Below are 144,179 nucleotides of genomic sequence, written 5' to 3'. Positions count from 1 at the left end.
GGATCAGCATATCCAAATCTGAGGCCATGGTCCTCAATAGGAAAAAGGTGGACTGTACCTACTGTTTTAGGTGAGTTACCATCTCCTCAAGTGGAGGAGTTTAAGTTTACCAGTAAAGGGAGAAGGGATTGTGAGATTGACAGATGAATAAGGGTGGAAAACTCAATTATTCCATCGCTATGCCAGTCCATTATGGTGAAGAAGGAGCTGAGTCAGTAGGCAAAGCTCTTAATTTATCAGACGATCTACGTCTGTACCTTTACCTATAGTTATGAGTTTTTGGTAATGACAAAAAGAATAAGATTGTGGGTACGAACAACTGAAATGAGCTTTCTCTGCAGGGTGTCTGGGCTCTCTGTTAGAGACAGGGTGAGAAGCGCAGACATCAGGGAGAGGCTCAGATTAGAGCAGCTGACCCACTGCATTGAGAGGTGCCAATTGAGATGGTTTGGGCATCTCGTACGAATGCCTCCCAGATGCTTCCCTGTGGAGGTTGTATGGGCACAACCTCCTGGGAGGAGATCCCGGGGAAAATCCAGGGCTTGCTGGGTGTATTGTATTTCCCAGATGGCTTGGAAACGCCTTTGGATCACACATTATGAGTTGGCAAGTGTGCCCAGAGAAAGGGACGTATGGGTCTCACTGCTTAAAACTGTTTCCCCTACGACCAGATTTAAGATAAGTGGTGGGAAATGGATGAATGAAGGGTGAATGAAATGTTGTATAATATTTTTCTTTTGATTTTTTTTGTGTACCCCAGTCACAGTTTCTGGTACTCTTCTATATTTTTCTTGAATGCACAAAATTAGTTTTAATTGTCACATAACCTCTAAAGAGTGAGAAGAGATGGTCCCTGAGAGAGGAAGAAAGAAACTGGAACCTCCAGTGACTGCTATCATTGCAAATGTAAAATAACTTAAATGAACAAGTACAAACTATTCTCAAAATATAAACAACCACTTTTCAAAAATTTAGGTACACAAAGAAGATCTTTAGTATCCTTTTTTGTTTTATGAACCACAGTGAAGAAGACTTTTTCACATCTGCGAAGATGAAGACTGGGACCATTTTCAAACATGGCAACGCTGACACCCAATCATCATTGCAGTCACGCTAAGTACACCTCACTGCAGTGTGTGGAATGAAGTGGATTGGGATGTTTGAGAGGGCTAGATGTTGGAGTCAAATATGAATATTTGATGTGCACTCTTAGTCTCTCAGCCATTCTAACAGGTGTTGTTGTGTTCACATGCCGAGGGTCCCTCAACTTGCTGTATGTGAATCTCACTTTCTCTTCTCATGATGTCATAAAAGATTTGGCAGGTCATTCCTTTAAAGATTTCTTTCCTAAAACACTTAAAACGATAAAGCCTATGTAAACAGTCTTAATAGAATTTGCATTGAACACTAATTTTATAATTAAACAAAAACTATCAAATCTATCTAAGCCAAACTGTAATTATGTATTAACAAGGGGGCTCCGCCCCCTGCTCGCTTCTCTCGCCTACCCCCGGCGTTTTGAACCCGTGCCCGCTGGTCAGCCGTAGTTTCAGACACGCGTTGTAGGAGTTTGCGTTGTTTTGAACCCGTGCTTGCCCTGCTTCTGCGGTTTGAGACACGCGTTGTAGGCGTATATCTGTCAGTTGAGCTTGTTTGGTTTGAACCCGTGCCTGTTTTGCCTCCGCAGTTTCAGACGGTGGATAGGAAGTAAAGAATGCATTGTATGGCAAATCACAAAGATTTATTGGAATATCTCTTTATATACAATATTTGTAGTAAAGATGGTTTGTTGTCCTTGAATGATTTTTTCTTGGTATTGGAGTATTTATAACTTTAAGTTTAATGTCAGATGAACGCCGAACTCATGAGAAGGCTACATAAAGTTGTCCATGTCCAAATACGCGCTTAGAGAGGTATATACCAACTTTGTCCATGGTCTGAGCTTGGGATTTGTTGATTGTCATGGCAAATGCAGATTTACTGGGAAATTGGCGTCGCCCAAGTGTAAATGGCAATTCAAGGGCAGAACTTGTAAGGTGAATTCTAGGAATTAAAACAGTATTGTCAGTATTTTTGCTTCAATAACATTGTTTGACATGGTGTTGATGACTAAAGTGTACCGTTGCATAAACCCTGTTTAGTATTAACGTTTTTTAATAGCATGACAATTGTTCCGATTTTAAGGTTAAGATTGTGTTGTGGCAATCTGGCTGGGTTAATAGTAAAGGGAAATTAAGATGTTCAATGTCGTCTGCAGAATCAATTTTGTCAGTACTTAGAAAGAGGCGGCTTTCTCCAGGTAGTAATGCAATGACTTGGTTAATTATGTGATCCACATCAATATTCTTTGGACATAATATAGCCCGTCACGTTAACAGTGGTATGTGGTCTATTGTTTTGGAGGCGTGAGCACAACTACATTAGTTCTTCCTTGTTTAGCATTAGTAACATGGATAATGGATTGCACTTATTGTTAATACGTAGCGTTTTCTGTGGTTGAATTGTTAAAAATGTATGACTGTAATGTGATGATTAAGTTATGTTATATAGTCTTCACGTGTGAGGATGACGAACCTTTAATACGGAGTGTTCGTTTATTCTTATTGCCCATCAGGTGTTGTGCCTGTGTCTTGTGTGGTTGCACTGTAAATATTGTATCACTGTAATGTGATTCAAATATGTTGTGGAGTCCGTATTTGTGTGGTTTCTGTAGTATATCGTGTTTTTGCTTGTGGGTTATTAGAGGTGCGTGGATTATGCATGTGTAGTGTGTTTGCGTACTGTCTGGCGCTTTCCGTACTCCAATTGATTTGTGACCCTTTCTGGATTCCGTAGTCTGTCCCATTTTGCTTTGGGGTGGCGTATCATGTCGGGTTTGATTTGTGAACCTTTCTCGACTCCGTATTCTGTCCCGTTTTACACTGGGTTTGGGCGCTGTAATCTCGGGCTTGATGGGTGACACCGTGTGGACTCCGTAGTCTGTCCCGTTTCACTCTGGGTCGTGTGTGTGACTCCTCCTTTTTGTGTGCTATGGGCGCGTTGTCTCATTTCTTATTTCTGTTAGTGGAGGGGGGCTTTGTGTCTCATTTCTTATTTATGTTAGTGTGTGGACTCCGTAGTCTGTCCCGTTTCACTCTGGGGCGTGGGTGTGATTCCTCTTTTTTGTGTGCTATGGGCTTTGTGTGGCGCCTGCATCTGACTCCTTTTTTTTTTGTGTGCTATGGGCATATCCGGTTTACCATTCTCGTTTAGTAATATGGATATTGCACAAATTCAACTTAAAAACAGGCTTTGCAGAACAGATTAGGATCAGGAGGAACCTGTATATGTGTACTTTTTGAACAATTGTAAAGTGTGGTGAAGCACATGAGGGGTTCATGGAGGTGTTTGATTTTGTTGAACAAAAGCAGCATGGCACCAATTCCATGGGTGTAGGCATGTGTGGCAGTAAATATGTGCAGCCGCGGAGTGGTTGATGAGGTGATTGGCTAATTGCGTTTGCATGTAAGAGTGCAATAGGTATAGTCAATTTCTCATTAACCCTCTGCGGGTTGTAATCAAGGCACTTTCATTCACATTAGTATAAAAGAAGCCTCAATTGGTTAGAGGCAGAGATGAGGAGATTGTGAAAAAAATGCGGCATGAGAAAGAAAGAATTGGGAGGGTAAGTCAGCGTAGTGTAAAGTTGTCAATGGCCCTGTGAGGGAGGAAGAGGTACAGCACTCCAGAGGTGGATCAATCTCGTTAAAAATTCTGAAAGAGCAGGTGCAATTGAGTGTTCCAGGGGTCCTGCTGGACCAACATCAGGCAGCAGGAGGAGTGGCTCTGAGTGCCCTAGCGGGTACTGACTGGGGTGACTTGACTGAGAGCTAGAGGGAAGGACCACAGTTGCTAGCCCAAAAAGGGTGAAGTGGGAGACAAGGAAGAAAGACAAGCTGGGCTGGCGAGAGAGAAAGAAAAGGAAAACCATTGTCTGCATAGTTTTATTCTTTAATTCTAATGAACTGGATTAACTTCTTTATTGCTAGTTTTTATCATCACCAATGCACTGGTTATTAATCCCTTAACCGCTCTCTGCCGGATATATCCGGCATCGTAGCTTTAATGCTGACGCCTTACTGCCGGAATTATCTGGCACATTTGCCTGTGGTTATGTGAATGCCTGGCGCGTAGTATAACTGACAGTTTGGCGTGGGTATTATTACTACGTTGTATTTCGACAACTCTGCGCTTGTATTGGCCGATCACGTGATGTGATTCGAAAGTGAAAGCTGTGAATATGGCGAAACGTAAACTGACTTCAAGTGAGGTTTTGCAGGCGATTTTGGACAATAATTCTGATCATGATTGTAGCAGTTCTGAAGAAGATTTTAGCGACAATGATGATCAGCAATGTGCGCTGCATGATACTGTGAATGACGGCGCATCGGATGACGGCGATGAGTGGGTGTATCCCCAGCATCTCAACTGGACTGCTGCCCGAGGTGAACTACCTTTTCTGCATCCGTTTGAGGCAACGTGTGGCTTTACTGTTGATGTAAACAATTACACTGCTGAGCAGTTTTATGAGCTGTTTGTGTCACCTGATTTGATCAGACATTTTGCTCATCAGACAAATCTGTATGCAGCACAGTTTATTGAGAAAAATCCCAATTTACCTCCACATTCCCGTGTTCGTGCTTGGGTAGACACTGATGAAAACGAAATGAAAAAATTCATTGGGATTTTGATGTTGATGGGAATAATCAGAAAAACAGATATTGAGATGTACTGGTCTACAGATCCTATGTATGCAACACCTATTTTTGCAGCTATCATGACACGTAACCGATTCTCTTTGCTGCTGAAATTCTTTCATTTGAATGACAACAGAAATGAGCCAGATAAGAAAGATCCAAACCGCGACCGCTTGTTCAAGCTACGTCCTTTGATTGACCATTTATTTGAAGCATTTCAGTTGCCCTACATGCCAGGACCGTCAGTTACAGTTGATGAAAGTTTATTGTTGTGGAAGCCTGAGAAAAGGAACATTTTGTGTTTTATTATGTGTTTGCCCATTTCTAGAACTTGCACAACATTTAGTGGTCAATACTGCTTGAATAAATGTAAAAAATGTAAAAAAAATGAAAAAAAGTAAAAAAACGAAAATTGTTCAGATTTCGCCTGGCGTGGGGAATATTTAGGGAGTTGGCGGTTAAAGGGTTAATGGATTATTTATTGACTTATTTTTGGAAGAATTCCAATTTATTTATTGGACACTTGTGATTTGATTGTAATAAAACTGCACTAAGCACCAACCTTTCTTGTGTTCTCATTGCACTAATCCATCTCGGTACATGACTTTCAATGTCTGGGTGCAAGAAGAAGAAATACTATCTACTGGCAACCTTGGCACCACATAGTCACCTTTGATACACTGTTTACACCAAATGGGTTTATTGGTCAGGATTCTAGCTGTTGATGACTGTTAATAGCTATAATGCACCTGTTACAGAGGGACTCTGACATCATCTATGGTTAACACTTTGGGGTTGTCTACCTTTACATAAACCAATAAATGGTGAAGGCTGTTAAAATGTTAAAATCATTTTACTTTGTTTTAATTCTTTGTTTGCTTCATATACTTCAAAGGAGTTTGAACCCAGTCAACCTGAACTGGATTAACCAAGAGTGGAAACTGATAAACTGATGGTTGTGTTTAAAATCAATGGATGAATAGATGGGTTCAAAATTGAAAAAGTGGATTTCAAATTTAATTGAGAGAAAAGCCAAGCAAAATGACACCTTTTATTGGCTAACTAAAAATATTACAATATGCAAGCTTTTGAGGCAACTCAGGCCCCTTCTTCAGGCAAGATGTAAAAGTTGCCTCAAAAGCTTGCATATTTGTAATCTTAGTTAGCCAATAAAAGGTGTCATTTTGCTTGGCTTTTCTCTACATTCATAATGGCTAACATGGTACAACACCCTAGTACTATACATTTAATTGATAAATTAACTTTTTAAATGTCAAAGGATAGATAAGAACAGCAAGTGTCAGTTAATCAGTTCTGATCCTCACCTTTCTGTGGTCCTAAACAAATTCTGTTTGGCATCCCGCCCCCATTTATTGTCCCTGAAATGTCACTTGTACTGGGTGGTGTTGGCTCTCTCCTAGTCCTGGCTGATGGATGCCCTTTCTATAGTACCAAGGTCTGTAGTGGTACTGGCTCTACTAATAAATCTGAACATTTCTCTTGTGATTATGCAAGGTTCAAGGTTAACATTATTTGTCATTCGAAACCACACAGCAATGTAGAGCAGAATGAATTATGTGCAAGATTAGACAACAAAAATTAATGAAAATAACAAGATTAAACATCAGAGAACCATTAATATATTAGCCAGGTAAGTTATATATTGTACTGTATTGTCAGACTGATCATTGTTTATAAAACTTTATGAAATCTGTCAGTTCTGCACCATATACTTTGGTATGCTTCTACAGGGTACAGAAGGGCAAACTGTCCATTGTAGGAGCGAGTGTGGTCTCTGATAATACTGGTGGCCCCCATTTTGGCAGCTTTTGTGGTAGAGTTCCTGTTTGGTTGAAGGAGAGGGTCCAATGATTTTCTCAACCACTCTGTCACTGTGTAGGTAAATGTCATCCATGGCTGTTCAGTCAACATAACAGACAGAGATGCAGGTGGTCAATACACTCTCTGCGCTGCCTCTATAGAAAGAGATGATGTTGGGAGGAGGAGGAAAGCTCTACTCATGCACCACAGGATGTGTAGTCGCTTCTGACCTCTCTTGACTAGGTAGGAGGTGTGTTGGGTCCAGAAGAGATCATTTGTTATCTCCATCCCCAGGAACTTTGTGCTTCTGATTAACTCCTCAGTGGAGTTGTTGATAGAGAGAGGGAAGTGGTTGGCAAAAGTGATCTCTTTTGTTTTATCAACTGAAAGCAAGACGGCTTTCTTCCATCTAAGGAGCATTGCAAGGGTGCAACTTCATATAACATTTAAAGATGGTGAAAAATTTTTAAAAAATTTGTATTTAGCTGACTAGATTACAGCAATGCTTTCCCATCAGGAAAGAAGGACGTAAATCGGCTACAGCTTGTCCAGAATGCAACAGCGAGAATTTTAACCAAAAAGAAAAAATATGAGCATCTATCCTCAATGTAAATATCTTTATTTCGGCTGCCAGTGTCGTTTAGAATCGACTTTAAAATACTCCTACTTGTATATAAGGCCTTAAACAATCTTGCCCTTCCCTACATTTCAGAATGCCTGTTTCCTTACATCCCAAATTGCAATCTTAGATATGCAAATACTGGTTTGCTCTTTATTCCAAGAATTAATCACAACAAAAACTGGTGAGGCATCTTTCTGTTATTGTGCACATAAAATTTGGAATAATTTAACAACAGATATACGCAAGGCTAAATCTGTGGAGCATTTCAAAAAACTTCTAAAAACCCATTTTTTTTAATCTGGCTTTCCAGTAATTAAAACATAAAATAGCGATGTGATGGCCAGTTTAGCTTTTTGTTGTATATTAAGTACCCAGCATTAATCCAATGCTTTCTTTGTCTATTCTGTAGTCACCTGGGGTAATGGAGGAAATAAGGAGGCTTTGGAAACCTTTATAGATGACTGTATCAACTGTGCCCAGTGGAGGGTGGGCGACCAGCTGGCCTAGCTCATTCTGACTTCTATGACACAGAGACTGATTACCATCAGACTTAACTATTTGATTGCTCGCTTCTGTCTTGTGACTGTGGCCCTTCAGAGGTTTATTTTTCTCCAATTGGCCCAATCTAAGGAGTTTTTTGTTTTGCTCTTCTCTGTGTCAGCTGGTCAACTAATCACATTCAGGAATCAAGAACTCCATCTGCATCCATAATCAGCCGAAACTACTATGGATTGTTTGTACCTGTTCATTGAATTTAATAACATCAAACTGTCTCAACTTAATGTGTTTCCTAAGTAAAATGTAGAAGTACACTCTATATATTTTTATATACATGTAAATTAGCTCTGGATGTTCTCTTGCTGTTATAATGTATAAGACTTTTAATTAGAAAACAACAAGAACCTGATTGTGATGAGTAAAGGTTTGTTTTGTTCTTTGTGTTTAGTTTTGGTTTAACAATGCCCAGATTGATTTTCTGTTTAGTATGCTTACATTTATTAGAAATTATTGTAATATTAATTAGTGATAATGTCCAAATAACTATGATATATCTTTACTGTTTTTGTTGATTACCCTATGCAAAGCACCTTGGACTGCATGTAAATGTATGATAAGGGGCTATATAAATAAAGTTATTACTATTGTTATTATCAACATTCAGGGTCAGGTTATCGTTCTTACACTTGTCCACGTGTTGTCTGACCTTCTCTTTGTAACCCATCCCATCCTCATCATCACCTCTGATGAGACCTATGACTGCTGTGTTGTCCACAAACTTAATGATGTTGTTCATGCTCTATCTGCTGAAACAGTTATGGGTCATCTGGGTAAAGAGTGAGACTGTGGATGCAGCCTTGGGGGACACCAGTGCTCAGAAGGATAGTATTTGGCGTATTGTTTTTAACTCTGACATTTTTGGGGTTTGTCCATCATAAATGTTAATATCCAACTGAGGATGGGGGTTTCCAGGTCCAGTAGAGCAACCTTGTCCACAAGGTGCCGAGGGATAATAATATTGAATGCAGAGCTGAAGTCTAAGAATAACATCCACATGTTCGTATTTTGACACTCAAGGTGTGCCAGGCTCAGGTGGATTGCAATGCTTATGGTGTCATTGATGGAGTCATTAGAATCCTAAGCAAACTGGAGGGGACCCAGTATGGGGGAGAGTCTGGATATTATGTAACATTACTTTAGTACAATATTGATCTCATAGTAACATACTGTACATATACAGTACAATGCAATACTAACTCTGAAAGTAAGGAGCAGAAAAAGGGGCACGCAGGACATAGAATGGTTGTGCATTCAGCCAGAATGAAGGAAAGGAAGTGCTGGTGAGCTATTATACTGAACAACCAGCATTTAATGCTGAGAACTAATATACAGTATTTTTCTACTGGTTTTGTCCACAGCATTACATTGTAAATTTATTCAAATACTCAAAAGTATTGAAATTATGAAGTAAAGCTGTTTTGCAAATGGAAAAAAATGGTGAATATTTGCAGTTAAGCTGCAAAGCAGGGTGCTTGTTTGGGGTTGCAGAACATTTTGCAATTAAAACATTAACCACGTGAATCCTTGCTGTTGCTAGTTTGCCATAGACAATCTACGTAATCACAGTGAGACTTCATAGCAAACTAAGTGTGCATATGAAGCATTGATGGCATATGAAGTAGAACATTTACTTGCATCTTGCTTTCTCGTCTCACTGTCATGTCGTTTTTTTTTTTTTTTTTTTGCCTCAGCTCCTGACAGATATTGATATTTGGATACCATGCTCTCCCATTTTGTGTATTGAGGTTCATATAGATGATTCGAAAAAAATATAGTTGTCATCTTTTGACAATTTTGATTTGGGAGAGACACCCTCTCTGTTATGCTCATTGGTAATTTACTACGCTTATAACAAGTTTAGCTGAATAATAAATAAGGAGAAGCAACGTCATTGCACATTAATGCATCTTAGTTTGTGTAGAGGGAGGATCAGCACTGTCCCTAAGTAAGCAGAGACAGTTTGCAACAGAGAGTGAGAGTTGTAAGCAGCAATCTGCGGTTTCAACCAGGATGAAGACGTGTTTCTCCCTCTTCTCTATCTTTGTATTTTCCATTGTATTGTACTTGACCTTAGAAAGGGCTGCACTGCAACAGGAAGGAATTACGTTCTCTTGGCATGCCTCTTCACACCTCCTGTCCAAGACATTCAAAGTGTATGTGCTTTCTTTTATTTTTTTTATTTTCACTGTCGTGTATTTTGCTTTTAACAACAATCAATAGTTTTATCACATAACATTCCTCCAGAAGCAACCATTTGAGGGCACACATTTGTTGAAAATGACATTTTGGAGCACCTTAGCAGGCAGGGACTTCCTGAGCAGCCTCCATATCTAAGTACTGAATGTATTTCCAAAGCCAAATGTATTTCCATGGATTATATTACTTCTTTTTTCCTCTGGACACCATTTGAACAGGCTGCTTCCTATGAAATTTGGCATGGTTCTCACATGGACCTGTGAAGATGCCAGGGCAACCATAGCCTAAAACCTTCCTCATTTGCTGTGGGACTTAGTGGCTTTCAAAAACTTTGATTATTTAAATCAGGTTTTATTTTATTGGCTTCATTTGAGCTGCTGAAAGGTAATAGAAAATTTATCTTGTGAATAAAATGCTTTCATCCTGAAAATCGAGTCATGCCTCTGGGTAGCAAGCATAAAATAAATAAAAAGATAATAGGGACAGAAGTGACGGCTCCGATATAAACACAGCACACGCTGGTAATTTGTTAAAGTTCAGGCAGTGAATCTGGGAATTAGTGGCTACAGTAAGAAATGTTATCTGTCTGCCACTTACTATTAACAACACTGGTGCCCCTGTGAGCACAATGGCAGTGTAAACCTGCCAGCTGTCATTTGGAGTTATGTTCTCCGAGGCTCTGCTGCTGTAGCCTTCATAGCAAAGTGAAATCTCTCCGCTTGAAAAGGTCAAAACCAGAACATGGCAAGTGCAAAAATCAGGGATCCAGACGTTGTTTTGATTGCTGCTGCTTTGGTCTAGTTTGATGGCACCAGATTCTTCTTCTTCTTTGTATTATTACCCACAGTAAATTCATTGATATGGCCGTGCTTGAAACACAATCCATCCAAAACCCTTATTTTCAGTAAGCAGCTTAGGAAACCTGAAGTATACAGCAGCATCAATCAGCACAAGGCTGAAATAAAACACAGGGCCAGTCACCCCGACAGCATGGATAGAAAACCAGAGTATGTTCAGTGGGAAAGCAATGTTAAGAGGATCGATTTGAAATTTTCAAATTCAGATGTTCATCAATACAATTGTAAAATAAGTGTGCCAGTCCTGATCTGTTATGTTATTAACGGTTTTATAATACATAAAAAACTATGTTTGGTGGGTCTCTCATGCTGCTAACTTTCATGTCACTGTTATTTTCCTTTTGGTTTTTTGGATTGATTTTGAAGCATATTGTTTTGTCTGTTGTGCTTTTCTTATTTGTTGCATTGAGCTGCATGCTGTAATATTTTGTTTTTCAAATTAAAAAAATAAATAAAACCGTCATTCAATGTCTTTATCCTGAGAGAGCTGGTGTAGTATATGATTTTCCACTGGTGCTCCCTCGATGCTATCAGACATGTGATTATTTAGGTACATCCTGGAGTTTTATGGTATGTCCTGTCTTGATATTCATAGTGTAATTGTTGCCACAGTTTCTCTTTATCAGGACAGTTCTTTCTGTAATGCTTCATTAGGACATTTAATGTATTAGTGTCAGAGATCAATATATGGAGACATGGTGGTGGAATGGAGAGGCACAAGAATCACTGCAGGAGTAAAAGGACGCAAAGAACAGGTGGAGAAAATCAGGAATGGAAAAAGACAAGGAAGAATATAAGAGAATAAATAGGAATGCAAAGAGAGCAGTGGCATGATCAGAAGTGTACGCACTGTATGAGGTATACAGGGAGCTGGAAACCCCAGAAGAGGAGAAAAAGATAAAGCAGCAAAATATCTTACTCAAATTAAACAGATAATAAGTGAATGGGGAGTGTGGCAAAGTAATAAATATAAAATTAAGGGAAAGTGGACGGCACACTTTAATAAATTATTAAATTAGGAAAATCCAAGGCAAATTTTTAATGATGGAGTACCAAATGAGGGTGTAACAAAAACAATAAATCAGGGTTGAAGTCAAACAGGCATGGGAAAGAATGAAGAATGAGAAGGAAACTGACTGAAGCATAGAAGAGTCTGGGAGAAGAAGGAATAGATTTGTTATGGGAGCTCATGCCAAAGATCTGTTGTGAAGAGAAAATGGCAGAGCATTGGAGAAATATTGTGGTTGTGCCTATACATAAGTGGAAGGGAGACATCCAGGATTGTGGAAATTATAGGGGTATAAAACTGAAGTGACATACAATTAAATTGTGGGAAAGAATAAGAGATAAAATGCTGAGAAGAGAGATGACAATAGGGGAAGAACAGTTTGGATTTTCGCCTTCAGGCAGATTATGGAAAAATAAACAGAAAGTATTGCACATGGTATTTATAGATTTAGACAAGGGATATGATAGAGTTAGCCAGCAAGAAATCTGGAAATGTTTGTGAGAGAAGGGAGTACTCAAGAAGCATCTAACGATAGTTAAACATATGTTTGAGTGGAACTACAAACAAGTGAGAAGTACTATAGGAATAAGAGATGGATTTACAGGTTGGGTTACAGTACATTAAGGATCCTCATTAAAGCCATATCTTTTTTACTCTAGTTATGGATATTATTGCTAGGAGAATAGTAGATCAGGCTTCATATTGCTTGTTATTTACAGATGACATTGTGTAATGTGGCACCACTAAGAATACTGTGGAAAGGAAACTGGAGCAATGGAGAAGAGCTATGGAGGACAGATACTTTAAGATTATAAACGACAGGAATAAGATGGAGAAGCTAATCTCCCGTGACAAAGGCTGAAAAGGGTGGAAAAGTTCAAATTTCGGGGATCGACCATAACTGAGAATGAACAACCATAGAATGCATTCAGGTTAGAAAAACTGGAGAAATATATCTGGAGTATTATGTGACCAAAGAATCAGTGCAAGAGTGAAGGGTAAAGTGTATGAAACATTGGTCAGACCAGCACTGTTGTATGGATCTGAAACCCGGGCAGTTAAAAAGATGATGAAAGGAAACTGCATGCTACAGAAATGAGGGTGTTGAGATTGATGTGTGGAGTGACAAAACTTAATAAGTAAAAGTTGGGGAAATCTCCTAGAAAACATAGGAAAGAAGGTCAATGTGGTATGGCCATGTCATCAGAAGAGGGGTAAACAATTTGGGGGAGAGGAATCATTGATATGAAGGTGTCAGGATGACACAGTGGAAAGACTGTGTGAAGGGAGGTGTGAGGGAGTAAAGGGTGTGCAACAGATGAGAGTGGGGGAGGCTGGTCCAATATAGAAACCCCACAAGAAAGGGGGAGATGATTTAGAAGAAAAATGGTAGAGGTTTATGCACAGAAGTCTTTTAATCCTTTGCCAAAATATTTAAGGACAAAATCAAAATAGAAAGTTAAACCCAGAGTCTTTCCTAAAAGTTTTTGCTAGTTTGCTGGAGCAGTCTTTCATGAGATCTTTTCTTTAAATGATAAGTTTGGTATTCTCCAGGTTGAAATTATTTCTTCACAATCACAGTGCAGTATATATGAATTTGCCATATGAAATTGTATCCTGAAGTGAAACATTTTTTATAAATCTTGCAGTTTTAAATGGGCTTTAAGGGGCACCAGTCCAAACATGAAAACAAAAGCCTTAACACTTGTGGTATGTTTTGTGTTCACTTTCCTGCTCATAATGGCTATCATCAGGGGTATTTTACATTTTTCACAGATGTACCACCAATCTGCAGCTGTCCTCATTTTTTCTGTAGCTTTGGACTGCATATTTTCCTCCTTTTGTCTCTACAATTCTACAATTCTGATTCAACAATAAGTTGTGTTCTACCATGACTAGTTGCAACAAATGTGTGCAGAGTGTCTGATATAGCAGTAAAACTGTCAGAATGGAATGAAATCATTTGATTTAAATACGCATCTACCATTAAACCATTGTGACTGTACATGACTTAAAGTGTATGCACGCACTGGCAACACACGTGTACTTAGATCATTATTTTTTCCTATGCTATGTGAATTAAAATTGTGCTTTTTATATACAGTGCTGGCACACATATTGGATCACATACACACAAAGTGGTTAGATGGCAAATGCATACTTATATCATATGATTTTTTTATTTCTTAAACAACACCAAATGTTCAGTCAAGCTCCATGTTTTTTATCAAGTGAGCTAACCTGAAAAAAGTGCAAGTACAAGAGTACAACAGAAGGAGTTTTAGATGTAGTCAGTGACTGTTTTTACCACATTAAATTAATGCACCATTGTGGGGGGAGGTCTGTCTGGGAGTAGAGATGATTGAACCACTGGGGTCAAATGACCAAAATATTATAAAGTTTTCAGTTTTTTGACAAGCACAGATGCATAGACTAAAATTGCCAAGTTTAACTTTGGCAGGGCAAATTGTTTGAGTCAAAAAGGGATAAACTGGGATAATCTTTTAAATTTAGAAACAGTTAAGGGGCACTGCAACAGGTTTAAAAGCATTTTATATAAATGTAAGACAGGTACATCCCAACATTTGGAATTAATAGGACATACAAAAAACTTAGCAGTTGGTTAATAAGGAATTTAATAAGGAAACAGCTGTATAAGGAATATAAGACTGATAACTCCAACATAAATTGTTGGGCATATGAGTGCACGAGGATGACCATTAATGATACTAGGGAAGCTAAAAGGCACTTGGAGAGGAATACAGCAAATAAGTCGAAAGATGACCCAAAGATATTCTTTCAGTATTTTAGTATTTTAAAGAAACATCAAGGTGGAGGTGAAGTTTATCAAGTAAAGGGGAACTAAAATACAGAGACAATAAACTGCTGTAGCTAATGTTGAGGTCTTAACATGTGAGGAGGTAGATAACCTCCCGGTGGTAAAAAGGGACTACATGTACTTGAAAGTACTGAATGATTTGGAAATTGTAGAAGGAGAAGTACTGCTCAGATTAAATAGGCTGAAATCAAACAAATCAACAGCACCAGATAATATTTATCCTTGTGTACTTAAGGATGTTAAGTGAGTGCATACTGTTGGTGGTTGAGTATGGCAATACAAGATTCAAACAATGTGAAGTTCTGGGACACCAGCTGGATCATTCCCCTTTATTGTATTTATCTGAGAACAAGAGAAAGATGATTAAAGAGAGAATGAAAAAAGCACATCTGTATGTTCCTCCCCTGGTCTAGGGAATTAAATAATCAATAATCAGCGGCTTGCTTGGGCCAAAAGTAATGCCTCCTTTTGGGATGCCCAAGATTGATGGTAGTCGACTGGAAGGGGTAGGGCTAGGTGCCTTCATTGGGTGGTTTACAAGCATTGCAAGGGAAAAAAGAGAAGACAGTGTTAGAGGCAGTGCCCCCTCTCAACCTGGTGGATTATTACATACTTCAACAGTGAGGAAGTCCTCTGATGCATATGTGTGAAATGACCCTGCCCTCAGCTTGAGCCCAGAGGAACGAGAGAACCTAGCCGTGAAGTTGTGGACCTGGGAGAGGGAATCGACATTGGCATGGAGGGTTCCACACCTGTGCAGCACCTTGAACTTATAGAGCTATTCCTGGTGGGAACAGAGCCACTGTTAAGGGGCGCATGGTCCGTCACAAGGGTAAATTCCCCAGCAAGTAATATTGGAATTGAGTGACGGCCTATTTTATGGCTTTCCATTCATTCGCCACATGTGAATTCTGTTGACAACTTGGCTCAGCGAGACTCCGAGGCTGGTGTCTGAGGTGGAGAAAGGACATAGAAAAGTGAGGAGAAATTAACACTGGAGCAAACATTAGGGCAATTTTTAGGTCACAGAATGCAGTCACGGCTGCTGGGGTCCATATCACCGTATTGGGTGCCTTCTTCTTTGTCAGTTCCTTAAGAGGTGCAGCTCGCTCAGAGAAGTCGGGTTCAAACTGTGGTAATAGCATGCTAGTCCCAGGAAACACAAGTACCATAAGTCAGTCATAAATCAGAGTGGCCCTGTTCTGGTTGAATTGTTCTGACGGGATGTAACGGCCTGCATTCACTCAAGCTGTTTCTGAAAAAGGAATCATGAGAGGGTCTGTATAACAGTACCTGTCTGCACTGGCCCAGCCACACTTCATCGATCGTCTCCACAGAAGTAGGTTACCACTGTATACCTTGGATCGCTGCACCAGTAGCACAGGAGATGTAGGGGTAATTGCTCCCTCCTCCTTGGAGGTGACTTGGCGTTCTTTTGAGCTGGTCTCCATCTTTGTATTCTGACTGGGGTTGGGGGGGCGGCATTGGTATTTGGTGTGCTCTGACTGGGTTGCAGAGCGGTGACGCTCAATAATCACCACCAAACGTTTCCATGTCTGCCCAGGATTGCCTTTGAACTGTGTGGACTAGATGCTCTGGGAGGGTGTACACCAAGTAGTTGCAGGCACCATTTCCATTATTTGCTCCAGTGCATTTTCCCCCAGCCAGAGCCATCAAGCCATCCTGCTTCATAGGTCAATAGACAATGTTAGTGGCAGCACCCCATCTTGTCCTGGTGGATTATTGCATACTTCAACAGAGCCCATGAGGGAGCTCTCTGACACACACGTGTGACACTGTATATAAACTCTTGAAAGATATTTTTATGAAGGCAGAATGTGCTATTGTAATTCTGAAAGACTGGAAAATGGGAAATATTATCCAGTTATATAGTAAGGGTGACTGGGCAGATCCAGGTGACAGTAAGTCAGTAAACTTAATGTGCATCAAATGCAAATTAATGGAAGAAATTATTAAGGAAAAGGTTGAACACATTGTAAGAACAGGCACTTTACTGAACAGTCACAATGGGTTCAGAAGATCGAAATGTTGTTTTACTAATATACTGGAATTCTATGAAGAAGCAACAAAAGGATATGATCAGAATGGAGCATATGATAATATTTACCTTGACTTTCAGAAATCATTTGGTAAGGTGCCACGTGAGAGGCTAGGCATCAAACTGAAAGAAGTGGAAGTACAGGGTGTACTGTGTAGATGGGTCCAGAATTGGCATAAACACAGGAAGCAGAATGTTAAGAAGCGAGGAACCTTGTCAGAATTGGTTGATGTTAATAGTGGTGTTCCACAGGGGTCAGTGTTAAGGCCACTGCTCTTTTTAATATATATAAATGATTTGGATAGGAATATATGTAACAAGTAGGTTAAGGTTGCAGATGATCTCAAATCCACTGAATCATTACAGAGTGACTTGGACAGCATACAGGTTTGGGTAGATTTCTGTCAGATGAAATTTAATGTAAGTAAAGGTAAAGTAGTACACGCAGGAAGTAAAAACTGAAATTATTGCTTATGAGATTTAGGAATCACAGTGGACTCATCATTCAACTTTCTGACAATGTTCAGAAGCCATTTAGAAGGATAACAGAATATTAGGTTATACAGTATTTCATGATATGTGGAGCAGAATTCAAATGAGGTTATGCTCAAGCTTTCTAATGCACTGGTGAGGCCTCATCTAGAGTAATGTGCGTGGTTTTGCTCTCCGGACTATAAAAGAAAAAAAAAGAAAAATAAACAGAAAACAGAGCAGCACTAGAAAAAGAGACAAATGATTAGGCTGATTCCAAGACTGCAGGAGATGAGGTATGAAGAGAAGATTTAAAGAACTGAACTTTTTCAGTTTAAGCAAAAGAAAATTAAGAGGTGACATGACTGAAGTGTTTATAATTCTGAAGGGAATTATTACAGTTGATCGAAACTGTTACTTAAATATGAATTCAACAAGAACACAGGGACACAGTTGGAAACTTGTTAAGGGTAAATTTCACACAAACATTATGAAGTTTATCTTTACACAGAGAACCATAGGCACAAGAAATAATTTACCATACTGCTTTAGAAACCTTCAGAACTGAATGTGATGTTATTTTAAAGGAAGTAACTGGATAGGACTGGCGAGCTTTGTTAGGCTGATTGGCTCGTTTTAGTCCAAATTTTTCTTATGTTTTAATTTTTCTAATGTTGCATTGGTCTCTCTGGCTTTAGCCATAATACAATCTTAAATACGTGTCAGCATCATGCACAAAAATTGACTATTTGTTGTCACATTTTCATATATTTTTGGGTACAGGTCTGCATTTTCACATTTTTCTTTCAAAAATGACATGGATACACTATTTTGCAATATGTGTGTAATCTCAAGATGTAGATCAATACACAATAAAGTCTTCAAAAATTGATGTATTCAGTACGTTTTTAAGGGTTTTGTTTTCATGTTTAGACTGGTGCCCCTTGAACCCCATTTTAAACTACAACAACATGCATGATATTATTTAAAATTTATAAAAGAAGCTTTAAATTAGAACTTAACTTCATGCAGGAAATTAATGTATACCATGATTATGAACAAATAACAAGTTGAAAAACGGTTAACTCATCCTTTAAATAATATTATAATAGAATATTGATTTGCAAAATTTATTATTTTATTTAAAGGAAAAAATTGGTATTTTTCAAGTCAAAGATATTTCTTTACAAAATTATGAAATTGTGTTCTAAAGTTTGTAAATTTTAAAAAATACGAGGTAGTCGTGCCTGTCAAGGATGGGCTGCAGGCGACTTTTATCAGTGTTGCAGGGTAAAAGTCATTAAGTGCAAAATTATTTGTACCATGATTAAATTTAGTAATAAAATGTTTTTTGTGCCACACGACGAATCGGGATTCGAACCCAGGCGGACAGTAGGTGGTGTTAGGTCCTAACTTTGTTCTGGCATCCAACCACCGACCAAGGGTAGTGTGCACTCTACCACTTGAGCTGTATGGATCTTAGTTCCAAGGCAATAATAAACATAATGAAAGTTGTTTCTAGTTTAAGTCATGTATGAAAGTGTTACATGCCATAAAATGAACGACTTATCTTTATCAAAATAAAATTATGAATCATTAACACAATCAATGCATACTTAACGAATACGTAAACTATGTTTATTGAAGTATTTAGAGCACGAGAAAGTTGATTGCTGGAAGCAGCTCTTGCAGAGGCTCTTCGACGTGCGTCAGTGTTTCTTCGAAGTTGAGCTTGAATTTCAGACGCATTTGCTCGACTTTCTCGAGTTCGAATGCGATCTTGTTGACGCCTTGAATTTGCATCTTCCTCGTTTTCATGAAGTCTATTTTCTCGTAGTCTTTGTCGCTCTTGCTCTCTTCTTTCGACAATTTCACCTTCAGTTGCATTTAAATGATTCTCTCGTTGTCGTAAACGTTCTTGTTCTCTTCTCTCAACAATTTCAACTTGAGTTGCGTTTGACCGACTTTCTTGTTGTCGTTGCCATTCATGTTCACGTCTTTCAGCAACTTCAATTTTAGTGGCAGTAGAATGTTTTTGTTGCAATCGCAGACGCTCAATTTCGTGAACCAATTGTGTTTGTTCTTCCGTGCGGTTGCTTCTGTAAGCTGCAACTCGTTGGCGTTCATTTTGTCTCTGCTGCGAGATTTGAACACTCTTTGCTGCTTGTCGTACTGCACATCGCTGTTTATTCCAGTTTTTGTTCTTCAGTAAAAATTCTTTTTGGTTTCTTCGTTTTTGGCAATTCTTGAGGTGTAGTTTGAGCACTTGAAATATCCAAAATCTTATTTCTTTTTGCATTTTCGTCTTCTTCAGTCGAGTGACTTCCTTCAGCTTTTCTTTTAATCCGATTGGTCACTCGCTTCCCAGTGCTTCGTTTTTTATTTTGTTGTTGAGGCAAATGTGCAATATTTAAATTGTTTATGGTCTTTTCTTGGGTTTCTTCGTCATTAAAATGCAAGCTTGTTTCTTTTTTAGTTGGTTGGTCCAAATTTTCAAAATTCATAGAATATCAGCCAATCAAAACACTGATGTAAACGTACCAACCAACCAACCAACAGACAGACATGCTGAAATATATATATAGATCTTGCCCTTAACAATGGAGACAAATGGGGCATGAGGCACCACCAGAAAATACAGTACGGTTAAAGTGTTTGAGGACTTTATTAGGTTTTGGACTGTACACAGTTTACAGTTAACTTCCATCATGAGGTCCAAAGAACTATCAACGTTATGAAACTACAGTATTCAATGTGAAGCGGGAACCCACCCCGGACAAAGCACCAGTCCATTACAAGGCTTATTCATGTACACACTCATGTTCATGCTCACTCAATGCCAATTTAGAATGAATCTAAATGTCTTTAAGGATGTGCGAGAAAGACACACACAGGCATACCAGGTTGCTTGATCTGTCAGGCTGCAATGTTAACCTCCACAGCACCGTTCTGTCCAACTGTCATATATAACACATACATAAAAGTTGTAATACAGGTCAAATTCCTTTAGAACAAAGAGCTTAGGACTGAAAAACAATTTATTATAAGAGAAATTTTGTTATAATGGAATTTGTACATGATGCAGTCTTTCAGCACGAATAGTTGGCAAAGCTGGACTGATTCCTGCCTTGTGCCTGATGCTCACTACTGCCCTGAACTGGATTAAGCAGATTCAGTAATGGATGATTAGATTGATGGATGATTGATGATAATAAAGAACAAGACACATATTCACAACCTTTGATTTTTCTCATTTACTTGTTTAACTTCACCTATACAGTCAAATCTTTAAGTTCATGTAAGCAACACTATGTTACAAATTAGAATTTATGCTTATGGCAATCTTTAAGTTTAAAAAGGATGCTTTTAGGTTATTGACATTACATTCTTTAATCCTTTTGTATACTCATTCTTGCACACTTTATTAATAAAAAATGAACCTTGCTTTGAACTGGCAGTCTGATAGTCAACAGATTAGCCTTTGAAAAGAGGCACTCTTAAATGAGATTTTTTTCGAAGAAATCTTGTCAAAGCCATTAATCTGCTTGAAGATCTCTTTATGGGAAACCATTAGCCTGATATGTGCCTCATGCCCCGCTGTTAAACTATAATGTGCTTTACATGGCACATAAAATACAGCAAGATAAAGAAATGTGCAAAAGTTGTACAGAGAGAGACAGAGAGAGCTCTGGTGGGATGGGCCCAAGGATTTCAAGATAGCGTTCCTGATTTTGTAAATACTTGCAGGAATTGGCCCAGAACTGACCCAGGGTCCCTAGGTGTCACAATACTTGGTGGGGGCAAAGACTTGTCAGGCTCGTTGTAAGTTAAATCCAAAAGATAGAAAGAACTGAGAGAGATAGACTGAGTGTCTTTGAGTTACAGATTGGGTGTGATTGCTCCAAATAGGTGGCTATTTTGATCATTTATTGTTCGATGCAAATTCTATCTCCAGGTTTGGGAGCACAAATAGGTGCTGACCTTCACAGTATATCTACATTTAGCTTTAGGTGTGATTTTCTGCAAACTGTTCTGGAATAATCTAATAAAAATAGTTCTGGTTTACATGGTGTTGGTGACAACCATGGCTTGATGTTATAAAGGCAGGCAGTGTGCTTGTCCATCAATGATCTGGATGCAAAAGTGATCTTCACCTGATTGTGCTCAGTGAAGAGAAGCAGATTTAGCACCAACAATCTCAGCAGAAAAACTTTATGAAACTGCTTTCCTCTTCTGATGACTTCAACATGATGGAGAACCTGAGACATCTTGCCCCAGAGGTTTCTGTATCAATAGCACTGATTGGGACTGGAGCTTATCCCAGAAGAATTGGGCCAAAGGCAGGGACTCTGTACAGAATGCCATTCTGATGCTGGATACACTCATGCGCAAAGCCACACACACTGACTGAAGGACAGTTTAGAGTTGTCAATTAATCTAAAAATGTTTTACAGATTTGAGAATAATACTCTTCATCCCTTGAGGGGAATACTGTAACTCAACTTGTCTTTCATAGGCATGACATTGGAGCTCTCATGGAGGGGTCTCATCTTCTCCATGGCCTTTCTGACTATTCTGACCCCTTTCTGTTTTATTTCAGGGAGTGGCACTGATGTGTTGTCCCCTCTAACCTCTTAAAGAGTACCTCAGTGTTAATGAGCACAAGAGCAGAGAAATATATCACCTGGGGCATTAGAAGTTCTACCCTTTAACTCCTGAGCTTCTAGCGGTAAAGAGGCAGGATAAACATGACATTCTCCTGGGAAAACAGAGCATCTGAGGCTTGGGGGGGCAGGAAACAGCAAGGTGTAGTCATTTCCCGCTCTTCTGGCTTTTTAGACTGTTGTTGTTAAATAAATATTTTTCACTGTTTCAGTATCAGTGAGGTGGTAAAAAATCATTCCAATGTGCTAGATGTTGGACTAACTTAAATGTTTTGGAATTTTGGAGTTTTTTGGAATATTTTGGAACAGAAACTATGCTTGCTAGCTTGAGAGCTGAAGTAAAGTCAAAATAAAAAAAAGAAAATAATGAAAGAAGTAAGCACAGCGTATTTGCATTTATTTATCCACTCAGCAGTTTGCTTGCTGAACCCACTTAATCTGTTAGGGTCACAGAGTGCACAGCTTATGCCAGCATCATCAGATGTAAACAGGAACCAAGTTTTGTACAAAACATCCTCAACTCATTCATCCATCCACTTTCAAATCTGCTCAGTTGAGTCCAGCGTGGAGGGAGATGGCAGGGAAAGGCAGGATGCCATGTTAGTTCCTACAAGTACTTACTAAAAAACCCACACCCATACTGGGCCTATTTTGAGTTGCCTGTCATCCCAGTTCATACATATAAAATCCACAAAGACCATTTGGGCTGGCACTCTTGTATTAATATATTTGTACTTTATGTTTACATGGATGACACCAAAATCAAGGCAACTTACACCATCTGAAAAGATACCATTGGTTACAGTTCTGCTTTGTTTTCCCAAATCGGAGCACAAGCAAGTGAGGTGACTTGCTCGTGGTCAAACAGTATCAGAAACAGAATTTGAACCTACAGGCTCAGGGTCTGCAGTCTAACGTCCAATGTCTGCCACACTATTGTTACTGTGATCCTCATCAGGAGTGAAAAAGATGGTTGATGATGATGATATGCCCTCTCAAAGCAAATCCAAAGGCGGCCAAATAAAAATACCATGTTAGTAATGCTAGAGAGCAGACTATTATGACTAAAACTTATAAAATTACAAGAAAAAACAAGATGGCAAGACAAAAAAAGAGCAGTAAAAAGTCTCATTTAATGTAAACAATCCTAATTTGAGGTGTTCATAGGAAAAATAATCATTTACTTGATCACGTATAAGTACATAATAAACAAGAATAGTTGCATCAAATATTTGAAATATTAATATATGTGCTACAATTTAAATGTTTAAATATATAAATATTAAATATAACTATAATAGAATTTGTCATTTTTCACCCTCTGAAATTGTCTAAAGCAATACCCCAAATACTTAGATTTGATATTTATCATTTTTAACCTTCTAGGAATGGTTCTTAGAGAGCTAGGAACTACCGGTAAATAAATCAAGTATGAAAAATAAGGTCATATTTGTTATAAGCAAACTTGAAATACCATAAAACGTCACTCCACATGCCTACATTTTTTTAAAGTTCTGTGAAAACACGCAACTTGGACCCCTCATATTCCATTAGGGGGTGAGCCCCTGGGGTTGGTTGATGTGGCATACACAAGTTGAAGGCCCTGATCATTTTTGCTAAAGACACCTACTGTTTTACTTTTTATCATAATGTTGTTACTTTCTGTACAAATTATAAACTAAAACTGGCCCATACGTAAGGGTTTTTCTAAAGGGACAAAAATAGGGGGAACCTCGAAAAGCTTGCTGTCATGCATAACTAGGCATCAAGGCACATTGAAAGGTTTATCTTAAGTGGGGATTTTTTTGTACCAGTCAGTCAGCAGGTGCTGGACAAAAAAAAAACTGAAGTGATTTCAGAGTGTTCATGAGTGATTTGTATAAATACAATAAATTACTCCAAAAAGAACAGCTTCTTAAAGGAATGAAACTGGTAACTGTTAACGATCGATAACAGAGATGTCACACATCAGTAGTTACTGTAATTATCCAAAAAAATGTGCATTTTCAAATATCAGAGCACTAGTTCCAGTTCAGTTGCTGCTGTGATGATAAGTCTGTTGTTGCACTGTTGAGAAGCAGAATGTGTAGTCATCACTTCATCTCAGCACTGCTATTGTTACAAGTCTTGTGGAGATGTCTGCACAAATGCTGTGGAGGCACACAGAGTTCTGGTCTTTTAGTTTCTGATTAATACAGCAGGAACCTGGATGTACTGAATGCATGCAGCAGATAGCCCTTAAGAAGAAGTCATTAGAAGTGAACTGCGACCCTGAAGGTAGGTTCTAAACCTAGTGGGCTACCATGTTCAGGACACACTAAAAATATATTTTTAAATACCTCTGTTTCTAATTACCTCTTTGTTTTCATCCTATTTTATGTTTTTCTGTAATCTCTCTAAGTTTAATAATTACAAATATATTCCGTAATTGAAGTCATATTTTATATATAGTGCACACAAACTATTGCATTTTTCATTCCCACAAGGAGTTCTTTTTGACGTTTGAGTTATCAACTTGTTTCTATTTCGTGATTACAGAGTATTGAAAAATGCCACTTATCTAAATCTAATAATAAGAAACACAAAACTATTTGTTGTTGCGTTGCTAAACCAAGTTTTAATTTGAATCATCCTGCAAAATGTTCAGGGATGGAGCGTACAAATGAACAGCAACAAAATATTCATCATCTCTGAGAGGCTGTGTTCGAGTGAAAAGGTCAAGGACAAAGATTGCTAATGGCAAATACAAAGTTAAACTAATAATACAAATTTTCCATTTTTCTCATATGCTTATCTTGTTATGTACTATTTTGTCATGTTTGAAAGAATTTGATATGTCTCTGCTACAAATTGTTTTTTTAAAGGGTAATGTTCTCTTAATTTCGTTTTAATAAAGGTTTAAACATGCCGTATGTCTTGGTTTGGTTTACAATAAGATATTTTAAACAGAATTACCTTTTTTCCAAGATTTATAACATAATTCCTTTTTAGCATTCTTGTACAATGTACTAGTTCCTCCTAAATCTATTGAATTAAAATTTCTGGACACATTTCATAGTCCATACTTTAAACAAACAGTAATTCAATACTGTGCCATTATTGTCTGTAGATAATAAACTCATTTTGTCAACGTTATTAGGATCAAATGTGCTGCTTGTCAGTTATTCTAGACTGTGACGATGCGGGTTCTACTCCATGCTCCCATCTTTCTTCTGGGAGCCCTTGAACCCTACACCGTCAGTAATGTCACCGATGAGCTAGGCAGTGAGGCATAACCATGAAGCAGTGTCCAAATAAATAGTGCAGTGTCTCAAAATCTTTAAACAAATAATCCAATAAAAAAAGGTGAACTGTGGAGGTTAACACAATAAATAAATCCTTTAAAAATGAGGTTAAAATAATGGCTGGAAGCCATCCTTTTAAAAACAAAGCCCGGTGCCTTCTTTCTACTGGTGACTCCCCTGCTTCTCCCGTCCAGGCTATGCACCAGGGGAGTTCCCCTACCTGCAGCTGACCTTCTCTCTGCTGTCTTCTTCTGGTCTGTTCACCTCGCATATTCCTGGCTCCGGGGGGCTTCACGAGACCGTGACACAGGCTCTCCACCGACCAGGGCGCTCACACTGTTCATTTCCCAAGTTCTGACTCCCGCTGTTCCTCGGTCTTATGCGGCAAGTCATCCTCCTTCCGGTCGCTCTTCACTAAATGCTCAGCGGGAGCGACCACTACCGACTGCTCCCGGGGTGCCAGCCAAACACCCAGGCTCACTGCTCAGCTGCATTTCTTTGCACCTTCGCTTGTTCACACACCGGCTTTCTCCTCCCTGCTTCCTGCCTTCTCTCTTTCTCTCCTTCTCTCCTTCTTAACCTCTGTCCATCTTTTCTTTCTCTCCCCTAGCTGCCTCGCGCTTCTATTATTTATCACGGGGATGTGGATCAGGTGTGGCAATTAGCAGCTCCCGGCATCAATTACGGATGCGGACAACTCCTCACCTGTGCACTTAAGCGAGGACCGCCAGCATCAGGAATTCACCCGGGAACCTGCTCCAGCCGCACTACCATGCCCCCTCTCTAAGTCGCGAGTACGGTGACTATTTATTTACAAAGTGACCATTTTGACTTGAGCTGTGGACCCGCTACACCACATACAGTATCTCACAAAAGTGAGTACACCCCTAAGTGAAAAATATCCAAATTGTGCCCAAAGTGTCAATATTTTGTGTGGCCACCATTATTTTTCCAGCACTGCCTTAACTCTCTTGGGCATGGAGTTCACTAGAGATTCACAGGTTGCCACTGGAATCCTCTTCCACTCCTCTATGATGACATCACGGAGCCGGTGGATGTTAGAGACCTTGTGCTCCTCCGCCTTCTGTTTGAGGATGCCCCACAGATTCTCAATAGGGTTTAGGTCTGGAGACCTGCTTGGCCAGTCCAGCACCTTTACCCTCAGTTTCTTTAGCAAGGCAGTTGTCTTGGAGGTGTGTTTGGGGTCGTTATCATGTTGGAATACTGCCCCGCGGCCCAGTTCCGAAGGGAGGGGATCATGCTCTGCTTCTGTATGTCACAGTACATGTTGGCATTCATGGTTCCCTCAATGAACTGTAGTTCCCCACTGCCAGCAGCACTCATGCAGCCCCAAACCATGACACCCCCACCACCATGCTTGACTGTAGGCAAGACACACTTTGTCTTTGTATTCCTCACCTGGTTGCCACCACATACGCTTGACACCATCTGAAACAAATAAGTTTATCTTGGTCTCATCAGACCACAGGACATGGTTCCAGTAATCCATGTCCTTAGTCTGCTTGTCTTCAGCAAACTGTTTGCGGGCTTTCTTGTGCATCATCTTTAGAAGAGGCTTCCTTCTGGGACGACAGCCATGTAGACCAATTTGATGCAGTGTGCGGCATATGGTCTGAGCACTGACAGGCTGACCCCCCACCCTTTCAACCGCTGCAGCAATGCTGGCAGCACTTATACGTTTATTTTCAAAAGACAACCTCTGGATATGACGCTGAGCATGTGCATTCAACTTCTTTGGTCAACCATGGTGAGGCCTGTTCTGAGTGGAACCTGTCCTGTTAAATGGCTATATGGTCTTGGCCACCATGCTGCAGCTCAGTTTCAGGATGTTGGCAATCTTCTTATAGCCTAGGCCATCTTTATGTAGAGCAACAATTCTTTTATTCAGATTCTCGGAGAGTTCTTTGCCATGAGGTGCCATGTTGAAATTCCAGTGACCAGTATGAGAGAGTGTTAGAGCGATAACACCAAATTTAACACACCTCCTCCCCATTCACACCTGAGACCTTGTAACACTAACGAGTCACATGACACCGGGGAGGGAAAATGGCTAATTGGGCACAATTTGGACATTTTTCACTTAGGGGTGTACTCACTTTTGTTGCCAGCGGTTTAGACATTAATGGCTGTGTGTTGAGTTATTTTGAGGGGACAGCAAATTTACACTGTTATACAAGCTGTACACGGACTACTTTATATTGTATCAAAGTGTCATATCTTCAGTGTTGTCCCAAGAAAAGATATAATAAAATATTTACGAAAATGTGAGGGGTGTACTTACTTTTGTGAGATACTGTAGACATGCATGAACTTAAAATACACTGCCATATTTATTATCTAAAAAATATTATTTTGAGACAGACTCCAGTTTATATCTTCAGCTTTTAAACAACTGAAGAATTAAACATAAAAATAATACATTTAGCATAAAGCTATGTTTATCTGCACAGCCATACTATTGCACCTAGTCAGAACCATCTTGAGATGTACACCATTTCTTTGTTAGTATGCTGGGCACTCTCAGTGTTAATAAGAATGCCGTATGTTAGGAAAATGTGATTGATTGTGGATGTGTGTAGTGCAGTTAATGATCTAAGGTCTGGTCTGAGATTTGCAGTTCTGAAAGTCTATAGAACAGCATAAGGTGTCTGTTAAAGAAGTGCAGACAAATATTTCTTTCCAGAAGATCATCAGATGATTCAGTGGTTTTGATAAAAAAAAACATAACTGATATTTCATGTATTGAATATGTACCGATTTCTTGTGATGCCCAGGTAGCTCACAGCTGGCATCACCACCTTCTTTCAACCCGGACAGTGATAATCATGTCAAAGACAACTAGAGCAATGAAGACACAGAATGAGAAATGTTAGGGCAAATCAAAGTGCATTGTGTTTATTTTATTTCAAGCAGTGTCCAAATAAATAAAGTTCAGTTAATAATAATAGTAATAATAATAATAATAATAATAAATAAATATTCCACGATAAAAACAGGTGCATCTGCTTCTTCTTCTTTTGGCTTCTTCTGTTACGGGTTGCCACAGTGGATCATCTATTTCCATATCTTCTTGTCTTCTGCATCTTGCTCTGCTTATTGGGAGTTAAACTAATATATAAATAATCCATAAGTAATCCAAAGGAAAGTTATAAGCAGGAGTAAAACCAGCAGAATTAAATTGGCTATCTCTCTCACTCATCTAAGCCTCTCTTAATATCGCTCACACATCAGGTCTGCTCTTGGAGCTGAGATACTGTGTGGACAACCCTTTAAACTGTTTTGCATCCCATACAACTCAGCTGGCCTTCACCGGGACTCCCAAGCCCAGCTCCATTGTCCCATCATCTTCACACTGGTGTCCATAAGACGATCTCCTGAAGCCCTTCAGTTGCTCTTGCTCCCTGGATGCTCAGTAACAACGACCCTGCGCCATGAACGACATACCTCTCACTCATCATGGGGCCAACTCTTGACTGGCAAGCTGGCCCAATGCTTGCCTCATTCTACTCTCTCTTTGCAATCAAACCTCTTATTTCTGATTTTTCTCCTTTCTTTCTTCTCTGATTATGTTTTCCTTTTTTATCCTTTCATCTCTCTACCTTTGTCTGTTCTGCTTGGGTTCCTTTTGTACTCTTGCGGGTGCAGGCACTCTGCCTAAGGATCCATGGAGCATCAATTAGGAAACTGACTGAACTGATTGTGCATTCACATGCAAACGTGATTAGCCAGTTTCCTCATTAAACACTCTGGGGCTGCAAGGCTATACTATTACACACAGCCACACCCACAATGCCTGAGCCATCTCTAATTTAAAAAAGAAAATCCTGCAGTACCACAGACCTCCAATGGGCTTCACCACACTTCTGTCTCCACTGGAGAGTGATACACTAGTACATTACTACAACACTATGAATTGTGTGCTTTTTAGTGTGGCAATCAACGTAAATAAAAGTAGCAGGAAACTTAAGTATTCTGCCTGAGGTAGATTTAAATAATAAGGGACCAGAAAGTGAGACGTAGTCAAAATAAATGAGGATCAGAATTCAGGAACACTGAACTAGAGAGCACATTACTGTTATGAAATGATTATTCATTTTTTTGCAAGGCTTTTTGTCGTGTTTTTACATTCATTTTGTACTCATAAAAAAGGAATTCAAATATGACATCAGCTTTGGAATCCAATAAGTATTTAAAGTTATGAAAATTATTTTGTACTGTTTTCTGATGCCATTTTGTTTGAGTTAATACATGCTGTAATTTTATGATTTCCACTGTTAGTGAACTTCTTTCAAGTATTCTTTTTGATTTATGATCTTTTTGCTCTGAAATTCTGACCTTGATTCTTGTTTATTGTTTTGGCCTTGACAACAGTATTTTTTGAGTCACTCTGTTTTAATGTCAGCTTTGTTTTCCTATATCTCTTCTTCTGGTCTTGCTCTTTTTAAAATTACTAGCTTTCCTTTACTAGCATAACAACTACAAAGCTTTTTTTTTCATGTTGTTTCTGCAATCCCAGATAACCAGGAAGTGCTTGGAACTCATATTGATACCGTTGTGGTAATGATGTCACATGTTGTGCATTCCCAGTAGTCATAGTACAGCAACTGTGTAGTGACTTGAGCACAAAATTGTGGCATCCATATTCAAAGAATATGGCACATTGAAAAAATGCAGAACTAATTCTGCAATTTTAAATATAAACCTTGATCAATACTGACTCATGAAATTGAATTCAACAACATTTAAAACCACAAATGGGAGGTAAAAAATGTGATAACACACATGAAGAAGATAGGACACGTTACAAATTAATATATATCATAAAAAAAGTGTATTGGTGATATCGTCAAAAAAGTTGATTTCATATATCATATAGAGCTGTATGAATTTGAGAGTATTCAGTTTATGATATGTGATATGTCAGCTACCTTTTATAATTTAACATGGACTCTTTTTGTACCCATTAAAAGGAATCATTGTTTATTAATGTAGATAGCATAATAGTACATTCAGTATAGAATAAATGTAGACCAATTTTACCAGGCTATCTATCTATCTATCTATCTATCTATCTATCTATCTATCTATCTATCTATCTATCTATCTATCTATCTATCTATCTATCTATCTATCTATCTATCTATCTATCTATCTATCTGTTAAAGAAGAAGCAGATAAAAGGCATTTTTTTGTTAACCATACAGATGGAAATAATACATCAAGCTACTGTATGTTCTGAAGATTGCTGTGAGTGCCTATCAGTCCAAATGGTGAAAATGCCTTAAAATGCATGTATGGAATATAAATAGTCAAAAAGGATGATGATCAAAGCTGAAAAAAATACCCATGCTGGTTCTCAGTAAATCAAGTAAGCCTTTTCTGGATCAGACTCACCAAGACCATTTCTTAGAAAGATGTTTGGGAATATTGTTCACCGGTCAAGTTTTGGTAGTTAAGTGATGCTTATACCCTACATAGACTTTGCTGAGCCAAAACATGTGGAGCTGGTCTATCCCACACCACCTGCATGACACATCCCATCCATCCATCCATCCATCCATTTTCCAACCCGCTGAATCCGAAAACAGGGTCACGGGGGTCTGCTGGAGCCAATCCCAGCCAACACAGGGCACAAGGTAGGAACCAATCCCGTGCAGGGTGCCAACCCACCGCAGATGACACATCCCAACATACTCATATTGGAAATTGAAACAAACTTTGGGATGAAGAATGCAACATCTCTGCCAGGAAAGGAACATCTGAGGTTATGGTTCTCTTTCAGAAAATAACGAGTTGTTCGTTGAAGAAGCTGCTCATAGAGAAGATCAGGTATCTCAGGATAAGGGGCTCAGCAATACAGGAGTCATCAGAGTTGAAATGCGGCCTTTCTAGACCAAATTTGGCTATTTGAGGTGATTTGGAAATGTGACAAGCATACTACATGGGTGCTTTTGTGTGATTTGTACCAGGTATGGCTCTCCAGGGTACAACACCAGTAGTAGCTTAGGACATGCAAGTGGAATTATATGTTTTGGTGTGCCTGCGCCAGGCCAAATAGGTTTTGACTTCAAAAGTTAAAAAAACATATAAGCAAAGTCTCAAAGTATAATCAAAATGTCCCAAATAGGAGGAGATTACTGTAAACCCCTAGCTTGAAAAGTGATGGGCAATAAAGAATATTTATAAAAGGAAGATTTATTTAGCAACACAGAATAATATAACAAAATACTCAAAAGAATGCAAACAGAAAACAAACGAGTCCAAATACAATATACTAACCATAATCTTAGGACAGAAGCAAAGCAGAAAAAAAACAAACAAAAAAAAAAATAACAAAGAAAATGAGATGAAAAAACAATGAAAAAAACAATCCTAACTCCACAAAAGAACATTCAGTGAACCACAAGGAACTCCACTTCCCAAACTACCTTTCATGGGTTATCCCTAGCAGTGATGCATGGGGTGGTTCCGCAAGACCTTTAAAGAAATGGTACATACAGTATGTAAACAGTACTAAACATAATAAAAACAGGTATACATGAAAACAAGTAAATGGTAAATGAATAGAAGAACATTAATAGCAATAATCATAAAAAATTGATTCAAACTGAAAACTTAACTAAAAACCTTGGCTAAAAATAACTAAAAAGGATTTGCCTAAAAAGGCAATCCACAGCAAACAAGTCCTGATATGTAATCCAACAACTAAAACCAAGAACAAAAGCAAATAAATCCAAGAAACCAGAAAATTCAAATACTTACAATGCACTCTATGAACTTCAACAAACCACTGAAGGATCTGATCCTCATCTTCAAAAATATATAGGTTGACGATGGTCCTTCAGCTGTGCCGTGTTGGAAATGTAAGGGTTATTCTGTGTTGCCCACCCTGGACACCAATTAAATGTAGGTAATGGTGTATTGATTAGAGCAAAATATTTGATTTTTTGTAATCAGTTAATTATTTATCCACTTTGCCATTGTCAATGACAGTAACTAATTTAATAATTTAGTGCGGCTCCCATTTTATTTTCCATACCTTTCTCTGTAAGAGAGGTTTCTGGCCATTAGACATATATCAAGGTAACTGAAGAACACTTGTTTTAAGAAACAGAATAATGCAGTTATTCATAAACACAAGGATTACAGAAATTTGATAACTGCATACTTATGTATTAAAATAGATGACAGAAAACAAGACAAATAAGACAGACAAGTGTATAACACAGAAGAGTCTGGCTCTTTACTTACTATTTAGAGTTCTAATTTATCTTGGCAAAGATCGACAGTTTTCCGAAGTGGAGGACTCTTCTTGCTTCGGAGTGCACTATTTGTCATGGCTACGTGTTCCTTTGTACACAGTTTGGTGTGGATTCACTATAGAATTTTAATTAAATATTTTTAATCAATACATGATGATTTTTACAATTTAACACAAGCATATAGTTTAATGAAGTTTAACAATAGAATATTAAAAGCATAAGGAAAAGGACTAAAGGATTATTAAAAACATCAGTAAAGGGCGTGAATGTAACTAAAGGGTTAACTAAACACAGCTTAAATCTTTAGCATATGAGAGTTGCCTCATCTTGAGAGGAACCATCAAGGTAATTAATTATGTTAAGATGAAGTTAATGAGTAATAAACACCCCCTTAAAAAGTGAAAACACACTATTGAGAAAGTCCAAAACAACCCTATTATGACGCTGTGACAAGATCAATGGGAAAATCTGTAGGACACCCCTATTAATGAAGCGATGTTTAGAATAATGGAAGAATCAACATGTATACGATGTTACTGGTGGCTGTAGTCGATTGGCTAAGATGATAGAGTTCTGTATATTAAGAGTCAGATGAAGTGGTGTTTTAGATAAGGAAATGGTAATAGAAAAGTATAAAAGGGAATGAATTGGTTTATTGATTGCTGACTCCATGGACTGAAACATTTGTGTATATAAATGTGCAAATAAAGAATTGCTCTGAATTTTCACCTGGTCTCCATGAATGACTTTGAAAACAGAGGAAAGTTTTTTTTCCATAACACCACCGCTTCCTCAGCTCACTGTTAGGCTCCTTTCTGTGTCCCCTGCAACTTCATAGGGGAAAGCATTACTCTTTCAAGCACAAGAGTGTAAGTACTGATGTTCCCTTCTTGAAGAGACACTGCTTCTTAGTCTTCTCAGACAGGGCTCAATCACTGGCACAGAGGTTGGCCTGACAGAGTGGATCTTAGAGCTAGTTTACTGCGTCCAAGGCTCTATGAAGGGGAGCTCTGAGGCCAAATAAAGTTTGTGAGCTTTTTGTTCAGGCAGTGAGTGGGTGGCTTTTCACTTCAAAGAGGGCAGCTCATCACCTCCTAAGCTCAAACAGAGAACAGATTGTTAGCTATCATCGCTCCCAGATCTCATCGACATTCACATCCCCAAAGAAAGCAGATTGTTAGCCTTTAGTTTCCCAAAATGAAAGAAGAGATGGATGCAGCTAGGTTTGAAGGAAGGTGTAACCTCTGGTAATTGGATCAATGTCTCTTTCGCAGTTAAAAATTCAGTGTCCGCTTGTAGCTGAGCTTTATTTTGTTCATCACATACAGGCAGGTCCAGTTCACAGTCACAAGCCTAAAACGAATGTCCATTTGGGTGCCCTTTTGTCTGAAGGAGCCTCTGCAGAAGTATCAGCTCATCTCTGATTAACAATTTTGTTATCAGTTGAATTACAGGGCTGATCAAAGTGTTGGTAATGAGTTGGAGTTCAATCATTCACTCATGAATACAGGTGGGGGTGCAGATCAATTTCTTTATCCCTGTTAAATATGCTGTCTGCTATGCCCTGGAGCTAAAGGGAGTTGCCTCTACTCAAGAGAGCAAGCAGGTCCCTGACTTCTAATTACAAATGTCATTCTCTGCAACGTCAGGCTCTCTCTTTCTGTCTCTTCTCAGCCTCTCCACCCCTTGCTACAGTCAATCCTAGGCAAGCAACCAAGTGTCACCAGTGAGAAATTGGTGGGGACCCTGCCCATATCCATTTTATATTCTCAAATGGAACGTCATTTGGAGCACTGCAGGTGCCAACCTAAATGGGACAAGAGCTGATCCTAGGACTTGCTCATTCACACTCCCTTTATCTACATAGGTTTTCACTGGGTGCTCCAGTTTTCTCCCACAACCCAATCTGGTCACTCTAAATCGCCCCAGTGTGACTGAATGCACTCTTTGATGGAGGGGTATCCTGTACAAGATTGTTTACTACCTTGACCTTACATGTAAAAATGGATGGATGATCCTACATTGAAATTGATGGATGGTGGATTGTTCTTATGTTCCACTTCTGAGGAAATTCTAGTGGATAAAAATATAGCTTAATAACTGAGAGATCAATGGTTATTCGGGCATTCATTAGCTGAGGAGAGAAGGGAAAAATAGTAGAAGAACAAAGAAGCCAATTGATATTGAGATTTTACTGGAGAACTGGCAATTTTTAAAATCATTTTATTGTTTATTTAACATGATAAGAAAGCTGGTGTTGATTTTTCTGTGGCTCATTTTATTTTTTAGAAAGTATTAAAAATGTATTTGTTAGTGTCACAGAAGGACACACAGGCATGCAGATTCATTTTAAGTTTCAAGTACTAGGTAAAAGTGCATAGTCTCCTTGGTTACCATGACAGCGATTTAAAGATTTCTCAACAAATACTCATGCCAGATGTTATTTCTCCTACTTCTAGCATCTGGCATTACTGGCATTTGCAGTAGAGTCAAAAGCAGGTCTAGAAAATGAATAGATGGTAAGATATAATATTAAGTGTAAATAAAATAAAATAAAAGAGAAGAGCGAGAGGAGCTACCTAAAATACCTTGTGTCTGGTTGGGCTTATCACCAGGCTGCAGTTCTCCTATATGGGTCACACTCAGCAATGTTTTCTTCCTGCTACATTAACTCATTGATTGACTTCAGGGTGCAATCACCAGGCTGCAATTTTCTCATCCTGTTTAACATCCTGGGTAGGATGTTAAACTGCTTCCAGCTCTGTAAGCAGTCCTCCAATTTGCAATGAAAATGTTTGGGTTCGTAACAAGATTGGCACTCCAGCCACCATAAAAACTTCATACAGCTCGGAAATGGCAAACTTGACTTTTCTGCTCTCCGCAGGAGTAGCTCTGGTGCAACTGCCCACAGGAAGGCTGTTCGCATTTCGAAGGGATGGGGAAAGCCCTAAGGAGCCTCATCCCCAAAAGAGTCAAAACTGTTGGAAAGCCAATGGGGTCAGGCCTGTTAGGGATCACAACTATGCTGCTGAGGCATTGCCCGCTGCACAGAAGCACTTGGACTTGGTACTCCAATACTGGTGGTACAGTGAAGGAGATCGATCGCATCCTTGTGGCCAGATGCTGGAGGCTCCTATAGAACTGCAGGGTCTACAGAAGTGCCCACCTTTTGAATTCTGACCACAGACTTGTTGTTGCTACTCTTAAGATCCAGCTTAGGTCCAGTAGGCTACCACCTACTAGAAGAATGATGCTGGACATAGCCAAACTCCAAGATCAGGCTGTTTCTAATTAGTCTGCATGCAGTTTGTGTTAGGAACTTGCAGACTTGGGTGCGACTGTTGATCCTAATGTGTTGTGGGAGACCTTCCATGGCAAGACTCTGAATGTTGCTGAGGATTGTGTTGGTGTTGCTGGTGTTCCCAGAGGGAGGTATTTCATATCACAAGGCAACCTGGATATCATCAAGAGACATTGCAGCACATGGCTTAATGGCAACTCTGGTCTGTACTGGGAACCAAGAATGATGGCTGCAAGGACTCTGAGGGCAGATAAGGAGGTGCTTGTTAGAGTAATCTGTGACCAAGTGACACACCATCTATGATCTAGTGACCCATGTCCTTCTTACAGAGGAATCAAAGCATTAAGCATATCTGAATCTGTTCCTTAGAGAGACACAGTCAGGGTAGGTGGTGGAATGGTCCTTACGGATGACATTGCAGTTGTGACCCACTGGGCTGGCTACTTTGAGCAGCTGTTTAAAGCTAATCCTCCAGCTAGGATGTTGGACATCTCTGAGTCAACAGTTCTTGAGGATGATCCTCCAATTAGCTGTGAACCAACCAATTTTATTGAGATTGCACAGGTGGTGAACCAGCTGAGGGTAAAGAAGGCTGCAGGGATCAGTGTTGACTGAAGTGAACTTCTCCAGGCTGGTGGTAAGGCTGTCCTCCTGGCATTGCAAGCAATCTTTGCGTTCATTTGGGAGATGTGTGTAATCCCAAATGACTTGAAAACTGGACTTGTCGTCCCTGTCTGGAAAGGGAAGAGTGAGTGTCTGGATTGCACCAACTACAAGGGGATAACACTGCTCTTGGAACCTTGTAAGGTCATTGCTAGGATCTCAATAGGATCCATGATCAACCACTCACCTACCATTCTCGTTTTACACCTATGAAGTCTACCATCGATCGCATCCTGGCACTGAGGATTTCTCATGGAGTGCAAATGCGAATATCGGCTGAGTTTCTTGGCAGTCTTTGTCGATTGTCATAAAGCATTTGATTCAGTTGATTGAGTTGCCCTGTGGGACATCCTGAGATTCTGCAGAATCCCCCCGAAGTTGCTGGATGTCATGGCTGTCTTGTACACTTGTACTGTGCAGAGTGGAGGCAGAACCTCTGTGCTTTCCCAGTTGATTCTGGTGTTTGTCAGGAGTGTGCTCTTTCTCCTACTCTATTCAGTGCTTGCATGTACTGGGTTTTGGGCAGGTTCGTGGGGTTCAGGGGCTGTGGGGAATCTGTTACTGAAAAGAGATTCATTGATCTTGACTTTGCCATTGATGCTGTGGTCTTCATGGAGTCAATGGAGGCTCTGATCGTGGTTCTTGAGAGACTGAGTGAAGAATCTGTGTGTCTGGGCTTACAAGTGTCCTGGATAAAAACCAAAATCCAGGCCTTTAATAACCTCTTGAGCACAGCCATCAGCAGTGTGTCTGTCTGCAGAGGGATTGTCAACCTGTTTGAGAGGTTTACCTACCTTGGCAGCGACATTCATGTCTATGTTGACTCTTTCTATGAAGTCTGTAGACGGATTAAGAGACCATAGGGTTCATGAATTTGCTGGAAAGTGGTATGTGACGCTCCTGATATCTCTGCAAAAGGACGAAGGTCCAAGTCTTTAGAGTCCTGGTGCACCCCATTTTGCTATATGGTTGTGAGACAGGGACACTATCCAGTGACCTGAGACGAAGACTGGACTCCTTGGGTACTGTGTCTCTTCAGAGAATCCTTGGGTTTCACTTTGTGTTGAATGAGTGGTTGTTCACAGAGTCCCAAATGAGGCACATTACCTAAATTGTGAGGGAGCATCAGTTATGACACTGTTGTGCAATTTACTGAGGGTGATCCGGCTCGCAGGATCCTCATTGTTGAGGCCCTAAGCAGAGGGATCAGGCCAAGGGGACTCCCACTTAATACCTGGCTGTGCCAGATAGATTGTAATTTCTATCTAGTGGTCACTGATCCTAATGGTTCAATCACCTTTACCCCTTTAATTCTATTGTGATTATTACAGAATAGTAAGTCTAGACAGGCCTCCTCCCTTCTTGGGTGAACTCAATAAAGTGCATGTTCAAAGCATTTGCTTTTTCACTGTTTGTATATTCTAGCTCACCTTTACCATTCCTAATACTCTTCACCCCCTCCTTGACTGCTCCTTTACTTCTATAATATTAAAAGAATCTCTTGGGTCATATTTTGCCTTTTCTGCAATATTTCTCTCCAACTGTCTTTTATCCTTTCTAATATCCTTTTCTCATATGCCCTACAGTTTGTGCTGACATTACTAGTCTTAAATGCCTTACACAGCTGTTTTTTTATTCCTTTGTAACTTCCTTTTTAGCTCTGTGTCTATCCACCTTGGAGTTTTCTTTAATTTCTTACTGTTTGTAAAGTTTCAGATGAACTTGTCGTACATTATGTGCAAAACACAATTTTAAGACTGACCCACATCTCCTTGAATGTCTCCACACTTAAAATGGAATATTCAGTCTGTCAAAACACTGTGATATCTATCTAGTGGTCACTGATCCTAATGGTTCAATCATCTTTACCCCTTTAATTCTATTGTGATTATTACAGAATAGTAAGTCTAGACAGGCCTTCTCCCTTCTTGGTGCTTTTACATACTATACTTAAAAAACAGTCACTGATTACATCTAAGAACTCCCTATTATTAAAGACATGTAAATTTAAACTATTGTCTATATTAGGAGTCTTGCACAAACTCTAAATATGAGGCCTTGGTCTTTGATGCTGTCTAATCGAATCCAAATGTTTGGTAATAATGACCATATCCATCCATCCATCCATTATCCAATCCGCTATATCCTAACACAGGGTCATGGCTGGATAAACCTATAAAACATATCAACTAATATAACTTCAGGAAATAACTATGGATGAGATGCTACTTCATTGCAGAGCATATTCACACATTTACCCACAGAGTCACAAATCAATATGACAGCTTATCTTCAGAAGATGGAGTGAACAACTTCAAATAGCTTGCACTAAAGCAGTCTCTCTCTGGGTGAGCTAGGGTATATTTTACATGGAATGGTGGTTCCTTTGTTCATGTTATTTTCTGAAAGATTCACCTTTAGTAGCATTTGAAAGGGTTTGCAACATTTATTGAAGTAACATTTGAACATTTAGTAACATTTGAAAGCAGTTTGCTCAAGACTTTGCCCTGATATTTTGGACATTGTGTTATGAGGCAATCAAGGCAGCTAATATGGTGCCAGAAGGTCTCGACTTTATGTTTTAATGTCCAAGTATACACTGTTTGCCTCACAGGTCCAGAAGACTGATGAAGAATTTTGGCACGGTCACTGACGTACTGAAAAAGATTTTCTTTAATCAAAGTATTTTGGTTTTCTTCCAATATTTACCAAGATACATAGACTAGGGCAAAAGGTACCCTTAAACCGTACCTGAATGAATTATGAATTTACATGCGAGAGGACTGTGATGAACTAGTGCTCTGTCCACAGTTACTTCCTATCTAGTGCTCGATGATCCTGAAAAGATGTAATGGATGGACTGGGGGAGACTGCCTTCCAAAAACAGCTCATCCCCAAAGTATGATAGGTGGCAGTGCTTCTCTGCATAGGACGTGTACCTCTGAAATCGATTACCACTGAGGTAAGTACAAAACTTTTCTTGCTTTTCTTAATATGGAAGGGTCAACTAATACACCCAGAGATGCTATTTCATCTAGACACACGACGCGGCCTTGCCACATTGTTACAGCCTGCTACATATTTCTTTCTGCAACAGATTAAATCTATAAATTGTGTTAACATCTCCATTGTCCCCAGAGTGCACACTCATATGTGTTCTATTTGGTCATTTTAGGATCACTCAGTCGGCTGTCAAATAACCCTATTTTCTGCACTTCTTGTGGAGAGTGTTCTGTTATCCACATAAGTGAAAAACCATGACACCGTGCCAATCATTCTACAGAAAATGACAGAATCATCACGATCAAAGACCACTGAAAGGATTTTTTATTAATCTGGCCACACCGATCTGCTTGTTTGTATATAAATAGATATCACATGTTTCAAGGAAAATTAACAGCATTAAGTGCGTTTAGTTTTAATTTTCATTGTGAAATTAACTTTCGGCTGTTGTAATTGTTTCAAAAAGGGCTGATGGATTGCATTGCAAATGGCTTTCACACTGATCGTGTGTCTTTTTCTCGTCCTTTTTCCTGCAAAAGAAAATATCCTGTGGCTTATCAACTAAAAATACCCCGTACACATAGGGGCTGCATGTCGAAGAAATTTTACAGGTGCTGCTTTATTTAGGATTTATTTTTAGGCCTTGTGTGTTGTTATGACCTGATTATATTACACATGCAAAAATGTTCAAATTATTTATGGGTAATACATATTCATGTCTTTGTCAATAGATTGGCAAACTGGTCCTGTGCTGGTTCTTTGATGCTGTTTTTTTCTTGATGCTAATTTATTTTACTTTATTCAATGAAAGGTACGCTAAGCAGAATCTGGCACCTTTTTAACCTAATACCTCTAGTGGGGCAAGGAGGCAGCAAAGTTAGACTGAAAGGGATAAGCAAGTGTATATGAGGAGATGTTTACAGTCTTTTTCTCATTGTGCTTTAGTGATCCTATGCTAATTGCAATCAAAGATATTCCAGAAGTGAGATGCACTTCTACACCTGCAGGAAACACTTTTGGGCTGCTACTGCTAGGCATGTTTACTGTGTTCCTTATGGTCTGCTACCAATTTCTCATCTGGGGTTCCTGGACATTATTTCTTGTTAGAGCTTGTTATCGCTTGTGTGTGTGGCTGGTTTTTAAGAAAAAAGGACCTGATGTCATGTGGAAAGAGACCCTCTGCTCTCAACTTCAAGGAAGGCCGGCTATCTGTGTATGTTTGGAAGCTTTGGACTGGTCAAGGCAAACCACATCTCATGACCAAACTATTATGACATAAAGAACCTTTCTACAAAGAATAACACTGCGGAAGGCTTTTACTGTAAAATGTTTTTTGGGTGATCCTATCCTAAAACATAGATGTGTTTATTCCACCCCTCACCTCACTGCACTCACCTGTGTAGGAAGGAGACACAACCTGCAGCCACAATGCACCTTAACTCGAGACTACAATCTGAATTCACCCAGGGCTGACTGCTACTGCGACTCTGTTTACTCATCTAAAAGGTGAAAAACCCCAGGTCGCAAGATAGGGGAACAAGGCAAGCATGGGAACAGACTCAAAGTTTATATTTAGTCATTATAGTTTTAATATTCATAAGTATTCCTGAAGAAGAAACAAAGCAAATAAGTGTGACAATCACACCATACAACCTGTGTGAGCAGCAGCTGTCATTGACAGAATTGGCTGACACACCCGATGTGTGACAGTGTTTAGGAGGCTTTCAGTTCTTGCATTCCTGCTGTATTTGGTTCATGACATGCATCTTCTAGTCTTTGTTGTTCCCTCAAGTTTCTTTCACCTGCATCTGCTGACTTTTTAAAGTTTGTTGGTGTCATGCTCAGGCTTTTGTTTTCATTTTTTTATAAATGCTCTTTGATCTCAAAAATGATTTAGACCTTTTTTAAAGGCTTTAGAGGTCATGGAAACTTGTTATCCTGCCTGTTTTTGGGCTTGATATGTTTTTTAATGGTGTTGATAATAAATAACTTTTTCCCATGATGCCATTTTGAGGGGTTTGTGTTGACGTCTGCTATGCTGATGTTACCAAAAGTGTGCAGTCTATATCATATCCAAGACAAGTCTATAACTTGCACTTCCTAGTTGTCCTCAAATTTTGAAACTTTTATTCCTTTGCTGTTCTGGTTCACATATTCGGACTCGGATTTAATATTAACATTTTTGCTCTGGTTACATATGGGTTTATTTGTTTGGACGTTTTGCCATTTCTACTTCACAACACTTTTTGTTACATGTAATAAATCTTGGTTATTTGTTTTTGGACCTCCTGGTTTTAACTCTCAGCTCATACTCATCTCCTGATTCCTCTTCTCATTAAATTCCGCTCCTGTCCTGTGCAGTCAGCACAGCTGGGCCACAAGGTGAAGACCCCTAGTGCTACAGTCTGTCAGATGTTATTTCGAGAGGGCATATCAACACATTGTGATCTAGCGGGTCCGCAACTTAGAAGAAAAGGCCAGCTTTTAAAATAAATAATTGCCGGGGGGTCTGGTTGTGTGGCCGAAGTGGTTTTTGGATGCGATGTGGTGCGGGCGTTTCTTCACTTAAGTGCACAGGTGGGTAATCGTCCATGTGTCCGTAATTGGTGCCAGGAGGTGCTAATCACCGCACCTGTGCTATGTCCCCATGATAAATATGAGGAGCACAAGTGCGGAGGGGAGAAAAAAAAAAGATCAGAAAAAAGAATGGAGGTTAGAGGAGGAAGAAGGGGAAGCTGGAAGCTGAGGAGCTGGTGCATGCGTGCATGCGTACGTGTGTGCATGAGTGAGCAAGCGATAGAAGGCTCACTGTATTAACGACAGGCAGCTGGGAGAAGTGAGACCTAGCGGAGTGTGTGGCCGGCACCCGGGGGCAGATGGATTGGGTCACTCCTGCTCCTCTGCAAAACTCAGCACAGCACATCCGAGGACAGCTTGCCATGGAAGGCAGTGGGAGTAGGATGCTTGGGAGATGGAAGCCCCAGCTTGAGCACCCTGGTCGGTGGGGAATCGAAATCTCTGTCTGGAGGAGCTAAACAAAGCCAGGGATTGGGAAGCTTCCATACCAGCAGGAGAAGGTCAGCTGCAGGTAGGGCGACTTCTCTGCTGCAGGGCCTGGATGAGAGAAACAGGGGAGCCACCAGCTAAAGAAGGCACCGGGTTTTGTTTTTAAAGGACTGCTTCCTGCCCTTGTTTTTAACCTCGTTTTTAATGGAATTATTTTTTGGATTATTTTAACCTCCACTTTGGATCACCCTGGTTTTATGGATTATTTATTTATTGACATTTTGATACACTGCACTTTTATTTGGACACTGTTTTGGATTTGTTTTGTTTGTTTTTAATAATAACACTTCTGTACTTTATACCTTTCCCCTTGCTTCCCTTGATGTCCTCATTGTCCAGCTTATATTATCAACAATGTTGGGTTCAAGAGCTCCCAAAACAGAAGAGGGAGCATGGAGCAAAAACCCGCATTGTCACATACATCTTGTTGCGCTTGGGTTACAGAGTTTCACAGAAGCACACAGGAGATTATAGAGACAGAAACTTCATTCTAACACTTAAAATAAACATAAGTCTCTTTCAGGAGTAAACCGAACTCCATGTGTAGTCTGAGGGGACAGTTCCATCTCTCAATTAAAAGAATAGAAAATCTTCCTCTTCATAGGGGCACACCTTGGGAGAGGGACCCCCAACAGGAGCAGAGGATGTCTGGGGGAGAAGAGAGACAAGGCAGTGAGACAAAAGGACAGCTGCAGTACAGGTTTTTAAATGTTCAAAGTGCAGCGTGAGATGCAGATCACGCGACACGGCAGCAGCAGCAAGCCAGCATCTAATCGAGCAAAGAGGAGGTTAAAAAAAAACTGTTTCTCATTGTATCACCGTTTAAGAGGGGGGTTCGGAGGAGCGACCATGTCTTCAAGGGGTGCATTCAGCCCCCCTCTTTGCAATATTTATGCAGTGTACATGTACAAAGGTATCCAATCAGTCAATTTTTTTGTTGCTTGCATGTGCACCAGTGGCCAGTGGTTCTAGAGCCTCACTATTAAGCACATCATAACCCAAGTCCTTAAAGTCCAGAAATGACCATAATCTGGTTCCTTGTTTGAATTGAGTATCAACAGCCATGCAAGCACTTCCTCTTTTGTGTGGTTTAAGCCTTATTCATAAGGGATTAGTTTTACACCATGAGATGGGATAAAGTATTAATTATTACCATTGGCATGAATCAGTTTGGAGCGGTTCATTGTAGGTCACACAGAGAATGTGAACAAGCTCTTCAACTGCCTCCATTTTTTACGTGAGAACCTCTAAAATTCTGATGGAAATACCGTTTTTACAGGAAGTGACAGAATTTTATTGACATGTCAAATCAAACAGGACTAGTTTAACCTGAGACTGTTTTAACAGAATTTTTATAGAAAGAGAAATGTTTCCATAATCTGAGAAATGACTGTGCCATTCTTTAAAAGTTACTGACATGCACAATTTGGGGGTTGAGGGGATGGGGTCAGGGGAGTTGAAATTACTGAGGTCCTCTGGCAAAAATGACTTTACCCCACTTCTGGTGTAAAACTAATCCCATCTGAATAGGGCTTTAGACTAGCAAAGATACCAAAGAAGAGGAGAAGTTTATAGATTTATAATTCTTACCAGGAACCATCATCTGTAAAACCTTTGATACATGCATTTTAATGCTGCATAATTTATTACTGAAGCTAAAGAGTTTTTATTCCCCATCACAAAAGACCTATACAAGTATATACAAGTACTGTATATCCTCAATACAGCATCCCTTTAGTGGAGCGCCCATTTGAACACCCACAGGGCAACATGGGAACTATAGGTCTGATAGGCAGTCCCATTGGGGGACTTAGTTGTCACCACAGGGAGTTGCTGGGGAAAGACTTCTCCTGTTTGAGAAGGTTTCTTTTGACCCGGAAGTGCTTCCTGGGTGTAATGGTGTGGCACCAGAAGTACACCCAGGTCTGAAATGAAAGGAGTCACTCTATCACACACAGGTGTCCTAGAGTCAGGACGGAAGGAGGACAATGCTCACCTGGGGAGGAGTAGTGTAAAAAGGAAAAGAAAATTATGAACCTGGATCGGGGTCTGTGATGAGCCTGTGAAAATATTTGAACCTGGGACAGTTGTCTGTATAACTGTATCTGAGGTTCGGAGAGCGCTGATATGACCCCTTACTTGTCACACTGTCTATTACTATTATTTATATTTCCACCTGCTGCACAGGTAGGTTTATGCACTAATTAAATTGGGTAGAATCCAGGGTTTTTATCCACTAACCTATGAGTTCTAAGAATGTGTGCAGCAGCAGAAAATAGAAAACCTCACACCATCTTCATCCTCCATTTTATTTACTATCCATCCATGGTTGCTGTTTGTCCAATAAAAGGTTATGGTAAGCAAATGCAGACAGAATGTCAGTCAATCACAGAGGACACTCACTCACTAATATTCAGCTATACCAGGCAAAATGAGGTCTCCAATCCTCCTGATATGCATGTGTAGCAAGAAGGTTATTTGTGCCAAATGTAATCTGTGACATAAAGCCATGCAATTCAGCTGAGAGAGAGAGACTGCCAGAGAGACTGACAAATGACAGCTGTAAGTTAGGTTAGGGGGATAGGCAGAAAACATGTGAAGGACACAAGAAGGTTGTTTTAAAAGGTGCTGTTGTCTGATTGACCCATATGGTTAAAAAACCCAAAATCTGTGAAGGTATTAATAACCAGCCATTTCGTTGGGTAGTTGCTCATATCTGACATGAATTCTATGAATATGTATTTTATGTGAGTGTTTATAAAGAGTAGGATTCAGCACGACGTTAGAAGCGTCTCACTATGTTACTGACAGTCCTTGCTCTTGGATGGGACATCTGTGTGTCAGCATTCTCCCACTTGGCTGTGATGTTCCTTTGCTTCTCTCCAGCCTGAATATGTATGTACAGTATACAGGATTCTGCAAGTTAAATACATCTATCTCCTTTCATACCATATTTATCTCTTGTGATTATTTTCCACCATGGGTACAAAAGGGAGGGTATTGGTTTTAGTCAATTCTGTATCAAGAAACACATCCCAGGGGAGAAAGAACTCCCTCTACTGGATACAGAATGTAATTGGGAACACCCGGCGGAAACACTGAAAACACACAAATATGCGCTCTGTAATTCGTTCTTCTCAATTAAAACCCCATTTCTGCATACTTTCTAATTTTGCATAATTCTACTTTGATAGACGCTAAAACATACTGTTGGTGATTAGCGAATTCTTCCAAGACTGTGACAATACATTTCTCTGTGAAACTGACGGCTGATGAAGTGATGTCTTTGCATGGCAGCAGTGGCTAATGTTTTTCTTTTTGAAATTTTTGCGTTCAGCCTTTTTATTATGATACAGTCTGCTTTAATACCCTGTCTTAAATGTATGCCTTTTTTATTTAATCCTTTTGTGGCTTAATATTTTTCATATTCCACCATTAATTCTGTTTTTGGTTTTGTGTGGTATGCTTTTTGTTTATTCAATATGGTGTTTATGAATTATTTTTCAGTTTTGTATTATTTTAAGTGCCTTTGTCTTAGTGTTCCTAGTGGTCTGTCCTGCTTAATGTATGCGGAGCCTATAGAGGCGGGGCCACCTAATTAGGCAGCTTTAAGATGAAGCTGAAGAAGGCTCAACAGCTTCAGCATTAGCTTTGTGATTTTGCTTCCTGTTTGTGATCTTTGCTCCTTTTTGATGTTGGATTTACAGGATTTGACTCCTGCTTCGAATGTAACACATTGCAAGTAAATTTATTCATGGCTCTAAAGTAAAATCGTTTTTTTTAAAATATCTTAATTAAATGGATCCTGTTGTTGAAGAAAATGTTAGTGACTGTTTCAAAACATGTCACACGAAGGACGTGTATTAAATCTGGATCAGAACAGCAGGGGACACTAGGCAATACCTTTCCTACTGTATTTTTGTTGATGTCTTGGTATTTACATGTTTCTGTCACACATAATATTTTTTTCTTGTTAAAAAAAAATTTAACGTGTTTGGATCGGTTTTCCAGGGTAGACGTAACACTAAAGAGGATGTGTCTTCGATTGCCAGAGTTGTAAAGACACATCACAGAGTGAGACACCCTGCTTATACTTCACTTCTGTCCAAATGGTGTTGCAACGGGTAAAATGTTCAGAACTGGTTGACAAATGAATTGAGCTACTTGCCTGTTCTCTTGGTAACTTCTTATGTTCTAAAATCATGTCTTCTGAGCTGAAAAGCAAAACACATTGAAATTTCAGTTTTATTTTCATATGTTTTAGGCTAAAGTAAACTCTCTGTGTAAGCATTTGTCAATTTATTTTTTTTTAAATTTCAATTTCATTCTCCCATGTGTGTGTAATAGCTTATATTACAGTGGAACAATTCAAATGGACTGACTCAGCTAGTTCTCATTTACATTACAGCTCTAAGCACAACTGTAACAGGTTTGACTAAGGCCACCAGCAACACATCTGTGAGTGGCAAATGTCACCTCTGTACTACATCTCAAGCAACGAGCTACTGGGGCAAATTCTTCCCATACATGTCAAGAGGATTCTGAAACCCAAAACTCAGAACTTCAGGTTTTCATTTTGCTCCTGGAACCCAACCCACGCTACTGCCTTATATCTGCTTTCTGCTTTTAGTGACTAAAGGGTGCCAAAGAAACAAAATCAGTTGTACGCAATATGGTGAGCAGGGGGGACATCATAGCAAAAAAAAAGAATGTCTGAACAAATTGTGCAAAACAGTTTGACGTCCTGTTCTGTATGTTGGATTGAGAAAATGGACACTCATTGAAAGGGGACATTGTCATTGTGTGTGACTATCAACAGCCATTTGAGATTTGAAAGGTAACAAAGACAGTCAGTTCAGCAGATCTCGTGCATCATCCACCAATATGTTGTGCTCTTTGTTTTCTCCATTAACTATTTAGAGGTTGGTAGTACAAAATTATTCAAAACAAAATTATGAGTGAATGAAATTTATGCAAAACAATTCAAACTATAATAGATAAACTACAAAGAGTCACGCAAAGGGATGGTCTAAACTGGATTACACACTTTTGCTTGTTTTTTTTTTTTTATTAATGTAGTGGAGCTGGATTTCTTCTCCATTCTTTTAAATTCTTGTTATTCTATGAATTTTACACTCACTACATTAAAGTGCAATTCTATTTACTTTGTTTGAGTTACATTCCTGTGGCAGAATGAACAAATCAATAAAAGAATGTCTCTGTTGCTCACAGGACCTTTATATACCATTTATAAATGACATACTTCAAATGTTCTGCATTCTTTCAGATATGAGAAGAAAAAAAGTTCAAAGCGGAGTTCACTTTTTTCTTGTTTCATATGTGGCCCATTAGTGAGACAGCAGGGAATGTGGGTATTGCGCTTTAATTTTTATGAAGAGTTTGAAAAATACAGGACACCACAAGGGAACTGGTCAGTGTTACATGAAATTATTTATTTATAATGTTTCAACATTAAAATATGGATTTTAATAAGCAGGGTGAAGACATTCATACATCTCTTATACAGTAAGTGTGTTATAAACAGGAGCGACAAGTTGTTTGGAGACAGCAAAAGACATTCATTTCAAACACAGTAAAGTAAAAACAATGAGAAAGAGCAAAGAAAAACAAATCTTCAAAAATACATTTTTTATGTCAATATTCCATCCTATTTTCTTGGAATATTCACTTAGAAATTAAGCACACTAATTGAGTATATCAAATTACAGTGTACAGCATGTCTGACTCATCTGCAATCCAGAAGGGTCTCCAGTGGAGTCTTAACTTACAAGATCTGCAGAGTTTATTTTCCTGGGGCAATTTGGGACTTATGGTAGATGGAATGTGTACATAAGCAAAACCTATGATTATTATTATCTTTTTTTATTAAAGAACACATCACAGCAGAGTTTCAGCCAAAAGAATGATCTAAGGACAGCTCCTTAAACAGCACCCCACCTTTATGATATTATTTACAGTGGTCACATAGGCATGCTGGTCATTTTCAGCTCTATGACACTGCGTCATAGTTTTATCCACCTTAATAAAAGGACAAGTGTCTTTGTATCTGTATGTCCATCAGGTTGCTATGTCTTGGTTATATGCCAGTTGTTATGAGATTTGTAAAAGCACTGTTAATGTTTGTGATGCGCCATCTGTTTGAATGAAAAATGCATTGCATGCATGTTATTACTACATGCACTACAAAATACATTCCAACAGATGGTGCAATGCAAACATTGACACAGAATATGCAGAAGTCTACGTCAATTATTTAGATTTGAACTTGTCTTAGACAGGTAGCCCAGCTAGTACTGTGCCTAAACTGACAGGAACACACGCATTTAAAATAGTTCATACTGTCCTCATTCTCTTCTTCAAGTCAGATCTTCTGGACTGCTGATCAGCACTGAGTGGGAAAAACATAACTTTGCCTGCTGAACTAAAGGAAAAATAGTCATTGGTAGGGCAGCAGGTTCATATTTCAACTTTGTTAATATCTATAAATGGTATCTATCTATCTCACAGTTTGAGAAAGGCAGTACATAATAAATAGAGACATAGCAATTTCTTCATTATTGTCTGCCTATCTATTTGAATGACAGACAGACAAATGGCACTCTATAACAGATAGATACTATAGATGGATATGGAGGAGCGCCTAAAACACAAGTACAGAACAAGGCAAATGCACTACAGTATATAATGGATAGATAAGATAGATTAGAAAAGTACACATATGAAGTAGACACTCCTAGACAATAGATAGATAGATAGATAGATAGATAGATAGATAGATAGATAGATAGATAGATAGATAGATAGATAGATAGATAGATAGATAGATAGATAGATAGATAGATAGATTCTTTATTAATCCCAAGGGGAAATTCACAATTTATTTATTTTTTTATTTCAATTTCATTCTCCCATGTGTGTGTAATGGCTTATTTTACAGTGGAACATTTCAAATGGACTGACTCAGCTAGTGGACAAAGAAAGGAACAATGTACTAAATGGGTAATATAGATAGGCATAAAGGAGTTGCTAATTGATTGATAGAGAAAGCTACTATATAATAATAGGCACAGGCACCATATAATATATAAGAAGGAATTACTGATAGAAAGACAAATAAAGAAAGGCACTATAACATAGATAAATATATAGATACTAGCATTTACGTACAGATAGATAAGGGAGATGGACAGGTGGATATGTAAAATTTATATTACACATGATGTGAATATTATATTTTTTTTTCTTGAATTCAGTTTTTAAACTCCATTACATAAGTGAAATTTATTTGTTAAAACTTTGTTGTTACATTAAAATAACAACAGTGTGACAGTAATATAATTAGATAAAAATAATCAAAATAGTGTTACTAAAGTAATTATATTAAGGACAGACAGAACGTACTGTATATTATTTGAATAAACTTCATTTTTCTTGGTGCCCGCAGCAATATTGATGTTTTTATGCCTTCAGAACTCTTACAGTGTATTTGAATTAACATAACACAGTGTTACTACATAGGAATATATAACAATTTTTGTTAGTTAAAAAAAAACACACACACACATACTTAGGAATCTGCTGCCTATCCCAGACCTACTTTGTGCCCGTCCAGGTGTCTGGGCAGCTATTGGGCAACAGCAGGCTGGCCATCTGAGGAGTGAAGCTCCTCTCGTGTTCTCAGTTTGACAGCTCACTCGATTGTGTTAGTCATGCAAGTCAATGACAAGCGATTTGTAAAAACATTACCAAGCACAGGCAGTGCAGAGGCTCTCAAATCTTTTTTTTTTCTGTTTCAAAGGTGAAGTGTTTTTATTTTGGCTCATTTCTTTCTTGATGTTTTGGATAATATCTGTTGTAGAATGGAATGTAAGTCCAGTGCTTACAAAATTTGCTAGTGATGGATTTAGAGTGACAGCACAAAAGTGATAAATGTGAGTAGTATGTACTGTGCAGAAGGATCTGCAAATGAACTGTTTAGTTTAACTCAAAACTCTCCTTGATACTTTTATCCATGCTAAAACAATATGATGGTGGTTTACTTAAACATCTGGCATTAAAAGGTATATTTTTAATAATATTTAAAACACCCACTCATTCATATAATGGACATAACAATAGGAGTTACTGCAACAATTAATCTGTTAAGCCGAGAATGGATGATAACAATTATACGGTCACTCAGTTTTGTTTTCGAGAATGGATGATAACAATTATACATTGAACTGTTCATTTTATTGCTCACCAGTGTCACAGAGATTCATAGCCTGTCTTGGCAGCACTGGGTGAAAGGGAGAAATGCATCCCATACTGGGCAGCAGTCAATGTTGGGGCATTCTCTTACATTCACAATGTTCAATTCAGAGTCACCAGTTACACTAACATGCACTTCAAGGTGAGGAACTTAGAGAAGCAGGGGAAAGCTCATTGGAACTTCAAGCAGACGGTTGACCAGGAGCCAAATCTGGGTTTGTGAGTGGAGAGACAGCAGCCACAAACCCCTAGGTTTTCACATAATTAGAATTTAATGGATATGGAAAGTGTACTTTTAGGAATGTTACCCAGATATTAAGCTAAAGCTGATACTGAGCTTCCTAGGAGATCATTTTTTCACAACTACCCTTCTTATGGTGGCACAATAGGTGAAGCTGCTGCATCCTGGCTTCAAATTGTGGGCCTGGTTACTGGGTATCTGGAATGTTTTCATTCTCCTGCTGTTTTTGTGGGATTCTCCAGGGTGCCTTTGTCTTCTGCTCACATTCTAAAGAGGTATGTGTTAGGTTAACTTGTGATTGCAAACTGATGCAGCGTGAATGTGTGTATGAATGCCCTGAGATGGACTAGCACCATGTGTGAGTCTGGGCCTAACCTTGTGGCCCTTGTTGTTGGGTTATGCTCCATTCCACCATGACCCTAAAGTGGACTGTGTAGTTTTGGGAATGTTGTTTTAAGACCATAGGAAAATTAGTTTGTCTAATTACGTACAGAAATGTTGTATGGTTTAGCATTTTGGACTTGTGGATTTGAGCAGTCCCTCTGAACCTGTGAAAATCACAATTCAAGAATGAAGTAAATTAAATTACATCATGTTCTTTTTGTGAGTGCTATTACGACCACGGGATTCTACAATTTGACCACCTTCCAGATGCACATCACAATTCTAAGTAAGCCTCATGCTGTTTACCTTGCACCAGTGTCCGTACGCAGTGTTCACTTTTAGCTCCCTGTAGTAGCGTAGTTGATAACCTAATGAAGAACGCGAGATTTTTAATGTAAAATGTGAGTTTATGGCCTGCGTTGAGCATATGTGATACAATCCTGTTCTAATTTTAATGACAGGAGTGGTGAACATTGTAACCACTTCACATTTTACAACTTGGCCTCTTGCTTTAATCATATTACTAGCACAGCGAAATGCATGTTTAGTAAAATGGGCACAAAGTTGCAATGGTAAGTCTGTCTGTTTCAATCAGGTCATGAATTTAGGAACCTCTGTTGACCTGATATGCCAGTCCTTACGCCTGTTTTTCTTTGAGTGGTTCTTGTTGTCTTTGTTTATCGGACATTAAATTTCTGTTGTGGACACTGGGCGACATTATGCTCAGTCATGGATAGACGCCAGATGTTTTCCATATATATATAGTGATATTTAAGTGATATTTTCACTTTATCTGAGAAAGCATGCCTCTAAATTTCCATGACTGTGTTAATTCCATTTTTAGCCACACACTACGTTCATGTACATCATGTATAGAAGAGAACATGAATCATTTATTCATCTACTTACTTAACATGCATTTCCATTATGGGGTCACAAGATGCCTGAGCCTTTCCCTACAGTATCAGGGATGATATGCCATTCCACCATTAGGGCCATCCAACACATACCAACTCATACTAAGCCAATTTAATGCCTGAATCAAGGTGAGCAAAACCACAGCATGTCAGCACTGCAGCACAGTGGGTGTTACAAAAGCAAAAGCAGGGCAGTATTAATCGTAATATCCAAACTCTGGCAAGCAAAATTAAATCAGAGGTTTTCTTTTAATCTTGCTGATTAATTTATCTTTCTTTTGTCTGATTTTAAATTGCAGAGCACATAACTAAATACATTTCTTATTTCTTCTTGATCTAAATGTCGACAGTCATGTCAAGCCGAAATCTTCAAACATTTACATGTGAAATGGACAAAATGACCCGCATATTAGAAGCACAGCTAGTGTGAGGTGATAGTTTAACTTTTTACTGAATTTTAAAAAGGAAGAATACTAATTAAGCTAATGGATGTTTACATGATGGAGCTTCCCGAATTTGAACAACAGATAGCTGACCAAGGAAACCTTCTGGGACACTGTTGGACAAAAATTTAGCCAGGGAATGAAAGATAAGACAGGAACTCCAAATGTTTCCTTTTTAGTATGTTCAAAAATGGATGATATCTTGAGCAAGTGGATCTCTGTTGGACTGGCATGCTGTCCTTGGATGTTTCTTGCCTTGCATTTAGCGCTGCCAGGATATCCCTCAGAACCCTGAAGAGATTTTGGGAATATTACATTATGTTACATCACTGTAATCTGAAACATACAACAGAAAGGGCTGATTTTTTCATGGCACAAATTAAATGTTTACTTGTACCAGTCTCCATCTGTTGGTTTGAATTCAGTATTGGCAATGAAGGAGTGAATATGATGGAAAAGCAGTAAAGCAATATTCTACTTTCCATCAGTTAACTTCTGGAGATTGCTTAGTGCATGGTCAAATACTTTGTTCAACCATCCATTCCTTTTCTGAACGTGCATCTCACTTTTTTCAATTTAAGCTTTTGTATGTAGCATCTGTAATCGAAAAACTGGACAAGGCAACAGTACACCACAGTCCAGATTCATACGGATGTAGTCACACTCACTCATACCAGATCAGTTTTAGATGTAGCAATCAAACTAAGACACACTACTTTTGAATGTGGGAAGAAACCAGAAGAAACTGTATGTGAGTAAAAAAAGCTGGAACTGAGTACAAATACAAAGTTAGTAATGACACAATTTTTAGACTGAACATAACATAAAATAATATTCTAACCCTGTGTAATCCAATACAGGGTTGGGTGAACCATAGCCTGTCCCTGCAGCATTGGGCAAAAGGCAGGAAACAGCCCCCAGGAGAGCAGAGACCCATTCCAGGGCTATATTATTTAAACAGGAAGAAAACTGAAATGTTTCTAATATTTTTCAGTAAAAATAAGCTGACACCTAAATTTGTGAATAGCCAAATACATGCTATCTATTGGTGGAATGTAAAAAGAACAATTTACACTGTTGGTACATTTATTTGATAAGTACAAACTGTAATGGTAAAAACATGAGGTGGCTCATTGTAATAATAAAACAGAATATTGGCTTGATGATACTCATGGAAGTCATGAACCCTACAACAAATATTGTCCTTGTGAAGATTACAATGCAGTGTGCCCTTAAGAATCATCCTGCACAGTAAGCTCAGTAAACTGAGCTTGCTCACTGGACTCTTCCACCTCCAACTGAGATTCTCCAATTCTAAGTGTAGATGATAGGGAGTACTTCACATCTTCATCATCATCCTCTCTAATGGAAAGCTCTGTCTCTAGGTCAGCAGCTTCCACACCATTTTCATCTGGCTGGATTTCCTTCTTAAGAGAATCACTCTCTGCCTTTACCTCTTGCATTGCAGCAGAGAGCTCGGCATGGACTTCTGTGAAGCTTGCATTCTCGCCAGGACTGCTAATAGGCTCCAGCTCAATGGAGGCCACAGCTGTAGGAGACTCCTTGCCAGTTGCAGGTGCCTCACCCTCTCTGACCTTCTTCACATTGAAAGTGAGAGGTGCCACCTTGAAGGAGGAACTCTTGGAACTGTTGGTCTTCTGGTGATTTGGGGTAAAACTCTTCTTTATCTTTTCTCTCTTTTCGGGAGACACAATCTTGGTGCTGATCTTGCTCATCTTCTTTTCAATGTTCTGCCTTGAGAATGCCTTCTTCAGGCTGTCTACTTTCTTCAGGCTAGATCTCTTGATTTTCTCTGCTCTAGATTTCTCAATCCTTTCGGCATGGATGTCGTCATCATCGTCATCTGGAGCGATCTCTTCATCTGAAGACAGATTAATAGTCTGCATGGTTTCCTCTTGAGACTTATTCTGGTCCAGAGGCTGTTCCTCTTCTCCTTCTACGTCTCGAGGGTATGGGACTGCATCTTTAATGAAGGCACTGGCTGGGATTTCATTTTCCTCCTAAAAGAATAAAGAAAAACACTAATTAAACATGAGGCATATACAGTACATGTAATTCAAAATATTTGGGCAAATACATTAAACATATGAATTTAATAACAAAATGAAAAAGATTACAGTATTACATTCTTCCAAAACATTTATTTGGAACGAACAGAAGGATTCTCCAGGGTGGGTACCTTTGACAATTTCGTTCAACTAGTTCTGTGATTGATTTGGTTTTCCACTGTTACTTTGATCTGTGAAGCACAGGTATGCATTACTTCCTCACAGCTCCTGAAACCTGGGTTCAAATCAATTTGTGGAACTTATACATGTCCTTTCTATTAATGTGCCTTTTCCGTGTTTGACCAAAGATGCTTGAGCCAGATTATGGGAATAAGATGGCAAAGAACAATCAGTAACAAGGATTTGAAAGAAAAGGCTGGTCAAATGAAGCTGAGTGAAATAGGTATATCGAGAATAACAAGATGGGCAGAACATGTATTCCACATGGACGACTCAAGGACAGTAAGTAGAGTGGAAAGGGCTTCCAGTAGGAAGGAGAAGAGCAGGAAGGCCAAGAAAGAGGGCGAAAGATATGGTGGTAGGGGAAGAAAGAGACAGAGAAACAAGGGGAAGAAACTTGGAGAAAGTGGCACAGAATAGAAATAAGTCTTGGAAACTTTATAACAGGTAGGAATTCAACATTGATGATGATGGAAGCATGGTTCACTAACTTCTCCTGATATTCTAATTTTTTTCTGTGTAAATGATAACTATAAATTGGCCCTGTTTGGGCAAGTGCAAGTGTGCTACATGAGAATGTCAACTCTAAATATGGCTTGAATGAAATCTAAATCGGCACTATATGAGTGTGTGTGTGACTAACTGTACCCTAAAATGGACTGATGTCCTGCAGCTTCCTCCCTTATGCCCAATATTGTCAAGATACATTTTTTCTACCTGCTTTCCATAATCGAAAAAGTGAGATCAGATAATGGATGGATTTTAATTCATTTTCACCAGCCTGAAGTCATACAAAATGTTTGAACATGAGTGATAAGATGAAAATCAATTCATCCATTTTTACAGTCACGGTACCTTAATGGTAAAATAAAGTTGGGACCAATTATGGCCAAAATCAGAACAAGGTGGAAATGCCACTTCATCACAGGGCAAAATGACTAACCTAAAACCAATCTGTGTAGAGTTCTCATGTGAGCATTGGGAGATATGAAAACCCACAAAAATAAAAAAATTAATCAAACAAGGGTCCAAGATGTGAGCTGGCACTAGTACCCATTATAGAATTTTTCCACATAGGAGCAAACTTGTGCCTCTTTATTGTATTAGGTCATCAACTACATGATTTTAACCAGAGGGTGTTATAGCCCTGAAGCCCCTGATGATGCAGATTTTAAAGAAACCTTAATTAGCTGATTCTTTGTCTGCTTTCAGTCTATAGCTAAAAAGATTATGTGGTTCAATGTCATTAAAATATTTGAAGGATGTGTTTACTAAACAGTGCCTTTTTGATTGCATCCTGAAAACACTTTTTGTGCAGTGTTTCTTCTCTTGATTATACTGAGATAGTGGCAAATCTGAATAGACAAGTAGACAAAGGTGCAAATGCCCCTGCATGCTAAATAGGAGGAGAGCTATCAGCGGACTTCCACAAATGTGTGTTTTATTAGCAGGCTACATTTTGAAACACTAAAGCAAATCTTAACACACAGGATAAGAAAAATGTATCAACCTCATACACACATGCTGAATAAATTCCAATAAAATGAGAGCAGACCATAAGTTAATGGCATCAAGACAGGAACTGGAAAGTAACAGCATGTCTAATTTTGCTGGGAGTCTGGTGGAAATAAAACCAACAGTCATAATGGACTCAGTCCAGAGCGAGATTGAAAACCCTGATTTAATCTTTGACATTAAGTGTCAGTAAGTACTCAGTAAGAAAAATAAATTAGATTTCACACTGAAATCCTCTGACTCATTGTCTTATTAGTATCATCGAATGGATGGATAATAAAACCTTTAAACTTAACAAGGAAAAAACAGAAATTTTAATTAATGGCAGCTAACACAAAAAAGTGAAGACTTTTGAAATAAACTTGGCCATCTGGCTTTACAAATAAGGCCAAAAGCAGAAAATGTAGGTGTCATTTTAGAATCAGAACAAAACTTTAGATCACACATTAAAATGAAGTTGAGTGAAAAAGGTATATCGAGAATGATAAGATGGGCAGGACATGTAATACATATGTTTTTGTCTTTAGAGTATTATAATGCACATCAGTCAAGTTCATCTATAAAGGATACAACCCCAAATCAGAAAAAAGTTTGGACAGTATGGAAAATGCAAAAAAAAAAAAAAAAATGCAGTAATTTCTTAAATTTACTTTGACTTCTATTTTTTTTTAGTTTTGTCTGGTCAACTTCATTTTATTTGTTAATGTACATCTATTCCTGCATTTCAGGCCTGCATCACTAGCATCACTACACTGGCTGCCTTTGTCATTTAACATTGATTTTAATCTCCTTTAAATTGTATACAAAGCTCTAAACAATCTAGCACCTTCCTATATTTTGGAGTACTTGTCCTCCTACATTCCTAATCATAATCTTAGATCTTCTAACACTGGCTTGCACAGTTGGGGATTAATAAAGTATATCACATAAAAATCAAAATATTCCAAGAGTGATACATAAAACAACTGATGAGGCAGTTCTCTGTATCTATGACTCCAAAATATGAAATGCTTTACCTGTTATACTGTAAATACACTGCATACATTACAGTTCAACACTTCAAAAAACTACTAAAAAGCCACTTCTCTGATCCAGCTTTGGCTTAGTCACTTAAGAAACTACTTGCTTCAGCAGCATTTCGTCATACTGAGGGAAGAAGGAAGCCGAATCTTTTCTATAAACTATAGTTCTATTTGCTGTTTTGTAAACTGGTCATTAATCGCTACTTTTGTGTGTTTTCTTTTTTTCTGGTATTTGCTATCCACCACTATCCCCTGGGCTAAATAAGCTGCAGCCACCTGCAATGCTGGGAAGATGAAGGGAGCTCAACAAGAGTAACCTGTTAATAGTGGCACATTCATGGACTGTAGAACGCCTAGGAGTGGCTGGACAGTCTTTTTGCCTTGGAACCCCAAAGATCTATTTTCTTTAACATCCCGCAAAATGGTCCTTTTATTTTTCTGTATTCACTGGACATCTGACCACAACATTTGCTATTAGCAGAACATTATCATTCTTTACTATTATAAATAATTGCTCTTTTGTTTTTACTTTTATTTGCAATTCTATTTAGCCATTAATATTGTACAGCACTTTGAGTTACTTTCATGTATGAAAATGTGCTATATAAATAAAGGTCGTTGTTGACAAAGAAAGCAACTTTTATTTGATACAGTGCCTTTAGTGCCACTAACTTAAGATACTTTAGAGACATCAAAATTAATTTTTTACATGTGTTTTTAACAAAAGAAGCTCAACACAAGGAATCAAAAGCACAGACTTTTAAGTTTAAAGGTTCATTGCAATCACTCAACATATAGTGAACCTGATGGCATGCCTTTCAGTGTTGGGGAATATTACTTTTAAAAGTAACTTAGTTACAATGTTTATTACTTATAAAAAAAGAGTCCATCCATCCATCTATTATCCAACCCACTATATCCTAACTACAGGGTCACGGGGGTCTGCTGGAGTCAATCCCAGCCAACACAGGGCACCAACCCCGGGCAGGGCGCCAGCCCTCTGCAGGGCACACACACCCACACACCAAGCACACAGTAGGGACAATTTAGAATCGCCAATGCACCTAATCTGCATGTCTTTGGACTGTGGGAGGAAACCGGAGCACCCGGAGGAAACCCACGCAGACATGGGGAGAACAAGCAAACTCCACACAGGGAGGACCCGGGAAGCGAACCCAAGTCTCCTTACTGCGAGGGAGCAGTGCTACCACTGCGCCACCATGCCACCCTAAAAAAGAGTCTTTACATATATTATATAGTCATTTATTATAACATATAAGGCATTACACACAGTGCATTACTGTTACGTTACTTGTTCTTCTTTTGTATGAAAAACTACACATTTTACTATATAGCATTTGTTATTAAACCCTAAGTCCATATATAAACCTTCATGAAACTGACCAGAACCATAGACAAACCTTCATGTGCTGTGGACATCCATCCACTTTTTTCATCCCCAAAGTGAGCTACCGAAGATTTGCAGTATGAACACTTTCCTCTACACCAGAAGATCACACTTTTTAAATACAATACAATGTCAATACAATACAATGTCCTGCTCCACTGACAGACTGAAAAGATCGTTCCTCCCCCACACTATGCAACTCTTTATTTCCACCCGGGGGGGTAAACGTTAACATTATACAAAGTTATTGTCTGTTTTACCTGCATTTTTCATCACTCTTTAATTTAATATTGTTTCTTTATCAGTATGCTGCTGCTGGAGTATGTGAATTTCCCCTTGGGATTAATAAAGTATCTATCTATCTATCTATCTATCTATCTATCTATCTATCTATCTATCTATCTATCTATCTATCTATCTATCTATCTATCTATCTATCTATCTATCTATCTATCTATCTATCTATCTATCTATCTATCTATCTATCTATCTATCTAACGAATAGCTGGATTAAAACTAAACTAATACTTTATTAATAATATTTATTTTATCCCAAGCTCTCCCATCCGTTACTAAAATCTACATAATAACAGCAAACAAAGCAATGGAAGACACTTTGATTGACATATAAACACTTAGTAGTGTATTCTGAAACATTCATAATACATCATATAAGGAATATGCTCTCATCCAATCATCCCCCACACCTCACAAATCTTACCAAATACAAAATCCTTATCAATATGACAAATTACACATACATACATATAAACAGCAAATTAAAACAAGTCCAGAAGACAGTCCTATTCTAAATTATCTAAAGTTTACAGAAAAATGGAAAATAGGCCAGGAAAGCAGGTGGATACAGTAGGGTGAAACTGGTACTGTTTCTGACAAATAAAACTGCATGAAACTCACATCACTTCAGGTGTTTGTGATCCTATCTCTAGTTGCTCCAGTACACTGGAGGACTCAGTTCAAAGTTCGTTGCATTGTTCTCTATTTTCCCATCCGGTTCTTAAGTCCTTTAAAGGGCTTCAAGGACTTCTGGTAGTGCCAAAACTTGTGCCCATAACATCCTGTTAACATTCATTTGAATAACGCCATGAAAATCTGCCCTGGCAGAATCAGGTGCAAGGCAAAAACCTAGCTCTTTTAACTTATTCATTAATTTCCATTTTGGTAGCTTCCCAAAACAAGACCAGTCAAACAAATTCTGGCTTATACAGCAAGCACCAAAGTGTCCTTAACTTCTTCTAATAATAATAATAATTCTTTACATTTATATAGCGCTTTTCTCACTACTCAAAGCACTCTCCACACAGGGAGGACCTGGGAAGCAAACCCACAATCTCCTTACTGCAAAGCAGCAGCACTACCACTGCGCCACCTGACAGTTCAGCCTCTCCCACTGGTAGGCTTGTGCTAAAGACCACAACCGATCACATCACAAAGAGCTACAGTACTGTCGTTCTACTGTGAGCAAGATTGTTGTTTAAATTCTGCACTTATGATGCTATTTGATTGCAGAAGAGCTCACCCATGAGCAAGATAGCTAGCTACAAGACATCCTTGTGAATTTACTATAGACATTGTGAGCTGTAAGACCTAGACAGAACAAACCTCACCAACAGACACACTGACAGGTTTACTTGAGAATGTGAGCTACAATAGATTGCAAATGTTCTATGCAATATGAAACCTACTGTAATATCAATAAATATGTTTTTGAATTTGCATTAGAAATTTCTGGCAGTGCGAAAAAAGGGACAAAATGTTTAACAAGAGCAGTGCATTACAATTTAGATTTTGGATGATCCCACCTGTTTGGTGGATTTATATGAAGTAAGCAGCACCAGAAGGTCATTTGAGTTTTGTAATTAATGTAAAGAAGGTTAAGGAATCCAATCAGCTAATGAAAGCTAAAAGGATACATTCAAAAAAATTACTGGTTGCAGCATGATAATAAAAAAGAGCGTGAACAGTATACGTAAATTAATCATCACTCACCAAGTGAAGATGAATAAGAAGTAGGACATTTAGAGATGTTAAAGTTTTTATATTTCTGTCTATGAAGATGAAACAAAAATATGTCATCTTTGAGAGGACTGACGGGCTCGGAGAGCATAAAGAAATCAGGAAATATTTAATTAAAATCCTAAACATTAAAGCAATAGTCTGCCCAGCAGCCATATATATATATATATATATATATATATATATATATATATATATATATATATATATATATATATATATATATATATATATGCCTCTGAAATAGTTACCATCAAGAAGGTAGAAATAAAGACAGAGAAATCAGTTGGTTTTCAGTCAGAACAAACATGATACACACATTTATCGCTGACATGGTGTCAAAGTAATATTCAGAGACATTTTGTAAAAAGAAGGTGCTTGAAGAAATGGGAAACAAATAATAAAAACGGTAAAAAATGTAATTGCAGAGGTAGGAACCAAGTCATTTACTGTGTGGAGCCCATCTATGCTGCATCTATCCATAGGAGCTTTCCTCTAATTGCTTTGATTTTATGCCCAAATCCAAGGGATGTGTGTGCGTTAGATTAGTTGGTGACAAATCAACACACCAAGTGTAAGTGTGCTTGTGCGTTTAAATGTGCACTGTGATGGATTACCACCCTGTCCAGCATTGTTTCAAGAATTGCGCCTTACGCTGTATGTCTTGTGACCCTTCACTGTACAAAGTAGGTATGGGTGATGAAGGAATGAAAATAAAGACCAAAATTATGATTGATGGACACCCTCATGGAATATTCTAAGATGCAACTCCAGGAACTGAAACGATCACTTGACTAAATATTCTACATTAGGTCTCTAACAAATCAAACTATGCAAAGAAAGCCTGTTTGTTCTGGATGGGTCTGAATATCCACAGGTGTGCTCACATTAGATATCCAATAATATTTGCAAATTCTGGTAAGTGTTGGGTGTCACAAAACAGTTTGTAAAAGTTGAGTTCCCACTACTACTAAGTCAGAAGAAAACACTATCCAGTTTCAAAAACAAACAGAACCAAGGATAATGGTCTTAATAAATAAACAGAGTTTGGAGTTCAAAACATTTAAAGCGAATAAAAGAGGATATTTTAGAATATTTTTAACTTCCCTTATTCATTCTACAGAGCCTTCTACTCTTTGAGTAAATTGTGCACAAGAAAATATGGACCATATGAGATGAAGCCAAAAATTTTGCCTCATACTTTCCAGTGGTTGTTGGAGTCATTCCAAAGTTGAAATAACAGCTTGGAACTGCTCTGCAGCCTGGGCAAAGAGTTCAGCCTGGAATGTGAAATATGCACATCGGGATTAAAAGGCTAGTCATATTGATTAGCAGCTTTCTAACAAGGGTGGGTTGACTCTGATAAGAGCCCTGGATAATACAGCTATGTGGTGAATTCTGAAGGTGATCTGCCTTTTACAATCATGCATTCTATCAAAGGTTGCCCTTCTGAGTCCTTATTGTTGATGTGGAGGAAATATTTAAAATGTGTGAATAACCCTAAGAAGAAAACAGCGGTAAAGAATATGACCTGAACAGGGTCATTTTCGGCTGTCAGATGTATGTTTCAAGAATTCTAACATATGACTCATGGACATTGTGTTTACTAGATAATAATCTTTACTCAATATTTAATTCTTGAATGAATGAATGTATTATCAGGATGAGTTAACAGAGGTCAGTTGTATAAATAAACTAGAATGTCTTTTTTAAATGATCCACTGGAAAAAGTGAGATGCCTTGTTTGCTCAAGGCGATATTTTTTTTGACAAAGCTGCCTGAGCAAGAACAAAAGCAGGGAGCCGCCCAGTCTGAAACAATCGAACATTCAGCAGTGCTGTAGGTTAATGCAGCAGCTGAAGCAGCATAATAGTTTCCACTATTTAATGAACCCATTCCTTATCTTCAACTAAAGGGATTTCCTTCAAATTCTATTCTGCTTGAAACAAACATCTAGTGGAAATGAGAAAAATCAGTGGCATCCGTTTCGTGGAGCAGCAAAGAAGATCACGAGGAAAACTACAGCTGGATAACAAATAAGCAAAATCTGCTCTAAAAACTGAGTACGGCCTGTTCTGTTCACAGACTCGTCTCTCATGCTGCATTTTGCCCATCTGCAATTTGCATGTCTAGCAAGACTGCATAACAGGTGGTGCATCTCATAATGTTGCAGTCCTGGTTCAATGCCTTCTAGTTATCTCACCAACACTTATTCTAGTTTGCATGTTCGCTTAGTGTTCATCTGGATCATTAAAGCAAAATGTCTACCCTTCTTCAAGGAAGAAAGGATATTTAGATCAATTAGCTTGTGACTAACCACTATAAAGATTTATTTAAAAAAATCTTTTATTTCTAAATGCGATGTTGTTGTTAGTTTTATATACTTTATTTGACAGAATTCATAGATAAAAGCGCAAACTCTGAAACTGGAATTTTAAGAAGAACAAAGGCCAATTGATTGGGCAAAATTTCTTATAGTGAGTAAAACCAGAAATTGTAATCAAGTAAACCAAGCATTAACACAAGAAGGCCTAACCTAGGTAATGCAATATTATTCTTTTTGGTCAGTCTTTTCTTTATTAATTGTTTAATATATATTAGTTTCTGAAATCCTTTGCTCTTAAGTAACTTAGTCTTTAACATGTTAACAGATTATACATGCATAGTGACCACTTTGCAATGGAAAAGTGTTCAGAGAAACAAAAAACAATACAAAAACAAAAGTGAAGTATTGACACATAATATTTTCAAGGAAATAAACTGTGGGAAAAATTCCCAAAAAAACATAAAGTATATTTAGCCTAATATAACTTTCCACTTTGTCGAGTAGGGACTTCAACTTCAACATAAATGAAGTCATACATTTTAGGAGTTAGGCAGTAAGATGCCCTGGTGGGCTAATAGGACCACCAACTAGAGTGTTATGCTCCAGTGTAGTTATTGTGCAGAGTTTAGTCAATTCCTCAGCAAAATATAATTCTCTGGAAAACTTCAAGAAATCCTCATGGAGGCAGGTAGCAGAAAACAGTCTGTTAAGTTATCATTTTCCTTAAAAATATAAATAGTAGACAGGTAACCTGGGGTTGGCCAGTGCCTTTAAGAACATTAGAATATCAGATCATTAGAAAAATTGTAATGGGAAAAGGTAATTCAGCCCAACAAGCTTGTCCATTCTATTCACCTAGATTGTCCAAAATAACATCAAGTGGAGACTTGAAGGTACTTAAACTCCCACTCTCCAAAACATTATTTGATAATTTATTCCATGTGTCTATGGTTCTTTGCATAAAGCAAAACTTTCTAACATTTGTGTGAAATCTGCCCTTAACTAATTTCTACCCATGTCCCTGTGGTCTTGTTGCAGAATTCATTTTAAAGTAATAACTGGATTCTACTCTGCTAATTGCTTAAACTGCAAAGGTTCAGCTCTTCTCTAGTCTTTCTCTAGCACTGCTACTGTATGCCACAGTACTCCGGGTGTGGTGTATAACTTAAGTGTGAGTGCTCGGAGCTGTTAAGTGGAGCTCTAGCTAGTTGGACTCAAGAATTCCTTGGGGCTCTTCTGACCTCAGAAGTGTTCCAGAAGCTTTTTTCCCATAAGGACTTTCATGAAAGGATCAAAAGGCTCTTCCAGACCCCAGCAAAGGCAGCTTGGAGTTAAGCTGATCAGTGGAGACAAAAGCTCTCATGGTGGGAGGAAGAGAGGCCAAGACCAAGAGTTTGGGGGAAAGAAGTGAGCATTAAAACAATAAAAAGGTAGGAAAGTGGGTCAGCCACCCTACTAGGGAGATAAAAGGACTTACTGTTTTGTGAGGTCCATAGGCATAGATGTAATATTTACTCTGCCTTTTTCTCTGTTTATTAGCTTGCTTCAGTTTGTGTTTTCTTTTTGTCTTTTCACAATTTTAAATCAGATTTCTGGTCACTTTGCATACTTTGGTTTGCTGCCCCCTTTCACCTGCTCTCTTTTACTAATGGCTGAATATGGGCTCATTCTTTGTACTTTGTACTGGAATGTTCAAATTTTCTTTGTATCATGTTTAAGAGAGCGTTCACGATATTAGACATTATATAAATATAAATGCATTTCTGAAAACTTGTAGGTTTTAATAAAATATACAGATTTTTCTTTAGGTTTATGATTTCTTACTTTACGAAAAAGTCATGCTAACAAGGTTCATTGTGAGTCTGTAATAAAGATACTACAGTACGTTACGCTGTCTAAATTCTTTTTTTGTGTTTGTTTAACATATTTACACAGCTGCATTTCAGTCTTACACTTTGCTGCATTATTTACAGTATTTAATGACCGGGTGATTTAAAATACAGTCATATGATCAGCAAATAAAAATACTGCTTACAAAGTACAAATACGGAAAGTATTTACATTCCCTAAATTATTTAAAAGTTTTTTAAATGCCTGGTGTATAGGTTTACACTTTCAGTGCTTTTTTGTTTAAATTTTTAATATATTTACATTTCAGGGAAGTTTTTTTTTTAATTCATCAGCAAGAAATTCCAAAAAATACAACCCAAGGCCAGTAACTGGCGATGTGTCAGCTGCCACTGATTCACAGAATGGCAGAACAATGAGAGGCCATACTGCTTCTGCTACTGCTCACTACAAATCTGTCTTCTCCTCTTCACTGCATGTTCTGCAAATGTTCACTTGTACAAGATAACTGCCCATCAAGAAATGATGGTGAAATGAGGAAACCGGAGAACCCGGAGGAAACCCACGCAGACAAGGTGAGAACATGCAAACTCGACGCAGGGAGGACCCGGGAAGCAAACCCAAGTCTCCTTTCTGCGAGGGAGCAGCGCTACCACTGAGCCACCATGCCACCCTAAAAAAGAGTCTTTACATATATTATATAATCATTTATTATAACATATAAGGCATTACAAACAGTGTATTACTGTTACATTACTTGTTCTTCTTTTGTATGAAAAACTACACATTTTACTATACAATGTTTGTTATTAAACCCTAAGCCCATATATATACCTTCACGAAACTGACCAGAACCATAGACAAACCTTCATGTGCTGTGGACATCCATCCACTTTTTTCATCCCCAAAGTGAGCTACCGAAGATTTGCAGTATGAACACTTTCCTCCACACCAGAAGATCACACTTTTTAAATACAATACAATGTCAATACAATACAATGTCCTGCTCCACTGACAGACTGAGGAGATCGTTCCTCCCCCACACTATGCAACTCTTCAATTCCACCCGGGGGGGTAAACGTTAACATTATACAAAGTTATTGTCTGTTTTACCTGCATTTTTTATCACTCTTAAATTTAATATTGTTTCTTTATCAGTATGCTGCTGCTGGAGTATGTGAATTTCCCCTTGGGATTAATAAAGTATCTATCTATCTATCTATCTATCTATCTATCTATCTATCTATCTATCTATCTATCTATCTATCTATCTATCTATCTATCTATCTATCTATCTATCTATCTATCTATCTATCTATCTATCTATCATCTCTGTTATCCCACAGACTATATTTGAATCATTAAGAAAACAGTTGTGCTTCACCTATCAATGAGATGATATAATAAAATTAACAACCAAGTGGGTTAGACCCCAGATCCTTAGCGACTTTACCACAATATCTAACTTCAGCATTAGGGAGAATCCTGTAGGAATATTCACAGATGAGCACATAAAGATAATAAAATTCTAATCGTTTAAGGATCAAGGGTATAACTAGCAATTTCAGTCTCTTAAAATAGCTATTAATATTATACGATAAATGTAACAGTGTTGAAAGCCTCAATAGTTTTCCTATGTGAATTATACGTCATCAGCTGTGGATATATACTGAACACATATACTGTATGTTTACATGTGCTTGGGGGCCCTTATGTGTGCAAGTGAAAAAAAGCTACATTTTAATAGATATTAAATTAACTCAGACCTTAAAAGGGAATGAAAATGTCACTTGGAGGCAGAACAAGAGATGAGTTTTAACTGGAAATCCATACTCAGATCAATACTGAATTAAATTTTTTAGACCACTTAAGTATTCTGAATTGTTGCAACAACTGGTGACTGCAGGAAATAAAACGTCAGTGAGTTTGCCATTGAATCATTGAGCAAATTACATTATTACTCTTAAGTGCTATCCGGCTAAAGCATTTAAACAACGCTTTAGATAGAGTGCACAGTCTATGATTTATTGTTTAGAATTTTAAATAGCTAGAATTAAAGTACAGCGCAGAGAGTTTTTATAACTAAGAGTGAAATTTGTTTTAAGTGTACATGGACCTTTGCCAGAGGAACATTATTTATCCTATACCATGATTTTCATGGACAGATACCATGGTGTAATCAAGGACTGAAAATTATCATTTTTGAGCAACTGAGGGACGTAATACTCTGTGTGTGGGTGATGCTCTGCCTTTTGCAATATCTGCTTGTGATTTCTGGTAATTACTGAACCCCAATCTCAACATATTTGATCCTTCCCAGCATAAGGAATTTGTTAGGAATCACAGCGAAGTGTAAGACAGACGATAAGAATGTCTAAATCTGAGGTCACGGTTCTCTCCCAGAAAAGGGAGGCTTGTTTTGTACAGGTGATGATGGAGTTGTTGAATTCAAGCACCTTGGGAACTTCTTGGACAGAGGTGATCTAGGAATTTGATTTACTGGTTCAGGCCCTCCTATTAAAGTTTTAGATGTGAATTTTATTATTTTGTCCATACTTTATTTTAATATATTGTAAAATCAATAACACGATTCAATTTCAAAAAAGGTCTTTGAAGTTTCACAGCCATTCTATGTGTTTAAAATACTTCACATTCTCAGAGTAAAACTGTAGTTTAACAGAAGTTCAACTTTAAAGACCTTAAGAGAAAGAAAAAAAAACCTTCCAGCGTTATACCATCGCTATGTGTTTACTGAAAAAAGACCTTTTTTCACAATCTACTTTATCATAGTCATATGTAATTTATGAACTGTTCCAGAGAGGGAAATTCTTTTACTAATTAAAAATTCCAATAATTTCATGTTGTCACATAGCCCACATGCACCCTGTAGCACACCTGCAGCTCACAGTATCAAGTAAGTATTTTACACTTTCTTAATAACTCAGAGGTTATTTTAGCAATATATCATTAATCATGTTCATTTCTTTCAAAGCAAATGGCACCAGCAGATAAAAGCACTTACTAGTATAAAACATTTGTTATTAGGTCAATTGTTGAGAATTTTTTTTGTCATAAGATATTTGAGATTTACAATAGCAGGGAGCAATAATACTTTGACATTAGCAATCTGTTCATATAATTTTTTTTCATCTATTTCTCCTTTTCTTTTTGCTCAAAATATTTAACTGCTTGAAGTTCATAACAAATTGTCTCATACAAAGCGTTCCCTGCTATACAGTAGATTTCCTTGGGGATACCTTATCTCACACCTATTACCACTGGGCCAGAATTTGTTTTAGAAATTTATTTAATAAATGGATATTATTAATGGGGACTGATAAGACTGTGAAGGATATAGCAAATTTTGTGGGAGTAAATTAGAGTGTGGCATTTTGACTCTCTGCTTTTGTTTGCCTTAAGCTGAAGACATACCTTTTTTCTGATCTTCAGCTCCACTGTAAAATCCCCTATGCTTATTCTTCATTTTTCTCTTATATATCCACCCCTACATCAATATATTTTCAGCATCTATTCTCCCTACACTGGGCCATTATTAATTTGAACCTGTACTTTAACAGTGCAGAAACAAAATCTGGACAATCTACCAGCATAATGCAAGACACACAACCCAGTTCATGCAGTTGATTTTAAGGTTGCAACAACTAATCAATGGCATTGATAATAACTAATGAAAATGGGTGCCAATGAAGTTTGCTATCAGGTAGCTGTCTTGTCATGCAATAAGTATTTCCCTTTATTGCCCAAGAATAACATTAATTACTATTTGTGATTTGGCAAAACCTAAAGATGTGAATGCACTGAAAAGGTTATAAAGCAAAGAACTCAAAAGTCTGGGGCCCTTTCAATCATCTAGTAAGAATGCAGGACCTGTAAAAATGGGTTCACTCTATTATGGGACATTAACAGTTATGTAGGAGCACCTGAAAAAAATCACATTGGTGCAATGGCGATCCCTCTCATTCACTCACAATAATGGATAATCCAGCAGCACTCTTGGTGTATTATTCTGTTACTTCAAGCAGAGCAGAATCTCAGTCAGCAACAATATGCAAAACGTCTTTTTATAGGTCTTTTCTTTTGATGATAGTAACAGCCAGTATATAACTATATAGAAAAAGGCTTCAAATACATGGTACTCAGTCCATCTTGCAGTCTTTGCTGCCATCAAGCTGACAAAATCATACAATACACTCTAGCAAACTTTTGTTGATGCTTATCAATAGTTGATAACAGCCTAGAAAGTGTTAACTAGACCTTAAAATTAGTATCAACACTTTGGCATATGCAATTTTAGAGCATGCTTGCACAACTGTTATGAAGGAGAGCATTGAGCAAGGAATAAAACTCCTCCATAATATGATTACACTTTTCCATGTTGCAAAAAAAAATGATAATTGACCAAACAATTGATTATTAAAATAATCGATAGTTGCCCTAGATGGTTTGTTTCAATTCCATTAAACAGAAGTCATCAACATCCACAAATACGACAGGAATGAAGAAACTGAGTAATTGTTATTTAAAGAATGCTTGGATGTAAAAGAATGTGACAAAAAAAACATAAAACATAAAACACACAGATATGATTTTCTCCATATAAATGGATCTCTAAAATATGCTGCACTTAGGCAAACAGTTATGGTATGTCTGTAAAGTTAAATGTCTAAAAGAGGTAAAATTACACTATTTTCACTGACACTTTTTTGAAATCAAACAAAACAAATTAACTTTATTTTACACAATGTCTTTCTTGATAGCACAAGTATTTATATTCATGTGCACAGAGAAGCGCAATTAAAACAGAGAGTAACAGCCAGAGGTTAAAGTGGCAATCTTGTGTGTCATAAAAGCCAAAACTAAACTGCCCACCAAATAAAACCCACAGAGTTCTGTTTTCACAGATTTACATATTTTTAAAAAATGTGTCGTTTTCCTAAGTGACGAAGATTAAAGTTAGTGCTGCTTCATTAAGTTGTAATGTTTCATACCACAATCACTCACTTGCTCTTAATTTGCATCAGCATTTTCCACACACAACTTGACCTCAAATGAGATGGCCACCATGATGTTACATGAGGTCAACTTACGTTTTTTAAGGTTAAAAAAGGCTAAGAACCTTTTTTGAAGCATTAAAGATGGAGCAAAAGTGTTGAATGTAAAAAGAAGTAATGTTTCTTTTGTAACACCATTACTTTCTGATGGCAACTTAAAACAACACATAAGGTACAAAATTATTAACTGAATAGGTAAACTCCCCCGTAGAGTGCTTCTAGGTAGAAATACTACTGCTGTTACCATGAGGAATGCTTGACATCTGCCATCTGTATGTTGCACCAAAACCTTAAATTCTGCAACTGCATACCTCTACATCTGTGTTAAAAGGAAGCTGGAATGAGAAAACTTCAAAGCTTCAGCACACACCCAGGAACAACACAAAACTGATATTCTAAAACAGTTGCGTTAGTCTTTTTTTTTTTTCCATCCACTTTTAATAGCCAGAGTGTTGCAGTATTCAGAAATTATAACCACAAAAATGTATGACTTTTTGGGCCACTGCATAACTAATAGAGAAACATTTCTTTAGGGCGTGGAAGGAAACTGGAATCCATGGAGGAAACCTATTGACCCCAAGTTAAATCAGTGGTGACCTATCCAGGTGCATTAGAGGATGTGTTATACATTTTACACAAAGGATAGATGCATTGGGAGAAAAATGTGCCAAAAGCAGACAAAAAAGTACTTATAAAACAAAGAGACGTTTTGGAAAACTGAGCTAATTTCTAATTTATAAACATGCTGCACTCCTTAAAATGGTTCCCAAGGAATAGTTTTTAAACTCAAATTAAAGGCTCTCAATTAAAACACAGTAAAATCACCTAACATTCTCAAACCTGCTTAATTGAAATCAGGATGACCGAGGTTTGGAGGTGTGACAGCACTAAACGCAAAGCGTGAATCAGTCCTGGAGTAGGTGTCAGTCCTTTACTGGGACAATATTACTGTCATCACTCAGACACAGGAACAGTTTAGAATCTCCTATCAACCTGAAATGTACAAGGAGACACAGGCAGAACAGACAAACTCCACACAGAAAAAGTCAGACCATAGTTATTCAAACCCAGAATGCCAGAGGCAGAATAACTTACCATTACTGTACTGTCCTGAGAAGGATTTGTGCTTAAAAATTACAAACACACATACAGCAACCCATTCCTCATTGACAGAATAATGTATCATATAGAACCATTATTGTGAACAAAGGTGGGTTAATAATGTTTCTTTGCAGGCATGTGAATGGTGGATTTCACAACTTCTAAATGGACCAATGGTATCACAACTTCTAAATGGACCAATGGTAAGATTCAACTGTAAATGTGTAACAATACAATTAAGTGATTGTTATTTCTTAATCAGGAGAGTGACACAAAGGTAGGTGGAATAGTTCTACAGGCAGGCCATGGTCTAAAGAGAATTAGCATACTCTTACAAAGTCCATGTCAGTTTTCTCCAGATATTCCAGTTTCCCTGCATATTCCAACAAATTCAAGGTCAGTTTAACTGCCAACTTTAAATGAGCTACGTGTTACTGAATGTTCTGTGATAGGATTCGGTGTCATCTAGGGTTGGTTCCTGTAATGCTAATGGATTCTTATTATCCAGAAAAGGGGACAGCGAAAAATGTAAAAAAAAAAAACTCTTAGGACTCTAATGTATCTTAATTAATCAACATGACTAAAAAGTCATGCAAATTAAAATTATATTCCATGACACACTTATTTAGGATATATGGGGCTTGAGATGTTCATTAAGCACTGGGTGCAAGGCACTACTCAGTCCTGGACAGGCACCAGTCTATTTCTGGACCGAGCACATTTACATCCACGCATACAACTTGCATATCCTTCAGGCTGTTGAAGGAAAACTGGAATCCCTAAATAAAAACCTGAGCAAATACAGGTTCAACACATACAATGACCAGGTAAAAGATACTCACTTGAGCTGTTGAATTGTTTAGGCAACAGGGCTAACCACTGCACCACCATTCCAACTCACTGGGGCATCTAGCCTAAAAGCCCTGCTTGACAGCAAACTAAAAACATCACTACTATGAGCTATTCCAGGAATTTCAGAGTATGCTGTCCTATAGTAGACAAATGCTCAGAAAAATTTAGTGTTGAATTGTGAAATTAGAGTTGCTAGAGGCGCAGCTTGTGGCAGCATTAAGATTACATGTCAAAGCTGGAGCAAAAAGAAATTTCAAGCGTGTTACATAAAATAACATTCTCAAACCCATATAATATATATAATTCAATGCAGGGGCATAAGGAGCCAGAGCCAGTCATGACAGCACTGGGTGCAAGGTAGGAACCAGCCCATTCACATTTACATTCACACAATCTGGAATTGACAATTAACCTACAACACATTTCCAAAAGTACCAGGAAGAAAACCCACACTGACATTGGAAGAACAGCCAAACTTGACATGGAAATTAACTGGGTATAGAATTTGTAACCAGCACATTAGGTATGTCTGGCAACAGCATTGACTACTGTGCCACCCAATAAGAGTACCAATATAAAAATCATTTGAAACATGATTAAAGTTGATTAGTAAAGTCACAAGGATTACTGAACTAAATAAATTGATTGGGTTCATTTGACTTTCTTTTCATAATGTGCACTTTGCAATGACAGGCCTAGAGGTCTGCACACCACATTTATAACTAGGCGCTTTGCCCCTACTTGTTTCACTAGACAGCATTGTTGGGTGAGCTCATGAAATCTCCCACAGCTTTAGTCACTCTGAGACACACACACACACACAAACTTGATATTTTCATGTGACATTGGTTGAAAACAGGAATTACAAGACAGAGTGCTTGCGGACATCCATAAACAAGATCATAAGAATAAGTACAAACACTGAATACAAAACAAAAGTGATTCAAATGTTTTATGATGGCACTTTATTGAACTCATTTTTATTTCATTGACATTCTATCACTCGACTCTGGGCAATTGAGGAATTATTATAAATGGTTGTCAAAAATGTAGTCAGCCCACTAGAGTTATATTGAATAGTTTTGACAGAACTTGCCAGCAAAGTGAAGTGATGTTATGAAGTAGACTCTCCATAGGGAGATAAACAAACTGAGTGGGGCCAGAGCATGTCATGGGGATTGTTTTCAACCAACGTTTGTGGTTTCTATACATTTTGGAAGTTTCTGAAAGTGTGTTAAAAAGAAAACATAATTTTCACTGCTTGCCCCTTCCAGGTCCTGGCAGCATGAGAATTATAAAACAAGTTTTATTATGGAAACCAGCAGATTAGCTGCAATGTTAAGAACTAGAATAAGATTCAGAAAAATGTTATTAATCCTGAGGGAAATTATTTATGTTACTGTATAAATAGACAAAGGCACAAGTAACACTATGAGCAAGTATAAAAAAATAAACATGTAAAATAAAAATAGAATATAAATATCAAAATAAAGGTACAATAAATCCTCATTCACTTAGCTCTACAGGTACATGATGCATGAAATACAATAAATACAATGCATGTGAGTATCTTACAAAATCTCTAGTGTACTAAACAGTAATAGTACACTAAGCTTGAAGTATTTCACATAATAATATTGCACATAAGTGAAATATGCCACATTGTGAGAACAAAAACTGATTCACATGAGAAGAACAGACAAGTTATTGCACATCTAAGTTGTAGAAAATACTGTGGAGTACTGGGATATGCATTAAAGAAAAAGGGAATAGCCTATAGTGTGGATGATTGACTGGTACAGGAGTTATAGATTATGATGGCTGTTGGGAGCAAGGATTTCCTGTGACTTTCAATGGAGCACTTTAGTCAGTATACTACTGAAAATGCTCCTCTGTCCAACCACAACACTATGAATTGGGTGATTAGCATTTTTAATAACAGACTAAACTCTAGAAGCCTAGTAATTTGTTTAACAGCCCCATCACCTACCTAACCTGAAAAACAAATGAGAGGATGTCAAAAAGTGCACAGCCTCCCTGAAGGGTAAGGAGAAAGACAGCCATAACTGAAGCCTGCAGAACATTCTAGGTCAAAATTCATCAGGCTTGTTTGGTTAGGTAATAAAATAACTAGGTTGCCCCAAAATCTAATGCCATTTCTATTTCAGTTACATGACTTTGTTATTTCAGATTACCTTTTGTAAGCAAAAAAATAAAACCCACCTCTCCCTCTCATTTATTGGTCAAAAGTCCTGTCCTCAGTTCAATGTACTATCCTATGTATTCGGACTTCCTGTTTGTGGAGTGCATTTCTTTTAATGAGTTATTTATTTAACAACAATATTGAAACAAAAATACACATGCATTTTGCATGTTGTGAACATACAAGATAAATTAACATGTGGAATATGCAACACGAGCAACATGATATTTTTTCATGGGTGTTTTAGATATTGTTTGCTGTTATCCAGTGTTGGTCACCTATCATAAAATTTCTTATGGCCATTATCCTTGTAAACATGGAATTACATTTTTTTCTCAGCTATCACTATAAACTACACAGGGTAATTAACATATAAAATATATCATCTTCCCATCAGTTCACATTTTCAGGATAAAATTTGTATCAGCAGTACTGAGTACACCATCTGTGGAAAGGGCTCCGGTCTTACAAGGTACACTCATGTACATAACCACACTCACTTGCAAAGAGGCAATTTGAAGTTTCCAATTAAAAATCTGCATGTGTTTGGGATGTGGGAGAAAAACTGTGAGTACTTAAAGCAAAATCCACACAGGCACAGGGAAAATGTGAAAACATGACAACTGCACACAGACAGCAACTGGGCCTGGATCTGAATTCAGTCTTTAAAGTGTAAGCTAACATCTCTAACCACTTTTCACTATGCTAAATGTGACACAGATGGACAATCAGATTAATTTTGAAAGTACACTGTGTAGAATTTGCTCTAACAGATTTAGTTAGGGTGTTCCATGGGACTGAAAGGAGGTCAGAGGCCACAGATCACGTTGTGTTGATCTGCCTATACAATATATTAAGACATTAGGTTGCTTGATTGTACAATTTATAAGGGTGGGTTTACACTTAACAAGAGAATTGCATCATCCCAGCTGATTAATTAATAATCAAGGGCCACAATACATAAGACAGCTATTTTTGTTGTGTAAAAAGACTGGCATGGAAAGATGGTTGAACTTTTTGAAGAAGATGGTAGATGCCTGTGTCTAATGCTTTTGCCCTTCTTACATGCTGTGTGGAACATCCATCAGGAAACCTTGTCTTTGTTTTAGATATGCCACTATGTGGGGTTTGTCTATGGACTGAGTCATGAACAGCCTGCATAAAACTATTGCTTCGTGTTTACTGAGATTTATCATGAACACTAAGGATATCTACAAAGTCTCATTGCTTTGGATAGGACTGATGAGATATGGTCACATTCAATTGATTCCTTATATGGGCTTTATGTTGACTGGGACAAAATGACTATGAGATTTGGTATTTTGTTTTGATTGTATTTAATTTTATGATTTAGTTATGTCTTTTTTATCACTAAAAATGGTAGAGTAGATTTCAGCGTGATGTTGTAATGGCCCTGGAAAAGAACAAGGATTTACATTCTCCAGAAGACTACTACGTTGACCTATTCTGAAAGAAACAGGACCATTACAATGACAGAACCTACAAATTTATGGAAAGTGAATTGGGCCTGTATATATGTTAAGGAAATAGCTTTAATAAATTTGTAAACAAGGAGAAAAAGGCAAATGTCCTACTCTGGAGCCCCTGCTTATTTTATTGTTACTTTACCACTGATGATGAGTCCAGAAACTGTGTGCAGAAGCCTCTTCTTAGCCACTTAAACTCACAACCCTTATTCTTTTAGTCAGTACCCAGAACTTGGGACTATAATCCAAATGTACTTGGACTAATCTGCTTGGAGCAGCTGACATCCCAACCTGCAAAGAGGAAGCCTCACATCTGCCTGCGAATTGCCCCAGCAAAGCCAGAGATTACAGCATAATAAAGCTAAGACAACCATCGTACTTAAAGTTGTGGGGCCACATACACAAAGATCCTATGTGTGCCCCACTATCATTAACTAAAGGAAAGCAAACCTTTCTAGAACAGGAATACTGGAATCAACTGCTAAGGCCAATCTCTGGGTGGTGGTTGCACGTGAGCATCTCGTGACTGAGTGATCCATGCAGACTGGTCAAGGTCATCATGAGGAAGCTAGGTGGAGCTGCCATGATAGCTAAAGCACTCACAGGGGGAATGGCGGGGGTGTGGTGATACCAGAATGGTGAGCAGGAAAATCTTGAAATAAAATCTGTTTTTCATTGTCAGGACAGAAATGACTGTAACAATCCCTACAGCATAGTACTGGGAATATTTTAAAGAAAATGGCAAACAAAGAGTCAACCCAAGGCAAAATATAATTTGTCCTTGACCCCACAAAACTGAGGCTATCTTGAATTTTTAAATATTGTCGAATGTCAAGTTAGGAAAATTGTCCATCTGGAAGGTGAAATAAGCAAGAGCTGGCTATATCTCAAGTCCAGACAGGTGATAGCTGGCGGACTCTCTCTTGATGAAAAATGAAACTTGTTTCTCATGTATTTCACTCTTTATGGATGATAATAAAGCATGCCATGAATTACTCTGTTATTCAAGCATGCTGTGTGTAAAGTTCAAATATGTGGCTATCTCCTGGCAGATGTTTCATATCCAAATAATGTCTTATTAACACCTCTCTTTAGCGTAAGATTTTTGGTGCCTACCGGAGCATGGCATTTATTTTAGGAGAACACCAACAGCAATTAATTATTAGTAGATTTTTTACAAACTAATGTCACACTCTGCTTTTTATGTAGTGTGATGGTTTACTCCAGAATTTCATTTTTCACCAGCCTCTTGCCTTTCTGTTGTGTATTGTTTCTTGAGCACCTCTCCCTTGATTTCTTTGTTCTGACATGTTCCTGAAAAAAAATTAATGTGTCCTATTTTGCAGGAATTATTTCAGGAGTAACATGATCACAGCAGTGTTCACAAGACTATCAATTGTCTGAGCTCAGCTGGGCTCCGCCATTCGATGGAACTGATATGTACTGATAAAAATGAAGAGCTGCAGGGGCCTGGAGAGCCCTGCAGATGCAAACAGATAGGCTTCACGTAACAACATTAACAACACACACACAAAGCATAAGCATGCATTTTGTTAATTAATAATCAATTCATCCACTTTTAGTTTTTCAAGCAAATACTACATGCACATATATCTTCTCAGTGCTTGCAATATATATAATATTCTCTTGCTTTGTATTCCTTGGTATTAGCCATTGTATATATTTTGTATGCACTGCCTTTTTTTCCTGTGTTTATTATAACACTGTAAATTCTATGCTACGCTTTTTTCTAATTGAAATAAAGAGCAAAATATGAATTCCATTGTAACTCTGATAAATGGAAAACAAGCTGAAGCTGAATTGAACTGAAAGCAGCCAGTTCCTGCTTTGTACCTTTTGCTGTCTGGACTGAGCAAAATAACACATAAATGGGGAAAAAGTGGTCTTTTAATAAGAATGAAAAATACTGGTGAGCACCACTAAGATTAATTATGAAACCACTATAAAACAAACAGAAATGTATCGATTCTGTGTGTACACACCTATCCCATTCATTTCAGGCAAGAGACACCTGAAGAAGGCACTCCATCATCTTAGAGCCTATAAACTCTACTAACAAACTGTCTGTCCCCATCATTCTACTATCCATATTTTAGCATTTAATGCCATACCAGACTACATCCATTAAACAGTGTCATCTCCAGACAGAGGAGCAGTTTCAGCGACAGACTGCTGTCACTGTCCTGCTCCACTGACAGACTGAGAAGATCATTCCTCCCCCAAACTATGCGACTCTTCAATTCCACCAGAGGGGGTAAACGTTGAACATTATTCAAGTTATTGTCTGTTTTTTACCTGCATTTTTTATTACTCTTTAATTTAATATTTTTTGCTGCTGGAGTATGTGAATTTCCCCCTGGGATTAATAAAGTATCTATCTATCTATCTATCTATCTATCTATCTATCTATCTATCTATCTATCTATCTATCTATCTATCTATCTATCTATCTATCTATCTATCTATCTATCTATCTATCTATCTATCTATCTATCTATCTATCTATCTAAATGTTTTTTACCCTGAGTTTTTAAACTGCCATCTGCTTGATCTTTGACCAAGACTCTTTTATGCAAGCACCTGCATAACTAAGCACTAGTGATTCAACAGTACTGTTAAGAAGTTGTGACTTTTTATGGTACATGTTATATACAGTATTTTTATGTGATACATATATTTTTAATATGATACTGTTACATATCTACTTCTTATTGCTATTGTTATTCTGCACTATGTTGTTGTACTGTGTACTTTATTATGGCTACATTTTTGATGCTTCTGCTTCAGCTGGACTAACCATAAATACATTTCATTAGACTGCAAGATATAATGACAATAAACTGAATAGAACTGCAGAACGTGGTCATCATGTTCAGTTTTATTGCAATGAGGCACTACAATAGCTGAATTGTAAATACAACGTATATGTAACAAGATACTTACTATTGTAAGATTGGCGCTATATTGCACCCGATCTGACACAGATTCACACGGGTGGCACAGGGAAAATAAAACCAATATTTATTTTTCTTCGTCTGTGGGCTATGCCTTCCTTGTACCCACAGACACAACACAGTCCCAAAGCACAGCACACTAATAACTCAAAGCACTTTCTCTTCTTGCACCACACCTTCCTGGAAACCTCATCGTCTTCCTCCCGATTCTGGTCGCTGAGTGGTGTTCTCTGGCTCCCTTTATTGGGCACCCGGAAGTGCTCCAGGTGCTTGATTGCCGACACCCGGCTGCACTTCCGAGTATGGCAAAACCAGTGCCCAAAAGGGGCCAGCAGCTCCTGCTGCAGCACCCCCTGGCGGCGCCTGCGGAACCCAACAGGGCTGCACAGAACTCCAACTCCCATGAAGCTCTGGGGGAGTCCAAGGCACCACTGCAACCTAGGGAGGCTGCCATCTAGCGTCCAGGGGGAGATACTGGGTTTCCCACCCTTGTCCTCCTGGTATATATGGTGCAGGGGCATCCTGGCCAGGCATGGGCCCCGGCCATCTGTCACACTGTAAAATGTTTCAAAATGTTTCAAAATTTTTGTATATTTTCATAAGCTATACAAGGGACAATATCGGTGGACAGTGGATAGATTTGCTGCTTCAGAGTGCTTGGCTCTTGGTTTTATCCTTGACTGAGCTGCCTTCTTTACTGGACTTCCGTTTGTATATGTTGGTTTTCTTAATGGGTTTCAGTTTCCTTCCACGTCCCAAAAGACATGTGAACAGGTTAGCAGACATCCCTGAATTGGCCCAGCATTAGTTTGTGCATGGCTCTATATGTTATTCAGGAAATCCTAGACAGGCCTGGCTCCTGCCCTTTGCCCGTTGCCTCCAGGATAGACTCAGGTGCATTGCAACATTGACCAAAAGAAAGGTGGTATAAAAAATTAAAAGGGTGTGTGAAAACAATTAAAGAGGCACAATGTAATATACTGAAATGTAGTCATGAATGGGGCCAGCGTTTGATTTGGTTGCCCACTTGAAACTGGACCCTCTCCCTTTGGGTCACACAAATGCATTTTAACTGGCTGAGCTAACGACTGTGCGTGATGTGAGTAGTTAGTATGGTTATTATATATGGGGTGGTGCCATTACTACTCAAAACAGTCTTGTAGGTCACAAACTGCTACAGTAGGGAATTATCACAAACTTAAGTATCAAAACATTTTAATATTATAACAAAGCATGAACAAAAGAGAATAGGGCTTGATTTTGGAGGAGTTTGTATACCAAAAACAATAAAAAAAAAGAAAGAAAAATGCAACAATGGTAAACAAATGCTTTTAGAATGAAGAAGATAGGTAAGTCTCAGACTAGCAGCAAATTAAGAAAACACAGACCTGTGTTTCTAAAGTTATTTAGAGGAAGTTATAGCACACCACTGTTATTACACTTTTCATGTCAATCTTAGAACCAAGACAATCAGCTATTGTAGTCAATCTAGCTGACATGTGGAATGAAGTATGGCTCTGGCACCAGTGTTCTATTATTCAAGATGGAATGTATATGGAGTTAAAGTAATTCATGCCAGAGGTAACAAAGAGACGATTTCAACATCAGGAAAAAATGAGTAGTCCTGCTCCTGAGAAAACAGAAATGAGTTTAGGGGTTATTTTAATCCTGCTATTTTAAACTTGTCCAAAATTAGATAAAGGACGACAAACACATAATTATGTAGATTTTTTAAATTGTTTTATTTTTGGTCTTTTAGACTGTAAAATAATGTGACAGCACAGTGGTTGGCACAGCTGCATCACAGGTCTAGAGGCCCTAGTTCAAGTCCTAGGCCTGGGCACAGCCTGTGTGAATGAAGTCTGAGTATTCTTCACAAGTCTGCATGGCTTTTCCTCTCACATCACAAAGATGAAGAGATGGATCAACTTCTTTTCCAGTACTGTAGTGAAAGGATCCAGCTCCCCATGGCACTGAACTGGATAATCAGGTTTGAGAATGGATAAATTCCAAAGAGTGGGTTAGTGTTCTTGGTTTTCACCTGTCAGTCCATCCATCTATCAAACCCTCTTATCCAGAGCAGAGCTGCGTGGAAACTAAAGAACATCTCAACAAGCATCAGGTATAAGGCATGAATAATTTCAGGAGAGGGAGCTAGTCCATCGCAGGATTACCACCCACACAAACATTTTACTATTGTGAACAAACAGATTTGTATTACAATAAAAACTTATTTTTTCTAAATATAACATCTCTTCAAGTAGCTAAAGCAGCAATTAAAAGACAGCTGATCCACATGTCACTAACCAGTATTAGGTGGCAAATAAAAGGAGCAAATGCTTCTGAATGAAACTGAATTGCCTTAAGCGCACATCAAGTGTGAAATTAAGCTGTAGAGGATTGTAATTAGTTGTTTTATCTGCTGCCATAAATAGTTAAATAGACCAGTAAAGCGAAATGTTATAGTGAATAAAACACAGTAGCTGTACAATATTCCCCTCAGATTACTATGGTATTAACATATACATTTATTCTTTTCCATTTATATAACTTTCAAATATTTATCTATTGCTATTGTATGTAGTCTCCTGTACATGATGCTTGATTTGAAAAATGTTATTTAAATGTTATGTTATGTTATTCAGTCTCTGGACTGATTGCTTAGATTAACGCCTACAAAAACATTTTGTTTTAAATCTAGTGAAGGTTTCATTAGGAACACCATAAATTAACATGAAAAGAGCAGCACAACTGTGTTGGTGAACACTGTTGTCATTTTGTTTTGCAATGCATGCTAATCACATAGATGCAATATTTGTCTAGAACAGAGTAGTAATACCAAAAGTGCAACACTTGATTACTGCTATTCATCTTCCTATTTAATTGTATAATACTGAAAAAGTCAAATGTGATATCTGTGTTTGCTCTTACCTGCTTTTGTCATGTAAGAACAATACTGATTTATAAAATGCCCAAATCATTCTGAAATGTTCAGACAAGTAAATAATAGTTAATACTTAGGACAGGTGATTTGGTAATTTTCTGGGTTGTGCGTGTGAAAGAGGAAATAGACAAGACAATCAAAGATTTTAGCAGAGGTGGGTAGAGTAGGCAAAAATTGTACTCAAGTAAGAGTAGCGTTACTTCAAAATAATATTACTCGAGTAGAAGTAAAAGGTAGTCATCCAAACAATTACTCAAGTAAGAGTAAAAAAGTATTTGGTGGAAAGAGTACTCAAGTACTGAGTAACTGTTTGAACATAATAAATGATTTATTTTTTAGAAATTTTGTAATAAGACAGACAAACATATAAAATAATGTGCAATTCTGCTATTTCCAAATAATAAAATAAAAAATGAGTACAAATAAATAACATCTTTACAAAATGAAGATGCACAAATAACATAAAGTTCCAAATCTCAGTTTTTCACAACAAAGCTTTTGAAGCCAATACCTACAGTAGGTAACATGTATGTTTGAACAGTGCAAACTTCTTACAGTGACAAGATACAATATACTGTACACTGACAGTATAATACTGAATATTCACTTTGTGGTGTAGCGAGTCCGCAGCTTCCAAAAAAAAAAAAAAAAGGCCAGTTTCAAATCCATAAACCGTGTCATTCTCCGTAAGTGCAATTGCACGACCGCGGGGAGTTAATGAGGTAGTTGGAGCGAGTCACACCTGCACGTTCGGGTGCGATTGTTCTCAATTGCTTCATTGGCTTTCTGTAGCGTGTGATTAAGGCTCACGGAGATGGGAGTGTATATATACAGGTCGGCACAAAAAAAAAGAAGGGGGAATCAAAGAAAAGGAGAAAAGAGAAGAGTCTGTAGGGGACCGGCATCGTCACACACTTGCCCTCCAAATAGCACAGCTGATAGAAAATAACATTAGAACAAGAAAGCTTGTGCACATACAAGAAGTCTCACTTTACCATAACTGTCTGTTTCTGTGCATGTTTGGATAAAATGTGCTTGTTCTTCACTCAGTGAAGTGATGGTTAAGCTTCAGCAGGAGTTGACTCTCCAGATTCTTGCAGTAAAGCTGTGACCGTTTACCAGTGAACAGGAGCCCCACATGGCTAAAAGTCTCTGACAGGCTGCAGACACAGGAAATTTGTGTGTGGTCATGTGACTGCATGGCTATGTCTGATTGGTGAAACTGAGTCATGTGATTATTGTTGCTATGTCTGATTGGTGAAACAGTCATGCAGTAGATCCACTGGCGACTTCTCTCAGGCAAAAATACAAGCATATCTAATGTGAGTCGAGTGTTGCCCAATGTAGCGGAGTAAGAGTAGCGTTTCTTCTTCACAAATGTACTCAAGTAAAAGTAAAAAGTATGGTGCAGTATAACTACTCTTAGAAGTACAATTTTTTTAAAAAGTTACTCAAGTAAATGTAACGGAGTAAATGTAACTTGCTACTACCCACCTCTGGATTTTAGTAAGCTAATTGGAAAACAAAGATGTTCAATTTGATGTGTAATAAAAATATAACCAAAGATTAAAATGGTGATGATCATAAACTGAATAAATTACAACAGAATGATTAGTAACAAAAATCAATGCAGATGTCATGAACAATAGTACACTGGAATAACAAGGAAATTAAAGGGATTAGACTTTATAGGAATCAATTACTTGAAGTAATGTCAGAAACTTATTTGTGTACACAAGTAGGTGAAGAAAGCTTCACATGATTGGATGATATTTGCACTTACCTAGCATTTAAAAGTAGGAGCTGAGGCTACTGATAAATAGAATGCGAAGAAGATGGCAAAAATAAATAGTATGTGGGAGATGCGGCCAAAGGCATAGTGTTGGGCATGTTGCAAGGCATAAAAATAAAGCACCTCACTAATAAGGATTTCAGTTGAGACTGAACTAGTAACAACTGAGTCACATTTTTAATAAAAGGTTTGCTTATTAAGTTTGACAATCTGGAGTCATAATAATCCCTAACTCTCTATTAATACAATTTAGGGAAACACAAGGTAGGACATTACTCCTTAATGAACAATCTATTGTGATAAATTACTGCATAATGCTCTGATGGCATGCCATTTTATCTTGCTCAGGTGCAAGAATCCATATCTATTTTATATAACACATGGAAAATGGATACTCAATTTTACTAAAACTTGGAAAAATATTTTATTTATTTTATGAAGAACTAGCTGCGTGTGGTCTTCAGGACAGAAAACAACCCGAAGAATCCCAAGCAGTTTTACTATATTGGTGAATTTGCAGAGGTATCATCTAAGTGGGCCAGGGCAGGTTCTATCTTGTTCAAGATGGATGTGTAGTTGAGTGTAGCTGTGGCACAAATTGTGCAGGACAGGATGGAACCTGTCTCAAGCAAATGTATGGTGGCTCGTTGCGTGAACTTACCAGGTGCATGTACCACATAGCTGAGTTTGTCTGCTTGGATTGAATGAGAAATAAGGTGCTTGCAAGCACCAAAAAAATGTAAAAGTGCATGCATGCGCCATCTCTTCAAGTGCAAGTCTCACTTGTATGAGCTTCTACATCTTCTGTAGAATTCACACAAACTCCCGTGGCTGTGGTTGAGTGTGAGCAGAGCGGACTGCTCCATACACACACACACATACACACACACGCACACGCACACACACACACACACATATGCACACACACAGGTCATTCATTTATAGATGTTTAATAGTTCAAATGTTCTATGGAGGTTTCTATTAATGACCTTAGTTAATTAAGCATACTGAGCCCCTACAAACATTTTGGATCTCTCTTTGTGTTATTATTTCATTTTAATTCTCCTTTTTTTGCTTTCTAGATGTGAAGAGGAAAGGTATTTGAATGGATTTGTGTAACATGTAGCATTAAATGTTTGTGTAACTTACTCACTGTAATACAATATTTAAAATCAATAAAATTAAAACAAAAAACACAAAGATACTTTTACTTTTGTATTTCCTGTCTTTTCCTGTTTTATGGTAAACATGCTCATGCTAATACGACACTTGTGTCCTTGCCAATTTACTGTAACTGCAGAATGTGTTTCTATTTTAACTAAACAGGACTGTGCACCAATGCTTGCGATTGAGACTCTGATGGGATGAAGAGGCTTGTGTGGGTGTCAGTGATATTTAAGAGGTATGGTATCAGGCAAAAATAAACAAGAATCTCATTATGATTTAAAAAAAAAATCCATTGGGATTAATAAAGTATCTATCTATCTATCTATCTATCTAAAACTGGGAGATATTTTAAAGCAATGGCCAGAAATGGGATTTGCTGGTGAGTTCCTAGTAGTTAGATTGTAATGGACCTCAGAAATTCTAGGAGTGCTGAGGCGGCCATCTAGCTGTAAAAGGCTCAGCTTATTCCTTTAAGGAATGGTTACATTATTGAGCTCACCGTACCCTGGGAGGATTCCATGGATGAGGCATACAAGCGGAAATATCTACGCTATGCTGAGTTAGCTGCTGAAGCGCAACGTCGCGGCTGGACCATGGAAGTTCGCCCAGTGGAAGTTGGATGCAGAGGATTTGTGGCAACATCTACCATCAAACTGCTGAGAGACCTGGGAATTAGGGGCCAGAGCCAGCGCACAGCCATCAAAGCTGCATCAGAGGCATCGGAGAGAAGTAGCCAGTGGTTTTGGATGAAGAGGAATGCCCCCTGCTGGGCCCCCAAGTAACAAGCTTAGGCTGCCATACATAGGTTCATGAGATGTCAGTCATTTGACACCAAAGCGACACTCATGACTAATTGGGCTTGGGATGCAAGCTTAGGGCTGATCACCCTATAGCTGGCCATCTCTAGTGAGGGTATAAAGTGTGAAAGGCCGAAACACCCCATGAGGCAGAGGAACAGTACTGATGATGCGTCCCAATATTCTACAAACTTCTCCAAGTTTACTATTCACCATTCACTGACAAGCGTAACTGAACCTATTGTACGTGCTTGCACAAGGATAGTAACATCTCATTCTGTGTTTCGTTATCAAAAGGGTGGGGTACTGCAAATGTACTTCTCACAAACCACTCGTTCAAATACATTGAATACTACAAAAGAAAAATGCTCAAATATGAATTATATTTCACACTAACACAATATATTTGCAATATTTACAAGACCCCCCCAAACAAAAAAGACACAAACAAACAGGAACAACCTATTTACAGAATCTACAACCAGTCTACAATAGTAAAAGTGATAAACAGTCCAGATGCAAATGATAAATACTCGTGAATGATGGTGGTTAGCGTTCTCCTCCTAAAACTAATAACAAACAGTCCTATGCTGCAAATCCTAAAGTTCATGTAGGCTTCAGAGACGTGCCTCCTCCAGAAGGTAAGGAACGTTGAACAGGTGAGATGATGAAATGCACCCCACTGTTCTCCACTATGCTGTAGAAAGAAATCTTTTAGCACTGAAGTACTACTTTTCGGCTGGGAATTATTCCTTATCACTGATAAATGAATGAGCTGAAAGTTGAACAAAGAAGATGTCTCCAACAGCTGTCCCCAAGGATCTATACAGGATAATTAATAAACAACCAGGGGTGTGTCCTCAGAGGTCATAACCTTCCAATAATGATGGAACAGGTTAAAAAGTCATCGTTCAAAACACTTCCTTGTCCTGAATTTGCAGAAAAAGAAACTCTTTTCCAAATTTACTTTTGTCATTTTCAAAACTCTTTTTCTTTGGTACTTTCTCACTTAGTTTTTTTTTTTGATCATGGTTTTGTCTCTCATTTTGGCTTAGGTTATGATGTTGATTGACCTTCTGGTTTAAACTTTTGCTTTGGCTTTTGACTATATCTTTTTTCCCAGTGACTATCACTAAATACTCTTTGCTAACATGCCTAGCATAACAATAAATAAAAACACTGAATGTTCATACTGTCTTGTTTTATAAGCCAAATCCACAACCATTTAATAAATAGGGGTCATAGACTACAGTGATATGGACCAAAAGAATATGTTTTAAGTGAAAAAACAGTATGTGAGTTCACTCGTTTTGTGTTATACGCAGCTACACAATTCAGACGTTATCATTAATTCTCAGCAAATCGTTAGGCCTATTCAGTTCCATATGAGTTGTCATTGGTGGATGATGGTTTTACAATGCATGTAGTAATTGCTCTTAGGCTCTGATGATTTTGTAAATGTTGCTATGTAGTGATTTTGAATGTGATTGATTTCATTGGTATTTGTTTCGAAACATAATTACATATATGGCGGAAATAAAATTCCACATACAGGTAGTACCACATTATTAAATGTGAACTCCTGCAATTTTTAAATACATCTGACATAACTGTGTTGAATAATCAACATCCTTAAGTCAAACACTGTACTTCTCTAAAACAAACACTGGGGTGACCCAGCCCTTCAAAGATCTACTGTAACCTACCATATTACTATTGTGTACTTACTGATGTCTTTGCCTAAACCAAATAACAAGACTAGTAAATATCATTTTTTACAGTTGAAGAACACCAAATCACTGATTCAGGGACTGAACTGGCCATCTTGAGGCTTAGAATCCAGTAGCCTATTTACTATATTACGCTGTGTACCTAATCAAGTCTAATGTTTTAGCCACTACACCACACCTCAAGATAACAATGAATTCAACATACAACGAAGTCTTCATTAGACTATTTCAGCTACTGGAGTAAATATGGAAATTTTCCTCACATACCTGCAAGGAGAAAAGTTAACTACATGAAAATTATATACACTTGGTGATATTGATGCCTCTAAAGTGTCAGCATGTTTGTACATTTGTTACAGCTTAAGCCAGGTTCAACAAGCACTTAACATTAATTTGACCAGATTGCCTTTCACCCATCCCATTCATTAATGGAGCTTCTGGGGAGTGTTTCTTTAAATCTTTCTCTGATCTTACCTTTTCACTGATACTACGTTCACACTTGTTACCTATCTTTAAATGCGCTTATTAGCTGACGATGTGATTAAAAAAATCAAATTTATCCATAATGAATTAACTTCTTAGCATAAAAACAAGATTTCAAATCTGACACCATTTCAGTTTTCAGTTTGAACAAACCTGTTTTTATGAAATTAACAATCAAACTACTTTTGACATTCTTTTTCTATTAATGGGGAAATCTGTAGTATTTATATCTGTGAAAATGTGGCCCGTTCACTTAAAAAAATTAATTTGTACACATAGTATTTGTAAACACTAAAATCTATTAAATTTAATGACAGATAACTTTGGTTTAACTTAAAATTGTTAAGTTAACTGAGTTAAAAAATCATATCATATTTAAAAGAAATGTCATAAATTAGGAATAGATTCTTTTTTAATCTTTTCATTTTCAGCTGAAAACACTAAGATGAAGCTTGTCTGCAAATGTTTATTCACCAAATATTTGGTAAAGTTTGTGATGGTTCTACACATTTATGAAAGCTTTACTGTGTTAAAGTAATGGTAAATACAATTTTTTAGTATAATTTTCATTAATTTTAAAACTAATATTATTTCAATTACATGAAGCATTTTTATGTAAAAGAATGTATATATCAAGATAATTAAGGAGTGGTGCAGTGACTGGAATCTCACACTGTTAAAACTAATGATTATTTAATGGCACTTTATGGTTTTTACTGGGTTGTGTGGTTCATCATAGAGCCATTGCTTGACAAAGCATCATTTCATTCTGGGAAGTATTCTCTTCATACAAAGTTCTCTCTTTGTGCTTTGGAAATCATCCCAATATGTAGAAAAAAACAAAACCTTTATTGTTTGGTAGGCTGCAGAACACTAACAGATTAAGAATATCTGGATTTAGCCTGTGTTACTGGACATATGCAGCAAGAGTCTTTTTCAAATTTTGACCCATTGATATTTCACAAAGCTGTTACAATCTATTCATGCTTATTTACTGTAGAAGCCTGTTATGGATCCAAATGAATAAAGGTTATTTCTGGAATCTTCATGTGGATGGGTCTTTTGGAAACCAAAATTAGTTCCATTATTGCATCGCTCTGAGGAGCCACCCTGGCACCTTTACTTTTAAGAGTGCACCTCCAATTGCTGTCTCTTTATTGTTTGAGTATGTGGGCTTTGGCCAGGAGATTCTGGATAACTTGTAGTTCTTAACTGGCCCAATTTATGTATGCATAAGTGTACTTTGTGATTGACTAGCATTTTGTCCACAATTGTATCCCTGCCTCATGCCCAGTTCTGTCTGGATAAGATCTGAAGTCCACAACCCTGGACTGGAATAAGGATCTTTGACAATGAATGTGTATATATACTGTATATATGTATGTAACTTAATTATTGGGCTGGACATTAATTCATGCTTTCTTTAATTCCAAGCAGCTGTTCAAATTTTCTTTTAAAGTTCTACTTTATTTGTTAAATATGTTGAATGAGATGCATCTAAACTTAGTCTTGTCTGGTCACCTGATCTTTTCTTTTGTTAGATACTTACATATGTTTTAGAGCTCTAGCTGACAGCTAGAATTTCCAAGAATCAGCTAATTTTCCATAAGTTTTGAAAGTGACCTTTTGCTTCACAAATTTAGAGGGGATAAAATGCCCATACCCATGTTTTGAAGTGAAGTTAAATCAGGTTAATAATGAGGCCAATCACACCTGGTGGAGCAGGAGGGACACAAGCACACAGTAGTGAATTGCAGCACATTTTGTCTGATCAAGAGGAACTGATGAGAGCTGCTGCAGGGCTTTCATAAAAAAGGGATGATTGATTTCCATTCTTTTGTAGTTGTACTGTATGATAATTCATTTCATGGGGTTAGGTGCAGTGATAACCGGGCCTCATCTATCTCTTAAAAATCATATATACATCATCTTCAGCAGTGAATGATATGTAAGAGAGAATATTGCTTGTTGGGCTTAATATGGTACATGAACTGAATTTTGTTTATAAACTTTTTTCTTTCAGAGTGTAATTAACTTTCACCTATTTTATTCCTTAAATATAAAATAGTTTATTCACATAAAATAAGAAAATTGCAAGAGAATTAAAAATTGTAAATACTATAATATCAAATGCTTGACTAATATTTACAATACAAAACAGGCTTAACTTACTCATTTGCAAATTTATAATGATCCTTCGGGCTATTTTCAGTTTTTATTGCACTATGTCACGCAAATATTTATCTTTACATTTTTGCTTATAGCTTGTACAAGGGTGATATCAGCTTTACATAAATTCTTCAGCGGCTCAATGGTGAGCTAAATTTCCTCTAATTCATGTCTCAGCTTCCGCTCATCCATTGTTTTAACTTGGTTGTTCCATTACACAGTGATGGAAGCCTAGGTAGGAATCTAACCATTTCATTGTGAGGCACAAGCACTCACACATTCACAATTCTAAAATATAATGATTAATGACTGCATACTCAAATATGACATTAAAAAATCTGATTAACTGAGTTATGCTTATGCAAAGCAACACTGCCAACATTGATATGAAATAAATATGCAAGTACAAATTTCACTGTACTCCATACACTTGACAAAAAACCTGAACTTCTGAAATTCCACATTTTACTTATTCAATGAAATACCACAGAAATTATAAACTCTTCTTATATTTTATTCAGTAAAAGCAGAAAGTTAATCCTAAAATAAAGATATTCACAGCTACTGAACACACCAAGGTGTTTAAAGAAATGTCACAAAACAATCTTTTAGTTTTAAAATCAGATTTTTCAAATGATTCACCAGATATCACACCATCCATACAATTCATTTATCATGAAACCTTTTTAATTTGGTTCATTCTGGCTACAGGTGCAACGCATGAACCAGATTTGTACAGGCCACAATAACAGTGTTACTCATACTTTTTTGAACAAAGATAAAGAGTGCAATAGTTTTGTTCTGCCAGAGAATTTTGCCAGCATAGATATCAGCAGGGTGGATAATGGCTGACAATAGAAAGGGGCTGATCTGAAATTTCAGTGAGTATTTGTATATAGTGCTTTGGGCAAAAAGGAAAGGCAAGGCCCGAATGAATGAACCACACTGCTACAGTATATGTAGTATTCTTTGCTGATCTACAATTCAATTTGTTGTTTTTTGCTCCTGAGCAGTCTGTTTTCTGCTTATATAATACTCAGTTAAGTGACTAGAACTTCCTCACTTCATCTCAAGGAATATACTTCTCTCTTCATGAACAAAAGTGATTTTACTCTTTTCAGTATTGTTTTATTACATTAATGCTTAATGTTAGTGTTTCATGCAACAGAAATAAAAGAATATGCATGACAGATCCTGCCAGGAGGGCCTGCGCCACATTGAATGGCCAACAATTGTATTTATTAGTTTTGAAATAGGATGGATGAATACTTATGGATAAGGTTCTAAGTATGCTCTGACTTGACTCCACTCACAGAACAGCATTACTAACAATAGTCACATTGTCAGTATTTTTAAAGACCAGGGAATCATTGGGTTTGGATTGATGCCATACAGCTAATCCATGCCAATCGACGACACAAAATATATCAAAAGGAGAAATTAAAGCAGGTAAGGTAAGGCCTTCAATGGATAGTGCACTCAGCAGAAGAAATCATTGGGACCTCACTGCCCTCCATTAAAGACATCTTTATAAAGCATTGCATTCATAAAGCCTGTAGCATTGTGAACGACAACTCTTTGTTCAACTTCCATCTGGCAGAATGTACTCTAACATTTGAATCAGTTCTGACAGGTTCTGCAACAGCTTCTATCCCTTAGCAGTCCAGACACTGAACTCTGTGCTGCCCCTCTGGCCTCAGACCTGCTCCTAGTAACTTATTTATGTGTAGTATATTTTTTTACACGTGTTACTACTGATTTTTTATTTTTATTTGGTGTTATTTATTTATGTATTACTATTTTATATTATCATTATCTGTTCACTTACTTTTTATTTATTTATTAATTAATTAATTTATTTAATAGTATAGTATAGTTCTTTACCTGTCTTGCACTTGTTCTGTGGTTATGTATATGTTGCACTGCAGTTTATTTCATGCCAAAATGCTGCAGTACTGTGTATGCATGGTATGACAATAAGGTCAAGAAGCATTAAATTTTACTTATGCAAAGATGTACCTGTATTCATGTACCTTCTTCTGCTATTGGTACATTGGATATCTTATAAGTATTACCCAAAAATGTAAAAATAAAAACTGTTGGTACTGTCAAGTCCATCCATCCATTATCCAACCCGCTACATCCTAACTACAGGGTCACGGGGGTCTGCTGGAGCCAATCCCAGGGCACAAGGCAGGAAACAAACCCCGGGCAGGGCACCAGTGCGCACACACACACTAGGGACAATTTAGGATCGCCAATGCACCTGACCTGCATATCTTTGGACTGTGAAAGGAAACCAGAGCACCCAGAGGAAACCCACACAGACAGAGGGAGAACATGCAAACTCAACACAAGGAGGACCCGGGAAGCGAACCCAGGTCTCCTAACTGCAAGGCAACAGTGCTACCACTGCACCACTCCTGATGTCAAGTCAATTTCAAATATACTACTAGACTGATATGATGCCACATTATCTACAAGGCATAGAAACAAGACAGAAGACTGTACCCTGTGCAGTTTACTAGGTTTAATGTCACCTGCTATGGTTGGTCAGCATTGAGGAACAACAAAATAGATGTATGGAACATTATGCATGGCAGAAGTAAGACAAAATATTATAAACCAAGTAATTCATTATTTGAAAAAAAAAAACACTTTAAGTAGGCTGCCTATTTCAAAGACAAAGGGGTAAAACCCTGCACTATTGCTACTTTTTTAGTTGAACTAGTATTGAAATAGCTAAGACGATCTATTACTCTGATGCTTATGGCTGTAGTGCACTGTGGTTTCATTTAAAACAAATAATAAATAATATAAAGAGAAAGGGCATGCTGTTTTTATCTGATTTGCTACTGAAACTAAGCTAATTGATAAAAATAAAACAAATGTAACCCTTGAAACATTTTTGGCCATTTTCTGCTATTTTGATTTAACTGGCTATAACCTCATCATCCTTCATTCAATATTTATGTTCTACCCTTCAAAATAAAGGTCGGATGTTTCTTTTTTTTAAGCTGGAGAATTATTTATGTTGTATGCATGTGGTACAGAAGAATAGCTTGCAAAATTCAGTAATGTTCTTACCAGAAAATGCACTTCGAATATTATTCATATATCCATAGGTGTTGGAATAAGCTTCCAAATGCTATTAAAGGAACATTAAACATGTCAGGTACACCCAGAACAAAATCTTTATGAAGTATCTACAAGTAATGTGTCTAGTTTTACTGTTATAAAGCAGCACAAAAAAGGGTTATTTTTCTCAGATGGTAATGTTTTTAAATAAGGCACATCTTATTCTGTCAGCGCATATGGAATTTGTAAAGAAATTATACTCTGTATCCAATTACAGACAGTTGAAAGATTCAAAAATATCTTTACAAAAAAAAAAATAATCTAAATACAGTACATATAGTGGAATGCGGAGTCGTTTAAAAGCTGAAACACCCCTCTCCTTTAGTAGATAACACTCAGTTCGTCAAATTGTACACAATTGAATCAGGATGCTCAATAAAGTGGGGGAGGTGGGCAGCAAAAACTTTGCAACATAGTATCAGGGTATACAATACAGCATTTTAGTGGGAAAACACTGCACTTTAACTATACCACTGACTAAATGAATGATTTTATTCTGTTCTTTTAAATTTTGCATTATTGTTTAATCCTATTGGTCGGTCCAAAACAATGGAGGTTAAGAAATATGTGTTTACCTCATCTAAGTAATATGCATTTAAGTCACTTTATTCAGAATACATTTGCTGTAGTTGAAATTTGAGTATTAACACAATGAAGAATAGGAAATATTACTGTAAATTTCGATGTAGATGTTGGTAGATCAATTATCAGTGTCAACACGAAATTTGCCTCCCAGTGAATAAAATAATTGACTATACTTAAATGTTTGGTGAGTAAGCAACAGAAAACAAGACCTGGCATCTCAGTTGTCTTTCCAGAGATATTGAGGCACACATCACTATGAGGCTGCTTTCCAAAGTTTTTTTACTTGTTTGTCATGTTTTGGAATAAATCATCTTGCGTAATGTTGACAACTATCCTAAAAGCATGAATACACAGGCAAGAGCAATTCTTCAGAAGAACTGCCAACTGAATTTTTCTTATTCTTTCTTTGAAGCTACTGTGATGAAAAAGTAACAAGTATAGACGTGAGGTTTTATAGTGTTTTTCTATATTTAGGGCAATTAATGTATTCTAAAGGGGCATGCATTTAGACTAAATCATACTAAAAAAATACCAAATAATATAGAATGAAATGATTTACATGTATGTATTTAGAAATTAAATTCTACACAATCTTCCACTATTTTGTAGCCATCTCATAAACATTTTGATATGTATCTCCCCACATTTCTATGCTTAGAGATAAAATACTTGTATGTCATTATATTGAATAATATCATAAATGAAAATAAAAAAGATTACAAGGTAGATCAATGGAATATAATCAAAGACCTCACACTCACCCAGGCCCCTGTCTGTTTCTGATATGACACTACACGGCACTCAAAACAAGGTCCCCTCATTTCAATTGTTTATTGCCTAAAGCAGTTACCATGGTCAGTCAAAAGTATGATAAGTCCCTGCTTCTCCCCATAATCCCTTCTGCCTACTTCAACATCCACTTAATGGACTAATGAATCACCTGAGATGTGACAGTAATAATGTATTAGGTATTTACTAGTAAGCCCGCGATTCGCCAGCGAATTGGATATCCAAGAATGGCAATCAGTTTCTGTTCCGTCCGATATCTGGATGGATGACATATCATGGAGGGTGGGTGCGTCTGGGGAAATGTCATTTAATTACATACGCATATCTGTAGTAAAGCGGTCTCGTTTTGTGGAGACGTGATTCCGTTGCCTTTGCTGACACCGACCGCTGGCAGAGTGGAGCACAGCAAGTTCAGCCCTGCGTCCGTATCCGGTTTACGCCATGTAGTTTGGACGTCTGGGGATTCCGTACTGTAATACTGTAATGTGATTGACATATGCGCTGAATCCTCTCGTGTTTGTTTTCGCTATCATGGAGGGTGGGTGTGTCTGGGGAAATGTCATTTAATTACATACACATATCTGTAGTAAAGCGGTCTCGTTTTGTGGAGACGTGATTCCATTGCCTTTGCTGACACCGACCGCTGGCAGAGTGGAGCACAGCAAGTTCAGCCCTGCGCCTTGCGTCCATATCCGGTTTACGCCGTGTAATGCGCTGCAGTGCGGCAGTGCGTGTGCGCCTTGATGCGCCCTGCGCCCAGCGCCCAGCATCCATATCCGGTTTACAACCTTCGGTTAGTAAGATGGATTAAGTTTCATGACTATCTCCTGGCAAAATGGTGCAACTTCACATTCTTAGGTTCAGATATCAACTCTGGCATTGTCAGTCAGTCAGTCAGTCAGGGCGCAAGGCAGGAACAAACCCCGGGTAGGCTGCCAGCCCACCGCAGGGCACACACATGCACACACCAAGCACAATTTAGGATCGCCAATGCACTTAACCTGCATGTCTTTGGACTGTGGGAGGAAACCGGAGCACCCGGAGGAAACCCACACAGACACGGGGAGAACATGCAAACTCCACGCAGGGAGGACCCGGGAAGCAAACCCAGGTCTCCTTACTGCAAGGCAGCAGTGCCACCACTGCACCACCATGCCGCCCTCTGGCATTGTCCTTTTATATTTTTCTTGTGCTCCTGTGGATTTGCTTTGTTTTCCTACCTCATTGCAAAAATATGCAGGTTAAATTGACCAGTTACTAAAATGAAGCTACTGTAAGTGTGTGTGTGTGTATGTGTGAGCCTTGTGATGGGCTGGTGCTTGTCAAAAAGTGGTTACTGCTTTGTACCCAATGCTGTTAGGATATAGTCAACCCTCTACAACCATGAATTTTATTAAACAGTACAGAAAATGAATTGGTGAATAATTATATTTAATACACTAGGGCAGCTCTAAATTTAAAATTACAGTAGTAATCTTTTGTGGTGATGCGTGTGATGTTTGAAGTCAATGCAGTTGTAAGAAGATACGCTATTCTTCGTACTCGGAGAAGAATAAACCCGGTATCCTCTATTTATCTTTTCTAGTTGCTACAAATGAGTGAGGATCATTGTTATTTATGTTCTTGGCACAAAAGAAAGCATAACTGGATTCCCATCCAGGGAAAGTTTCTGTGTTGTGCACTTTGCTCCTGGGCTAGGCTGTCATTTCCTGCGTCTTTGAATTTGATTGAACAGGTTATGACAATATGTGGGAAAAACTACGCTTGTCAGCCTTTTTTTCCATGTTACAAAAGAAAGACAGATTTGTGAAATTCTCTCTACATCTTACTCCAAATTGTCTTTTTTTTTCAAAACTTTTTTTTCACTTTCACAGCTATAAAGCTGTAGCCTTCCAGAATATTTCTCACAGCATCTAAACCTGCCAGACGCTCGAGATCCTGTGAGCATCTACAGTACTGTGAAAGAGCAGTCACTTAACTCGGTTGGCTCTTTTGATTACGACTTTGACATGCTGCTGTAAAGCTAACTTTTTTCTCTTGCATTTTCTGAGCATTTCTTTCTTTCACATTTTTCTTTTGTCCTGTCATTCAGGAATTCTGCTGCATTGTCCATTTCTGTCCTCTGTCGATTTTTTTCATTGTTTTCAATGTTTCATGTCCTGTCATGTTAAAATATTTATGGGGACTTTCTATAGCCTCAATAATCCTCCATGTTTTATAGTCTGTTTGAATTAATTTTAATCTATACAGGCTATTATACTGTTTTACATTATATTTTGTTTTGTTTGCTATGTAAATCTCTTGGCTACTGTGTTCATTATAAGAGATTCCATTTAAAACCAAAATGTGTTGATTGAAGACTCATATCGATAACACATGTCTATGACAAATATGTTTCAGTAAAGGACACCATTCCATGCTGACATTTATTTACCGAATAGCACATGATTTTGCTGTCTTCAAGAAAATTGATTATTACAGTATATACTGTACAATAACTGCATGAAAGACATCTTACTACTAAGACTAAGGAGTAAACTGGCTTTCGACAATTTAGGTTTTACTTAATCATCAGAACACTGACTTAAATTTCTGAAATTGTAAGAAGTTACAGCAAATGTAGCAAGTGGCACTACTGCAGAAACTGGCAATTAGTTTACTAGCAATCATGTCAGCTTATTACTGTATAGTCATAACCTTCAGTAAAGGGAATGCATTGTGCTCTCTACCCGAAGACTTAGCTCTAAGATGCAATCATAAGCTGATGGGCTATTAACCTCTGCAGCATGCAAGAGTATTGGATCAAAATTATAAATATATTTACATTTTAATCTGAAAGATTCCTAGCACTACTGAGTAAATATAGATTGAGTTTGCAATGAAAACTTAAATCTATTATCAGTTTGCACTCCCTTTGATACAGGGAATAGAAACCAGATGCCGAATACCATTTCCTAGCAACTTGAGTAACAGGGAATCAGGAGTATAACAGGTAATAAACATGTGAAATCCACATATCAAAAACATGAACACAATAAAAATAGTGTGATTTATACTGTATATTCTATGAGAGTTAAACATTTATTTATTTCAGGAATCAGTTTTGGCATTAACTACTTTCCTAAACATTTTTGGTTAACCAAGACACCTGCTGACTTGATTTTTAGATAAGTTTAGTGGTAAACATTCTTGGAAGCTAAGTGACTAGACAGTTGTTCAAGAAGCCTGTCACAAAAATCTAATTTATTTAATGGTGGGACCTGAGGATGTCTGTTGAATTGTTGCACACAGTCAAAGGTGGGATTCAGGAAAATTATGTAAATGGAAAATAAGAGAATTTGCTGAAAGAGATTTCATAGTTCTGCCCTTCATTCACACTTCCTCTTATACAGTATAATGAATGTACTGCATATAACAATATCATTGTCAATTTTCTTTTATTGTAGGAGATACACTAAATGCAAATTCAAGATTGTTTCTGTATTCAATGTTTTACTGTACCTCTGCTGATTATAGTAAAATGATGTTTGCACACATGACAATAAATTGGAACTGTGTCTCTTTAAATTTTATTTTGTTGTTCACAGCCTGTTGTATTTAGACCATTCAGTGCCTTGTACACTGATTCATTTGACAAGTAATAAAAATGACTTAGTACTTTTTACTCTATCAAGTGGCATATGTTGTGTTTTCCTTTTTAATGTGCTTTATTTTTAACAGTCCTACATCAAACCCCTTACATTTGACAATTAACCTGTCCTCCTGTCTATATCATTATTTTTAAAAGCTTTGAAAAGACTGAAAATGCATGGCAGTCATTATTTAATGGATCCCTAATTTTGACAAACAGAGAAAGTGATCTTGTATTTTATTTTACTATAATTACTATTTTAAGTACTTGTTCTATAATTGGAGGTAACTGTATGTGGATTTGTTTTGTGAAGCTCTTTATTATACAGAGGACCTTATTATGCTGGCATTGCTATAAGTAACTTTGACTGATTGATCTGTTCTTTTTCTTAATTGCAATCTGGTTTCATATATCACATGTTTTCATCTTCCACTGTGAATGAAATATATGAACATTAAACATCTAAAAAAGTCAGCAAATTTAAAGGGAATTGTTTTTCCCAACTGTAATATACTAATGAAAATTTGATTCTGTAACCCAACAAATGATTTAAGGCCCTTCATCCTTCACCTTATCTCATTTATTTCACAAAAACCTGTTAAATACAAAAAATACCTACTAAAGTAACTGGCAACCAGCTGATTTCTTACTATTGTGTCAGTATGTGAACATCATTGTATTTCACACTGCTATTATCTCAGTTAAAAATTTAGATATACAGTAATACTAAAAATTACATTAAATTTTCATAGTTGGATAGGGCCAGTACAAATAAGATTATTTTTTTTTCAAAACAGTATTACCCATAATAAAACACATGTGTCAAAAGGAGTCAATCCCACACATCAGTCAACCAATGAAGATGGTCGGGAGAAGGAAACTGGGCAACGTATTCATGTTCAAAATGCATATAAGGATAGCAGGGGCTTCAGCAGTGGACAGAAAGCAGGGGCCATACCTGGAAGAGGCTGTCATGAGGCTCCCTCATTCACTCTAAGTCAGCGTTTCTCAACCTTTAAGTATTTGTGACCCAAGTTTACATAACAGTTTTAATCGCGCCCCCCTAACGTTTTTTTGAAAGGAGCCCATTAATACCAATTTGTTCTTTTTTAATTAATGATATATCATAGATGCATATTTTATTATGCCTACTTAACTTTTATCGACATTTATCCAACTCTATACATATTTTTCTAGTATCAGAATGTAGTTTAAGTTAATTTGTTTTGGTTTCAATAGATGTATTTTTCATATTTTTGATTCTTGTTTTCTTTTTTTCACATCTTCGCACCCCCCTTTTTGTTACTTCACGCCCCCCTGGGGGGGGGCCGCCCCCACCTCCGCCCCCGCCTCCGCCCCACAGTTTGAGAACCACTGCTCTAAGTCATCTTACATTTAACGATCACCTTATCATACCAGGCTTTTGGATGTGAATTGAAATAAAAATACATTGAGTAAACTTGAACAGATAGTGGGAGAGCATGCAAACTTTACACTAATAATACCCCAGCAAGGATTTGAAACCTAGGGTGTAGTGCGGTGATGACAACAGTGCTAACAAGACACTTTGCAGTCTTAAAGTTATGACACATCATTTCTTCTTAACTCACTTTGATGAAGGGTCTGTGATATAATGGGATCTCACCCAGACCCTGACCTGGAACACAACTTCAACTTAATGATCAATAACGTCTCTATTAAATAGATAATTTTCAACAAAAACCCTTTGTTCACACAACACCTTGAGCTCTTACCACCCTTATCCTCTCAACTCTGAACTCTCGTGGTCGAGTCCCAGAGATGTCTTTTAGCACCCAACCTGAGAGTACTTCCAGGAATGTGGGCCTGGAAGCACTTCTGAGTTGAATAAAGTTTCCGATTGATGATGAGGTTGCTTCCAAGGAGGTTACCCAGAGCAGCCTAGGAAGTCCCCAACAGGACTGATCACCTAAACTACAACTCCCAAGCCAACTTGCAACAACCCAAACTGGGACTAACACAAAATGAAGTGCGATTTTATTGCCCATGCAAAGCATGCTTTTGCATATTAAACCACATTAAAACTCATGGTTGACTTATACGGTGACATGTACTGTAAGTATGGTAAGTGATTCATAATTCATAAGCTGAATGGTTACGCTTCATACCTTCTTGCAACTTTCTGGTGTCTATTAAATTACAATATTCTGCTTGTAATTTGTAACTGTTCTTTTATGGTTCTCTTGAATTTTCTTTTTGAACATAGTTCACAAGCTTGATGTCTCCCACAGCCAGTGTGGCTGAGGCGTCGTCTAGAGGAGTTGCAGAGGACTTTAGCTTGCACAGGGTCATCTTGATGGTGCTCTTACCCCAATTACCACTAGCCAGCTCTTCACAACAGAAATTCCTATAATAAAAAATCCTAGCTATTACTACGTACAGTACCTCCAAACCCCCCACTCTCTAGGCATTGCACTTTCTTTTATTTATCATGGTCATTAGTATAGTAAAGAAAAATGTTTAAATGTAAAAAAAGATTGTTGATAAAAATGAGAACACAAGAGGTAAAACAATATTATATATTTAACAAATTAAATTACCTTACAAGCCGTGTCACTCTGTATGTATACAAGTTAAAATTTAAATTACCAATTACTTATTCCTGACCCCTCTTTCACATCTGTTATAATATTTAAAATCTCCCTGGTTACTCAGCTCACTTCATAACAATCGCTGACACATTTATAGAATTTTATAAACAGTCTGATGAGTCACAGAACATCCAATTGAAGTCAAATTCCTCAGCTTGAACATGCACATCAAGACATGAAGAATATGCATTTCAGGTAGCCATGTTTGATGTCTTCAAACCGTTACTTACTTTATGTATGGTGCTGTATAGTGGGTAAGATGGAACACTCGAAGAGTAAAACCTCAGACTTTATAAATAGTACACAAGACAAATGAACGAGCGGGGGACCAGAGCAACTGAATCTGCCTTTTTATTTCATTATTGGAAATTTAAAATAATCATAACTCTACTTTCCTTGTTTCTTTTTATCTGTTCCTTTTCATCTGCTTCCTGTTTTTCATTTTCTTGTGTTACAATTTCTTGAAAACCTTGCTTTTTACCATTTTTCTTAATTTCATAGTTTGTAATCAAATCCCATTTATTAAATCAGTTTGCTTACCTTAAGTAAGCTAATATGTTATACCCCATAACTAAAAGGTCTTGGTATTTTGCTAAAATGTGAATATAAACCTGATATTCACTATGTGTGTCACGGGGGTCCACTGGTAAGTAAGTGTTGCTATCTTTGTTCACTTGGTATATATGTCCCTGTGGTTTCACCAGATAATCTTGTTTCCTACCTCTGGTAACAATCAAATTACCCAGAAAAGAGTGAGTGTTGGCTGTGATAAAATGACATCCCATTCAGGATTGGTTCTTCCTTTGTGCCCAATGATGCCAGAACATATTCTGGATCCCTATTACCCTGCAATGGACTAAGCAGGCTTGCAAGGAGGATATATGTGTCTCTTTATATATTATTATCATTATCTATCTAAATCTTATCTATCAATATACAGTATTGTGCAAAAGTTTTAGGCAGGTGTGAAAAAATGCTGTAAACAAGGAATGCTTTCAAAAATGGAAGCGTTAATCATTTATTTTCATCAATCAACAAAATGCAGTGAATGAACAAAAGAGAAATGTAAATCAAATCAATATTTGGTGTGACCACCCTTTGCCTTCAAAACAGCATCAATTCTTCTAGGTACACTTGCACACAGTTTTTGAAGGAACTCGGCTGGTAGGTTGTTCCAAACATCTTGGAGAACTAACCACAGATCTTCTGAGGATGTAGGCTTCCTCACATCCTTCTCTCTCTTCATGTAATCCCAGACACACTAGATGATTTTGAGATCAGGGCTCTGTGGGGGCCATACCATCACTTCCAGGACTTCTTGTTCTTCCTTACACTGAAGATAGTTCTTAATGACTTTGGCTGTATGTTTGGGGTCGTTGTCCTGCTGCAGAAAAAATTTGGGGCCAATCATATGCCTCCCTGATGGTATTGCATGATGGATAAGTATCTGCCTGTATTTCTCAGCATTGACAACACCATTAATCCTGATCAAATCTCCAACTCCATTTGCAGAAATGCAGCCCCAAACGTTCAAGGAACCTCCACCATGCTTCACTGTTGCCTGCAGTCACTCATTATTGTACCGCTCTCCAGCCCTTCGACGAACAAACTGTCTTCTGCTATAGCCAAATACTTCAAATTTTGACTCATCAGTCCAGAGCACCTGCTACCATTTTTCTGCACCCCAGTTCCTATGTTTTCGCTTGGCCTTGTTTCCACGTCGGAGGTATGGCTTTTTGGCTGCAACTCTTCCACGAAGACCACTTCTGGTCAGACTTCTCCGGACAGTAGATGGGTGTACCTGGGTCCCACTGGTTTCTGCCAGTTCTGAGCTGATGGCACTGCTGGACATCTTCCGATTTCGAAGGGTAATAAGCTTGATGTGTCTTTCATCTGCTGCACTAAGTTTCCTTGGCTGACCATTGCGCCTACGATCCTTGAAGTTGCCCGTTTCTTTGTGCTTCTTCAAAAGAGCTTGAACAGCACATCTTGAAACCCCAGTCTGCTTTGAAATCTTTGTCTGGGAGAGACCTTGCTGATGCAGTATAACTACCTTGTGTTTTGTTGCTGTGCTCAATCTTGCCATGACATGAAACTGTCTTCCACAGCCTCACCTTGGTAGCAGAGTTTGGTTGTTCCTCACCCAGTTTTAAGCCTCCTACACAGCTGTTTCTGTTTCAGTTAATGACTGTGTTTCAACCTACGTGTGACATTGATGATCATTAGCACCTGTTTGGTATAACTGGTTGATAATACACCTGACTATAATCCTACAAAATCCCTGACTTTGTGCAAGTGTACCTATAAGAATTGATGCTGGTTTGAAGGAAAAAGGTAATAACACCAAATATTGATTTGATTTAGATTTTTCTTTTGTTCGCTCACTTTGCATTTTGTAAATTGATAACAATAAACAATCATTATTTATATTTCTGAAAGCATTCTTTGTTTACAGCATTTTTTCACACCTGCCTAAAACTTATGCACAGTATTGTATATCTATATCTACTTATGTTTTTTGTATTTACTGTAAACATTATATATATAGGTAATGGATTGGCTTCAGAAGACCCCTGTGACCCTGTAGTTAGGATATAGCGGGTTGGATAATGGATGGATGATTGGATGGTTAGATTAGATTAGATGGGCTTTAATAAAATTTAATTTACTTTTAAGTTACCGTGTATGTTTATTTTATTTATGAATGTTTTTTTTCTTCTTATTCTTATGATACAGTTTTAGGTGACTATTTTCCTCATATCCCCTTTTATCCATCCATCCATCCATTGTCTAACCCGCTGAATCCGAACTCAGGGTCACGGGTATCCCCTTTTATCTTAACTGAAATACATATTTTAAGGTAACATGTAATCTTTGTAAAACACTTTGAACTGCATCAATGTGCGAAGTGTGCTCTATAATTCATTATTACTATATAGATTTATTGACAGCACTTCATCCCACATGGGAATTACGTTATAAAACATTTTCAGATGGGTCCCCACCATCAAAAAACAATCAAATAATAAATATGCCAAAAATTATTGTATAAAAACACAAATAAGAAAAATAAAATCAAACAAGTACACAGGTATTATAACGTAATCTAATATAACATGCTCAAACTCAGTTAATCCAATTCATCACTTACCCTTATTTTCTATACAGTCTGTCTTTTGTGCATTGTGACTCCACTCATGAAAATGACAGAGGCATGAAAAAGAACCAAAGTTAAAGAAAGGCATCATGTACTACCAGGTAAGAGCAGAGGAAGAGCTTTTCAAAAGAAACAGCACAGAAGACCTGCCAAACCACATTTTTTTCTAAACACAGCGGTTGTGGCCCAAGGTTACAAGGCACTCCCTCCAAATGCTGCAATATCTGTTTCAAAGATCCTTTGGCGATTCGCCTCTGTAAGACAAACTTACATGTTATTTATTTATTTTCTAATGAGGAGCAAAATTTCCAGTTCCCTTGAGGAGGAAAATGAAGTCACTCCAAACAGTGCTAACAATTCCTTTTCACACTGTACAGCACTTGGTAATTCTATCTATGCATCCTTTGACTTGAAACTGCTTTATCCAGTACGAGGTCAAGAGGAGACAAAGGCTGAATCAACCCTGGGTGGTTGTAATTGACACAAAATTACTAAAGAACAAATTTTGAAAACATTTTATTGTGATCTTAAAATTCACGTAAGTTAATTTACTACCTTTATGTAAAACTATTTTTTCACTCTTTACACAAAGTGCATTTCAACATTTCCCTGATCATTACTTATATTGTGGATCGTGGGGGCAATATAGTTAGCAAAATTTGTGAAATTTTGACACAATTTATTATAGTGCTACACTCTCTTTGTTTTGCAGGAATTTGCTATTTGCAAGCACAACCCTTACAAAAGGTGAAAAGAAATATATATATATATAAAGTACACTATTACAGGGAATGGAGACACAGGTTCTTTCAATGTTTGGAAGACAAAGAGAGGCAAAAGGAGTAATGTTCAAAAGGAAACTACAAACATTTTTACAATGAAAAGTAAATGGTGTTTTAATACAGACAAAAACTGCCTGCCAAACAGACATGCGCTCACTTTTAAGACACCACTGGCCAGTCACAGCCTTTGCCAAAACTATCTGATTTTGGCTTCAACACAACTGGTAATTTCACATGCAGGTTTAATCACCGCTCTGTCCATGATGGTTATTGACTCAGTACTACATGTAAAGTGACAGCTCATAATTCAGTTAAGCTAAAATGAAAAGCATTTGCAGGCAATATGCAGTTAGGCTCTACAAAAATTTTGCATTCACTGAATTGCCAACTGGGACTTCGGTGCAAAATTCAATTCCTTTTACTGTCAAAAATGTTTTGCACAGAATAGTGAGATTTCATGCAAATACTGAGGCTTTGCCGATGCCAAATGTTCCCTGCATATAAATCCTACTACAGAAGGTTACACTACTTACACATGGTCAACAAGGGATGCAACACACTAAATCTGCCAATTTAAAACTGCCAGACACTTCTAGAATTAAAGCAGCACTTGAATCTTGGCTGTCATTTTATCTGAACTGGAAAGATCTTCTGGTAATAATATAAGAAATGGAACCATTGAAAGCATTGAAGTTAAGTGCCATAATCTCTACATGGGAAACAAAGAAAAATGTTTATTTCTCTCTCTATTTTAGTAGAAATCATTGGCACAGACAATATGTGTCCAGGCATCTAGCAGGCCAACTTTTGCAAAATGAAGATGGGGATGTGGTGTAGAAGTCCACATCTAATACTATGCATTTATTCATGTGAAACATGTGAAAAAACACCAGACGTGAACTATCTACAGGAAGGAACAGTGGCAGCTTTGCCAATCATCACAACATATATGATCGACAGGAAATGGGAGAGTAGCAGAGCATCACTCTGATGTCATTCACGCCACAAATGGAGCTCCCATTGAGACCTATTAAGGTGCAGAAACATTTTCATTTTCCCTATTCTTCATTTTCAGGCAAAAGTATTGCATTTCATGTACAATTTACTGGGTTACATGTTTTAAAATAATTCTGTTCTTCTATGGAAGACCAGTATTAATAGATATCTCCACAAATTCCACCGAACAAAGGAAAAATTGCATTGGTTCATGACAAGCAGAACATAAATGCTGCTTTAAAGCAAAAAAAAATCTAGAAGTTCCAGATTACTAATGTGTAAGTACCACCATGTTTTCTAATGGGATTTTGAAGGATGTAACATTTGTCAGTTGTCAGCCATTACCAATTGCACAAAACCTCTACTTCTATCTAAAATGTTTTTGATATCTTTTATAGATGCATTTTATTAATTTGTCTTTGCCATCACTGTAGTTTCACAAAGTGCATAATTATTATCGATCTTTTACTAATATTTTGCTTGATGTTCAGAATTTTGAGTTGTCCCTTTAGCCATTTTCCTACAATAACAGGAAATGACATGTTATGCGAGAACATTAAAGTTCTACTCCATTCCTACTTTTATTTCCAGGCTTCTGTGCTTTACATACAGCTCATCATAATCTGGCCTTTCAGATACTACAGATAATAGACCACATCCTCAAAGAAACAACAGTAATTTATATCTCCTGTGCAGATGTTTCATCAATCCATTCTCTGAACACACTTTTCCAATACAGGGTTGTGGGTCACTGGAGCTTATGCTGGGAGGAGCATTTGGCACAAGACAGGAATGAATCCTGGGCAGGATGCCAGCCTATCTTAGGACATACCAACACACACTTTCTCAGGAATAATTTCAAGTTGCCAGTTAACTTAAAAAACTGTATATTTAGGATGTGAGCAAAAACTCACTACACAAGGAAGATAAAGACAAGGAAAAATGTACAGACTCTACTCATATAATGATTGGATGGGATGAAGACTATAAGTTTAATCTAGGATGTCCGGAGTGGAGCTGCTGATTAGTTATTCATAATGCAGCCCTGTTTTTTTAGTAATTTCCACTAAAATACAAACATAACAATCATGGTGAACTGTTATTGACCTTCCTTGATTCTGTTTCTCTTCACTATATCCTGTTGTGGCACTTACTGCCACTGCTGTATTCTAAACAAGAACTCCTATTAAAGGGAGTCACACTTCAGATATCAGGATCCTTGGAATCCAAGCATGATAGGATTTAATCCTTTGTTAGAGCAGTGTTTCTCAACCTCGGTCCTGGGGGCACACGGTGGCTGCAGGTTTTTGTTCCAACCAGGACTCCTGGGCTAATTACATGAACTGTTATTTCCCAATTTCTGTGTTTTGGGAACAATATAGAAATTAGAAAACTAAGTTTGGTTAAAAAGAAAAAAATATATATATATATATTAAAATGTACCAAGAAGTTATATGGGAATAATGTATTTTTTTCTTTTTAACAATATTTTCATCTTGATTTTCATTCTACTTTCCTAGGTGGTCTAATTGTTTAATTAATCCATTATTTACTAATTAGTGGATCTGATGCTAAAGTAGTTGCAGCCTTTGCTTATTCAGTGTTGTTTGCCAGCGTGTCTGCTCTGCTCATTTTTAATTGTCATTAATAAGATACAACAAAGGGGAAAAACTGCACAGAGAAAAGGCAAAATATAACGAAATCAACAAAAGAGAATTAAGCATTTAAATCTACAGCAAAAGCAGAAATATTTCTATATGTCTTACAAAATGTAAAAAGCATGCTGCTGTACTTTTCTGAATGTAGGATAAAAGAAAAATAATCCCAGCTAATTAAATGAGATCAGTGCTATCAGGTGTTGTCACTGATTAGGAATCTGGTTGGAACAAAAACCTGCAGCCACAGGTGGTCCCCAGGACCGAGGTTGAGAAACACTGGTTAAGAGTGTTCACCACCTACTATTGTACAATGGCCTGGAAGCAGTGGGCAGCCAACACTGACTGAGACTTCATCTGTCAAAACCAGATACAGTATATAACATTGAAGATTTTTAGAAACAGCACTACAACAAAGAGTTTTGTAGCTGCAACTTGCATAAGGAAACAACATTTTTGGATGAACTTTTATTTCGTTGCGTCATTACTCGAAGGTCACAACCTCTGAAGACACAACGTGTGAAGCATTCCTGATGATGGGAAGAAAACATAGTAATACTATATGCAAAACATAATAATGTGAAATACAAAATGGTGGATGAAACAGTCTGAAAAAAGACATCCACGACTAGCAAGAAAAAACCACTTGTGAGGGTCTACCACTAGCGATCGACTTAGATGAAGTCAGTCCAAAGGGTCTTTCACTGAATCATCTATAAAAATCATGCCAAATCCCCATAGATCAAATACAAAAAATCCTCTGCTTCCTTCATTTTCAAACTAGTGGTAGAAAATGACAAAAAACCCTCAAACATGAAGCATATTAAAGAAAATGAAGTAAATGAAGAGAAGGAAACAAAATATATATCAAACAATATTTATATAACCATCACAATTAACATGTTTTTTATGTTAGTTGAAAGTACCTTGTTTTACTGTGTGTTCAACCTAATTTGAGTGTTCATAGAAAGATGGATAGACAGACAGATGGACTGAAAGAAAGATAGACAGATAGCACTTTATTTGTCCAAGAGAGGAAATTTAGTTTTTTACAGAAGCTCAATCTATCTACTATATAATAAAATGCTAATGTTTGTTTGTGTGCGTGTGTCTGATCCCTCAGAGCAATCTGATTGGTCAGTTTGACTTTGATCTGATTGCTCACTTTGCTTGCTTATTCAAATGAGATCAAGACAGAAAGTGTTGAGCAAGATGGGTTGATACACACAAAGATACTGAGGAACTATGAGAGCTGCCTTCAAACAAGGAAGTGTTCTAAAGCAGGCATGTCAAACATCTGTGCGGCCCACATGACAGATCCTAGTTAGCACTGAACTTGTACAAAATGATTACTATCGTTTGTGATTGAATCATTCTGCATCTTTGGTGTTACTTATTGACTTTTCTTACTTCTGCCTTCTGACAAAAGCACGTTTTCCCATGGCATTATGGTACTGGAAACGTCATCTACTAGTATAGCCACGAGCCTTGACCAAAGTTAATGAGCCGCAGCGTCACAACTGAAGTGCTAGGCTGCAGCAGCGGGCAGCAGGGGTGGCCTTAGACATGTGCAAACTGTGCACCTGCACAGTGCCGCCAAATCCTAGGGGCCGCCACGCCAATTTATATTGAATATAAAACAGAAAGAGAAAATAATGACACAGCTGACGGCAATGTGGCCGAAAAACATTGTGTTTCTTGTTAATTAGTACGCTGTATTTACAAATGTCGCTAGAGTCGGAGCAGTAAACTATATGTAGTATTATAACGTTCTGCTGTAATGAGAATATCATGGGCTGCCACTTGGTTTTCAAGTTACGGACACGCGTATATAGAAGCGTTTCATGAGCATGAGGCGGCTATGCAGTGTCCGCAACGGATGTGGCCATCCACCGTGCATAAGATACCGTATTGACATTGGCGGGCGAAGGGGCCACTGATTCTTTCTTTGCCCAGGGCCGCTAGGAGCCTAGAGCCGCCCCTGCTAAGGCTACACTACTGACTGAGCTGCTGAGACTGGCCACTGGGCAGAACTGACCATCACGAGTAGTAATAGCCCGCATATTTTCACGTTTTTTTGCTCTAGTTTCATGTAATTTTGTGCTAGTATTGTAATGAACAGTTAGTGCAGACTACAGCTGAAGATCTGAAGTGGACGCGAGAAGTTGGTGAGTTGTTTATTAACATATTTTTGTGATTTTGAGTTTGTAAAATTATTGTAGGTCAGGTGGCTTTTTGCATATCGGCTTATTTTACAATATAAACTTTGAAGTAAACTTAGTAAAGTAAAATTTGATTTTTGGAGGATTTGTTTTCCAACTTGAATTACTGAGCAATGAATTCAGTGAGCATTTTCGTGATTTCAATTCACACAAACAGGGCATTGCGCTGTTCTCTTACAACGCTGAGAATGCGCCTGAGAATATCCAAATGGAATTGATTGAAGTGCAGTCAGATTCTATTCTGAAGGCAAAATACAACGAAGTTGGTGTGCCAGGCTTTTATGCTTACCTGCCACCCTCGTATGTGCAGATCCGTAAGTTGGTATCGAGAGTACTGTCAATGTTCGGAAGCACTTACCTTTGTGAGCAATTGTTTTCGTAAATGAAAGCTACCAAAACCCCACATCGCTCAGGACTTACTGTCGAGCACCTTTCATCCCTCATAAAAGTTGCAGCTGCACAAGATTTCAAGCCTGATATTGACGAACTGGTTACTAACAAGAGATGCCAAGTGTCGGGACAAAAGAATAAATCTCACACTGTAAGGCTCCTATATAAGCAATGAATATAATATAATGAATATAATATAATAAGGACCTTGCTAAGAGGCTAAGACTCTAATTCTACACTGTTGTATGGAGACTGTATGGAAATAAATTGCTTTTCTTTAAACTTTAAGTGTTACATTTTTTAAAGTTTTCAGTATTGGAAAGAAAGCTACAGTAACTTTGTATAATAGTATTTGTTACAATGCGGCCCGCTGACGCACGTATGGCAGTCGAAGCGGCCCACCAATGGTAGTGAGTTTGACATGCCTGTTTTAAAGAATACAAATTATGTTTTTGCAGTGGATAAAGGGAGCCAGTCTATCATTATTGTTAATCAAAAAGCAGACAGGAGGTGAGCAACGCGCCTTGACATGACACAATCTGAGAAGCAGGCTTTATGTGAATGTAGTCGAGAGAGGGAGCACTGGCCAAGACAAGTCTGAGACACACAAGGATACTTAAGAAAAGTATGGGAGGAATGCATGTGATACATGTTAATATAAAATATTTTAAAAATTATTCTATTACCTGTCTTCGTTTTGCTTTCATTTTCTACTTCACTTCTGCCTGCTGCAGGTTGAGAGTACCATAACTGTGTACCATAAGAGTACCATAAGAGTGGCCATAACTGTGCCTGCCTTCTTAATCAGCTTGTTGATTTAGTGGGCCTCTCTTAGAATGATGCTACTAAGTTTTGCAGATGTAAGGATAAATCCATTTCTACGTTTTCTAGTAAGCTACTACCACTGACAAGACAGAAGCTAGATCAATCTAATCCTAAAATTAATTAAACCTAGTACCTAGTAAAATAAGTTCAAAAACACATAAGACAGAGAAAACAGAGAGGTTCTTTATAGGTAGGAAGCACCTTCAAGGCTCTGTTCAGATAAAAGGTTCCACTTTTAGAAAAGAGGGGTGCTGTAGCAAATCCTTTTCCCTTTTTGCCTGCAGCTCTAAAAGGCAAAATCCTGACAACTCCTGATGCCCCATCCCTTCCAGGCAGGCCGCTACCAGTTCGGCTTCAGAGTTGAATAAGTTGTTCAGTCCAACAGACCCACTGATGGAAGGATTGAGACTGAATATAGAAAATAGAAAGAGAGAATTGTAGCCTGTTTTCGTTTTGTTGTTAGAATTTTGGTTGACTATTAGAGGGGACTGCTGCAGTGGTATCTTAACATCCTCTGTCTCACTTGGTCAGTTTAGATTCACCACTCAGTATACTGTACATCCTCCAGCACATTTTACAGTTTGTATGAACATCAAACACTCAACAAATGAAATGTCACAGTGGTAGCACTGCTGCCTCGCTATAAGAAGACCAGGGTTTGCATCCTGGGTCCTCCATGTTTGGAGTTTGCATGTTCTCCCAGTATATGCATGGCATCCACTGGGTGCTGTGGTTTCCTCCAACTGTCCAAAGACATGCAGGTTAGGTGAATTGGGGACACATATTTGGCCCTGGTGTGTGATGTGGGTATGTACGTGTATTCGCACTGCAATTGACTGGCATCCTGTCCAGGGTTTGGTGCTGTCTTGCACCCTCATCTACCTGGGATAGGCTCAAGTAATAAAATGTAACACTAGTCTGGAAAAAGCTTGTTAAAAAGTGACATGATATAACCTGAAATGAAGAATAAAATGAAGTGGAAAAAAATCATGCAGGAAAAAGAAACCAGACCATCTGAATGCTTGCTGGAAAAGCATGTTGGAATTACTTGAAGAGAGAACTGCACTAAGGATCTCTAAGGTAAGCAGAAGTTATTAGTTTTAAATCATTCACATCAGCTTTCCCACTGATCAATTTAACTTTTCAAGCTCTATATCACAAATGTTCTCCCTATTTATTACATTTTAGTGATTTTTGGGTACTCAAAAGAGCACTTTTCTCTGCTGATGGCCATAACTCTCCTGTTCAACCGTACAAATACAAAAATATGGGATGTACATTTTTAACTAAATTTTAGAGCTCCCTTATACTCACAGTTCAGCTGTGATTCTTAAAACAGTGACTTGTTTAAATCAAGACTAAACTTCTATTTATTTTATGAAGTTTTATTTTTTAATATTGTTTGTCACTTTTTTAGTTTTGTATGTTTTATTTGATTTGTACAGCCTAATGCCTCTGGAACTCCATCCAGTCTTTATAGGATGGGCACTAGATCCATGCATACTTGACCTGGACAAGACATTAGAAGACGGGAGGATTTCCTTAAGCATTGTGCAAACTTATATACTGGACTGAAAACATTAACATATTTAGTATTAACTATGCCATTGGGTCCTGCCTAATACAATGACAATGACTAGTAGGAACAATCATATGAAAACCAGCATCTCAGATATGAAAAAATAACCCTTTACATGGAATCAAGGATACAAACATTAACTGTGTGGATTCCTTTCCTGGCTGTTGGTTTCTTATATGACAATCACCAAAGAGGTGATTTCTGGTTGACTACTGAGGAAAATCCATCCATTATCCAACCCACTATATCCTAACTACAGGGTCACAGGGGTCTGCTGGAGCCAATCCCAGCCAACACAGGGTGCAAGGCAGGAAACAAACCCCAGGCAGGGCTCCAGCCCACTGATTAAACATGCAAGTAAGATTTAATTCTGCAATGCGCACTATATAATATACTAGCCAACCTGCGGCATAGCATACACCACATAATTATGTATTGATGGGTGAACATTTCCTGAAAGACACAGTTGTCCAAATGGGGTGGGTTTGAGGATATGACTGTAGGTGAATGAAAAGATGGAACTCTGGAGAGGGCAACATACAATTGTCCGTGACTCAAAACTGGAGGACCGCCGTCGTGCCTCCACCTCCCAGAGCGAGGGACGGGGCTGGATGGCACTCAGGCGCGGAAGGCAGAATGGGGAGAGAGGGGAAGGATGCCCATTCCGCCCCCTCCGCCCCAGCCAACACCGCCATTCTAGTCTGCTAATTTCTTAGTCATCTCTTAGTCATCGTTCAGTACGCACTGCCTGCTCATGTGCCCGCCCCCAACTCCTCACCTGAGTCGCTTTCGTCTGTGTACAGTCCACATGCACCTGAGTCATGTTGACTGTTCATTTTTCAAACACCACCTCAGTCGCTTTCATCTCTGCTACAGTCCACATGCACCTCTGAGCCACGTTGACTTATCATTGCTCTTTGCGGTTCCGGCTGCTTTTCTATATATAATCCACCAAGTCACCCGACCATGGTAGTAGCGACGGGGGGTGTGTACAAAGGGCAGGGACTTAATTCCTCGTTTATGGGGAACAATTGCAAGCCCCGGTCTCCATCACGAATTCAACGGCTTAGCCACACCTCTCGGCGCAGAGTAGACACACGTTGATCCATTCAGTGTAGCGCACGTGCAGCACCGGACATCTAAGGGCATCACAGACCTGTTATTGCTCAATCTCACTTGTCCCTCTAAGAAGTTGGACGCCGACCGCTCTTTTGTCACGTAACTATTTAGAAGGAGGGAGTCTCATTCGTTATCGGAATTAACCAGACAAATCGCTCCACCAACTAAGAACGGCCATGCACCACCACCCACAGAATCGAGAAACAGCTATCAATCTGTCAATCCTCTCTGTATCCGGGCCGGGTGAGGTTTCCCGTGTTGAGTCAAATGAAGCGAAAGGCTCCACACCTGGTGGTGCCCTTCCACCAATTCCTTTAAGTTTCAGCTTTGCAACCATACTTCCCCCGGAACCCAAAGACTTTGGTTACCTGGTTGGCTGCCCGGCGGGTCATGGGAATAATGCTGCCGGATTGCCAGTCGGCCTCATTTATGGTCGGAACTACGACGGTATGTGATCGTCTTCGAACCTCCGACTTTCGTTCTTGATTAATGAAAGCATTCTTGGCAAATGCTTTCGCTCTCGCTTGAATTGTTGGTGGGCGGGGCTCTGTGAGTTGGCAGGCGTGGCTCTGTTGTGCGTGTACTATGGTTGGCTGCTTAGTGAATTGTTGGTGGGAGGGGCTCTGTGAGTTGGCAGGCGTGGCTCTGTCTTGCTTGCCATGGAATTCTTAGAGTTGGTGGGCGTGGCTCTGTGAGTTGTCGTCGTATCCCATGGTCTTAGAGTTAGTGGGCGGGGTGCTGGTAACAGTCAGGTGGGCGTGCAGGCAGGCGTTCTCGTCCCATGCTCTTAGAGTTGGTGGGCGTTGCTCTGTGAGTTGTCGTCGTATCCCATGGTGTTAGAGTTGATGGGCGGGTCTCTGTGAGTTGGCGGGTGTGGCTATGTCGTGCGTATCCCATGGTTGTCTTGGGTGCCCTGTCGGCTGCTTAGTGAATTATATATGTAGATATACATGACAATAAAAATGACATAATAGTCTCCACTGTTTTTATTGTTTTGAACTATGACTTCATGTTCTATGTTCTTGCTGCAACAACCATTTTTTCTTCTATCTATCTATCTATCTATCTATCTATCTATCTATCTATCTATCTATCTATCTATCTATCTATCTATCTATCTATCTATCTATCTATCTATCTATCTATCTATCTATCTATCTATCTATCTATCTATCTATCTATCTATCTATCTATCTATCTATCTCTTGTCTGCTGTATAATTAGGTTGATGTTGCAACACAGCAAGATCCCTAAAGAAGAGGGCTTCTGCAGCCTTGCTGACAATATTACTATCTACAGTACCTTCAACATCATAATGCCTGCAATGGTGCTCAGCTGGACAGTATAAGATCCCCTTCATATCTGAATTTTAGCCAAAAAGCCCAACTACTGCATTGGTTCTTGTTAGAAAAAGGGAAGTTTATTATTTTATAATTATTGAGATTCTTTGTTTATTTTGTCCCATCTCTGGTGATTTCAGATCACATTTTAAAAACTCTGGTGTCAATACACATTGCAGTCCTTAAGAGGTATGGTGTGGATTCATGTTGTTTTAGAATCAAATGGTGTGCCATGCAATCTGAAAAGCTAACTTGCTAAGCAGAAGATAATGTGTTTTGAAGCCCAAGTGAAGTACATCACTGTATGTCTTTTTTAATTATGTAAAACAGGGCCAGTACACTACATGAAATCAAACAAAAAAATGAGAAGAAAGTGGTTTTGTCCTAAACTTGCATGATCAGGGTCCACTATTTCAAAGATTTTTAAAGATTAATGTAAAAAAGACAAGGAATCGCTGCAGCTATGGTGGTCATGGCTCTTTCTGTGACAGATATGAGTCAATAAGGCAGAAGCATTGTATACCAGATGAATTAGCCAAATAGCTGGGAGCAGCGCCAAAAAGCTTTGCACTTGTTAAGAAAATAAATTCCAATATTCTAAAAAATTTAGCTTTAGCCTTAACCCAGACAGTCTTGGCTATAATATATTTCAAGTTTAATAGGAAGTAACATACTGTAATATTCTGAAACCCACATAATCCATTTTAGAATCTTGGAGTTTGCAATAAAATTCCATTTTTCTTTAATGGATTGAATAGAGATCAAGCAGAAATGAGGCAGTAAACCTCAGCCTGAAACTGACCTTCAAGATTATGAAAAGGAAAAAAATTGGTACTTATTAGAAACTGTAAATTGATATAAGTTGGGCACCAGTAGATTCAATTAGAAGAATCACCTGAGATTTTAAGAAGGCATCTGAGTAGTTAAAATATGACCTGCATTGTAGAGCTGGATTATGTGATGTTAAAAATGTTATGTCATGTTACATGGAAAACATGGGGAACTGTGTTTCATTATGTTAGTTCAATATGTAAATCAGGTACTAGCCCATTGTTGAAACTCAGTTTGGTTCAGCAAATTTAACAATGTAGGAAAGAGTGAATGGACTTCAATAGTTCAATAATCAGAGGAAGTGGTGTGATCTTTGGTTGAGGTTGATATTTTATCTGCAGGTTAATTGTAATGACTCTGTCCAGTGTTCAGAGAGTTGCTATTGGACAGATGGCACTAAAAGACAAATTGCATATACACATGGCAACAGTTATTCTGACTTTAAATAGCCAAGTGACTTTCCAATGAAGTGTATGTATGTGTGTCTTCATCCTGTGGTGGACTGGCACCATGTCCAGACCTTACTCCTACATTGCATCCATGGCTTACTGGTGTAGGGATCAGTTTCCCCATGACCCCGCTCTGTATAAGTGGATTAAGTATGGATGGAAAGTCCAGCTGAACAGGTTTACCCATCAGATTCCCAATAAATCCAAATTGTTACACGTGTAGTAGTATTAAATGTTTGAACAAAGGTGTGATAGTTCAGGGCAAGGTCAGCTATAAACTCTCTCAGTATTCCTAAGCTACACGGCACTTGCATAAATGGTTTGGAGAAGGGAAATCAAAACAAATTAGTCGACAGCTGTACAGTGCCACTGGCAGTCCAGAAACACCTTAAATTGTTCAAGTGTGTATGTGCCTGACCTGACAGCTGGCAAATGAGATTTAACATAAATAAATGTAAGGTAATGTACACAGGGCACAATAAATTAGTATTTTACCCTAAATAAATGGGTAGATCTGACAGCACTACTTTTCGAAAACGATCTTGACTTCATTGTTGATCAAATGAACTAAATGAAAAAATAACAGTGACAGAATTCGAGAGGGTATATATTCAGACTTTAAAGTAAAAAGTTTTATGGCGTATTTTTCAGTTACATGAGGTGAAGGTGTGGCTGTCTAGAATACTCACTGAGAGCACTATTTAAAGAGCAGACATAACAAAATTCTAAAGTTCAAAATGCAAAGAAAAGCTCAGAATTAAAGTGTTTAGCAATAAAATGTACTGTAGTGCCACAACTGCTTAGTTTGGATTAAAGAATGTTGATAGTAGATGGAGCAATGGTTTGAAAAGTTACGTTTTTCAGATGTTTCAGATTCACATTTGGCATTCACAATAGAAACAGCCAAGTGAAGCTGCAGAGGGGTTTGTTAAACTACAGGAATATTCCTCTCTCTCGGAATGAACTAAATGTCAAACCTGACTTGAATATTTTTCTAAACTTGATTACTATAAACATTTTCTTTATACCCAGTCTACCAGAAGGTTTGCTGTATAGTCTTTTGTTCTTTCTATCTGAGCATATAATTTTCTAAATCTCTACAAAATATGTTGGAGTTCCTGTTACCTTGTTACAGAAGAATTTAAGTGGTAGCTTAATGAAATTATTGTTTTTGTCTTTCTTGTGTATCATTACGAACCCAGGAAAAAGAAGGAATTCAAAGGATACAAAACAGTTATTACTCTAAATGAAGCAATTGACCATGTGTGGTCAAGGATTTATTACGATTAGAAAGGAACTGTAATAGGAATAGTAAGTATCAGTTAAAACATTCACAGAGGACATTACAAGCAGTCGTGTGTTGTGGCATGGAATTAAGGGCTGGATGGTATCCAAGTACCTGGGCAAACACAGTGCAAGTAATTGCTCTGTGATGGAGACAATCAGCCATGGAGACCAGGAAGAGGGCAGAGGATCTCATATCTGAATGTCCCACATATGCTTTGCCAAATACAAGTGCTGAGATACAGCAGGCCAGGGAAAGGCTCTTATATCAAGCAGGCACTCCTTGGACATGGCAGCATTACACTGTTGGAAAACATCACAAGGGTTTAAAGAATGTTATTCTCAAGCTCATGTCTCTAATTGTCTTTATGATTTTTTTTGGTTGTGGAGATAGATAGATAGATAGATAGATAGATAGATAGATAGATAGATAGATAGATAGATAGATAGATAGATAGATAGATAGATAGATAGATAGATAGATAGATAGATAGATGATAGATAGATAGATAGAAAGTTCTCCTTAATAATAATCAGGATCAAACAAAGTTTGTTTCTATTATTAAAACTCAGGTATTTGTCTGCATAATGGTCATTAAAGGGCATGTTGTTACTCCCTGTCATTACAGAAGTTATGTCACCATATACACAAAAACATGTGAGGGCAGAATATAGAATAACATTGTCAATTATGTGAATGTATAATCAAAATATTCATAAATAGACATTATTTGGCATGTATGTGTCAGGAATGCCTCAGTTCATCCTGTATTTTGTATATCAGACCAGGAAGCGGCTGAGGCGCTTTCCTAGTCCATCTCTTTGGTTACCTTTTTCCTTTAGCTCCTCCTCTTTGCAGCTGTTGCAAAAGCAAACATATTGTGCAGCAGTCACACGATTAAGAGCATGGGTAAATAAAACAGGGGTTCACAGGAGATTCTACTGCCCAAGAATTTGCTTCACCTAGCAAGTCTATGGTTGGTGGAAATATTCAAATGTCTTTGGCTACTGTGACTAAAAGAAAATAACGATACCGCGATAAACAGATAAACACTAAAATGACAGCTCAAGCCACAATTGCAAACAAAACCAATGGTCTCCTACAGATTTGCAAAAAAACAAAATGGTCTTTCCACAATTAAAGAAATCTTCACAGCCTAGTTTGTGACAAATGCTACCTGTTACCAAACACACTGGCACCTGTTAGCTCCAGGCACAGTAATGAGTGACATGGAAACAGTTCCAGCTGCAAAGCCTGTTTAGTCAGGCTCAGGAAGACAACAGATTTTAATATATTCCTCCTGTTAACTTTTTTTGTGCATCCTGTTCTGTTTTTATTTGCTGTATTAAATTTACTATTCTGCAGTGGGTTGGCACCCTGCCCGGGATTGGTTCCTGCCTTGTGCCCTGTGTTGGCTGGGATTGGCTCCAGCAGACCTTCGTGACCATGTGTTCGGATTCAGCGGGTTGGTAAATGGGTGGATGGATGGAAATTTACTATTTTGTACCTTAGCTTCCTTGCTGTTTTCTGGTATTAAACAGTTGTCACATAAGTCATTACAAATTCATAATATGTTAAAATATGTGACACACCTATTGACTCAAAGATTGCCGCTGCACTAGCTTCCCACCTAAAGAATGTCAGTCGCTAAAGATCATCTCCTAAACTTTTCCTAACAAGCAGCAGAGATGATGGCATCTCAACTCACTATTCTGAAGGGACGAAATTGGAGAATGCTATCAGATTTTTACACATCATTTCAATATACATATTCAAAGGTCATTAAACTCGAGGGATTTCTGTCATTCCTCAAAACACATAGCAGCTTCATCTAATCTCTCCCATCATTTAACATCAGAGCATAGTTTGGAGTTTAAAGCAGGTGCAGTCAAACTCTCCTCAACAATATCAGAGAAAACCGTAAAACAGATCAAGAATCAAGGAAAGTATCTACAGTAGTCTTATGAAGTTGAAGGGTTCACTGATAACGACTGACCTTTCCTATATACCGTAGTATAAAATTGCTAGCATCATAGTAGGATATTGATTTCAATCATAAAGGACAAAATTGTCTGTCTCAATTTTATGTCCAATTCTATTAGGCTCTTTAATTTCTAGTAACTGAAACTCAATTTTCCACTCCATCCTTCACCTGATGGTGTTTTGACTTTTCAAAAAAAATATGAGCACTGACCACTGGGGTTTGTCAGATGTGAAAGGTCATGTAAGCTAATTCCGCACGTTGATTTCCTTTGACCAATCAGGAACTGACTCCATGTTTATGCTCTTGCAAGCTAAGCTACTAAATATTTGTAGATATATGAGGAGGAGAACAAATTGATCAAGTTGTAGCAAAGGAGCCATCCATGGTATGGTATTTCTACTGAGAAATATCATGATCAAGGTTCAGATTTACAGTACTTGTGTAAGTGCAAAAATGCTTGAAAAGTGTGTACACAGCTTTCCACACAAACATTGGGATTCATGAAAGAAAACTTGATGGGAGAATGTGTGTATGTTTATGGTAACTGTGGTATTTATAGGTAACATTTTTAGAAAAACTGGGAAATGACGACACCCTTGATCAAGCAGTGAAATGCAGCAAAACCAGCTAAATGTTTAATAATTCATATCACTCTGCTGTTATAAGAATGTGCGTTGATGTGACAAATATTTTAAACATCAGACAGGATGATTATGATGTGCAGATTGTATTTTAGTTCACTTTTAAGACAGTTATTGCGGCGTATTTGCACTGAAGAACTTTTTTGGTTTTTCATTACTTTATTTTAGCCACCTGTTGTGTCTTTTCAGGCAACTAACCGATAAGTCAGGAATATCTCAGCCAAGCTTCACTCAATGATGCCTGCTATGCTTGAAGCCATTAACAGGCTGGCAAGAGGCTACATACAGTTTTCATACGGTGTGGGTGTACATGCATAAAAAATAACGTTTTTGTCACAATAAAATGACAATTAGAAGCAGTGACTGGTTTTCCTAATGTAATGACCTCACAGGTGGCGCAGTGGTAGTGCTGCTGCTTTGCAGTAAGGAGACTGTGGAAGATTGTGGGTTCACTTCCCGGTTCCTCCCTGTGTGGATAGCGCTTTGAGTAATGAGAAAAGCGCTATATGAATTAATGAATTATTATTAATGAATTATTAATCAGTGCACTTTACTGCACTTATATTGTAATAAGGTCACCTAGTAAGAATAAAGCTGCTTTTGTGAACTGTAAGCAGTTACATTCCATTAATGCGCAAGCCATCTGTGATGCCAAGATGAGACTGACAAACGTCATGGCTCAGTTGCCTGGATCAACCCGTGATTAATTTATTTTGAGGCAATGTAGCTTTGACAGACATAATGGCACTATACTTAGTTGCAAGGCTACTGGCAAGGCCCTTAGTTTTTCATTTACCAATCATTGTATGGCTACTCACTCAGACACTGGCGCCTAACACTTTTTTCCAATGCCCAGAATGCCGAGGAGAGGTGCTATAATGCCTTGTATGATCTTGCAAGGTCAGTTGTTCAAAAGGCCTCTCTCCATTTGTGAAGCCATAAATCACATGCCAGTGATCAGCTATCAGCATGAATAAATTGTTAAAGGTGGGTGACAACATAACATGTGAGAAAAGTGTATATTGTCCACCTGCACTAAAAATACAGTGAAGGCCAGCAAGTGCCAAACATTAATAGAAACTATCAATCCAAAAAAAAAACAAACATACGAGGCTGGATAAAAAAAAAATTCTGGAGAAATGTAAATACCAGTGGGCCAAACATTTTTTTAAGGACATTTTTTAACAAGCATAAGACAAATGATTCCCAATACTTCTTTGGACAATTTAACAATACACAGACAAAAGTGTCACAACGAGATGCTGCTTACAATGATCTTATTTGGCCTAATTGTCAATTAGGGTCAATTACGCTCAGGCAACAGAAGCATGTGAGTATCTATCAACATCAATGCAAGTTTTTTTGTCATGTAAATGCGCTACCTTCCATGATGGATAGAATGAGAGATGTATTTGTCCTCCCTACTATACAAAGAAAATAAAACAACTGAAAAAGCAGGAATCTCACACATGGTGCATACATAAAAATCATGCTGTACTCAACACTTATAATTTTGAGTGCCGGAGTACAAGTATCACAAAGAAGACAGAAAGTTGTACCCCCGATAAAATGAAGCTATTTTTTGATATATTATTTTAATGACTTAACCCAGTTAAATGCATATTCACTAACTAAAAAAGGAAAAAAATGGACCAGTTGAAACCATAATGTTTACATTCATCCATCCATTTTCAAACTTACTAACATCAGTTCAGGAACAATGTAAACGAATGTGTCATAGTCCAGATGCATTTTCCAAGAAAAAAAATGAATAATAACATTCATGCCCAAAGAATACATAAATAACAACAAAATTAAAATAGACAAAGTGAAATTCAGGCAGCATGGTGGCACAGTGGTAGCAGCTGCCTCACAGTAAGGTGACCAGGATTTGTGTCCCAGATCCTCACTAGGTCAAGTTTGCATGTTCTTCACTTGTCTGCGTGGTTCTCCTCCGGGTGTTCCAATTTTCTCCAACAGTCCGATGACATGTGGGTTAGGTGGATTGCCGATACTGAATTGGCCCTAATGTGTGATAGGGGTGTGCAATTTTGTGTTAGCCCTACAATGGACTGGCACCCTGTCCATGGTTTGTTCCTGCCTTGTGCTCTTTGCATACTGGGATAGGCTCCAGCACCCCCTGTGACCCTGTTCAGGACTAAGAGATTTAGAAAATGACTGACTGACAAAGTGAATGTGAATAAAGGCAAAGGAAGGATCCTCTAGTCAAGGCAGGGGGCCAAAACCAAACTCCTTAGTAGACTTAGGTAATGATGCTTGTATTTTTAAAGTAAGAACATAAGCAATTTGAGAATTCAGAGGAGACCATTCAGTCCAACAAGTTTGTTTGTTAAAGTCAAACCTATTTAATAAAAATTACTTAGTTATAATTTTGACTTGTACTTTTTGCTTCATGTTCCTTCAACTGACATTTAGGTCAAAACTCTAAGCCTCTCATGGTAGACACTTTTTGTTTTATTTATAAATACCACTTCATTTAATGAATGGACAAATGACTTGACTGTTAGAAAATACCATGCATTTCAAAAATACTGAAGTTATTCTTAAAGCCCTAAACAACTAGATGTTGGGTGCTCCAGGTAAGAGTTAAGTGTCATGGTATTACGACCTACAGCTTGTCAGAAAATCAATATGATGTTTCTGGACTTACCTTTGAGCTATTCAGCTTCTAATACTGCAGACATCTTCACATTATCAGGAGACTGTTAGTTCCACACGAAGGTAACTTGGCTTGCATTACATCACCAAAAAAGGAAGAATCAGAAAAAGAAAACATTCCGCCTGAGCAGCCCTTTCTTCCAGTGAACAGAATTACTGCAAGTGTGCTCATGATTTGCACACTGCAATCAAAAGTTGTGAAAAAGACAGTAAAGAGCCACAACAAGATACCATTTCACAAATGGAACCATGTTTTACATTTAAAAAAATAATGTAATGTTCCAAAATTAAAAAAAAACATGACCAGTTCATGAAAAGAACGTGTAAAGAATTATTCTAGACAAGTAAATGAGCAAAATAAACAAAACAATCCCAAAGTAGCATAAAATAACTCAGATCAACTTGAGCTCAGGGTCATAGAAGCCATAGCGTTGCCCAGTAACAGGCCTTGGACTGGGTATCACATCATTACAGGGCTACCTCTTGCCCAGATTCACACCCACAGGCTACAATCAGTTGTCCTAAACTGAACCTCTTCAGGGATGGGGAGGAAAACCAGAGCACCTAGAGAAAACCCATGTGGATAGGATGTGCAGATGACACATGGACAGTGGTCGGGTATAGTTTTCAAACCCAGGAAGCTAGATCAGTGAGGCAACAGTGCCAACCACTATGCCATTAGACCACATTGTTATACATACACTGTTACATGAATAAACAGCAAACTGGGACCATTCTAATAGATCTCTTTACCTGAAAAAATGACACTGTGGATAAAAGTATAATATAAGGTGCATTTTTTGAAAATAAAGGACAGAATGGAAGCAACCAAAAGGAGAATGAAAAGTGCAGCAATAAAAGGAGACAATAAAAAAGTATTGCTGTCCATGTGGAAATGCATGAAACCTTGTCCATTTGCACGCTGCAGGCTCTCTCCTTATCTATTTATTTCTCATGACCTTTCCCTCTCCCTCCTGCTACTAAGCATCCATTCCAAACACATCCCTTTACAACATAATCAGTGAACCCCAATTTTATACCCCCTACCAAGATCTTATCATTTGAAGGGTCAGACAGCCAATATTTTGCTAAAGACACACCAGGCATGAAATCTCCCTAGGTACTCCTGGTGCCCAGGCTCCTCTGTGACTCATGCAGCCTTTAAAGGGGCTATCTGCGATGAAAGGGCTGTCAGGGATTATGTTCTGCTACTTTACAGGTTAAAGCTTAATAACTACGCTCCTGCCAGTCCTCACATGCCTCACCCTTTAAAGAACAACACCATCATAATTCTCCCAACTCGGGACCACATGCTACGCCCTCCTAGTCAGCAGGGATGCACACTGGCCTCTTGGCGTTTCCCTTTTTTATGCCTGCATTAAAATTACTTCCTGGACACCCACAATAATTACAGTGCAAATGACCCTGTGGTGGTGCCCTTCTTCACCCAAAGCCAGTAACACCTTCGTATAATTTTGGCTACTTTCTCCCAGGTTGCACTTTGCTCACTATCACTCTCTTCCTTTCTTAAGACCTATCTGTCCTGTGTCACACTTGTTCTACTTTTGAGTCTGGTAAACAACTCTCTCAAAATTTGATTCTGATACATCTTACAAACATTCACAGTGAAGATAATGTTCTTATTTGTCATCAAGGAATTAACTTTCACCTAATATGCCCCTGGATACAACTCCACCCTGCCTGAATGCATGTGGCTCCTTAAAGACATATGTACTGGGTGTGTTTGTCACATTTGTGAAATTTCTTGAGTTACAAAAGGTGAATAGACAAAATCTGGCTTTAGGCTTACTTTTGAATATTGGGTGTTGATAATTCTACTTTATACTAATTGTTACTGCAAAGCAAACAACTGCAGTTATTTTGTTATTTCTATTTTTTACTGAGGGCGGCACGGTGGAGCAGTGGGTAGCGCTGCTGCCTCGCAGTTGGGAGACCTGGCGACCTGGGTTCGCTTCCCGGGTCCTCCCTGCGTGGAGTTTGCATGTTCTCCCCGTGTCTGCGTGGGTTTCCTCCGGGCGCTCCGGTTTCCTCCCACAGTCCAAAGACATGCAGGTTAGGTGGATTGGCAATTCTAAATTGGCCCTAGTGTGTGCTTGGTGTGTGGGTGTGTTTGTGTGTGTGTCCTGCGGTAGGTTGGCACCCTACCTGGGATTGGTTCCTGCCTTGTGCCCTGTGTTGGCTGGGATTGGCTCCAGCAGACCCCCGTGACCCTGTGTTCAGATTCAGTGGGTTGGAAAATGGATGGATGGATGGATTATTTACTGAACATACAATATAGTCAGTGTAAATTGTACATACATACATACAGTCTCAAAACCACTTAATTCATTCAGGGTCATGGGAGGCTAGCGTACACACACACACACATCAGTGCAAGGGAGGAACACTGGAGTACCCAGAGGACACAAAGGCACAAGGAGAACATTCAAAGTCCACACAGATAATAACCAGAAACAGAAAAAAATCTAAAACAATCAGATTCCTCAGATGGGAGCATTAACAACTGCTTCACTGTACCAGCAGATGCAAATTACAACTCTTTTTACTTTTTAAAGCCCAATAAAGAGTGACAAATAATGAAATATATTTAGAGCAAAGATGTACTGTACAAATTCGTAAATGATATCTATCAGTAGGTTGATTTATATAGCATCTTTCATATCAAGCACTATCAAATTCCAGTTTCAAAAGCAAAAAACATAGATGAGTGTAAATTATATGTATCTTAATTTTGTTAGACCCTCAAAGTACTTAAGCTTTCTATTATTTACATATTCCGTACACACTAGCATAGTGAAATGCCAGTTTGTTAAACTGGCCTTAACAGTACAATATTAAGTCCAGCTGTTTTGATCACATTTTGCATTTACAGACCTTTATTCACTACATATGCCTTACATCCCTCTTTCTTTGCACACCTTGCTGCTTTTTTCCATCAGACATCCAGCCCTTACTTCCCTCTTTCTTTGTGCTTTTTGTTGCCTTTTTTCATTGGACATTCCAACTCTGTTGTGGACTTTGGACAATGCCCACACACACTCCACATGGCTTACTATCTTATACTGGCTACTTGCCTTGGTTCATTGGATATTCCTGCCCATTTGTGGATGCTGGATGAAATCACGCCAAGGCACAGACACCAGACATTTTATTGCTTTATATTTCTAGAGATAATGCAAAGCTGATTGACTCACTCACTCACTCTCTCACTCATCAACAAATACACTATTTCTCATTTAGTTACAAGCTAAAACTTGACAGGATGGTACATCTAGGACAGTAAATATCCACTAAGAAAGGACATTTCAATACATGAATATTTATGGGTAAAAAATTAATCACTCCAAAATCTCAAAAATGCTTTGATAAATTTGACTGAAATTTGATGTTATAGAAAAAAGACAATTATCCACTGATAAATTGTTTGTCAATATTCATTAATAATATGCTGCAGTGTGCTTAGAGGTAGGTTATGCAAATGAAGAACAAGGCAGAAGTAAATGACAGGCACACAAACAGCGGCTCTAGCCAAAAGGGTGGACAGATGACTGAAGAAGAGGTAGTGCCCTGGAAAGGGAAATGGAGACACAATCACCTTGGTGTCTACAGTCAAATAAGAAATGGAAGTAGTCATTTTGGCGAAGTGCAAGGAAGATGCAGAGCTCAATGGTTAGCAAATGCTATGAAGCTCCAATGAGGATGCAGGATGCTATGGCTGTGAACGGTGGTGTTTATTTGCTAGAAGCTAAAAGGGAGGGAGAGTGAATTAGAGGTGAGAAGTGGTGTCCTCAGATCCAACATTAGCCTGGACAAACAGCATAAGTTTAAACTTAACCAGTCCAACATGAGCTACTCCATTGATGCAGTGTATATATTTGCATCTATGGACTTAGAAAGGGGACTCCCACTGTGCTCTCCAAAATTCTTTACATATAAATTTGCATCTGTGGACTTTAAAGGGGGACCCTGATCATTTAAGGAGGCTCAAAAATTAAAACATTAAATTCATTCCTTGGACCGCCTAAATGGGTGTTATTGTCTTGCACCCCAAAACATGAGGTTGAGTCTCAATACTGTAGCAAAACCAGCTTTATTCTTATTGAAATAGGAACAGCACGGTCATTCATTGCAGCCAGATCTACCACTCTCTCAGGCACAGCAAACATGCATGGTCGGAGCCAAGTCAGTGGCCAAGTCATACCGTTCCCTGTATTTATAATGTTTCTTGCATCACCCATCAGCGACAGGAGCTTACAGCGACCGTGATCAACTCATATTTGTTTCTGCGGTTCTATGCTGCTGCGCTGTGAACCTGCGGCTGCCTTGGCAACGGACAAGCAGCCCTCCACAGACACGGCAGTCGACCTTTCGCATGTCGTCCCATTGGGGAGTTCCCAAAAGAGTTCAGAAACCCCACAATATATATAATCTTGAACATACATCTGACAAAAAAATGAAAACAAATACTTGAATAAACAATATAAACAAGTGAAAATCATAAACATCTAATACAGATGATAATATATACACATATTTCACACTAGTCCCACTGATTACCCATTTCAATTCAAATGAATACATCTATAAAAGCCAAATCACTAGGTTAAGCAGAAATTGATCAAATGCAGGAATGTTTTACTCATGCGCAATTGTATATAGCATGTTCAAGAGTAAACAGATCCAGTGATCTCAAATTATTATTTCTCATTTGTCTAACACCTTTGTTCAAGGTGACTTACAACATTTAGTTACATTTCTTTTGCTTTTGCAAATAGAGCATAGGCAGGTGATGTGACTTGCCCATGGTCACACAATGAAAGCACCAAGATTTGAACCCACAACCTTATGGTTTGACGTCCTAGGTCCAAACCCTTAAACATTACGTCAAGTTACCTGCCAATAATATTAGCCCTTGGTTAAAAAAAACTGCAAATATTGTTTACAGAAAAGTACTCGATTAAATAGTACTACTGATAAACCCAATACAGTAATCCCTCCTCCATCGCGGGGGTTGCGTTCCAGAGCCACCCGCGAAATAAGAAAATCCGCGAAGTACAAACCATATGTTTATATGGTTATTTTTATATCGTCATGCTTGGGTCACAGATTTGCGCAGAAACACAGGAGGTTGTAGAGAGACAGGAACGTTATTCAAACACTGCAAACAAACATTAGTCTCTTTTTCAAAAGTTTAAACTGTGCTCCATGACAAGACAGAAATGACAGTTCTGTCTCACAATTAAAAGAATGCAAACATATCTTCCTCTTCAAAGGAGTGCGCGTCAGGAGAGAGAGGCAAGCAAACAAATCAATAGGGCTGTTTGGCTTTTAAGTATGCGAAGCACCGCCGGTACAAAGCTGTTGAAGGCGGCAGCTCACACCCCCTCCGTCAGGAGCAGGGAGAGAGAGAGAGAGAGACAGAGACAGAGTTTGTTTTTCAGTCAAAAATCAATACGTGCCCTTCGAGCTTTTAAGTATGCGAAGCACCGTGCAGCGTGTCGCTTCACGAAGTAGCTGCACACAGAAGGTAGCAACGTGAAGATAATCTTTCAGCATTTTTAGACCGAGCATCCGTATCGTCCAGGTGTGCGAACAGCCCCCCTGCTCACACCCCCTACGTCAGGATCAGAGAAAGTCAGCGAGAGAGAGAGACAGAAAGTAAGTGGGGTAGCTTCTCAGCCATCTGCCAATAGCGTCCCTTGTATGAAATCAACTGGGCAAACCAACTGAGGAAACATGTACCAGAAATTAAAAGACCCATTGTCCGCAGAAATCCGCGAACCAGCAAAAAATCTGCGATATATATTTAAATATGCTTACATATAAAATCCGCGATAGAGTGAAGCCGCGAAAGGCGAAGCGCGATATAGCGAGGGATCACTGGATACCAACGACACTGGAGGGATCACTGGATACCAACGACAGTATAACAGAGGCCCAGTGTCTTATGAAATTTCCCAGGCAAACCCAGGTAACACAGCTATCATCGCAAATATGAGCTGAAAGTACTTATGTGCACTAGCATGCTTAGACTGGACAGGATGAAGATGATCATCCAAAGTTGATTCCTGCTTTGCACCCCATTTTGATAGGACAGGCTGAAACGTTTTGATCTTTATAGTGCCTTTTATAATGAGCACTCTGAAAAGGCAAATAAATACAAACATCTGTGTAACCATTACCAATGCACAGTATCTTTCCACCCATCTATATTTTGAACCCACTCTTTTCTTAGAAACTCACCTTCCTACAGCCTCAGTCAAAGGGCTAAGGCCAGCTCTGGATGAGGATCTAGTCCATCACAGGCACACTATTGCAAATCAGACCAACTGCATACTTGAAGCTTTTAATTTGAAAACCAGAATACTTGGAGAAAACATTCATACCCCATATTGAAATTGACTAAAATGAGAAATGAATCTATGTCCTTGAATTTGTGAAAAACCAGTGCTGTCCATGTTTATAAGGCAAATCAGTATAACTTATTAGTAGAAAAATAATATCCTATTTGATAATATTATTATTTCCATATTGAGAACTTTATTAAAGTAATTAGGTAGTAGTACATAATATAAGGGTTGCATCAGGGGAGAACCCTATTGGCATCATTTGGGCTCCACCCTGGACAGACCTCACACTCACACACATTGTCATTTACTCATATGGGGCCAATTTAGAGTTGCCATTCGAACTAACAAAATATGAAAAATAGCAAATTAAAGCAATAGATAGACCAATGGATACATCAATTTAAATAATACTATCTATACCAGGAGCTTATTTATATTGAACATTTCATGGTGAGCACTGTTCCAAATTTTATTAAGCCTTTACCATCCAAATTCAAATTATATTTAACTTTATTTTAGTAGTTCCTTTCACAATGAGCATTTTCTCAAAGTAATTTGCTAAGCAAATTACAAAAAGAAATATATCATGCCTCATTTTTATAGTGCCTTTAATAGTAAGCAGTCTTACAAAGTTAACAAGAAGTAGTACATCAGTGTTTATATAGTACCTTTCACTCTAAGCACTAAAATATATTTACTAAAAATTGTTTAATTTTAGGGCTATATCTATAGTGCCTTTTATAGGAAGAAACCTTAATAAGTAAATGTGAAGCTGCATAAGGGATATGTACTGGTAAGATGTTTCATTGAGCACTGCCTCAAATAAATTTTCTAAGAAAGTACAATACAACAAAGAAGCAGCATTCACTTCTCCATTTCTGAACTCACTTTTTCCAGTTGAGGTGCCAGAGCCTGTTTTTGCTGCACTGCACACATGGCGGGAACAAACCCAACATGGGGCACCACCCTGTCACAGGACACACTCACATACACTGGGACAACGTGGAGTCACCAGTTAATCCTGCATATCTTTGAGGTGTGGAAGAAAAAAAAAAAAGGTATCTGGAGAAAAAAAAATCACCGACACAGGCAGAACAAACACACCCCATACAGAAAACGACTTGATCAGGATTCAAATGCAGTCTCCTGAAATGGTGAGGCAGGATTAATTATCTCTGTACCTCCATTCCTTCTATGAAAATTACATTCAGATTTATTTTTGTTTTGGCATCTTTTACAGCAATCACTTAAAAAATGACAAGTAGTGAATTAGTTTAAGTGGTATCTGTCTGTAGTTTACTTTATATAGCATCTCTCATACCAAGCACTATTCCAAAAGCATGATGATGATAACAAGTCAATGTATATTATACTTTGATTCACTTGTATAGTGCCTTCCACACTGTACATGGGTCTGCACATAAGCCCAGGCATTCACTTTGTTTTTTGTAGTAAGACAGCAGTGATGACACAGAAATTACGTGTATGGACAGGCTAAGCTCTCTGTGTGGTGACCTCTGCGTGTTCACCCAAAGAATGAAACCACAAGCACAAGAGGTTAAAATGAGGCACACATGCATAGTTACTAGACTAGACACTCTGTGTGAGGACGTCAGAAGCTTGGAAATCTCAGAGAATTGTGTAAAAGTGGCAGCTCTTCCAGACTAACAGCATGGGGATAAAAAAAGCCTGAACATCTATACAGATTACTATATTTAAACTGTACTGGCAGGATCTTTAGAAAGAAGACCCAGGACAGGAACCAAATACTTGCTAGATGAATTACATCCCCGATAACTGTGAATATCCCAACATGCGATGTAGACTGTGGCTAGATAGAAGTAAGTTCTTGCCTGCTTTGCTTGGTGACCCCCAACCATACAGAGACAAGGATGGAAACTGAATGAGTCATTTTAAGAAGCTAAATGAGAAACAGCACATCTATGTGAATTGCTTCTGCTAACTCTGTACTGTAGATGTACACCCTTCAGAGACGGCTGGGTTATTACTTTAGCTGACAATCCAAACACACTGCAATATATCCTAAAATTAGCCTTTGCTGTAAGAAGGTTACCTGAAGAACAAGTTCTACTATATATGCCAAGGTAAAAGGTAAAGATGACACCATTGGCTGAGCAAACTCTGCTGGGCAGACAGCCTGAGTGTGAAGCTCTTAGTTGTTCACCCACCTGGAAAATGAGCACCTTGAAGTTGTTTCTCTTGAGAAGATGCGCGTGGTTGGCTTCCAGCTTCTTGACCTGGATGGCCTGCTTATCCATCTTGTCTTTCACCTCCTTCATGTGCACGCTGACCTTGCGAGATTTCTCCAGCAGCTTGCTGACAGTGTTGGATGTAGACGTGTGGCTCTTGGAGAGCTTGGTCATGTCATTCTGGATGCAGCGGACAGCGCCGTCCATCTCCGCCTGCCTCTGCTCCATCTTCTGCTGGTTTTCTTGCACTGTGTCCAGCATGTTCACCAGCTTGTCCAGCAGGGTCAGGACGGTGATGGCATTGACCTGGTTGCTGTCCTTCAGGGGCTCCACCGTGCCAGTGCCTGTCGTTAACGGGTTCAGGCTGTGACTCGGAGAGGAGTGAACGGGGCTCGGACTAGGCACCACTAACTCCTGAGTTTCGTGGGAATTCATCCCACTACTCTTTTCGGCTTGAACTCCATCTTCACCCATTTTTTTTTCTTCTTGTCACAGATGCCCAAGTTCCAGATGTGCTTTTTCACTGCTGCTTTTCTTCCTACTTTTTAGTTTTTAACTCGCGGGCTGCTCCTCCCTGGCGCTTTTACCCTGCGCGCTCTTGTCAGATTTCTAACTCTCGTCTTTCTCCAGCGCGCGCGAAACTGCGCAGTTAGCTCAAAGTTTCCACAAGCTTTCTGAAAATGTCCGTCTTTCCTTCGGCCTGGCGTCCCCTCCCACTTTCCACTGATGTGTTTCGTGTGTTCCTTTTGGATCGGGCGGCTGCGTGCAGGCACAACTGCATTCCAGCCAGTCCCAGTCTAAAAAGGCTCCGTCTCCACCCAGTGGGAGGCGAACTCGCTGAGTTATTTTCGTAGGTGGTAGTTAGGATTGCTTTTGGGGGTGGGTGGGCATGAGGGGGTTAACCGATCCCAAGACCACCGGGCTGTGAAAAATTCCACCGTGTTATCCTTCAGATTGCCCCACCCCATTTCTTTTTAGGAATGACTTCATGTTAACTCCTAATTTGGCCCCAAGCCACACTGGTCAGGATGTGGCAGGCAGTTGTACAAAAATGTTTTCGTTCTTTCGGTCCTTTTTCTTCTAGGACTGTTTGGGTTTCGGGTTGTCCACAATTGTTTGATGTCACTTCGGAGAGTGCCAGTCTAGCAATTCGCTTATGGTGACATGGCTCCGCTTTTTATCCTGACCACAACCTGTGTTTTTACTGAAGGCAACATCATCTCACTCTGCAGACCCAAGTCATCGTTTTTCATTTGTTGAATTTAAAAAAATGGAAATAAGCAGAGGAGTCAGACATTTGATTAGCAAAACGTGGCGCAATATGCCCTTTGTGCACCTTTATTAACACTGCGCGCCTACTTGATGCCATTACACATCATACATAAAATAAATATATTAATATTGTTAAAGTAATAGTTAAAAGCTCTTTTAAGTTTTTATTAATTTATATATTGTAATTAAAATGTTTAGGAACATTTTTTTTCGTAATTTCGACCACTTTTTATCAATTAAAAACAATATCACGCTAAGTTGTTTTGTTGTTATATCTTGGCGACCGACAGTTTCCAGGATTCTTCGACACTAAATCTGACATCCCATAACCGGCCGTTTATCTGCACATCGTGTCTAAACTACTAGTCCTCATAGTTAGGACTTTCACTTTATACGTCAAGGTTAAGCTTCTGCACCTGACTCGCTGTCGCCCTTATCGAGTCATTTCAATTGAAAAACACGTGTAAGCAAATGCACTGCAGCTCTGTCCTAGTGTGAAAGTGCCATTTGCTATTCAAAGGTGTTATACAGTATACAATAAAAGAAGAGACACCGCACATTACTTAGATTCTCCGAGTTATTAAAAATGAGTGCTGCAAATGAAGGCCCCTTTTAAGATTTTATATATTTGAAGTGTGTGAAGTGCACCCTCTGGTGGAAAACTAAATATTACAATGGAAGAATATAGGGAGTGGCATTGTGTTGGAAAAAAGAACAGAATGTCGTGCCACTTTACCAATTTAAGTCGTATCTTAAACTCTACCATATCTTCACTTTGCTACCAAAGTAGTTTAAAATGCCAAATATAGCTTGATTTCTCATTGCAACATCGATTAATCAATTAAGCATCTAAAAATATTCTGAAATGATGAGAAACATTTCATGATAAAAAAAATCTCAAATCCCTCAACTCTCAGATCCGCGAATCGGGAGTGGCGGAGACGGGCGCCCCCCACCCCTCCTCCCCGGGCGTGCCCTACGATGGGCTGGCGCCCTGCCCGGGGTTTGTTCCTGCCTTGCGCCCTGTGTTGGCTGGGATTGGCTCCAGCAGACCCCCGTGACCCTGTGTTAGGATTCAGCGGGTTGGATAACGGGTGGATAGATAAAAAAAAATCTCACATCACCAACCTCACAGCATGGGAAATTGGTAGGTCGATTTTGTTAAGAGTCAGAGAAGCAGACTTTGAACCTTCATCCTCATGTTTCCAGTCCGTCTGATTAACAATGAGGTCCCACTGTCTCTAAATTCCATAATACCTACTTTTTACAACAAACTTTATTTATTCATATAGCAGATTTTCATACAAGTAATGTAGCTCAAAGTGCTTTAATGAACTATTTTCCTCATAGAGGGAAATGGTGCTTCTGAAGATGTCAGGTGCACATCACACTAATCAGGGTAGAGAATGCAAACTATATTGCTTTAAAAAGTACACAGAAACTGTCTGGGAAAGCTGTTATTCATAAAAGGTCATGTATAGTGATAAATGAATAATGTCCATATTCAAAAATAAACCAAATATGTAGAGATCCTCCTGCACTCGGGTTAATTGGATGAAGTGGCCAGGATCGGTGCGTGTGGTTACGGGGACTACAGCACTGTGTCTGCATCTCATTCAGTGCTGCCCTCTATTTTGTGCTCAAGAGATATCAGGATAGGCTCTTATTCATGACCACCCTTAATTTTAATCACATTGGAAGATAGAAGGATTCATGAACTATTTAGAAATTTTAAAAAAATACTTAAGCAGCTCTTCAGGGTAAGACTGATAGCTCAGTCTTAGCTAAGTCATGCTGAGGAAGAATACCACAGAGCAGGAGTTTCTGGTTATATGATTTCATTCTCCCTGTCACGTTGTGTTTACGTTTTCCATGACTGCCCTCCTAAATCAGGAGTTTTGAAACATTTTTTTGATGAAAGAGATGGCAAACTGACCTTGCACTTTCCCAGACTTAAACAGATTGCAAGGGCAAGACAGTAGTTCAGTTATGGAAACACTGCCTTCTTTGTTTACAAGTTACCTTCCTATCATAAGTGTGGCCTATTGGTTAGTGCCTTTGAGTTAGTACCACAAGTGCCTTGAGAATGGGAAAGGCACTATATAAATAAAATGTATTATTATTATTATTATTAGTGTTTTGAACTGGAGAATAAATGGTAGCCTGCTTAGTCCACCACTGGCCCACGGTGTGCCCTTAACTTGTCAATTCTGTCAAGTGTAGACACTGTATATATAAGCAGTTGTATTACATTGGACATATCAAGAGCTTTCATATGGGGTTCACAATATATAGTGTGGAGATATGGGGTGCTCATAAGTGTTCCAGTGAGCCCAGAATACATACCAAGGAGGCCAAGAGTATAAAGGTAAGTGTTTCATTAACAAAAATAAGATCATCTGTACAGTTGAATCAGTTTGAAAGATGAATATATTCATTATGTACAGTATGTATACATTTTAAAAGAGATAGCCCAAGAGCTAAATTCAGCTACTTGTACAACAGTCTTAACTCTTTTTATTGCTATCCAAACCTTATGACCGTAGGTGAGACTGGCCTGGTGAAGCGAGCTTTGAGATGGATTTAGTTTCTACTTCTCTACCCCATCTGGTAGATCTTCTGCTGATAGTGTACTGATCATTTCATCCTGCAATTGCATTGGCTCTTACTTCATCTTATCTGAGGGAGTTTAAATGTATTTTCATAATATTGTTAGCAATTGTTTTAGTTCACTGTGGGCTCTCTGACCTCTTTTTATGTGAAACCCTAAAGGAAAAAGGAAAGCCAAATTGCTTTTTTTATGGGGGTGCCTAAAGGGTGCACCAGTAAGCCCCCATTAGCTGGAAGATTATTTAACAATGGAAAGTCACAAACTGGCCTTCAGTTAATTTAAATCCAAGATGTATGCAGTAATAGGCTTTTTTCAAGTCCACAAGCACATGCAAGCAAGGCTGGAAAACTCCCACACCATTGCCATCATAATTAGTTGGGTCACTGATGTACAGCATTGATGGATTCTACATTTTTCTTACTAGATCTGGGGTTCAACTCTCCCTTTCAACACTCATGCATAGGCCTTTATCAGAATCTGACAAGTTGCTATCCTTGGAGTTAACCCCGTGCATCTCTCTCATAGAATTCTATGTAAAAATAGTTAAGCCTGAATGTCTTTTGGGTTAAGCTGTTATGATCCAATGTAAAGTGTTAAGCCCGCATAACATCCATCCATCCATTTTCCAACCCGCTGAATCTGAACACAGGGTCACGGAGGTCTGCTGGAGCCAATCCCAGCCAACACAGAGCACAAGGCAGGAACCAATCCCAGGCAGGGTGCCAACCCACCGCAGGACCCCATATAACATTCAGAACAGTATCCCGCTGCTATCTAGTGGATAAAATAACATCTTGTTGCAAAAAAATCACGAACATTTCTATGCATTTTTTCCGCTCTTTGGTAACTCATTAATATTTATGAGTGGGGCGGTGCCTTAAACCAAAATACACAATGGCATATAAACTGGAGGCTGATAACTAAGTTATAGAGCAAACTGAAATGGAGCCTTTAATTGAATCAAGCGATGGTGGTAGCAGTGTGATTTGGTCGTCAGTCGTTGACAGGTATAGTGAAACTGATACATGCAGCACTGCACTGCCAGACTGCCATGAAAGTTAGATAGATAGATAGATAGATAGATAGATAGATAGATAGATAGATAGATAGATAGATAGATAGATAGATAGATAGATAGATAGATAGATACTTTATTAATCCCAAGGGGAAATTCACATACTCCAGCAGCAGCATACTGATACAAAAAAACAATATTTAATTAAAGAGTAATAAAAATGCAGGTAAAAACAGACAATAACTTTGTATAATGTTAACGTTTACCCCCCATTAACCCGGGTGGAATTGAAGAGTTGCATAGTTTGGGGGAAGAACGATCTCCTCAGTCTGTCAGTGGAGCAGGACAGTGACAGCAGTCTGTCACTGAAGCTGCTCCTCTGTCTGGAGATGACACTGTTTAGTGGATGCAGTGGATTCTCCATAATTGATAGGAGCCTGCTGAGCACCCATTGCTCTGCCACGGATGTCAAACTGTCCAGCTCCGTGCCTACAATAGAGCCTGCCTTCCTCACCAGTTTGTCCAGGCGTGAGGCGTCTATCTTCTTTATGCTGCCTCTCCAGCACACCACAGCGTAGAAGAGGGCACTCGCCACAACTGTCTGATAGAACATCTGCAGCATCTTATTGCAGATGTTGAAGGACGCCAGTGCTATGATATGATATGATATGATATGCAGTGATATGCCCAGTGAATCCAGTCACTTGAAGATCCACAGTGGTGCAAGCACGTGCATGGCAAAAAAGCAAAATAATTGCAATTAAGTGGAAGGACAACAAAGACATTAGCCTCCTAAGCACTGTTCACAATGAAGCAACTCTCAATATTCATGTCAGGGGAAATGTAGAAGTCACTAAGCCTTGCAATGTGGTAGTCTACAATTACATAATGGGTATGTCCATTGTGAGGATCAAACACTCACATTCTACTCTCTCATGCACAAGGATCAGAAAGAAATAAGAAAAGTGAGCAATGAAACACACATCAGGCTGTGCTTTGGTGACAGTTTCAAAAGATATCATGTAAGGGACGTGTGCTAAATATGTGTCAATACAGCAGTGGGCACTAGACATACCTTTCTTACTGTATTTAGATGTTTCTGTTTCATGTAATAATATTTTTTCTAATTATGTTTTTGGCTCGTATTTCCAGGGGTTAAACATATCACTAAGGTGGTTAATTATAATGCACCCTCTTAAGCTCCTTTGAAAAATTCTGACCACCACCTCAGTCTACAAATGTTCAAGTGCTGTCCTCACCTTCCCTATAAAACTGAAGATGCACATAAACCAACCAGGGGATCTACTACATCATACAGTGATTCCAACATTTCAGAATTTTCACAAAAATTGACCCAAATTTCACCAGATGTTTTTGTCCCTGCTGCCGCTTCCAAAAGTTCAATTAATCAATTAAACACAGAACTTGTCCTACCTTTCTTTGGTATTGCAGCTCAAGAGCAATACTTCCATACTCTTGTTAAGAATTGCCTGGTTGATATGCCAAATATGGAAACTGCTCCGTCAAACACAGGCACCTATGTGTTAAAATTACATGGAAGGTCTCACTCTTTAAGTTGAAAGTTTCACTGACCCCAATATTCATTAAAAGGTTCTAAGGCTGACACCATCACAAGAATTATCCTTCTAGCTATCTCCACTACAATCATCCCAAACAAGATTCCACCATACATAAAAGAAGCTCCTCTAAATGTTGCACCTGAACTATCATGGGCAGAAGCATCTGGTAGGATTTTCCAAGATATGTGAGTTACTAAGATCTTTCCAGTAGTAATTAGTCATGCGCATCTGTTTAAGAATGTGTCCATAGTCTATAGCAGGGGTAGGCAATGTCGGTCCTAGAGTGCCACAGTATGTGCAGGTTTTTGTTCCAACCCAGTTCCTTAACGAGAACTCAATTATTGCTGATGAAGCACATATTGCTTAAGTGACATTTTGATGCTTCATTTTAGTGGTCTCACTTGTTAAGGTTCTCCAACCTTAATTGCTTATTTCAATCTTAAACTGCTGCATTCAGTGTTTTAATTGCTCCTTATTAGCAATAAGATGTAAAACAGGGGTAGGCAATGTCGGTCCTGGTGAGCCGCAGTGGCTACAGGTTTTCATTCCAACCCAATTGCTTAATTAGAAACCAATCATTGCCAATCTCAGACCTTATTTAATTTTATGGCTTGTTAGTCTGTGCAATGTAAGGCTTTTATATCGTAGATTTTTTTCCTTTCCAAGGATATCATCCAAATGATTTGAAGCCTAAAACAGATCATTTTCAGTCTGTCACATTTTTCTATTAAGTGTTTTATTAAATCAAACCGTGCATGATGAACACACACAGATGTAATTGGAAAAAAGCTAGCTGGAGAACTGCTGGCTGCTTTTGTCTTTGACATCTTATTGCTAATAAGGAGCAATTAAAACACTGAATGCAGCAGTTTAAGATTGAAATAAGAAATTAAGGTTGGAGAACCTTAACAAGCGAGACCACTAAAATGAAGCATTAAAATGTCACTTAAGCAATATGTGCTTCATCAGCAATAATTGAGTTCTCGTTAAGGAACTGGGTTGGAACAAAAACCTGCACATACTGTGGCACTCCAGGACCGACGTTGCCTACCCCTGGTCTATAGCTTCAAGTTATATGACACAATAAAGCACTCTGATAACTAAGTGTTCATATATCATAAGGCGTTTGTTATGATTGCTCAGGATTCCGTTGACAATTCATAGGCCAGGTTCAGATCAGAAAGTGTGTTCCTTCATATACCCATCTCCAGCCATCTTGGCCTTTTCTTATCAAAACTTCAGAATCAGGCAACACACTTTTGAGCACTAAATCTTGTGTTTCTAAGAAGTCAAAAGTCCTAAATAACTGTATAAGACAGCACAAACAATTAAGCATCCTCTATACAGTATACAGTATATAGTATATGGGTGGAGTGGTGGCTCTGAGGCTAGGGATCAATCAGAAAGTTGCTAGTTCAAATCCCATAAGCGCCAGAAGTGACTCTACTCTGTTGGGGACCCTGAGCAAGGCTGTTAATCTGCAATTGCTCTGTCCTAGGTATGGTGTTAATCTGCTGCCAGCCCTGCAAGCAGGTCCTCCAACTTGCAGGGAAAACTCAGGGTTTGGTGACAGGATTGGCACTCCAACCACCGTAACAAAACCTCACACTGTTCAGTGTGGTGCTGAGGTGATGTTGTGAGTCTGCACTCGGATCTCAATATGGGTGGTTCATCGTGTGGTGGATGCGGCAATGTACTGCAATCAGTGCATTCTCCCAGTCTCTCTCTATACATTATACAGTATTATTGTATACAGCATACCATAACATGGGGTGGAGTGGTGGCTCTGAGGCTAAGAAGTTGCGCTGGTATCCCGAAGGTTGCCGGTTCGAATCCCCGTCACTGCCAAAAAGGCCACTGCTCTGCTGGGCCCTTGAGCAAGGCCCTTAACCTGTAATTTCTCCAGGGGCGCTGTACAATGGCTGACCCTGCGCTCTGACCCCAAGGGGTATGCGAAAACTACCAAATTGTATAAGGCGAAATAAAGAACAAAAAAATATGCAGTACATATTGAACCTAGTGTGTCTAAGAAGGCAAATATTGTGCATAGTTGTATAATACAATGATGCATGTACAATATAGAATAGTAAAAAATACATACTGTACATATACTGTAAAGTATGGGGTTAATGTTAGTCGACTCTCACACTCTGCCTACACAAGGCTGCACAACCTGCCATACTAGCACCTACAACTCAATAAAACCAACTGTCATGTGAAAGTAAAATCATCTATAAAAGCTCAAAGCTCTCAGCTATGCTGTTTTGATGTTCAGAAACAGTTTTGGCTTCTCAAGAAATCTGCATGAACTTTCAGAACAACTATGGAAGTGCCAAATGTGTCCCTGCCCCAACTGATGCAGAGTATTTGTGTACATTTGTTCACAGGATGGGTGGCTGACAGGTCAAGCTGGCTAAATTCTATTAAATCCCATACTGCACAGATGAGGGTTACTATGCTAATGTCAGTCAGTCAGTCATCATCCAACCTGCTATATCCCAACTACAGGGTCACGGGGGTCTGCTGGAGCCAATCCAAGCCAACACAGGGCGCAAGGCAGGAACAAATCCTGGGCAGGGCGCCAGCGCACCACAGGGTGCACAAACACACACCAAGCACACACTAGGGACAATTTAGGATCGCCAATGCACCTAACCTGCATGTCTTTGGACCGTGGGAGGAAACTGGAGCACTAAAAGGAAACTCACACAGACACAGTGAGAACATGCAAACTCTGCGCAGGGAGGACCTGGGAGGCAATAGTGCTACCACTGCGCCACCGTGCTGCCCATATAAATATGTGCGTTTGTTAAATTGGTTCCTGTATTGTGGCCTGAAGAGGGTAAAAAAGAATGTGAAGGCTAAAGTTCATAAGGGATCTTTTGCTGAAAAACAAACACTGTACTTAGCAATAAAGCAGCTGAGACAGCTGATGAGAAGGGGTCTGTTTTCACACTTACATGATAATGTAGAGGTTGATACAGAAAGGATTGCAAGAGAGAGAATTCCCATAATGGTGGCCACTCTTTTATTTTGTTAACAGGCCCCTAGAAATTCAAGCTTGTGGTTGTAGAATGTGAGTAAGGTCATGACTTTTGATTATCAAATTCATGGTAGTTACATTTCTTAAACTGCAACATTGGTGGCAAGAAGCACTATGCTGTTATGATTCACAGCTAGTTTTTATTAAAAAGAACCCTGCTGGATAAAAATGAAAAAAAAAAAAAGTTAGAAAATGTGATTATTTCCAAAAGCTGGTACTTTCATTATGGCTGGTCTAAATCTCTGTCAGTGGTTTTGTGCTGCCTGTTGCCTATTGTCCTCTATTCATAATGCTATATGAGTCTGTTCCCGGTTTTCCCGTTGAAATTACGTCTTAAGAAATGCGTAAATGACCTGCATTGTAACTCAGATCGCCTGCCACCCATATACAGTCAGTTACTTCTGCTGATGAGGCAAACTTATTTTAGAATGGGCTTTGTCATATGACTGAGGAGGCAATCATTGCAGATATCCAATAACTATTGAATTGGTGTGGCTGAAATAGCAAAGTAAGTAATAAGCCTTTCAAATCAAAATGGATTTAGGAATGCATTACTTCCCGAAAATGTAAAAAAATAGTCAGCTTAGGAGTTTAAGGCTAAAGGCTGCATTTTTCAGCAGCTTCCTTTCACAGCAAACTAGCAAAAAAAGTCTTTTTATTATAAAAGATAATTAGGTGGCCCTTGTGTATTGAAAATTATTGTGCAGTAGAAATGTTTTGCTGTATTAATGCCTGGTACTGGCAATCTAATCTGAAGCCTAGTCATTGTATGCATGCAGAGACATCCCATAGTAAATGACAATGTGTCAAGACTTGGCTTCACTTTCACGTATTTAGCATTTGATATTTTGCACATCAAATCCTGCATATTAGAAAACTGTTCCCACTTGTATTGAGGTGCCCTTTCATACAGAAATGATGTGGATTTGGATGTCGTCATGGCAATATGTCTAATGACGGGCATGATATAAGTTGTTTGGAGGTAATGGTGTCACCTCTGTATGATTTCAATTCTGGCTTTCAGGTTGTTACTTTTAGAATGACTTGTAAAATTAGGAAGGACTGTCTTAGGCTCATTCAGACTCACTTTTCAGTCTTAGTTTCATGCCTGGCATGTTTAGACCACAGCAAAAGCTGACAGAAGAATACCTGCTATGTCTACTGCTGGTATAATCTGTGCTTTCAAACTTAAATTCACTGTGCTTTTACCTAAAAATGCTAATGAAGTAGGCCTGTTTTTAAGCTATCCTGCATCAAGAATATGCAAATGCCATTAGTACAATATGCTATAATGTTTAAAATAACTCTAATTAGTCTGTTAGTCTCCATATGGAAAAAGAGAATCAGAAAAACAGTAGCAAATAGGGAAAATGCAGCTGTAGGCAGCCTACTGGCTGTCAGGGCTCGGGTAAAGGTGCCCCTGAGGCAATGTTAACTTGGGGGGCAAAAGGGTTACTAGTGAAGGTGCAAGGACAGAAAGATTTCCTATTAAATGTAAATGTAGCAAACAGAAATTGCCCAAAGCACATACACAACATTAAAGGAGTGCCTTATGGGTGGTCATGACAGCCTTGAATATAACTGTCAAAGAGTTCCAGAGGTATAACAAAGAGACAGGATTGATTAATCAGCATTAGAAGAAGAATGAACAAAGGGAAAAAGACAAGTTACAAAAGTAACCAGTAAACAAACCAATAGAGCTCCAGTATGACTATCTATCAAGTGCTAAGCCCCTTTCTGACACCTGGGTTGTCTCCTTCTCATTCCACCATCAAAACTACTCCATTCTTTATCATTCATTCTTTCTTTCTTTTTTCTCTCTCAATTACTATTGTCTCCCTTTTCATCACTACAACTTTGTCTTTTTGAAAAGGAGTACCTGATTTTACACTCAGCTGCAAAAAGTTCTGTCAGCAACAACCAAGGATTACTACTGAAATCAGACTTGCAACCACCAGGCTACAGTGCCCTCTGGCAACTCTTGATAACCTCTAAATCTCTGAGCCCTGAACTCCACGTAAAGTGGCAAGTACCTGGTTTCTAATGAACCAGAAAGAAGCCACCAGATGTATGGGAGAATCCAGTCCCCTTTGCAGTTTTTGTGGGGTGCTTCAAGACTTACCTGTCAGCCTAATCAGTAAACATCCATTTACGGTTTTTACAAGCTTGGATGATATACAAAATAAAGAACAGGCCTAACCAAGACACCACAACTTTTTCAAGACCTCATACTCATACAAAAAAGAATGCAAACATGAAAGTAATAATGAAAAGCATGCAAATAATATTTTATAAAGATAATAAATAAATATTTAAAAGTAACATAATTACTATACAAAACAATACACATACATAAGTATACAATACATGATTAAACAAATTTTAAACAGAACCACATTACTTATAGTGAAATCCCACTTGCCCAGGTGGTTCTTTACTATAATACAGTGAAACATATTTATTGTGAATATCAATAGGGAAAATGGCAGCTGTTTACAGGTGTGGAATGGAGGTAAGTATTAGATGTATCATAAACTAAAAGAGCATTTTAATCCCAGCAGCTGTTGTAGCATTGATTACTTCAATAAGGAACTCACACTTTTCTCTGCAGCATTGCAGACGTCTTATTTTTAACACCACATGGACTTTCTTCTTTTGACAAAGATGTTCTCAAAAGACTTCTTCATGCTCTTCTCATATTTACTGGATGTTATAACACCTTAATTTCATTTTCTTTCTTTCTTTCTTTTCTCCCTTTTATTTTTCTGTGGTACAATTTTTGAATGGGGTGTTTTCAGAGTCATGACTTTGAATATCGTTGATTACGAAGCAATAAACTAGAACCATTGCCAAAAAACAGTCAAACTCATATTTGCATACAATTGAGTTTAAAACTGGCTTAACAAAGTCTTACAAAGAAAAGTTTACCACCAAGATTTTTATGTGACAGGGAGTGACCATTCCCAGTTCTGCCACACTGATGTGTAAAGGAGATCTTTTTTGAGTATGTGTTCCTTTGCTAGGCCATTCCCTTATTTAGTGCCAACCAAGTGACATTGCTTCAAGCTTTTCAGTAAGCTTTCTGTTGTGATGGACGGCCGGTGTTTCAGTCTGGCCGGGATGCCCCTCATCAAAGAAAAGGAGGAAAAGCAGCCTTTTCAGGGCACTGCATCTCCCAGGACGCTAGATGGCAGCTCCCCTGGATGGAAATGGTTCCCTCAGGGTAACATGGGACATGGAGTCCATTTCCTCAGCCCTGTTGGATGCCGTGGGTGCCGCCAGGGGGAACTCACCAAGAACCTGGGGACTATTGTTGTTACAATAACCCGGAAATACTTCGGAGTCACGAGGACGGAAGCCCGCAGTACTTCCGGGATACTTGAGGAGGATGATGTGGCATTTGACCCAGAAGAAGAGGAGTAACATTTCCGGATCATGGAATATATAAAGGACTGTTGGAGATCCAGCAGATCGAGCCAGAGTTGGGTAGTAGAGTGACGGAGCT

At 38.4% G+C, this 144,179-nt stretch overlaps 1 protein-coding gene across 1 annotated transcript; it reads right to left on the bottom strand.

Moving 5' to 3' along the window:
• Window positions 1-47,864: 47,864 nt before the first annotated feature.
• On the bottom strand, window positions 47,865-132,221 carry cavin2a (caveolae associated protein 2a). The gene is made up of 2 exons (XM_028807631.2): window positions 131,133-132,221; window positions 47,865-54,709 (listed from the first exon to the last, which is right to left on the bottom strand). Exons 1-2 carry the CDS (start codon window positions 131,625-131,627, stop codon window positions 53,921-53,923), a joined length of 1,284 nt encoding a protein of 427 aa, XP_028663464.1. The 5' UTR covers window positions 131,628-132,221; the 3' UTR covers window positions 47,865-53,920.
• Window positions 132,222-144,179: the final 11,958 nt, after the last annotated feature.

Source organism: Erpetoichthys calabaricus, chromosome 8 (genome assembly GCF_900747795.2).
Source record: "Erpetoichthys calabaricus chromosome 8, fErpCal1.3, whole genome shotgun sequence".
Lineage (NCBI taxonomy): Eukaryota > Metazoa > Chordata > Cladistia > Polypteriformes > Polypteridae > Erpetoichthys > Erpetoichthys calabaricus.
The sequence above is the reverse complement of the archived record's forward strand: the minus strand, read 5'-3'. Positions and strand labels throughout refer to the sequence as shown.

Excerpts from the sequence above, each read along its gene's own strand:
- cavin2a (XM_028807631.2), bottom strand. The coding sequence starts at position 131,627 with ATGGGTGAAGATGGAGTTCAAGCCGAAAAGAGTAGTGGGATGAATTCC. Across the intron at positions 54,710-131,132 it reads TCAAGGTGCTCATTTTCCAG|GAGGAAAATGAAATCCCAGC; the intron begins GTGGGTGAACAA and ends TTATTCTTTTAG.